Source organism: Toxotes jaculatrix, chromosome 12, assembly GCF_017976425.1.
Source record: "Toxotes jaculatrix isolate fToxJac2 chromosome 12, fToxJac2.pri, whole genome shotgun sequence".
In the NCBI taxonomy this organism is placed as follows: Eukaryota; Metazoa; Chordata; class Actinopteri; family Toxotidae; genus Toxotes; species Toxotes jaculatrix.
The window spans coordinates 9,300,596-9,444,774 of NC_054405.1; the positions used below are offsets into that span (position 1 = coordinate 9,300,596).

The 144,179-nt window shown below is 39.2% G+C and overlaps 1 protein-coding gene across 1 annotated transcript; it reads left to right on the forward strand.

Moving 5' to 3' along the window:
* Positions 1-18,167: 18,167 nt before the first annotated feature.
* On the forward strand, positions 18,168-98,375 carry pcdh1a (protocadherin 1a). Its single transcript, XM_041051679.1, has 5 exons — positions 18,168-18,208; positions 26,148-26,962; positions 27,920-30,106; positions 77,935-78,154; positions 97,919-98,375. Exons 2-5 carry the CDS (start codon positions 26,168-26,170, stop codon positions 98,287-98,289), a joined length of 3,573 nt encoding a protein of 1,190 aa, XP_040907613.1. The 5' UTR covers positions 18,168-18,208; positions 26,148-26,167; the 3' UTR covers positions 98,290-98,375.
* The last annotated feature ends 45,804 nt before the right edge of the window (positions 98,376-144,179 follow it).

A 144,179-nucleotide genomic window follows, 5' to 3' on the forward strand; every position in this document is an offset into this window, starting at 1 on the left:
GGACAGCAACATTTAATAAACATTTCTATTATTTATGTTGTTGGTTAGAGCTTACACAGATATAGACTTATAGTAATTAATTACAAATTCTGGCAAAACCTCCATCAGTGTGTTCTAGTGTGATTACAATACTGTGCGTGCTGCTATTGTAAAAATTTATACCAGATATGCACAATAAAAACCATCAACAAACTTTGGGCAAGAGCTTCATAAATACCTTTATTGCACATTAAAAACTGCATTAATTTCAACAATTTTATTATCCACCAACAACACTGAAAAGATGTATAAAAAGAATGTAATAAAGGGGTGAATTAAATAATGTCGTCCACAATTTACAATCAACTGTAACTACTTAAAAAAATTAAAAATGAAAAAAAAGATAAAGGTGAACTTAACAGCCACAAGATAAGTTTGCATAATAAAAAGAAGTAGCTGAATCTCCAGTGCAACATCATTTTTAATAAGTAAAATTAGGAATTATAGTAGAAATGGCAGACATGATAAACCACAATATAAGAAAAATACTTAATATATATCTTACGGTGCTTGGTGCAGCAGCCTGTACACTATATGAGTTAAGTCCAAAGCCTTGGTAAAGGAATAAAAGCTGGCTTTACAATTAAAGTGAGCACGGTGTGACAGTCTGTAGGTTGGCTGTAATGCATAGTTGAAAAAGCTATTGCAGCAATCCATAAGTAATGGAAATAAGGTGCAAAAAGTCCAGGAGCCATTATTCATCATGAGGCCTTGTGTGTGAGACAGTTTATATGTAGCAGGCTCACAGCGTGGGGGAAGAAACTGTTCTGAATTCTATTCATGTTAACAGTCTCTTGGTTTACTTAGGTCACTATGAAAGGGACACAAAGGCAACCTGACAGAGCATTTGAATATGAATTTGCCCCAGTAACACCCTCTCTTTAAACAACTGGTGTTTTTTGAGCAACACGCTGTTAACTATAATAATTAAGAACTATTTGAAATGTGAACTGGGGGCAGACGTTGTCAAAGACCATGGGGTGGGAAGGGAATAAGACGTATGCAGTTAGCTACTAAGATTACTTTAACACTTAGCTATAAAGTTAACCTTTAATTATGGCAGCTAACTAATTAGCAGCGACTTCACACAGTGTAGCTAGGAGCCTGGTGCAGTCAGATTGCTGGAATAGGTGGCCGTGCATAGTGTCCTCAGGTTCTTACCCTCTCATCCTCTCCACGCTCCTCCCCAGCTCCACCCTCGCATCCAAATGGTCACTTCTGGCTCCAAAAAACCATGATGGTGACGGCCAAAATGCCAGGTTCAAAGCTTCAAAATGGTAGTCCACAAACCAGTGGGTGGCATCATGGTGGGTTGCCACTTGCTCAGATGTGCTGCTGCAGGGAACTTGATCAGGGCATCTGCAAAAGCAGGTGAGTGAGATTGTTTTCTTGTTTTTTGGTTTGTCCCTCCACCACTGAAATGTCTAAAAAACATATATATATGTATATGTATATATAGATATACACCGATAAGAGTGTACAGGCAAACGAGCCTGTTTATTTGCAGAGCAAATTATGAATTTAGCTTGGTATTTACTAAGACTATAGATGAGCACAGGTGCAGTTCAGCTGATTTTCCAAAAATGCCGCTAAATATTATCTGATGGTGTGCTGTTCTGATGCGTCCTGTGCATTTCTGAAAGAGTAATCACTGTAAAAGAAAGTGTTTTCTGAAGGTGAACTAGTAATATTTATTGAAGAGAAGACACATGCTTCAAGATGAAAGTTGTATGTGAGGAACAGTCTTATGCTGTCAATTCAACAAATAGATCTGTAATTAAATAAAGCAAGAAGAATATTTGGTAAAACTTTGAAATGCATTAACATATTTAAAAAAAAATAACATCACAGCCTATTTAATAAGTCTTACCAGAATATAGCTGCTGTGAGGGATTAAAAGCCAGGAAAAATAAGCAGGAAGGACCTGCAGGAAAAAAAAAAAAACAAAGTTACAGCTGTGTAAAATATATCAGGTCTTGTTTTGTGTTCCTGTGCTGAGCGGAGAGTTCTGCCTGACGTCTCTCCCTGCATGTGTGCTTGAAACAACAGTGTCACAGATTTTACACCTGCTTTTCCCAGATGTAGAATGTCAGACACAGTTTCCTCTGTCGCACTGGTCGGTCTGCGTTAATAGAACAGATGCAGTGGCTATTTGTATGAATTTCTTCCCCTCCTCCCATATTTTGTGCCTCTTTACAGGAATGCCTTAAATATTGCATGAGACCAAACACGCAATTTTCTGTGGTGCTGCCTTTCCTCAATTTCACCAATGCAAAACCCCACTGGTCCTTTATTAAATATAATAAGACAAACACAATTTAACTGTTTACTGCCTAAAAATGGGTCTGAAATCCTCAGTAAATACCCTCATTAGTCTTGATTTTTAACAGCTTGTGGGGTTTCCATAAAACTTATGCTATGGTATGTATGGACAAAATTCTGCTGCACACCAGGGCCCAGATGTATAGATGGTATTTATAAAAGAAGAATGTGTGGTGAGAATGTGCACACCTCACACATGTTTCAGACTGAGCATACACACAGTTTTCAAGACATAGCTGCTGTTGAAATGGTGAGGTAGACATGGGATATAAAGTGAGAGGTGTAACCTTGTGGTTTAAGGTTGTCTGTCAGTTTGACTGACTGTAATTATTTTGCAGTCTACACGGCATTTTGTAAAATGTCTTTCAGGGGTGCATTTATAAACTTAATTTTAAATTATTTATAAATGTTGAATTTAATACTTCTTTTTATTTACTTTCAGGGCAATATTTCCCTGTTAATGATCTTTTGATTGGATCTTGAACTGCGAATCAGTTTGTAAAGTCTGTTTCAATATTAGCTGTATAGATTAATCATTGATCATCCTTTTGACGTTTAATAATGATGACTGAGATGATGGTTTACAGGTGCATGTGATGAATGAGTTACAGGGGAGTGGAGCTGAAGCTTGTGCATGTGCAGGGCTGTTTGAACTGCTTGTGGTTCCTACTCTGTGGAATACTTACTTGGATTGACTCCTGATTGGTCAGTCAGTGCATTCTCAGTTGGACTTATCCTGAGGAAAAGTTTGTTTGACCTTTAACTTGTCCAGTGGGGCAGTTGAATTTCACTTCCACTCGCCCTATAAAAGATCCACTTGTCGCAGGCAAGCAGACGAGCCTTGATGTTGAGCCGTGCGACTACATTTTAAAATGTGTTTATGATTGCGCATCAGAGCAACCGTAGAGGCTGTGGAAGAAATTTTTTCTGTTTCAGATGTCAGTGAACATTAGGTACTCTCATTTTAAAGATGTTTGTTTTCCAGTGACAATACATGGCCAATAATAGAACTTACAGCACGTTTTATAATATTTTATGAAATTATTCACATTTGTAGAATAAATGGTGACTTACTGGAGTGAAAGCAGAATTTTGTCTTCCTAAAAGCGAATGCTCAGCATTAAATGTGCAGGTGCGATTGGGTCATATTGTGAATTGTGTTGTGCTTAAGAGGGACACTCTTGGTTGTGTTGAATAGGCATATCGTGTGTGTGAGACTCTCTTAAAGAAAGGTTCTCATTTTATCAGTCCTTATGAGACTGGTCCTGTTAGGCAAACCTTGCTGCTCTTTCATGCCGTGCTCATATCACCATGGCAACACACCAGCCCCTGCAGGCGTCTGCCAAATTGACAGTGTAAAACAGAGCGCACACATCCACCCATTCATCCAACCCCCTCTCTTTCTTTAGCACAGAGACGCCAGTTATATAGTTAATTAGTTTATGTATACGCATCATACTCATCATTTATCAGCTGGTATGAATTGTCCTGTGTTAACAATAAAATCAGTGATCGCTTTGTTCTTTTTTTTAAGGGTTAATTTGTTGGAATTCAAGAGAGGTAAATTGCAATAGGTGCTACTGACCAAAAGCCTTACAGGTTGAGATAGAATCAGGCGTAGGAGCAGGATCACAGTGTAGGAGGATTTAATAGACCTGCAGGGTACACAGGCATTTTCAGCAATTGGGCTGTGATGTTAGTAAGCTGTTAGAAAGCTCGAGATGACACACACTGTGACAGTTCACCACTGTCTCTCTACATAAAGACCATCCATGTACTTTCGGCACACAGCATGCATCAATAGATATGCTCTTTAGCATTACAAATCTATTATTTTTGACATTTTGTATTTAGATGAAAGAGCAGAAAACTGAATGTGTATAATTGACATGACTAACATACAAAATTGCAGGCAAAAATACAAAATAGGCTTCTGAAAACGTACTTTGGGATGATTTTCAGTGAACAGCAAATGAACTGAGCAAGCTTGTTTGAAGAAATATTTTTTTCCAAATCTGTAAGCTGTGAACTGATAGCCTGCAGTCTGGAAGGTCTTTTTAATAGATACTCCCAAAGGATTGTAGAATGCCTTGATGCTCTGAGGCGATGTATGATGCACTTGTCATTCTCGACTTGTTTTCAGTGCGGAAAACGTAAATAATTACAATTAAAATATTGTAGATTACAAAAGATTTTACAACTGAGATACAAGAGGGATAAAATTAAAATATAATAATAATTATTATAAATGATAATAATAATTACAAAGTTAAATGCGATGTTCTAATTCATTGATCGAATATCTTCTCCACTGGGTGATTTAGATTTGAAATACAAAACAAGCTCCCAGTTCATTTCAAGTATTTACTAAAAATGATACTGGCAAAACACTGGTAAAATAAGAAGTAATCAGTGACTTATCTGTGATACGTAATATATTCCAGTGGATGATACCATTAGCCCAGAAACATATTGTACAAACTAATATTGCACAGAATGAACCAACCATACTGTATGCTATATACATACATGTGAAAAGAGATTTCCAAATATATGGTCATAAGTGGTCGATGCGGGTCCTGCTGTGCTAAAGATTGCAATGATCTATGCTCATTAACAGTCCCTAGTGCAGTCTAATTAGCATGTAATAGGACACCAAATCCAGCACAGGAGGCTTGTTATTTAAGGATAAAGCTCATCTCTCATTTGAATGCATTTTTCATAAGCTGCTCTAATTAAGTTTCATTAGCATTATTAATTAAACATGAAAAGCTTCTCATTTCCTCTGTATCATGGCGTTTACTTCAAAACAGCACAGAGTGACAGTTCTCGTGCTAATGGAAATCTCCATCATGATATCTTCTGCCTCAAAACATGACGTTTAATGTCCAATGTCTCATTCTTGAATACCTGAGAGGAAAATGCAGGAAAATTCAATGTTCATTGTGTTACTTATTATCAAATCTTGAGTTATTAAATCATCTTTGCTGTTTTACAACATACTTTATAATATTCAAAAATTACTACCTGTATGAACCTCTTGCCCATTGCGACTTTGTGGAACAGACTGGTGCTCTAAAACATCCTGGTACAAAGTAGCACAATGGGTGGTTGAAGACTCCAACAATGGATTATAAAAGCCTGCTGATCACAAAGCTGCTGATCTGTATCCCCTGGGTTCACCCAGGATAGCTCTGAAAGTCACAATTATTCATTCTCAGTCAAAAGCTGAAGTACCATCATCCTTTCAAAGGAAAGCCTCTTGAAACCATCTTAATTCTGTTTCTCTGTCGCCTGTAAATCATGTAGAGTTACAGTTGTAGAGCCCATCTGGCATACTGGCAAAGCTGTCCTTGGTTTCAGCAAGCACCCTTTTTTTTTTTTTTTTTTTTTTTTTTTTTTTTTGTGAAGTTCGCCACATTAAATATGGCTCCTTTCCACATGACTATACTTGCAATCTATATGCAAACCAGTATTTTCAACTTTGCTAACCTTTCCTCCAAATCACCTTTAAAAATGTCCTTTGATATTAATCTGCTATACACAAAAAGGAGACATGTCAAAAACCTGTAGTATAGCTTAGCTCTGTTACTTTGTGTTGCTTTTGTTAGGCTAATGTGTAAAATGCTAAAACTAATTTTCAGTACTGAACATTTCGGTGAAATGCTCACAGGCAACGCCAAACCAAAGTGCCTGTTCTGGTCTCCAGTACGATAGTTGTGCGCTTTGTATGCCACACACTGAAATTAACTCCATCACCAATAGCGGTGAGATTGCATGGGGGTTAAATACCTTGATATCACCTGTATAATTGTAATGCACTCCTCCTCTATCTTGGTTGAGTGTTGAATGCTGCTACTAGACTCTTAAAAGAAGACTACACACATGCCAGACCAAACTATCTCTATTTCAACTTCTCAGGGCTGGTTGTCAGTTACTGTTATGTTTCTATTGTCTGTTGGAGTTCATGATTTTATGTTGTACTGATTACTGATAACACTCTGGCATGTCTGAGTGAAGCTACCTCTGATCTTTTAACCTGAGCAAGTATGTAAGCTGACAACCTCAGGACCCCCCTGGCCATTCTGTAGTCTAGACTAAAGACCAAAGGCAGTTCAGTCTTTGCTTTTCAGGCCCTCAGGCTTCTACCTAGGGAGCTTAAATTGGTGGAGTCCGTGTACCACCTGGTTTTGTTGTTAGATGTCTATGAACAGAGAAAACATTTATTTAATTTAAAAATTATTATGTAATTCCCCTGTAATCATGCCATTGTTGTTTGACATTTTATTTTCAAATAAGTTGTATTTATTATTATTTAAGGCAAAGATTATTTAACAAATTTATAGCTGTGTTTGAAAAGTGCTTTACAAAACCATCAAAATACAAATTAAGCCTACTGCGCTCTTTAATTATGATTTATACTAAATTACATGGCCTACTTTTAAACAACCTCAAAGAGCAGAGCATACTATCATAACATAGCAGAAAATAAAATATTTAATAAACCATTTTTTAAAGAAATTCTTAATGTAAGTTAAAACTGTTTTAATTAGGGAAAACATCTAATAAATTTTAATGATGAATGTATTTCCTCTGTGTGTATGATTTGCATTTTATTCATATAACCTTTATTTAATCTGGCAAATCCAACTGAGGTTTACAGACTCTTTTGAAAGAGATACCTGCAAGGTTAATGGCAGAACATTTAGAAACACACATTTTCAACCAGATGGCATTGCATAAAATGTTAGGATTAGAAGAATTAGACTGAGGACAATTAGACTGTAAGAGGAATTCTTATAAATGGGGGAAACAACAAGCCAACAAAGCATTTGTTATGTACAGTTCAGTCTTTGGGAGCACCCATGCTGTTCAGTTTTTATTTCACTTGGAAAGTGTTTGCTCACTAAGCAAGGCTAACCAGATTCTGTTTGTAAAGTGGAAGCTAGTTAGCTTGGCTTGCTAAAGTTAGCACTGATTCTTACCACAGATTTCATTCATGTTACTTCAACACCTGCTGAGTCACTGGCAGCCCCAGCACACTGAATGCAGTGTTTGGCCCACATTATAGGAAGGAGGGGGTCCAGCGAGTGTTGGCTATCTTTCTTTTATGCATCCAGATGTGATGATGGAAAAATAACCAGACTTTCAAAACTCACAGCAGCATGTCATCCTGCGATATCAGCAGCTCTGTGGCCTTTGGAATTATAGTGATATTACAAACTGTTTTAGCGCCTGCCCTATAAAGTGCACCAGTCAAATTACCAGTAGCGCTACTGTCATTGTCAGAACCATAAATTTGCGCTCCCTGGAGAACACTGATATAAGCGGTGCTATCCTGCAGTCAAATTAATAAAACTTTCTTTTCTCTTCTTTCTTTTTTTTTGAGATCTTCGTAAAAGATCGAAACAAACGCCAAATATATATCGAGATTTCTTAACAAAATTAATTTTAATTTGACTTCAGCTTTAAAAGTTCAGCCCATTAAAGCATATTTGATGTATTCATGATTCACGGTCCTAATAAGTGCTCTAAACCCATTTATGTAACCAGTTACTAAAGTTTCAAGTGTTTTAGCAGGCTCTGGCACAGGGGACAGACTTCTTCTTTTTTTTCTTTTTTTTTTTTTTTTACTTTATGTCCAAGCTTAAGTCAGCAGAAAAAAACTCACAGGACTTTGCAATACTGAGCTGCACATTATAGCCTAAATAATAGTGAGGCTTATGAAGTACCCCCCTATAAAAAATAAAGGTAAGCCCTGCATGAGCTTATGCAAGGGCAGGGCTGTACCAGTCCTGAAATACAATGTAAATTGGTGACTGAGAGACTGCCCAAAGAATGCTTGAGGAAAGATTAATGCTTCAAACTCTGAACCCATTTAGAGCAGCGAAGCAGCAGTTTTCCTCCCTGTTGAGGTAAACTCACTCTAGGGTACTTTCTATAGATAAGAGTGCATTTTCCACTTCAGTGGCAGTGGCACATCAGTTGAACTAGTCAACTAATTTGAGCATATAAAATCTCAAATCAAACAAACAAACTGACAAAATAACTTTGCTTGTTTACAGTGTAACTTCAGACATCATGATCATGCCCTAAATCCAAGTCTTAGTCTGTAGTTCTGGTACAAAGTACTATACTCAGATCCTCGCAGCGTCATTTATTATAGCATGCTGAGATGTTTAGAACTGCTATTTTAGACTGCTGACAGTCAAATTATAATTATTTTATTTCACATCATGTTGTCAAGTAATCCTCAAGGAAAAGAAACACCCCACTATGTAAAATAAAAGAAATCCCAATGGTAAGTCTAATTAAAATTTGGAGGCCAGATGTTTTGCCTTCTCTCTTTTCCCTAAAGTATTCTATTGGCAGCCTCCAGCCTCTGTATTTTTCAAAAAGCTATTTGGATGCACAATAAAGCAAGAAAAAATTCTTTCATTTTCAGCCAGTGGATATTCTTATATAGATGTCATTTGCTGAATGTTTTTCATCCAAAATGGCCTGTAAGACCACAACGGTATATACACTGTTGCTCTCATATTATTTTATTTATTTTTTTTTTTGCTTTATGACCAACATGGTCAACACCAGTGAAAACATTTGATTTGTGTCTTTTCCTTTGGATATCTGCCATATTGGCGCTCACTGAGGAGAGGAAAACAATAATTTCTTTCAATGGTATGACTATTACTGACACAAGATAGCACGCCAAGGCTTTTGTTCTTTGAGCTGTGAGAATTAGGAATAGCTGGAGCTATTATGAATCACTTTTTCCCAGTCATAAAGATTTGATAATGCTCATCAAATTAACACTGATGGCTGGAAGGGATTCTCTTCCATTTTGGAAAGCACAGGAATGCTACCTACAGTGTACTTATCAGCCTATGATCAGTCCCCATAGTCCTCAGGGCTATTCATAAAATAGCTCCTCCTTTAGACTTTGAACATCAACTCAGATGATGTTACGAGAGTGAATATACTTTATTCATTTTTGGATGTTTTCCATGAAAATTATAAACTGGCCAGAGTTGAAATGTATAGCCATCTTTTCTGCCTTAGGTTTGTCTTACCTCCTAGAATAGATACATATAATTTTTTCTAAAAAAACAAAAAAAAAAACAACAAAAAAAAAAACAAAACAAAACACTATGTACAGACTGTGGACAGATGGTGTTGCAAGGTATTTGGATTGCATTTGATTGTTATGGTTATTACATCCGCCTCTTTGTAAATTATCTGTTTTGCATATGTTATATGCCATAAATCAGCACCTCACAGTTTGTACCAAACATTAGACCACAGTGGTCTTTTTCAGTAGGGATCACGATCAAAATTTGTTCTGAGATGAAAAAAAAAAAAAAAAAAAAAATCAACACATTGGGATATTACACAAGACTTAAAAGCTTGAATAACATTGACGGTTACTGTGAGTTTGACCCAGACGGTTTCAGAAGACTTTGTTTAATAGTCTCACCAGGCCTGACTGATGAAAAACTGTAGGGTGTACACCTCTTGAACTCTAGTCTGTATATTCAGAATAAAGTGCAGATAATGATTACTTGCTAAAAACCCTTGCACCCTGCTCTGTCTGGCCACCAGCTGAAGCAGCACTGGCACTGAATTGAAAAAGGAATAGCAAATAGAACTGAATTTGTATAATCAAGGCCATGTTTTTCAATTTACAGCAGATTGATATAAAGGGTCAGAAGGTGAAAGAATGTTATACTATCAGATTTCCACACATATGCTTATCATAGAGTATATACAGTGAAACTAAATATCGTTCCTCTTCTACCTTTGTGCTACATAGAACAGCGATACAAACATCACAAAGCCTTAAAGGTAAAGGTGAATAATCTTATACTAACAGCAACAATTTTGATGTAAACAGAGACCAATGTATTTTCACCTCTTGTATCAAACTTGACACTGTGAAATTTTCATCAAAACACTCAAACAATGTAGGACATGACTGCAGCATTTGGGCATGTTTCCTTTTAGATATAAACACAGAGAAAGACTGTCACACCACCATGGCAAGCAACCAATCCAAGAATGTCGGTAATAGAATTAGAAGAGAAAATGAAATACTTTGCATTTCTGTTTACTGTCTATGGGTGTGATGTACTTTAATTTTTACTGGACTTTGGACAGTACTTTAAGTAGTTACAGGTTCACAGAATGTGCCTACGATATGCAGTAGGTTTGACTAACGATATGTTTGAATAACTAATTGTTATCTTTACAACTGATCTTGTTTCATATTTGTTTTAAGTAAGGCTTAGAGAGATACAAATACAAACTAAACCAAATGACCTATCTGCAAACTTACTGTATGTTTTACTGCTGTGGTGCTTCATTAGTGCAAAAGCTACTGAAGATAATTAGTTTTGCTTTCAAGGACTACAGTGTTGTCAACAAAAAGACAGAACCAACAAAAAGACCTGTGGGTTTAATAATAGAAGAAACTGATAATAATAACAGCAATCATCAGATAATTTATTCTCACTTCAGCCAGTGTCTACAGCTAGCTATGGCAATTAGTGGATGTAGCATTTATAAAACCACTGAACCAAATGAAAGGGTCAACTTCAGTCATAGGCAGGTCAGTGGGTGAGGTCTACAGGCTGCTTACTGGAAGGAAAGACTTCATCTATTCCTCTTTTACTGCATTCAGCAGGATTTGTGTGACAGGATGACAGACAGTGACTCGTACACACATAGACACTGCCATGTTGTTGTTGTTGTTATGCATCCAAATGGAAAATATATATATATATATTCTTTTATTATCTCATATGTATTATAAGTATGGTGTTCATTAAGTTTGCTTTAATAATTTGAAAATGACAAACAAAAAGTGATTTCCTGTCTTAGCCCTTGCCCAAATTTCTTTACAGGCCTGAATCTGATTTTGAACATTATTAAAGTCATGGAAATGAGATCCCATTTTACCAACATCTAATAATGAAAATAACAATACAGTTAATACTGAGGCAGTTTCATCTGTCCACTGAAGTCTTTCTCCATGCAACCCATATATTTCCCAGACATTTTTAAGTTTCATGTGGAGTAATATATCGCACTACATGGAACTTTTACCCATCATCAAATTTTCAGTGTGATATTGGACTTCATGCCAGGACATGCCGACATCTTTAATATTAAAAGCATATCATTCACGATAATAAATCTAAAATGAAAAGCTTTTTGCATTTGAAAATGTGAGAGGGTGAAAATTTGAATCATGGGTCATGATATGTGGAAGGGGACTTATCTAATTGGCACAGTCGCTTCAAACATGGGAAGCTGTTTGGAACCTGAGCTAAAACTGAACTCTGCATATTAAACATGACAAAGCTAAGTAATGAGGGAACTTTCAGATGTCATATAAAATAGCAAGCAGTTACAAGCAGTCTTACAATTAATCCTAGTAAACACATATACTGATAAATCCTGTCTCACTTCATGCCACAACACAAATATTAATCTGGGCAGACATCACTTTTAATTAATTGAGAACAATTATGAATCCTAACCTGTTATCTACTATTATTTATATTGTTGTGCGATCTAGCTGTTGGTCTATAATTCTGATTCGGGTTATGAGCAAGATGTATAGCCTGTTAATCCCATAATAGCCTATACACTTTTCATTCAGTCGTCTTTTTAGGCTCTGCAGATGTTCCCCAGAATTTAGCCAAGTGGATGATACTGTACCCGTATTAAAGCTCATAGCCAAGAGCTTAGAGAACTCTGTTATTTCCCTGCAATTACATCAACTAGAGCATAAAAATCTTGAAACCTTCCCACTGCCATTAGAGTGAGTCTGTAATCAGCTGAATGGTTTGGCACAATACACAGTAAATAGGAAAAAAAAAACAAAAAAACAACTCAAGTTTGGAAAATGAGACAAAATAATTTGATCCACAATTCAATTAGTCGGGCCCCTGATTCGGACTGCAAAACTAGATGAATGCTACCATTTGCAAACCCATTCAAATGTATATTATTTATTTATGACTTGGTACATAATTTAATCTTTTTAAAAAGCCAGACCAAAATGCTAAGTAGCTTAATTTGTTCTCTCTCTCACACAAACACACACTCACTCTCTCATTCCCAGTTTCTTTAGACGGTGTAGGGTTAGCAGTTGAGCTGTGCAGCAAATGACTTCAGGAGTGTTTAAAGCCTACTGTTTGACTATCAGAAATGTTATTGTTGCTGCTATTGCATGCCTAACTGTCAGAATCATGTGGATATAATCCCAGCCCAGTGGCAAACATAAACAATGAGCAAGGGAAGCAAATGCAAACTACTGTAGCTCCTGGCATGGTTAAACACAGTGCAACCCCCACCCCTCCCCACCCCATAAGAGAAAAACTGACATCCAGTACTGCTACATAGAACTGGGAATAATAAATCCACTGAATAAGATAAGGAAAGTATATAAGACAGAGACATGTTTACATGACAGTAACAGGATTATTTACCCCTACAGTGCAGTATACTCATCTCACACACTGTGTTAGAATATTAATTTTAACAGTGTATTCGTAGGTTGCTTGTTTGAAGTCCAGACTTGTGAACATGAAGGAACTGTTTCCAAAGCACCTTGTTTTCCCAAAATTCAGATATTGCATTTTCTACAGGAGGGAGGAGTGATGCGGATCCTCCCACCTCTTAATACTTTCTTCTTGATAGAGAGCCCATTCTGTTAATTAACCAAACCACATGGGGCCAAACATAAGTCCAAATGCTCTCTCGTTTTGATTTAAGTTCACTGTATATTCTCCCAGTGAGTAAGAGCTAGAAGCCAAGGCTGTACATGAAATTTATATGAATACCTGTATGTGTGATGCTAGACGGAGAGTTGAGGGTCAGACCTCACACAGAAAGAAATATGCTGCTATAGGTATGCTGTCAACCTATGACCACAACCAGCCTTCTCTTTCTACTCATACTGGCTTCGTCATATTAATGATGGTTGTCTTATTTTCTTATTTTCCTTTTCTTTTTTCTTTTTTCTTTTTTTTTTTGAACATCAGTGCCTGTCTCCCTGCTAAGCTCCCCACCTGTTTCATGTATGATATCGTTTGGAAAAGATGAACAAGTGTGCATGAAATGAAGTGATAACCAAATTGACAGCTGCTGGTGGAATTATTAGTGGGTAAATTGTCCTGCCTTTGTAACTGCCAATCAGAAACACACACACACACATACACCCACCAACACACATACGCACACACACTCACACATACACAGAGCTAAATCATGACAGGAATGATGGCGAGTTGTTCATGTGGTGCTGACAGCTTTATAAACACACCTCTTTTAAATCTCTCCAAATGCCAGCGTGCCATTAGGAAATCAGTTGTCCATTAGCACATTTAAGTCACTAGACCAGCCTTCAGAAAATGATGGCTTCTATTTTCTTTCTTATTATTAATTTATTTCTTCTGTATTGACAGGAAAAAACATCTAAATTACCAGGTGGAATTTTAAGTAGATATGTTTCATATATCATATGCCAAATTAAACACCAACTACATGAGGACAAACAAAATAAAATGCAAGCACATGGGAGTAAAAATGAGTGTTCAAGTATTCGAGTCTAATGCTCGCCCCGTCTAAGACGATATTCAACAAGCATTGTCAGTTTATAGAGGCATGAAGTCTTCTACAGTGATATATCAGCGTGTTCATTAAGAGGGTTTGCAAAGCTAAACCTTCTTTACTCCAATTATAGTGTAAATAATCCTCATTTCCTGTTCACAAAGTGGGGTTTAAAGGTATTTAATGAATTGGTGATACCAAAATAAAATCTGTCTTATTGTGATATTATGAAACTATTTGCTCAGCTGAGGAGAAAAAAAAAAAGTTCAGATTGGACCATGCCCAATTACATTATTAGGAGGTTACATAAAATGGAGACTACAGCAGAAATTAGCCATGTAGGAAATTTTACTGAAACTGGGCATGGTACAAAAGAGAGACGCTTTTATGATCGAACTATTACAGCTGATAAAATCTCAAGAAGTACCAATTAAATCTAGGAATTAAAACGGGGGAAGATGAGTGGATGTGCATCCCTCATTACTGAATCAAAGCCTATGTTTACAAATATTGCATAATTAGATATTTTAAGTTTATAGAGATTCACACATAACTGAAAACCTCACTTCAATACTGATGGAAACATCAGATTTACATCAGTATATAGATTTTATTTTTTTTCCCTAAACTGATGACTCTGTATTGCTCGGCTTTCACTTGTCGCTGAACAGTTCAAGAATCATGAAGTTTCCTTTTCGCATCAGTGCTCCTTCTATCCCTCAGTTAACCCACCTGTAAGTTCTCCCGTGGATGTGCTACAGATCTGAATGCAACATTTTCTTTAACTCGGTCTCGGCTCCAAGAATAGAAAAAAAAATGTGAAGAAGGTCAAGGATGTTTTTGTCCATTGGTGTAGATGAAATATCCCAGACTGTATTTTTATTGTGGTGAGATTATTTTTTTTTGACCACCAAATCACATATGGCCGAGAACTGCTGCTGCATTGATGCCTGTGGGCTTAAATGGCTTAAATATTGTCGCAAGTCTGGCCACACCCCCTGATGTCGCAGCAGGTGTTTTCAGTCCCGCGTCAAAGCCAAAACATCTGATATCACTGACGGGGATGTGACCACAGGTACGGCATCCTTGAACATTTGTACCTGCAGCAGCAGCTTTTTTTTTTTTTTTTAGCCCATTCTCATTCATTGTGGGTTTACTTTTCAAAGTGCACACTTACAACTTTTGCTGCAGCTCTTCTTTAACTTTTACCTCCTTTTATCTCCCTAGATACATGCATATCCCCATTTGTGTTATATACATGTATATATGTGTGTGTATCTTTGCATCTGTCTGCTGTAGTGTCTCTGTCTTTTCTCTGACTGTACCTCCTGTGGAAGTGTGTGTGTGTTTGTGTGTATGTCTGTTTTTGGGGGGTGGGAGGGGTGCTCCAGGTGTGGTATGTGATAAGAGAATAAATGTAAATGTATACAGATCACATTCACAGGCTGTGTTGCTGTGTGCCGCAATAGCAAACAAGCCATGAGCTTAGAATTATAACATTCTGTCTGCCAACAGACTATTCAAGCAGGCTGAGCTTCAAAGTTTTCAGCATCATTGACGTAAGTGGAGATAGGTCTCCAAAAAAAAAAAAAAAAAAGAAAACATTTCTTGAGAAAAACTTGCTAAACGCTTAATTGATGAATTCTGAATGTGTTTGACTATGTCTAAGAGTGTGAGGCTGTAATATTCATGGAACTGGCCACAGACAATGTGCTGGCCAGGTGCTACATGGTGGGCAGACTGGGCAGACTCTTTTAGGGAATTTGGGATAGTTTGAGGCCATTCTCTGCCTTTGTTCGGATGCACCGTTTGCCCTTGCCTTGTCCTCGTTTTACCTCTGTAAAGGTGAAAGGGAATCAAACAGACCAGCACTCTTTAAACTGACAAATAAAAACATCAAATGAAGTAGTGTTTCAGCCCACACTCAGTTCTACGTGAAACAGACAATACCTCAGTCAGTCTCTGCTGTTCGGTTTAAGAAATGCATGAATTTGAATAAATGACTCATAATGTACCTCCAGAAACATTGAGAAGTTGACAATATATGTATTCATGTTCGTGTAATTATCTTCAAACACTGTCTTAAATTTCTGTTTTCTTTTATGTGATTAGTTACACCCCAAAAAAGAAAAACAGCTTGAGAGAAAATATAAAGTTAAACATTGAAAGATCATCAAACTTGATTTCTATTAACTGACAAGATTATGAATTTCACTTGTTTGCAATCACACAACGCCTCATTCTAAATGAGGCTTTAAAACATTTAAAATGAATTGTAATTATTTGACTCAGACAGCTGGCCGCTCACCATTGGAACACTGACTCCCTCTAATTATACAATTTTGTATTTTACTGGTATAAAAATATCACATATAAATCTTTGCTTCTGTCCCTGTAACATTTCTTTCCCTCTCTTTGTACCTGCTCTCTTCTTGGACGACTTATGGGCCACCTGTGAAAATACTTAACTGTTATTAGTATGGCTGGTGAAGAGCAGCATTGCATAGCAGTGCGTGGGCGGGAGCTCTAATATGATTGGCTCAGGGACACTGTAAGCCTGAGTGGCAGCCCTTAATGGGAGCCCTGGAGAGGTAACCCAACAGCTGTGTGTTTGCAGCTAATGAGAGATGGGGGAGGAGTAAAGGATCACAGACTGCAAACACTCTGATAAACTCTTTCTTCAGAATGGCTGGGGAAGATAGCAAATCAAGTTTTCTCCAGAGGACATTGCTTAAGGCTTTCCTTTGTGACAAAACCCGCGTTTGACTCATTGTTCCCGGTCCATTGCTTATGCTTAAGCAGTTATGATCACTGGTATCAGTGTTTGGGAAGAAAGGAAGAGGGTAACTGTGGTGTGGGATGGATTTCACTCCCCACTGAGCCATGTTGATTTACAGCCCTGAGCAAAAGCATTGTGTTTTGTTTTTTATTTTTTTATTTTAAAATTACACAGCTGCAGTTTTAATAGATAATGCCACACATAACTAGTTTATTCCAGTGTGCACCAACAGCATTGCCTTTTTTCTGTGCAGTTGAAAGTCACTCTGTTCACTGGGGGGGGGGGGGGGTCTGCTGCACGTTAAAATGTGCATTACTCCAACATCAAGCAATGTTAACGTTCAGTTCCCCCCTAATTTCCTCAGCTAATGTATTGGACTGTATTACTTCCCTTCTTTATTATAACCGCCTGAGGGTGGCGCCAAATGAATAAATAGTGGCCAGCCGAGCTTCCATTTTAGGCCACTCATTTTGCTACATGGAATGCATATCAACAAGTAAACTGTCAGTGCAGCCTACCTGTTACATCGAATTTAGACCAGTTGTACAATCAGTGCGTTTTATATCGCTGGAAGCACCGATTGTTGCACCAAGACTACAGAAAAAAAAAAGGAGCGAAAGACAGAGCATAGTGATTGCACGACACGCTTGTTTAATAAGGAGCACTCCCCTGTTTGAGGTGACCCAGTTTGATGAGATCTTTTTAAACTGTAGGAATCACACAATTTCCTGGTAGGCAGCCCAGGCATAATGTGATGTTGAGTGTGAAGTTGCTGTGTGCTGCGGTGGATGGGAGCCCCACCTCCTCCCACGCTCTGATGAGTACAGAGAGAAGGAGAGAGGGAGAGAGGGGAGCAACTAACCTACCCACAGTATCTCACCACTTGCTCTCTGGAAATGCTTCAGATGGGCTTCTTGTTTAGGACCGGTCAGCTTTTCAATTTTATGTTGCGAAAATGACATTTACGCCGCTGTCGCTTAGACATCCAGTGCGTTCTTGGAGTGCGCTCTAGGCTACTTACATCAGGGGAAGCGCTGGAGAAACTTGGACCAAAGGGATGCGCCAGCGAGTGCATATCTTGGCAGGGATCAGTTGTTGAGGATTGAAAATGGCACACGGTGGGCTATCCTTGCGGATTAAGACTCTGCACTTCCCAGCTCTATCGTAAAATAACAGAACACAAAACCCTCTCATAACTTATAATAACCCCACGGACAGAAAGCTACACCCGTTCCACCAGACTGCCGGGCGACGGACGCAGGATCCTGAATTTTGATGCGGAAAGTTGTAAATTCTCTGAATGGATTCTGCGGCTGCTGAAGTTATTTTGATGGTCAGCACTGTGACGGAGGTTTGAGGGTTGGACACCTGCCTCTGGGAGCACCGGTGGACATATCAGCTGCGGACGAATTGGCTACGCGACAAGCGCCCATAGAGAAGTCTCCGGCTCAGGTACTGAAATTACTGCAGGATTCACCTACAAAGTTGCTTTGGTTTGTCGGCGTTGTGTTGCGATATGGAGGAAGTTTCTTCTGGTGTTATTTCTGACTTAGTCCTAAGTGATGTCTGATAACGCAGGCCGTGGTCCACATAGACTGTTAATACAACAAGTTGTCCGCGGTGCACTTTATAATAGACAAGTCGATGCAGCGGCTGCTCGGTGTTACAGGTTGATGTAGGATACGGCGATGGAAAGGCAACAGTCTAGATATGTCACCCACAATAAGGACGCGCTGCATGATTGATAAGACGATCCAGTGCAATTAAAAAACACATCCGAGTAGACTTGAAGTCTAGCCTCCATGAGTAATGGCATTAAGTCATTAAGTCTGCATATCATTGCACTTCAGCTATAATATGAGTGCATGCACTTCATTCTGATCTGAACTGGCGATCGGCTAATTGCATTTTATTATACCATTATGGTTCTGTGAAGCAGAAAATGTGATCCGTTTGTATCATCCCTCTCTCGCCATTTCTTTTATACTCGCTGCAAACATCATACTAATTGCCTTTATCAGTGAATCTCTATTTGGAGCTGTTTACTCACGAGTAACGATTTCTGCGCAAATAATTTTGACGTATATCCTGCCATGTTAATAATTAATAGGCAGTTTTCCTATGGACTGATTCGTGCATATAATTGGATGTTAAAAAAAAAAAAAAATCTTTGATCAGCGCATCCGCAGGAGTAATCTCTCCTCTCCTCTCCTCTCCAGTCTGAGTCTGGGGTGTTGTTTCTCGCCACTCCACCGACCACCAGACACATTTTAATAGTCTGCTCTACATAGTGATGTCGGAAGTTCCCACACATACTGTAGGCTACAGGGCCGTCAAAACAGACCAAATCAAAAAGAGGCCCGTAACCCCCTTATCTGACAAACTGTCTATAAGACATAAACCTGATGAATGTGATGACCTGAGTCAGTCGATTGAGAAGCAGTTGCGTGATGAGAGTTTGACACATTTCCTCAGGTCTCTGCAGGATACTGTATAATAATGTGCAAATGTGTCATGCCATGGAGTTGCTGAATTAAGGCTAACTGATTTGCCATTTGGTAAACATCAAATTACAGCAAGGGCTCAGATGGGTTTTCTGACCTGACTGCTCCAACAGCTACTTGGGAGAGCGAACCTTTTACGAAATAATACAAAGGCAGTAAAATACCCCTGTTAGGAAATCTAACTAAACTCATCTTTTAGTCACATACACACGCCAACAAAGAATAGAAAATGTATGATTTGTCATTAGACTCATATCTCTCTTTAATCACCCTGACATTATTTGTATGCCGACTCTTTGATCTCTGTATTTAATGGGATTTTTTGTGGTGGTGGTGGTTGTGGAGTGACCCTCCATCAGTGTTTTGTGTGTGTGTGTGTGTATGTGGAGCAGCCTAAAATAATAGCTAAATCAAATGCCCATGCCCGTAACAAGTGTTTCCAAGCAAAGGCCATTGCTTTCTCATTATCAGTGGCCAAGGTTTACAGTCACTAGAAGTGTGTAGGGTAACATTTTGCAGTAATTTCTAATGGTAGATTGGCCGTAAGGAGGCCCATAGCTGTGATAGTACCCGTCATAAATCATGCTGGTGGGAGGGTAATGGATTTTACCTGTTATACTAGCTAAAGGCGCAGAGTCAGCCAATATATCAAATCACATCAGTTGAGAAAATCATTAAATCATCTGTTATCTTTCCAGACTGAAGCAAAGTAGGGAGGAGCACAACCCACAGTGGAAATTCATGAGCTTGATTTGTACCAGGTAACAGGTGAGAATTCTGGTCCTGCAGAGGAAGAAGAGGACTGCTAGTGCTGCTGAATCACAATTTTCCCTGCAGTTACTACAAAAAACAAGCAATTTACAGAAAATAAGATATTTTATCCCTATACTTGAATAGTTATTTTTTTCCCCAGACACAGCTCTAACCCTTTGACATATTAGTAATTTTACAATTACGCCTCAGTTAATTCTATGCTTGAGTCATTTCTGCTGGACCTCTGGAGCGGCCAACATAAAGAGCAAATGTCACTGAGTTGACTCAGTCTGTAGATAGTCTGTCTCTATGGTAACCAGGACAGGGGCACATGCTTAGCAACACAATTATATTGTTCATTTTTAAATACCTGTTTGTATGTGTTTTTGTTTTGGTTTTTTTTTAGATATTATGACAGCACATGTGTGCGCAGCCACACACGTCATGTTTTCCTGCTTCTTCTACTTCAAGCCAAAAAATCAGCTTCATCTCATATTTAAAAAAAAAAAAAGGCAACACTGTTTAAATTTCCTCGTTTACCTTTTAAGATAATACTTAATTGCAAATGATTTTCCTTTACAGATAAACGGCAAAATGTTCATGCCACACAGGAAATAGATGATGATAATGTTTTTCACTTACTGATACATTGCTAATGAAATAAATTAATGTGATTACATACTTTACACACTGTTTTCAACTTAAGTTTTGCTTTGATATTTTTCATATATTTTTCATATGTATTTCCAACACAGATTTAGATTTTTTTTTTTTTAATTCAACTTTTTTCATTTTTCAACTTTTTACCTGATAATCATTAACGTTAGTAACTGATATAATGTCAGGACAGGACCTATTGGTACAAACTACGAATATGTAAATATATTTCTTTGATAATCACACAGCTGCTGTATTAAGAATCAGTTAATGTGGATGCCTTGTGCCCAACACCACCATAACACTGAGCTTAGAATGCACCAGTTAACAATAATTTTTTTTTATTCCTCCAATCTATAAAATGTCAACATTCCTGGAAACACTTTGACAAATCCCCGTGGTGCAAAAGACACCCACCAAAACACTTGAGGAGCAGTTTTAGGAGGCTGAATGAACTGGATTTTACCGTAGGAGCCAGGGTGTTACAGATACAGATATTTTTGCCTTGTGTGACTGGGTTCGGCAACCCTGGCATCATTAAGTCAGGGAATCGTATCCCTCTTAGGAATGAGGCCAACTGTGCACAGTTTGACACAAGAACAGGACGTTGATTGTAGACGTGGAGAAGTTGAAATGTTCTCTTTTAACAGTGGGGTCAGCTTGGTGGTGCTCTGTGTGAGGGCTCTAGGCGAGACTCAATCAGACCTTGCAGTTTGACTGATGTTTAGCTGCCACTGAAGTCTTTCACCTTCAGCACAGGGACTGGGCATGGAGCCTTTAGGGAGAAGTGGAGGGCCGGAGGATTGTAGGCAGTTGCCAGGTGAAATTCAGGAGTTCGCTGTCATTTAAAGTGGCATTGGAGGAAACGGGTTGATCCATGAGATAAGGGAGAGGTCAGAATTAAACTGAAAGGGAACCACATTGTTAGGACAGATCTCCTTATCCATTACTGAAGTTCAAGTCTTCTTTCCTTTTTGTAGTTGTTGCAATTATTCCAATATTCTGATTATGAATGCAACATCTTTTGCATATATAAAATGCTATATTATCTAAATACACAATATATATCTGCACATTTGCACTTTCATTTAACTTTGTGCAGTTGTAGTAGAGAAAGATGTGCAACTGACATTTCACATAGTATCATATGATGCATCTATCTACCTTTCTTTCTTTCTTTCTTTCTTTCTTTCTTTCTTATGCTTAGAACAGGAGAGTATAGAACTCACAACACTTCAGCATTTCAGTGAAACTTCAACCGAAAGTGACAGCAGACTCCTAGCTGACACAGTGGGCAGGAGTGGGAACCACTTTCTTTTCGAGCCACTCTTATCTATAGAGGTCATTGGCAGGTGAAGGGGTATGCTTGGGTGAGCTTCTCCTGCAGCTTCTGAGTCTGTGGACCGATGGCCATGCTGAGCATGAGTCATGAAACACTGACTCTCTAGTCCAGTCTTGTTCTTAGACTTGAAGTGTGCTTGCTGCTTTTCAAGCCTGTTCTGTGATGTTCTTCAGAGCCTTTAACTCCATTGCTGAGCAATTTTGCCTTGACTTCTTTCTTTCTTGCAAAGTTAAACATTTTTTTTTTACAAGGGATGTAGCAAACAGTAGACCCATCAGGCAGTTTGAGACTGTCTTTGAAGGTCCACTTCCATACTGTGGTACAGGCTGCCTTCAGTTTTTCTCTGTGTTGGAACCATCTGGGCAATTGCATGATCACAGCATGAGGCTATGTGCTGAATGCTGCTTCGCTGGTAGAGTTAAAGTTCCGTCCTCATTCAGACAGTGGATGCTTTGATTCTATTTGGAAAGATATTTCTTCAGAATATTCATTGCTCCAGAGTATCTCCGTAACTGTCTGGCTCAGTGTACTTGTTGGTTTTTCTATTTGTACATCTTTTTTTTTTTTTTTTGGAGCATACAATGCTTAAGGCAATTACAGTATGAGTTCTTTGGAGCCTTAATAGCGCTGTGTAAAGGAAGTACAGTGTGAATTACACTCATACAGCTAGTGGTGCAGAAGGGGTCACTCAAGAATTAGCCAGGTCTAAGTTGTCCTGAGGTGTAGCTGCAACAAAACAGCTCACAATTTAGTATTTAGACTGGGTAGTGAGTGGACAATTGAAAAATAACTTTGCACTGATTCTCTCTGTTAAACACCATGGTGCTGCCATAGTTCTTGGGTGTTATCAGGGTGAGTTTTAATAACTGAAAGGATAACACTTTCTGTTCTTCACACTTCCTGAAGATGTGTGCTGCGATGCCTGAGCCATTTGTAATTTGTTGCCATTTCCTATTTGTTGCCATTCTTAATGTAGAGTTCAGTCCTTAAAGAAGCCAAAGCCTTAATCAGTTGCGACGACAAAAGAAAGCGTTTGATTTCTAACTTGTTGACCAGAATTCTAATGTGACACATTTGAACACACTGGAAAACTAACCTCTTGTTCCTCCCTTTGATTTTATGCTGAGTTATGTATCGCGATCTCCCTGAATCAGCATGTAGTCTTGTGGGTCTACCACACCATCTGGGATGGCAGATGATAACCAAGTTTTTCAGAGAAAAAGTGCTGAGATGCAGGAAATGTCACTCCTAGTTGTGTTCAGCAGTTCTAATTTATCCATTTTGCTGCTCAGGTAGTGAACTTTGGTGAGACATGTAGCAGTCCAAGAAGTCTCACATCCTCCAGTAGCGAAAAAATCTCAACACCAGTTCCCCCTGCGCCACCACCTCAGAGTGCTTTGAGATGAGGGGGGAAAAAAAGGAGTATGCTGTCAAGCTTTTGATAAAATATTTGTGAGATAGCTGAGAAATGTGAGATAAAAACCCAAAGGCATGGTGTCAATAATATTCAACCGATAAGAGATTCTCACTGAGTGATGGCAAAACCCATATTTCACGAACAACATGAATTTTAATGTAAATGTAAACAAAAGAAAAAAGAACACCAATTCGCTGTGGCTGCCAGGCACAGTGCCATCTGGAAGACAGGCATTAGGCCAACTGGAAGACATTAAGTCATGACTGTCATCAACTATAACAATCATGTCACTATCAAAGCTGGCCTATTCATTCTCCAAGTGGCTATAATGGCAGGGGGGACGTTAAAAGTAAAATAAAAATAAATGATTTTGCAAACTTAAAGTAAACAGTGAATATTGAAAAGAAAAAAGAGAGATGATAGAAAATAATGATACAGGTGTTAAAGTAGTCCATGTGACTGTAATGTTCTTGACTTGTTTTGTCCCGAGTTTTACTATCATAGCACACCTGTACTGTAAGAGGAGTGTGATCAAGTTCTTCACATCACAGTGAAATAAATCTACATATATTTATTTAACATATCTTTTTATAAGTGTTTAATATAAGCTGTGATAGCAGTATGAAACATTTACAGTGAGTGAGATGTAGAATTACCTTCACCTCCTACTTTATTTGCATCACAACTGATGACGTTTGGATGTTAAGTGTCAGTTGTAGGTACAGGAAATGTGACTTTGTGTGTATCCTCTGATCATGCTTTTACTCCTGCCTGTTTTTTTTTTTTTTCCCTGCGCACATGAACACAGAAAACACACTCACTGTTCACGCCACATTGACTAGAGGCTCCACTGCAAATGTAAAGAGGGACACATCAATAAGTGAGCAATTAGTACATCAATAAGCTGCACTTCCAATTTTAATGTATTCAGAAGGAATTGGATTTCTCATTGGATTTCTGTATATTTGTGTTTTGGTGTCCAGCTTAATACACATTTGCTTTGCTCCTCTCTGGAACATTTTTTTTTCCATGTGAGGAAATAGAGAGTGTTGTGATTTGAACTTAGAATAACATTATCTGCTCATAGTCATGTATGTATCTATTTTTCTCACACTCCCACAAACTAAAGATACACTGACTTGTTTTTTCTCTGTTCCCTAAACTCGGGGTATTGGCTGGATACTAGATCCAATGCCTCCACTTATTTTTTAAATTTAGATCTATGTGGAAGTGATTGGAACCATTTTTCTCTGTATAATGTAACATAATGCTCTAACTAAACATAATTTTTTTAAACTATAAGTGGAGACATTAGAGCACTAATGTTCTCTAAAGGCTTGTACAAATTTTAGTTATATAATTCAAGAAAGGTTTAGAAAATAAAATTTATCAAATTTTGTTAAGGCAGTGACTAAGAAACAGTATTTAAAATGTACTAGTCTAGTCAGGGTTGTGGTAACAGTCTCCACTGGAAACACACGTAAGAGTGAACACAACATGATTAGTGAGTAGACTCTCACAGAAGCAGCACACACACAAAACTGGTAAAATGTTGCCACCACTAAGTTTTCCAGAGCACTGGACCTTGATACTTAACCTCAGTGTGTGCTCCATTTCAATTACCAATAGAACACCACGCACAGAGAGAGAGAGAGAGAGAGAAAGAGAGAGAGAGAGAGAAAGAGAGAGAGAGAGAAAATAATTATAGCCTAAAATAATTGCAGCATGAAAAAAGCCAGAATTCTTTAGCTGGAGGGAATACAGATCAAAGAAGACACTAAAATAATGGGTCGTAATTACAGAGTTGAAAGGTTCAAAATCAAACAATGATTGCAGTGTTTGAGCTAGCCAGTAGCAATGGAGCATGCATGGAAATGTCTGCATCGTGCATTGTTGCAAGCTGCATGTGATGATAATGGCCAAGTTGCATAATGTGCGTGAGAGGAAATGGCCTCACTGCCTCTTCGACCCTTGGAATGTAAGTGCTTGTTGTTAGAGGCCTCTCTGGTAATGAAATAGATCAAACAGATTAGCTCTATCAACAGACAACATCTTGTCAGGTTTGGAAGGATTTATTTTTTAGGGTATTTTTGTACCGTAGGTTATTTTTGAGCTACATTGTTTCACCACTCAATGTCTAGTAGTGTAATACTGAAATAATGAGTCTCTTAGGCTGTGTTGAATCTCTGAGATTTTGTATTTCATTTTTATTTGATTACACAGCAAAACAATCCACACTGGCCCTCAAGTTTGTTTTGTATGTAAGCTCACAAGATATAATTTCTTGTTCCTCCATTAATTTCTACATGAAATTTGTAAAGTTGAGGCATTCATTGAAGCTATAGGCGGAAAAGAAACAATGCTGGGATATAGTCATTATTGGATTTTTTAAATCCAATAATAATTTTGTTGTTGTTGGCTAATTATAATATTGTGCTTGCAGGCCTTTTGTAGGTGTTAGGCACTACTTATTGACAAATAACAGAACAAAGAACAGAAAACAGTGCAATGATGACAGTGTTTTTTTAAAGGTTTTTTTTTCTGTGGACTACTTTGGTCTTTATGATTTACTGATGTGGGTTCTGTGGTTTTCCTTTCAAATTAAAGTTATTGCCTATAGAGCTTGTTACAACTATCAAGCATTGTACAAGTAAATCTTCAAATGTGATTCCCCAAAGGAGACAACATTGTGACACAGACTCTCTTTGTCATTTACAGGCAGATCTTCTGATGACCTAATGGAACTGAATTTACAAGTAGTGCTGTTTTGGGTCTTGGTGCTGCACTGTGGCTCTGCTAAGGGCAGTATCCTGTACCGGGTCCAGGAGGAGCAGCCTCCCAACACTCTTATTGGTAGCCTGGCAGCAGACCAGGGACTGCCAGATTCGGGTCACCTCTACAAGCTGGAGGTGGGTGCCCCTTACCTCCGTGTTGATGGAAAGACGGGAGACATTTTCACCACAGAGATTCCCATAGACAGAGAGACCCTGAGGGACTGTCGATCCCTGGCTAAGGGTAAGGCCTGCTATCTGGAATTTGAAGTATCAGTGACAGATCTGATACAAAATCAGAGCCCACGACTCATTGAAGGACGCATTGAGGTACAGGACATCAATGACAACACCCCACAATTTCCCTCTTCTGTGCTCACCATCTCTGTCCCTGAGAACACGATCATGGGGGCACTGTTCCCCATACCTTTAGCTACAGACAGGGACTCAGACAGGAATGGGGTGGCTGACTATGCGCTGACTGCAGGGCCAGACGCAGCAACCCTGTTTGGTTTACAAGTGGCTGATGACAGAGGAGGGAAACTCCCACAGCTGATTGTCCTGGGCAACCTAGATCGTGAGTTAAAGGATTCCTATGACCTAACCATCAAGGCAGTGGATGGAGGAAACCCTCAGCGCTACAGCAGTGCTTTGCTTAGAGTCGTAGTCACTGATGCCAATGATAACTCTCCCAAGTTTGAAAAGTCCACGTATGAGGCTGAAGTTTCGGAAAATAGTCCAGTGGGGCACTCAGTGTTGCAGGTAAGATTATGATACTTTTCTTCTGTTTTTTTTAAACCTGATTGTCCTCTGGAGTGCAAAGTTAAATTGCAGCCATAATTGTTTTGATGTACTGTTTGAAATTTTATCTTTGGCTGCTAAGAAACACAGCAATTCTGAGCCAGTTTATCAGGATGATTTAGAAAATATATATGTATAATAATATATGTATATTAGGTGCATCATTTTTGTGATGTGTTTATTCCCTAGATACAGTTTTAATCCATAAAACAAAATCAAAGATAGATATTTTTATTCTGCTTTTGTTCTTTTGTATATAAAATAGTTCTACAGCTCTGAATGTTCAAAATTTAACCAGTAGTGCAGAATTCTTGGGAAACCAAGGCCACAGTTAGTGCTTGTCGAATCACATATATTCTTACTTGCAAGTTTTATTCACTTCTGTTGCACTAATGTGCATTTTTAAGTAATACTGAAACTGTTAGAGCATTAGCACATTATGCCTGTACAGGTAATTAAGCTGCTTATTGCTTTTGTTGTGCTATTATACTTGCAGAAATAGAGTTAGAGATACACAATGCCAGAGTGTAGGAGTAAGACGCACTGTGTAGGATTTTTTCTGCACAGTGCTGTGAAATTCTACTGACTGTCGTGAAAGAAATAGCAGCCCTAATATTTTACCATATGTTTTCATGTGAATAAAAGAATAAAAGGGGGGTTGGGTGGGGGGGGGTGGAAAAAAGGCCAGTGACATAACCACTGAAAGCAGAAAGGAAGGGCTATAATGAAATACGCCTTGATAAAGCTGTTCACATGCTGTGCTTTTGAGTGATCAGATGTCCATTGATTAATTTATTCATTCATTCATCCACTGACCAATAATTAGCAGAGAAATTCCTCCACTGGCTTATTTTAATTATAACACCAAATTCTTGTACATAATTCACACCTTTAACCATAGAATTCCTTTTATTATAGGTCAAAGCAAATGACTCTGACATGGGCCCCAATGGAGAAATTGAGTACACCCTTCACCAAGCAATAGACCCAGTGCCAAAACTCTTACGAATTGATCGGTCCACTGGTATTATCTATGTCAAAGGGCCACTGGACAGGGAGGAAATCAGCAGCCTATCCTTCTATGTGATGGCGAAGGATAAGGGTCCTCAACCTAAAAGCTCTAAGACATTTGTAACCATTGAGGTGACTGACCAGAATGACAATGCTCCAGCCGTAGAGATTCGTGGGATTGGTCTTGTGACACACAGTGAAGGAGTGGCTAACATTTCAGAGGACATGCCAGTGGGAACAGCTGTAGCTTTGGTGCAAGTGTCTGACAAGGATGAGGGAGAGAATGCCGTGGTCACATGTGTGGTTGCAGGAGATGTGCCCTTCCAGCTCCGCCCTGCCAGTGACTCATCCAGTGACAACAAGAGGAAATATTTCCTTCAGACCACCACTCCTCTCGACTACGAAAGGGTTAGGGATTACCGAGTAGAGATTGTGGCTGTGGATTCTGGAAATCCAGCACTCTCTAGTACAAATTCATTGAAGGTGCAGGTGACCGATGTGAACGATAACTCTCCAATATTCTCCCCGACCTTGTTTGAGGTGGATTTTGCTGAAGAAAACCAACCAGGGGAGAAGGTTTTGGATGTTACAGCTTCCGATGCTGACAGTGGCACTAATGCGGAACTCCTTTATAATATTGTGGCAGACTCATCCATCAAAGGTCTGTTTGAGATTGACCCAAATACGGGTGAAGTAAGAGCCCGAAGCCCGCTTGATCGTGAGCATAAAGAACGATATGAGTTCCGAGTCACGGCAGCAGATAAAGGGTCACCTGTACATAAAGGAACAGCGACTGTTGTGGTAAAAGTCCTTGACCGCAATGACAATGACCCCAAGTTCATGCTCAGTGGCTACAGCTTTTCAGTTTTGGAAAACATGCCTCCCCTTAGTCCAGTTGGTATGGTGACAGTCCTGGATGTGGACAAAGGTGAGAATGCTCGTGTTCACCTCTCTGTAGAGCCTGATGGAGGCAAGTTTGTTGTTCAAAATGGAACAGGCACCATTCTCTCAAGCATCTCATTTGACAGGGAGAAAGAAAGCAGCTACACTTTCCGTCTAAAAGCAGTGGATGGAGGAGAGCCACCCAGGTCTTCATATGTGGGTGTTACTATCAATGTTCTGGATGAAAATGACAATGACCCTGTGGTCACCAAGCCCTCCAATTCCTCCTTCAGGCGCTTGTCACCTCTAGCTTCCCCAGATAGCCATGTGGAGGTAGTGGAAGCTGAAGATTTGGACAGTGGCCCTAATGCAGAGCTGGTCTTCAGTATTGCTGGTGGAAACCCTTACCAGTTATTTCGCATCTCCCCTTCCAGTGGGGAGATCACTCTAGCAAAGGAGATGACCCGAAAACATGGTGGACTACATCGCCTAGTGGTGCGAGTGAGTGACAGGGGTAAGCCTGCACGTCATGCCACTGCTCTGGTCCACATCTATGTCAATGAAACCATTTCAAATGTCAGCTTAGTGGAAGCCCTAGTCGGACACAGTCTTTACACTCCACTGGACAGGGACATTGCTGGTGATCCTGACAATGGCTTTGCTGCTCAGCGCAGTAACATTTTGTTTGGAAGCCTTGCCGGTGTGGCAGGTGTTGTCATGTTAATCTTGGTGGTGGTATTTATTCGACACCGCATCCAGAGAGAAACTAAGAGTGGGTATCAGGCAGGCAAAAAGGAAACAAAGGACTTATATGCACCCAAACAGGCACCAAAGAATGCCAAAGGCAAACGAGGAAGGAAAGGCAAACCCCAGAAGTCCCCAAAACCACTCGGGGAAGAGGAGGAGGTCAGTCTCCAAAAGAGTCTCAAGTTCAACCTTGATGGAGTCAATGATAGCCCCAGGATACACCTGCCCTTAACATATTCACCAGGAAGCCCTGATATAGGCAGGCACTACCGCTCCAACTCCCCCTTACCCTCCATCCAGCTGCAGGCTCAGTCCCCCTCAGCCTCACAGAAGCATCAGGCCGTCCAGGACCTGCCTGCTGCCAACACCTTCGTAGGAACCGGAGGAGATGACAACTCTACCGGCTCAGACCAGTACTCAGATTACAGCTACAAGACCAGCCAACTGAAGTACAACAACAAACAGGTAAAGTCAAGCCTTACAAAATGTAACTACTGTGTACGTGGTCTCGAGTAGTGAATTGTTGGTGTGTCACATTGTTTAAGGGTATTTAAGAGGGACAGGTCAATTTTAGAACTCATACTGTATTTTATTCTTGAGCTGTACAACAGTTTTAAAATCTTACAGAGTGAAGAAGTCTCATGTAGGACTATGTTGTCAGCTCCAGTAGTATGTCATCATCTACTTAAAAAGACAGTAACATGATACCAGATTTAAGTAATTTGAATGGTTTTTGTTACCATTGTGCCATAAGTCCAATTGTAAAAATGTAAAATGATACTTAAACATTTATTGCAGATATGTTACTGTCACTTCTCATTATTCATAATTTCATTTTCTGTAGAACTGCATATAATGTGTGAGATGACAGATTAAGAAGAGACAAAATGTCTGCTCCCATTTGAAAGCGTATAACTTATAATAAGCATAACTGTATTCCCCTCAATTCTAGTCTGACCACTAGAATGTTTCTGTGATCACGTGGGCAACATGGATATTATTTGGGAATAATGTAATTATGATATTTACAATGTTTTGGACTCTGATTATAGATAGAATATAGTAACAATTATTTATCATAATATTAACTGTAGTGACATGCTTTCTTAATATTTGTTTTGCCCCCATGTAACTTCTTTGGAGGGTGAAATTGGACAGTCAAAGAAAGTTACTGCAAAATTTTTCTCCAGGTAGAAAACTTGGATGGTGCCCTTCATATTTTGTTTTTTCATCAGGTTGGGCAGTGGAGTTGAACAGGGAAAGTCCATTTCTCAGTGACTTATTTCTGCTCTTCTGCCTGACCTCCAGTGCTCTGATCTCTGCAGGTCACTTGCTCTTATCTCCCTGCTCCTTATGCTCTTATCTCCTCTTATCTGTACAACATTTGGCAAGGTTTGAATCGCCATGGAAACAGAAATATTAATAGACTCAGAGGGGATTACGAACAGAAGAATTGTTAAGTCGAGGGACAGGAAGCTAGTGTGTCTCTAGGTTTCTGTGTCATCTGCAAGTGTGTGAATGTGCATCTTGGACTAAACAAGTGTAGGGGTGTGTGTGTGTGTGTGTGTGTGTGTGTGTGTGCGCAGGGGGATAAGGCAGACTACCATAATCCTTAAAAATAGTGTAACATTCTGTGTCGTACTGCAGAATGTCTGGATGTCTTGATCCCATCAGTTTAATAAGACAGAAATGCACAGGCTACTGTAACGCATCTCTCTTTTTTAATTAATTACTGTGCTCGACTCTCATTCAACATAAGAAAAAAACACCCAGTATCAGTAGGAGGTAAAAACAGTTACATAACTTCAAAGTACCCCCAGAGCCAAAGACTGTCTACTACAGGGGCATTCCCTCTCAAACAAATCCAGCGCCTCCATGATCAGCAACCCTGCAAGACTGATACTGCTGAACTTTACTGGGTGAGTTATTTGTGAATCACGCAAATAATAACTAGTTCTATGAATGCGATATTCATGTTGCAACAGTGGCATTCAAAAGATAGTCATCATTTTGTACTGAAAATATTTGACACTGATGTATACAATTTATTTTCATTCCATACAAAGTTGACATGGGCTTTCAAGATGCCTCTGTATATTACATTGCACTGTCATACATACAAAAGAGAGCAGATAAAGTTTGCCACAAAAAAATTAGCAAAAATAGAAGTGGAAAATATGCAGCTGAGTTCTGAACATGTGTAGGTGACACATTTTCTGTGGAGATATCTTCAGAGCCAGTCTCACAGTTGGCTGGTTGGTAGTTTTAGCAGATGTTAGCTGACAGCTTAGGTGATCACAAGCCTTTGTGGATGGAGTCAGTTTAGAGAACAGTCACCACTGTCTCCTTGATGGACAACATAAGGGACCAAAATGACTGCAAGCCACAGGGTGTGTCTGGGTATTTGTGTGTAGTGCCAATCTCAGCGTATGTGTGTAGATTTGCTGCTTATTATAAGAGTGTTAATTGTAACTGTGGCACAGATGTAGGCTCTCAGCACTTGACAGTGTTTGCGTTTTCTCAATATGATAACATAAACGCGTATGAGACATGACTCAAGTGATTGACAGGCCGTGTAAAAACATGGACAGATGTTGGAGCTCATGTGACTTACCTCGGCAGATGTTGTCTCATGTATGGCATCCCCTCTCACATCAGGAAGAACAGATTGACCAAAATATATAATGAAAGTAACTGCCAAGTGATGTGACAGATGTAGAGTGGTGCCCTTGCTTTAATTAACTGTGCTACGCTCGACAATGGCTTTTCGGTGGGAATGTGCTCAGGTGTCTAGGTTTGTACTAAACTTCTTGATACTATATCTGAAAGTTACAGCTTAGATATAGGCAGATTCTGAGCGCATTCAGTGTAATAAGCATTTTTTTGAGTAAACTGTTATTACCACTGTGTATTAGGATTTGTAGCACACTGAGTATTTTGCTCTGGTACTGTCTGCAGCATTATCATTCTTTTTCTCCAACTCCCCAGAGCTTTAATTAAAGTAGTTCACTTATGAACACCAATTTATTGTTGGGTGAAATCTGAGTTGCTGCTCAACAAACTAAAGCGGTATGATCTGGTAGCTGTGTGCTGTTGTACTTTGTGGGCAGCAGTTTGAGTTGTAGACACTGACAGTGAGGACATGTTTAAAATGTGATATTTTGGGCAGCCCCCATTTCTTTAAGTGACATCTCTCTCAGGGTTAAGGTTAGAATTAGGTTTAAGTTAGGGTTGGGGTTAGACATGTTGTAATGAGTACTCAATTTAAAATTAGGGACTTGGGAGTCCATCATGCCAGTTAGGGTCCACTTTAGTCCATATAGACCCTCACTGACAAATGTATGCATGTGCAAAAGCTGTAGATTTGATAGGTTTTGTTATTATTTCAAAACAAATGTACAGATAGACACAAATATCAGACATAGTTCATTGTGTGGGTGTCTCACTGCTCTAATATTTATTTAGATGGTACTATATAGCTTTTGTTGCACCTACTTAACTCTAGATTTGTATTGCAGACATCAATTGATTTGTCCATTAGAACAGTGTTTTTTTTTCCATCAGAGGATGTTTTCATTTTAAATATATGTCTACACCTATAAATGCTACCCTTGAGAATAGCCTGAGGCTGGATGGAAGAATATTTAAATTCTATATCCTCTAGAATTGCTTGTTGAGGGTGCCAGAACCCCAACAGATGTTTAAGATGTCCTAATTAGATCACAGTATTATCTAAGCATGTGCCAGCTATATGTGCAAAGCCACATTTGGTTTGTTTTCTGCATAAGAAGATAGTGTTGTTATCAATTCAGAAACATTTTCATCTTCTCCCAAGGCCCAGTAGAGAATTTTGCAGCCCTCTAATTGCTTTAGATTAACCCACTTTGGCACAGAATTCCTGAAACGCAGTTTCTGGGATATAGTATATTACAGCAGATGTAGTGAGTTGGAGGCAGTTGAGGTAAAAAATATCCATTGCCTCACAACAAATTCAAAATAAATCCTTTTTCTACAATACTCGTTCCAAAAAAAGAATTGAACCAGTAAATGCCAGAAATAGACTTAGACACCCGAAACCTTTAACCGCAGTTGGAACCAATGGTTGTCATGTACTATATGTGTCTTGAACCAATGAAATTCAGAAGCATGGACAGTGCTTTTTGCTGCCAACTGTTCCACTGCCTCTGTGCAGATGGAGAATGGTCGCACTACGCGTGGAGAGAAAGATTATGGGCCCATTTGAGGCTGATATAGATGGACTCCTGTTGTCTGTGGTCCTTTGTCAACACTCCTTCGAATAATGCCACACACTAATTTGAATGTGTACAATGCTGAATTAAATAAGAGCCATATTTTACTGGTAGATGGTGAAAGACCTACCAACAGCTAGAAGACCAAAAGAACTGACTCATTTTCTCCACTATGTCAGATAAGACAACATATTTTCTGGCAAGAAAAAGCCTTAACAAGTGCAAATGTACCATCAAACAAACCCATTATGTTTTTATACTAGAGTTAAACAAACCAGATGAGCTCTTTGCATGATATGGTGCTGTAGATTCCCTGTGCTGAACAGGGCTCCTTCCACTTCCTTTCATAAAGCCTGCACCTGTTTGGGTAATATTGTAATTAAACTGGGGATATTGGGAATTTTCCTCAGGGTCTCGGTAAGTTAAACTATTCTCAGGTGTATGTCGCAAATTTGTTATTGAGCCTGGTTATGCATTTACATACAGTAAAACATGCATATTTCAAAGGAATAATTATTGATGTGGCAATATCCCGTACCGTTAAGATGCATGTCGTGTGCAGTGTAGAGTTTCAGAGAAGACATTGCAGATGTTCCTAAATTATGACTGACAAGTTTATATTATACTAGCATTACAATATATTAATATAAACCAAAAACATACATACACATTTAGTCATTCAAATTTAGTAGTATGGAAGTGTTCTAGAAATGTATGTTTATTTACAGTTCAGGTCATCATAGAAGATTAATGTCTCACCCGGTATAGTCACACTACTGCTGCACAGTATCTAGAAATTACACTGTAAGCTTTACATTTCCCAGTCAACAAAGGTGGAGGTTGATTCACTTTTACATCAACTATCTTTGTAGTTTTTAATTCCCCCCTCGTCACCTCTGAATGTGTGATATTGCGTGATGGTTGCTGGAGAAACCAGTGACTCACATTAGCCATTAGAGCTGATAATTAGCCCTGTTGGGTCCAAGAGCTGGCACCTTTTTTTCACACCTCATTTCTTGAGAATCCCACAATATGAACAAAGCACAGGGTGAGTGGTATGGAACACTGAGCATCCTGTGTTACTCAGCAATCATGACTTCTTGAAAAGCTGTAAATTCATCCTTTATGTACGTTCACACTAGTAAAAGGCTTTATTTATCCAAGTGTTGTCTCTCTGTGGGCTACTCGTTTATCTCCTTTCCTGTACGCAGTTACCTAAAACCAATCCAGTGAATTCTTAGAGCAGGAAAGTGGGTAGAGTGAGTCAGTGTGAGTCTTAATTAACCTGCTTCTTTGTTAAGCAGGGCCCACACTTTGTGAACTTTAGGCATCCCTTTGAGCTGGGATTAGCCCAATTTAGCCCAATTCCGCTGTTTGAACCCAGCAGAGGTGTATTACAGACGAGGCCGGAGGCAAAATTTGCACTTGTTCTACAAGACTGTGACACATTATTCTCTCTTACTTGTACTCAAGACCAGTGGAACCTAGAAATCACTGAAAATATGTCATCTGCATTTCAGTGAATAGTTGAGAAAGCGAGGAGTGCAGCTGACTTATTCTCCCTATCTTTTCCTATCTCGGTTTCCAATCTGCCTTCCAGTATTTTTCAAACAGGCACGACACACACAGACATACACGCACACACACAGACACCCACACACACATGGCTCTTTGTGCACCACATATTTGCCCTGGCTGATTACCCAGAAAAAGAGAGCTGGAAGGAAAGTGAGGTGAAACGCATTGTAGATGCTGGAATAATTTACTTTGCCTTTACCTCATGTTTTGCTTACTGTTTTATGGCATAAAAGCATGATTCAATGTTGCATTACACACTGCATTGTACAGAAAATACTCTGTGTTGTTTGGTCACCAATACTGCTGCCATTTCACATCTTAACAGCACTACTGGGTTGCCAAACCTACTTAAATAAACGATAGTGACCTTTGTTCATAATACAGTATACCTAATACTAAATGTTTTTTTATAATTACAACACATTACCAGTGACAAATGCTGCGAGTACATATAACTGTAGGTGCACCTCTGCTCGAAAACACCTACTAATTCGCAGTGTATTGTTTGTATTGTGTGTGTGTGTGTGTGTATCTCCTGACTTGCAGGCTAGCAGGCTCCCAATTCCTGCATTAGCTGAGACGGCAAACACTAAGGCAAGGCGCTGGGTGGAGCAGGCAGTGGGAGGGGGAGAGAAGGTCTCATGCTAGTGCTAGTTTGATTTCCAGAGCATTTAAAAATCTGCATTTAATTAACTTTATAATAAAGTAATGATACAGTTGGTTGCATGAGTACAGTTGCACTAGCCTAATTAACTTTAAAACAACAACCTGAAAGCACGTTGTAATAAAACGATCATTTTTGGCTTGGATTAGGCGACAACCAAACACTGAAAGACTGTTTTAAGAGCAGAAGCCAGTAATGAATGTATAGTACTTTGAGTCAGTCTTGATGGTGCCATGGCATGGCTGGATCAAACAAAGTCATGAAGATGACAAGATCAGATCCTCAGGATAAAGCTTTCATAGGTTTGAATAAATTTTAATTGGAGATCTTACTCCATTGGAGAGAGCCCGTGACATGAGGGCACAAAATAATATGCACACAGTGGACTCGTATCACTTCATACTTCACCTCCCTTTGTTTCTCCACTACCATGGCAAATACTATGTCTGTTAGGACTGTAGTTTGGCCAGATAATACTGTCACATTCATGTCGAAAGTTGGATGCAAATGCAGACGACAGGGGAATTGGCAAACAGGCAGGCTATCAACAAGTGGTAGTCAGGCAAGTTGCAGGCATACAGGTAACAGGCAAATCACATAGATCTTAGGCAGGTACTGTAACAGGCAAACATGTAACAAGAGGAATGGCTGGAATGCTAAAACAGAAAGGCAGTGTAACCTGGCAGTGAACAAACCTCTGCAAATACTGGAACTAATTGCTGATGAGTAGTAGCTCGGGAGACAGGTGATAGGACTAGGTGATCTACAGTGGAAGCAAACAGTGGGAAAGAAGCAGGAAAATGCCTGACAACACTGAGACAAGAGAAAACAGAGGCTGTCAGAGGCTCCCTCTGAACAGAAGATGACTATGCAGAAGGCGATATGGCTCTTGCCTTTAAATACTGTGTTCTTCTAATTTAATTTTGTTTAGGATGGCTAAACAGGAAGACTGAACTGGCAACTTCCCTTCCCTTCCTTGGGACAATAATTAAATTAAAACATAATGAAGTATTTTTCCCACATCCTGAAGTTATTGAGGTTATTGCACACACACGGAAATATTAACAGAAAGTTTCACACGAGATAGTGATATAAAAATTCTGAAATAGTTGTACATTATATCAAAAGATCAGAACTGGAAAAGCAACTGCTTTGAACTGACAAGCTACTCTCTCTTGCTGTTGTTCATTATGACAGCTAACTGATACTAAATATGGGCATTATTGACAGACTACAGACATTTTTAATCACCAGTAATCAGACACGTAGTGAATATTTGCCAAAAAAAAAATGGCCACACGCAGGCAGGTGATGACACCTGTGTTATTTGCAAGGCTTTCAAAATGATGGATCCATCCTTTATTCAGATATCTCAAGTCTTGCTGGATACTGAGGAAAAAGAAAAGCTGTTGACAGGCAGCTGTGCTGGATTCCTGTTTTGATTGGGTGTCAATCTGTCAATATCAACTAATCCACCACAGTGTTAGCTACAAGAAGAAGTATAATGGGAAAGACAAAGAAACTGTGAAAGTGAACAAAGTAATAGAATAATGTCATGTCTAATTTTTTTCATTGTCAGCCTTAATATAGCACCTGGGCAGATATCTGAGTGTTTATGTTTTTGTTTTTTTTTTAAATCACAAAATCAAGATCAGGTAGCAAACTCTTAATAAGACTTTTTAATTTGAATAAGAGTATTTCTCCAAGATTAGTCTTTGGGTGTTAGTATCACTCATGTCCCTCATTTTGCTCATTAGCCCAGTTGGTGAGCCACACTCCGCTGTTTTTCATTTTTTCATTCAGTTACTTCACTCTAAAACCAAATGGTCTGTCCCTGACCTGCCTGTTGAAACAGCTGCCATAGCTCCAGCAGACAAACATGTGCAGCGGCATTACAGATGCCAACATTACAGGGCAGGCATGTCAAATAGACATTTAGTTCATTGACAGAAACAGCTAGCCAACGTAACAACACCGGAACAAATGTATGAACAAATTTCATCCAAACCTCAGATGTAGTGGAGGATGTTTTTGGAATGCTGAGAAATACTGTGTGCGTGTGTGTCGATATCAAATACATTTCTCTGAGTTCTGTATAAAACCCACACACAAGACTATAACAGACAAGAAGGGACCAATATCTAAGGCAATGACCAAATTTATACTAGTAAAATTAATGAAACCACTACGAACTTATCCGCCTTGAATGTTACTCTATTTTTACTGGTCCAGTAATAATTTCACTGTCGCAGTCTAGTGGGCTAGTGCTTAAAATCCCTAAACTCCACCCCTTCATATCTTCTTTGGTGTGTCTGCTCATTGCTATTAAAAACTGCACGAGGCAGGTGGAGATGAAGAGGCCAAAAATATTCACATAACATCCCTAGACATCCTTTGAAGTATCTTGCCAGGGTAGAGAGGATGTGTGTTACCTTGAGTTACAGTAGACGGAGACGGATGTCAGCTGTACAATCTGGCTCTGCACAGTATAAAAGATGGCACAGCTCAATAATCAAGGCTTATGCGGAAACGCTGGATGCACAGACCGCCTGCTATACTCAGCATATTTACCGTGTCCTGGCACCCTGTCTGTAGCCCTCTGATGCTGCCTTGTTTCATGTCCCCTGGACTGGAGACTGAAGTGCCTAAATATCAGGATACATCCTAATTATTCTGTGGCCAATCAACTGTTGAATCTTGGAGGGACACGGCTTCTTTAAATTCTTGTGACTTAACAAGTCAAATCCTATTTGATCTATGTGATGCTCATTAGTAGGAAGATTTCTGGCTTTACAACAGTAGACCAGTGGAAGTGCCAGACTTATTGGCAGGATCCAGGTGGCTGAGGAGAGAAGATTAAAAATTGACTTGACTAGAATCCATGGATCACGATGTGAGGTTGGACATGCCTGGGTCTACATATTCAGCACCTCACCAGAGGTGCACATCTGGCAGGTGGAGGCTGCTTATCATGGAGCTTTAGTGAAAAGTTTAAATTGGGCTTATACTGATAAATGAATTACAAATAACAAATCACTGAGATTAAGACAGTAGAAATAAAATTTTACTGTGTACAGTTACTTGCTTTTCAGTAACTATTTAATGGAGTCATATATAAATATACAGAACCTCACACCATGTTACCCAGCGTCTCTGCAGTTAACTTACAATCTGTTAACTCTCTTGAAGGCACAGGGGTGTTTTAGGAGTGATTGTGTATGTTGGGATTCCTAGACAAAATCGGTAGCAGTGGCAGGTATACTTTACTGTACTTTACTGGAAACTTTGGGAAAGAAAATAGTTGGAGATGAGAAATGATTTACCAGCACCTTTGTGAGCAGATAATATTTAGATGTTTCCCTCTACTCTAGCTAACAGAGGAGGTATTGATTCAAAATGCCCCAATAAAAAAGCCTTTAACTTGAGGGATGATCAACTCGGTGAGGGCAACGGAGACAGCAGAGAGGCAAATGACTTCAATTAGCAGGCTTGTCCTAATGAGAGAACCATTCTTTGAACTAGGACATAGGGATTGATTTCATTTGCACCTCACTCTTGAACGATCAGAGTTGGGCCCCTGAGATTGGTTGGCCCATAGTCTTGTTGTGGCAGGACTGAGAGGTGTAGATAATGGGTAAGACCATGTGCAGGAAAGAGTAGGAAACTTTTCAGTATTTAAAGTATTATTAACATACTTGTCTGCTGTTATCCTAAGGTCCCATTTTGCCCAGTTACCTGTAAAAAGCTGAACTCCCACACACTTTGTCCTCTGCGGAGGCAAGTGGTGATTTTCTTTCTTTTTTTAGCAAGACATTACAAAACTTGGAAAATCTACCAACGAAGTGTAATACCACTGGGCTTATGCTGTTGATTTGGGTGCATGAAAATACTAACATAGTGTGAAACTTGTTACTTCCAGTTTGTCTGTTGTTTTAAACAGATTTTGTTGCACACCAGATCTGGTGCAACATGGCAAGGTGAATAACATTTCAGCAGCAGGCTACAGAGAGTGTCTCCAACCAAGACTTTTTAACAGTTAAATTTTTCATGAACACTGCTTCATGCCTCATGTCAGCCTTAATGCAATAATTATGCATTAAACATTTTTTTTTTATAATGTGAAAATGTATTGATTTAAAGGCAGAAGGACCCGTGACAAAAGTCCTCCTGATGAATGGCGAGAACTTTCTGAGCAGCTAGGTCTGACTGCCAGCCACGAGCCCTCTTGATGTCATCAAAATGCCCAGCAATGCTGACTTGCTCTTTGATGTAGAGGGAAAATAATTAAAGTCTTGCTAGTGATCTATATACGTATTAAAAAGTGATGGTCTCTGCGTATCGATCAAGTCTGATGAAATGTGTGGTGAAAAGTCAGTGGTTCACAATGATCTGCTCTCATTTTTTTCCTCAGGCTTATATGTATATGCTTTTGGCGGGTGGCACATGCATGGTCAGATTCTGTCTTTTATGTAAAAAATAAAATAAAATGAGTAACTCCTTAAGGTAAAGCTGTGTGGAGGCTCAGCTCCCTGATGGCATTGCCTTTAGCTCAGATATTATATCACCACACATCCCAGCCTTCTTACCTTCTGCCAGGCAGATTAGTGCTTTTATCAATAAGCAGCTTAGCACCAAAGTGTCCCTCAATAATATGCCATGGTATTTTTTTTTTTTTCCTCCCGCTGCTTTAACTCCTGGGCTCCTCTTTTTGTGTCTTTTGCTCTTACACATTCTCATAACCTCACATTTCCCTCTTTTCACCCCCTAAAATTCTCCATTTTCTTTAACGATCATAACCTCTGACTTAGAGAAACTGCAATACATTATGTATTCCTCGCTTCAGGTCACATTAGGAACCAAGACAGGGCCCAGGAGGGCCCGAGAGCAGCATCCCCATCAGACATGCTACCCCATTAGAAGCCTACAGTGCACCGTAAAACCCATAAAGGGCCATTAGGGAAGTGCTCTGGCCCACAGACACCTTTAAGACCAGCCAGCCCCAAAGGTGCATGGTCGCAGATGGTGTAAAACTTACCTGATTTGTCATTAAATTGCTTGTTTTTCTCTGGATATTTTATTCAGAGCTGTGTGTCACATATTTTTGCAGTTCGTGCGTTAAGGGTTTTTGCGACATGGTTGCGACATAGTTTTAGAAATGTAATCGCAGGAGTCATCTGTCAGTAAGTCTTTATCATCCCCGAATTCACTGATGTTTGGTGACAGCTCTTTTAACTGTACAGTTATCCCACTATTTTTCTAGTTAGCAAACCACCACATAATGCACATTATCACAACAAATATAAATTAGCATAAGCATCATGAAGCTAAAACCGGTCCCAGCTGAGATTTCACTCAGTCTTTTGTAACTGCCTGAATATGCTCCTCAACCGGTGACAGCTCTTTCACCCTCCTTCAGTCAGAACAATTGCATACAGCTGTGAGGTTTCAGCATACTGCCTCTCGTGTGATTAGAGCGCCGCTTATTACGTTTCATGAGCCTGACCCAAATCTTCCACAGGCAGACACACTTTTCACAGTGAGTTTGAAATTCTAAATCCTAGATCATGTCAAAGGTGAATCCCTGACTTGGCCATAAATTGCAGTTTCTGGTGCACTTCTGTGGGAAAAATCTACCATTTGGTCTTTTGGGAGATTTTCACGACATTTAATAAACACTGTGAAAACAGCTTAAAAATGTTTATACCAAGTTTAAAAGCAGTATGATGTGTCACAGCTGCATACTCCCATTAAACCAAAAGTTTGCCACATTTAGTTTTGGAGCACTTATGAATAGTGTTTAATTAGCTTTGAGAAAACATTTCTCTTTGTGACAAACTGTTGTGGGGTTATGATTAATTTCATGCATTCCGTTTTTTTTTTTTAAACAGCAGCAAGTTAGCAAATCATAAATTCTTTTTTTTTCTCCACAGCCTGACACAGAAGTTCATTTTTTTTTTTTTTTGTTTAGTTTTTGTCAAATTGTTTAAAAAGAGCAGATGAGGAATGAACTCATGAGAATGAAATACATTTTTTGAATTGTGTGTATGCACTTTACACTCATTAAGGCTGTATAAGTGGTTCTTGTCCATGGTAAATGTAATGCGCCTCTTTTGCTTTACTTTTCCGTTGCATGACTGCTGCTCTGAATGGGGTTATATGAATTCCTCCTGTAGGATTATGCTCTATGTACAGGGAGGGGATCAAGATATTTTACATTTAGTAAAGTTTTCCTTTAAGTGGCATAAAGATCGATTCATAGTCCTGAAACAGAATGAAAATGAAAAAAAGTATCATAAATAGAATGTGTTCAGCATCCAAGTACATTCTGGTATTTATGTAAACATTATTTCCAAAACAACGTCAGAAGAATTGAGATGAACTCAGGAAGAGGGGAAACCACTTGAAGCACATTGCCTTAAGTGTTCCACAGTGCAAAATCCTCTTTTATATTACAAGTGGTCATGCTCTCTTCATTCCTCTGGTATTTTTCTTTCTTTTTTCACTGTCTCGTCTTTACATCCATTATGCCTCTTACAATGTCGTTCTCAGACATTGTAACGTGCAAACCACTTTATTTATATGAATATTTCAGTTTTAAAAAATGCTGTAAATTCAGATTGTTGCTAATCTGCAACACTGCATTTGTGACATTCACAAAGGCCTTTTCATGTATCTTGTAACCACCAGTACACAGTCAGTTCAAAGGGGAAAAAAACATCAACAATAATATTGTTGATGAGTGTGAGTGGCTTTGGCAATCAAAGTAAAAAGTTAGAATGGAATAAAGATGAGGATTTGTTCTATTAGGACAGGTTTTGACTTTATACAACCCCTGATCCAAAAAGTTGAGTATTTTCATGTTATCAATAAGATGCTGAAATGCTTTGTAAGTGAGTGAAAGCCAAATGAATGAGGCTAATACTGTAGTAATGTGACCGTGCCATTTACATTTCTGATTTGAGACCTCACTGGTCAAATGCTCTTTAACTAAAAGGAGAATAGACGGCAGAAGAAAAAGAAAATTGTCAAAAGGAAATAATCTCATTAATTTTGATGTGCTCAACATTTTAACTGTTACATCAGAGTAGTTGCATTAGAATTTCTCACAAAGGTTTTACTTTATTAGTGGGACTGCCAAGATTTTCATTAACATTTGTGACATTATAAGACTATTACAGCTATGTCACATTTTCTTTTAACTGGAGAATGTTGTGACACATCCAACTATTATGGCAGCTATTAAGCAATTAGACTCAGTTCATTTTACATTTACGTACAATTGTAATCTACTTGAGTAAATTGTTATTAACTTTTTCATCATGGAAGAAGTGCCAGAGCAGCTCCTGTTAACATGGTAACAGGCTACAACTTTTCACCTGTTAAAACCTCAAAGGAATATGTAGATATTTTAGGATATATATATATATATATTTTTTAAAGCTGTTTTCCATTGAGTTAGTGTCTGTGCGTTCATGACAGAAGAAGTCTAAATGACAGTTTGATGTAATGGTGACTTGCTTGCTAGCTAACGAGATACAACATGTAAATAAGATTTCCTACTCCTTTTTTTTATGCTTTTGACAGGGGCTATCTGTTTCTCCCTGCTCCAGGCTTTGTGCTAAGCTAGGCTGAGCATGCCCCAAAGATACTTTTTACTCAGCAAAACATTAGGCTGTTAAGGGAAATCTCAACACACAGTCCACCTTCTGCCTAACTTGCCTGCAACCTCAGAGCCTGTTCCCGTGTGTTGCAATTACAGATGTGAGGATATTCGTATTTGTCCCCTTTGAGTGTGTTGTGTTTCCGTTGCCTGGGGGCAATAAGGTTAGCTCCACTGTAGCCTCAGGACTCTGTCACCCGTGCGACACAACATCCTCTTGTGAGGATGGGGATATTGAACTGTAGGCCACTTCTGCCTGGGCTGCCGGTTCTTCTCTTGATGTCGGCAGTTGAGGCTTTGTCGACACCATATCCTATTTCCTTCTTACTGTCCAGCGTAACACCTTTACCCTTTGCCATTTTATTTGAGTGGATGAGCTGAGTGTGAAATTTACACACAATATAGTGCCTTCAAAATTCTAACAATTGAACAAAAAAAAAAAAAACTGTTCACTCCAGAGCCATTCTACAGTAATGACGCAAAATGACAAAACCTCAATTTATTGCTCACTGTAAACTACTGAGTATCTGTTGTATAATATAAGGAGTAGTGAATGAGTGACTGATTTCAAATACTTATCAACAAGTGTCATAACACCATGTCAGTATCACAATCGCACAGAGAATAAAATCACGTTGAGCAGGAAATAAAAGAAATGAGCAATCCAGCTGTCGTAAGACAGAGACAGCCGGCAGCAAAACAGTTCCAGCAAAAGAAAAGACAGACTCTAAAGTAAGAAATGCAATCCGTATGGAAACAGTCATGACCATTCTTATCATTTGGAATCTGAATTGCTTGTCAGAAAGCTGCATGAGCAGCAGAAACATCTCGCAGCCCGGTGCAGTAATTGCAGACTTACCTACACACCGCAGACAATTCAGGTTAATTACACCTGGCGATGGATGCGTAGACACATTACCCACCGGGGACTGAACATGCAATATGATTGCCAACTACACCACGCTTCCTGAGCCAAAGAAAGTGTTTTTTTAACCTCTAACTGATAGATTTTTAGTGAGGAAGCACCACCACAGTTCTCATTACTGGGCCCAGGTTGGGGTAGACACTCAGCCAATAAAACTTTGTCGAATTCTGCCTGTGATGCATCCAGGAGTGCTATATCAGCATGCTGCCTCTGCTTCTTTGCAGGAGGTACATATAGAGAAGAAAGAGGGGCCATGGCCAAACTGAGCTATAAGCGGCTGTTCTGCATTTGTATGATATTCAGTCTAAATCAAACATTCATCTTCTATTTAGAATGTGAGCTTTGTAAAAGACTACAATTGCATGGATATGCCTCATTACTTATTAATTTAGCTGTTGAAAGAAATGCTAATATCATTCAGACATGCCTTTGGATAGACGATTTACTCCAGGCTATAGGCAGCTACTGTTACTGGGACATACATTCGATTAAGCTCAGTGAACATGTCCACGCAGGCAGACAAAATTGTGTGTGTACAGAGTGCACCCTAGCATGGGCTGCATCCTCATCTCCAGCGATAGGAGAGAGGGCAGGTGCTGGCAGAGGTTGGAGGATAGATGGTGATGGGTGGTTGGCTTAAGAACAGGGAGGATCGGGGGGCTGGGTTGTGGGCCAGATCTCGTCCTTGCAGTTATGAAGGAGAAACAAACTGATCTGACAGTGACAAATGAACCATCTCCTCTTCCCCAACTGCCAGTTTTATGCCTCTCATACTCCTTTCTCACCCTCTGTCTTTTCCCTATACCCCCACCGTTTTCTTGTTGAGCGCCCTCAACCCCCATCTTCTTCATTCTCACCTACCGAGCTCTTTTTCAGCCTCGGTTTCCCCTGTCCTACATTTTTTACTTTTCTTTTGTTCTCCCCGTGAAGCCCTTTCACTTCCCTGCCTCCCACTATTACCTTCCCCCATTCACTTTTTTGCTCCGCTGCTTTGGAAGTATTGGTGATTTTTGCATCTGAAGAGGTCCTGCTGCATTTTATTATGTAGTAATTTTGGTGGATTATTTAGTCCATTTAATAGATAGACTGATTCTTGCGCACAATAATTACTTCTCTGCTTCTGTTTCATGTCACTGATGTGACTAACATGGCATTTAAATACTATAAATTGCCTTGCATGTATCAAAATTTTATCGCTTTTGAGTGGAATTGTCATAGCCGGGTGCCATTAAGCAGGAGACACTGAAGTAGCACAGAGGATGAAGGCATAGCTCAGCAGTGATTATTGTTGAGGTTTAATGACTGTCTTGCTCCTGTAATAGACCTTCTGGGGTGCTGAAATGAGATGCCAAGCAGAGAAGACAATTAATTGCTTGGCTTCCTTTTGTCCCCGCCTCCATCCCCCTGTGTGTTGGACTGAAACCTGATAAGATAAAGGCTTAGGGGCCACCCTAATACCTTAAGAGACTCATCTCACTATGTTGCATTTATTGTGGGTGCATTGTTTGCGGTAAGTTACCTTGTGTTGGTATTTGATGCATACAGGAAGAAACTTCTCATGCTTCGCAGTTGTACTTTTTTTTTTATTGATAACCACCTGAAATATGCAAAAGTGAACAAAAATGAAATTGGACAGTGAATGTATGCTTTCACGTGGAGATATAGTTTACACAGTCCTGATTTCTAGAAATACCTTTATTGAGCTGCAGTACCACTCGCTGTTTTTTTTAGATAGACAGAATGACTGAGAGAATGACTGATATTGAATGTAAATAGCAGGGTATTGTGTGTTTGCACAGTGTGCTACTGTATTGTATTGCATTGTATAAGAGTACAATAATACTATAACTGTTTGGTTTGTGTGTTTTTGCTGCTTCTCTTTTCAGTGGCCAGCAAAATTTGATTTTATGTATATTGGCATAGGAAGCGGCACACAAAATGATAGCAGGATAAATGTACCATGCATGCTCTGTCCTTGCGCAGCCTTTTAGAAATATGCTTAAGTGACAGGTTATTAATATGTGCGCAATCAAATGGCAAACACAGCACCCCCTTTGGGCCAATCTGTTTACATCTAAAAATGTTCAACTGCAGAATTGACATGCATCATTTCCCTAAGTTCAGTAAAAATTCAGTCAGTGTCATCTGAGATATTGTGTGTGATGCTCGGAGGAAGGAATGAAAACTGTAGTGCCCCCCCCCTTGAGCTAATCAGTGTAATTTTTAAAATGCTAAAAGCCACCAGTGACATGAATAATTCCCTAAAGCTATTTCCCAAAAAGCTGATCAGTATCAAAACATCAGGTCTCCTACACTATGATAAGAGACACACTATTAATTAAAAGAATTCTCTCAAGATTACAGTATATCCGTATCAAAGTTGCTCCATAGCTCTGGCCAAAGTCAGTCTAATTTTACTGCTGCAGCTGACCACTGAGGCTCAAATCCTAGTTAAATATATCTGCCTCTGTGTATCTGCTAGGACATATTTTCACCGTGATTAGTCTCATGCAAAAGCCAAGAGCAATTTCATACCAAGGAGTTGCTACAAATGTCACGACCATATACACGGTTAAATGGTGGAGTAAACATAATTCTGTGGAAAAAGCCACAGTGCACACTCTTGTTTATGAGCATTAAAAATGCATTGGTGTTCTAAATCATTCTAATGCAAATTCTGAGTCTCTTAAGCAGCAGTACACTGCACACATTAGATGAGTGCAAATCCATCAGGCAGAGCAAAAAAAAAAAATACTGTGTACCGTATGTAATTGGAATAACAAATAGCAGGCTATATTGTTCAATATATGGTCAATACCATACAGAAAAAAAAGCAAATTGTGCATGTTTGCCACACCATTTCCTTTGGGCAGGCACAATATGTAGCGCCATTAAGAGAACAGCTTGCCAGGGGTAATGGAAAGTGTGATGAATAATACAAGCTCAAATAAATACTGTCAATCAGTTAGAGGTAAAGATTAATAGAAAACAAGGCAGTCCTTAATGCCCCCATACAATTCCAATATTTTGTTTACATATTCATATACTATTTGAATATTTAACTCCCGCAAATAACATTGATTTAAAAATCTGATATCTGTCTCTTCTTGCTTTCTGGTAAGTGTCAGTACAAACAGAGCACTTAGAGTGAAGACTAAAGCATTGCAGTGTCGAGTTTCAGCTCTCAACATAATGACTCTCAGAGGCTGCAGCAGCTCATATGGGGAAGGATTGTTTCTGGTTTGCAGTCATATGAAATGTCATCTGGAATTTGACAAGATATGAAGAAGCAATCCCCTTTGAGAGCTCCACTGAACTGCACATTTTCTTATATTGTTCTCTTGTTATAATCAAGCCCTTTCGGGTGACCCATGTCATTGTGCGATAAAACTAATTATTTGCCACAAGAATTATTGTGGGCTCTGCTGTCTCAAGGTCAGAATAACTGGCAGCCTTCTTATACTATTAAACTGATTATACTGTGTCACTGGCCAAGAATTTGAACACTGTCGAAACAGAGTTAATATCACTTAGCTGAGCAGATGCCATGCTTGTTTTTGTATTAGCTCTACATTGTCAAGATAAGATATTAACAAACATTTGTGTAATGTGTATTTGTGTTATTCACCTCTGGTCTGATTATGTAATGAACACTGCCGACAAAAAATGAACAAAATTATAATAAGATGATTCCAAAAAAGCAATTGAATAAGCTTATTTTAAAATGTTATTTGAATATACGAAAAAAACACAAACACAGCCACAAACCACAATTAAAAAACTCTCTACAGTTTCCTAGTTACGTTATCTTAAGCTACAGTATTCCTATGTCGTTTTGTCAACCTTTTTTTAAGAGGACAAAAAGATCAGTAGCTTTCACTTGTCCGTTTGTATATCTGAGTTTATTATCCCCTTTGTTACTGCCAGTTAACCATAGCAGTTCAATCTAATTAGGGTCCACTAGCAACTAGGATGGTGAAACACTGCTTTTTTCCCTTTGAAGTCTTGCTCACAGTTGCACTTTACATTTAAGTGTGAAAACAGTGCCCTGATCACAGCGTGCTCATCAGGTAATGACATTACTCACAGTTTCTCTGGTAAATGCTGTATCTGTGGTATTCTCTTAGTTCACAGACTGAAGATCAATAGTTGTCAGTGTTCAAAACCTTGTTTTTCTTTTTTTTATTTTGTCTGCACGCACACACATGAGCATACACACACATATATAATTTATAATGTATGACTTCACAAACCACAAACTGTCCTGGCTCTGCTTAAGAAAACCCTGTACTAAGCATTAGACTGGTCATGAAACAGGCCTACCAAGGCTTGAGTTTTGGGTTCCAGCTGCTGAGAGGTTCAGTGGCACAGCTGGAGTGGGTTTGCATCTAAGGCTTCTTTTGCTCAGCACATTGATATTTCCATGGCTGCACAGTTTGAGCTCGAGGGCATCCTATAGTAGGACGACTGTCCAGCTTCCACTTCAGTTCAAACAATATGCATCCACTGCAGCTGCATTCACTGTTGCATACTGAAAGATACGCTCGTGAATAGTTCCAGTATAATGAGAGAACTAAGCATCTCATATTGTCAAATTGAGATTCACATTTCAAGCCTATGTGTTTATTGTGTGTGTGTGTGTGTGTGTGTGTGTGTGTGTGTGTGTGTGTGTGTGTGTGTGTGTGTGTGTGTGTGTCTGTCAGATGTTTAACACTGTAAGAGTACTATTACTGTTCTTAACTTCAGAACTCAAGCAAAATGTATTCTGGATCACAAAGCGTCTTCCTTTTACAAAATTCGAGTTAAATGGAGACTCACCAGGAAAAGTAAATCCTACCACAACACAGGTTCCTACAGCAGCAGTTATCTTCATCCTTATTAATGTGCTACATAAAAAGTCACTATGACTGTGACTTAAGATAAATTTGCTAATTACTTAAACATTGTAAAAGAACCTTTAACACTTTATGTTCAGTCTTGTCCAGAGTTAAATCACATTTGACAGACTTATACTTTAAGCACAGGATGATTTACTGTCAAGTGACATGTTTAATACAGTATCTGCCCACACACACACATATATATTTGAACATGGTTACAAATGAATTAACTGACCCATTAACCTTAAAATTGCCTTTTTGCACTTTCGTGTCTTTCATAGATCACAATTAAAATGCAAATCTTGACTATTATTATGATTTCACCTATTTTAACTTCTTAGTTACTTAGTTACAGACTTTATAGACAGTCAAAAGGATGCAATAATTTTGTGAGTCAAGACACAGGAAACAGTGTAGTCAAGTTTGTGCAGAGGGAGTGGTGACAGTTTTTTTTTTTGGCTTGGAGCATGTAGCACTTGTGTGTGCCAATAGAAGTCGGGTTGGATTAGGGCGAATCAATTTTCATACATAATAGGTATGTGAGTAAGGGATGTTTGGGGGCTGTGGCCACAACTGTGGCCAATCATATTTGCTCCTTTATGCCCTTTAAAGGCAGTGACAGTTTAGTAATGGAGTGGAGAGCTGGAAGCACCTTCGCCTATTGTTCTCATACAGGATGTGCAGAGTTCCAAGTGCACATATAAAGCAGTCAGAATATGCTGGCAGGGACAGATGATGTGTCTCTTTAAGCTGAATTCACATTTGTGGACCTACTGCGTGCTTGTAGTCACCGTGGTTTTCATGCATAATGATTCACTTATATGTAGGCTGACAGTAACTCAGTTGGTAGGGCAGGTCAACGCCTTGCATGGCAGCCTGTGTGTGTGTGTTTGTGTGTTTGAGTTTAATGTAGAGAAAGGTGCTGTGACTCACCATATGGCAGACCATATACTTCTATACGGTATATTGGGTTTTTATTGCATTTGTACCTTATTTGGGGTTGCAAAGATCCACATAACAGAAGCATATGCTGATTTATTCTAACAATTTTGAAACAGTCTAGTGTCTCTCAAGTCCCTTTTTTGTTTAAATGCAACCTTAAGAAATTCTTAAATAATCATACTTTGTCTAAAAAGGTCAAACAAGCCTTTGCATGTTTGCATATTTCCATATTTAGATGTAGCCAACAGTTAAATGAACTAGTATGATTCGTGTTGTTTATGCGTGCTACAGGTCAACTTCCTCTGCAGTTACAACTGCGATGCTTCAGGCGCTTTATCCACTGAAACTTGACACTAGAACTGAGAGAGATAAAAGCCTTGCTGCACCTTAGATAAACACAACGATGTAGCCCGATACCCCTAAAAATTAGTAGGGATTGAACAATGAGGCACGACATGTACAATTTAGAAGGCATTAAAAAAAAACAGGAACGTGTTAGACAGAAACCCAGATCCTCGTTTTACCCTTTACAACTTTGTGATCATTCATGTTGGCGGTGCTCATGCTGAATGCTTCAAGGTATCTCCAGGTGTTAAGTTACAGTGCCCCACCAGGGGCAGTTTCAGCGTTTTGATGATTACAAAAAGTTATTGAAATGTTCCACCAACTCTAGGAGAAAACACAAGCAGCTATTGCCCTTCTCCCCAAGTGGCTTGTTGAAGCCAGAAATGCTTACCTAGGATATGAAGTAGGTAATCTGCTTTTAAGCAAGTGGGGAAAAAAAAAAAAAAAGTAGATCCATGATTACTTGATTTGCACAAGAGATATGCCCTTTGTTGAGAATACACGCCCACCACAGTATATTGGTTATCTGACAGAAGCTCCTTATATCCTCTCTCAGTTGTGTGCTTCCTTTGACTATTTCTACCTTGTTAACTGAGTAGCACACAGTCTGCAGAGATGGATAAGCTCAAATACAATATATCACAAACCTGAACATTTCAGAACCTGTTTGCGCAAGAATATGTTTCGAAAGAGTCTATGCATTTAATTGTGTTCCTGTATATATTTGATAAGCATATATCCTCTTTAAACAGAAATCCCACCATATTGCTGTTACGAAACCCCTCATTGTGCCGAGTTTACTTGTTTACACTGAAACCAAACAAAGCTGGCATATTTCTGGTTGTGATTTTAGAAAGAATTTGTAGAAATTTTTCCTTTTACACAAATGTCGATCTGGCTCAGTGACTACCTTTGCTTGTTGCTTATATGCGGGACAACAGTACCCCCCCCATTCCGTGTTTGTAGCTTTATGAACTGAACTGAACGGTGACGCAGAATAAAGGCGTGATATTCCCGCCTTGAACAGGCCGTATAAAACGGGCTTATGTCTTAAATAAAAATGCTGCAAGTGTGTGATAAGCCTCACATTTGACTATAGTCCTCCATAAACGCCTGTGCCTTTCATCTTGTGGTTTCTGTGCATTTAATTATTGCTATTATTTTATCCTAACTGTATTTTTTTTTTTAAAAGCTTATGGATTGTTTGTAGCAGAGAACTGAGTGGCTCATTTCATGACTCTTATTTGTGCTGAGCAGAGACTTGGTTGCATTCGGACAGTACAGTTGTGCTTTTATCTCTGTATCCGAGAGATCCTGTCTTCCCCGTGCCATAACATTGAATCTGACCAAGGACTGTAAATGTGAATTTAGATTTTTAAAGCAGGGAAACACTGCACCACTATGCATAATGTGTCAGTCCTGCAATGCCTCAGTGACGAGCCATCTTTAATTGAAAAAAGATTCTCACTTGAGCCATTCCCATCTCTCAGCACTGTACACTGTATATTTTATTCCCTCAAGGGAAAATGCAGGGTTACAATATTAACTGTTCCTTTTTCATTCATAAGGTGTTTATATCTGGTTAAGCCAAAATGTCAACCTGATTCACAGGTGTGCATGATGTCTGGTGGTGATAATGTTGTCTGCATTATTTCATTTGGTTAATGGTTTTGATAAAAATCTATCAGATAAAAGCACAGAGATAGCTGGAGCTCAGCATGTTTTTAATGCTGCCAGGGGACTGTATGTATTTGATTATAGCCATTTGCAATTTGCTTGATTCTGTGAATTTGTGCATGTATCTCTCCAGCTGGAAGCTTGTTTGTGTCTTTCAGCTTGTCTGCCTCACTGTCGGAAACAGTCATTGACTCAGAAACAATTACCCTTATGACTTGAATATAATTCAATTAATTTCCTTCACTTCACAAGTAATAACGCATAACAGAGTTTGTTTTCTTCATTCCTATGAAAGACGTACAGTTTTCACGAGAGAATACCATTGCCGTTGGCTTCTGTTTTTCTGCTTTCTTGGAGACAGTGTTCCATAAAAGTCCTTAATCTTCTCCACTCATTTGGGGTGATTTATGAGTTTGTAGTGAGACCTTACTTTGTTTATCAAATTGTCCAGTGGACAGCAGGATGAGAAAATAACCACACTCCGAATATTTGGATGTGTTCATCGTTTTCCTGCCTCTCCCCCTTTAAAAGTGTTTTTCTCCTGCCAGTCACAATAGTGATGGCTGAATAGGTTGGGAAAGAAAAAGTGTCTCGCACGTTTAGTTTAAATTTGACACGTGTTTAATAAATGCCACAACCCCACTGCAGACAACTTGACACCTCTAATCTACATCTTGATGACATTTGCTGTTATGTCAAGAATCCGATACCAACAGAACACTGTCAAAGAGCTGGGCTTTGATGAAATGCAGAAATTTCATTGGCACAGTGTCTTGCCTCCCTGAAATCCGTCTCTTCTTCTTATCAAATGGTCCTTTGGTATGTTATTTTTCTCCAGGATAAGATAAGAGGTTAGATGATGTCATTGTGATGCCCCCCAGTTTTTTCTTTTCCTTATTGTATAGAATCTTGCAAAGTCTTAATTGTTCTCCCGCCTTGAGCGGGTCAGGACCGAGTCCTTCCTTGGGCTTTTTTTCTCTGACAATTAAGGGTTTCTGTGATGTTTTCATATGTAAGGTCAAAGCTCAAAGCCCGAGCTTTAGGAGATAGAGGGATCTCACAGAAATATATGGATTACGAAAGAAATACCTGCAAAGTGATCTCCCTTTTTCTTCTGGCTGTAGAACAGTATGTGGCAGAAACACATTAAACGTGTGTGACATTTAGAAGTACGCATGTACTAAATCCTCTTAGAAACACTGTTGCAATGGATAAATAATAAACATTCATGTATAATGAATAATACAGTATATTTATATGTAAGATACAATATGCAGAGCCAGTGTGCTGGTGTTGAAAGTGTTATCTGCCAGCTTGTTAGCGTCTGAGTGATTTCACCAGTAAGGTCGGCAGTTATCTGGCTTTCTTTGCGCCTGTTGGTTGACCCTCGCATTTAAGTTGTGACCAGACACATCAAACTACACAGACCTATGGTTAGTAATCAAACATCATCATCTGAACGCGATGACACAGTGTGTTTTTGTGTCATTAGTACTAATGAGTAAATGACACAGCTCATCTGTTTTATGTCTGTCCTGACACTGACTCAGTTTGGAAGTCTGGAGGTAGCTTCTCTGTCCTGGGTTTGATTTCACTGCTTCCCATTGCTGGGTACTGTGGGTCTGCTGTATTAGAAATCAGAAAGGGGTATGGTTTAATTAAATCTTTTCGTAATATATTTTTATTCCTGAGTATTGTCAAGCTACATTCGGTGTGTAGCAGGACAAAAATTTAAGTTTTAATGTGACAACAAATGTCTGATTATATGTTGTAGTTGTAAAAACAGCTTTTTGGAAGGAAGGTTGCGACATGCCTGATTATAGGTACAGTTGGTAAAAACAGGATTAATAATGTGTATCCAACATTTTAACATTCAGACATGTTGGTGGCAGAGTGGTTGCGAATGACCCTGTAAGTAATAAGCTGCTTGTTTAAAAAGTTAAATGACATGATTAAATGAATAATGAAGGGCAAAAATGTTATCTGTTAGGTTAGGGAAGACAATAAATCCATTAAGAATTAAGAGCTGTGACACATTAAAAGTATTAGTTATGACTTGTAATTCATTATTTAGGACCCATAAACCTATTCCACGCACCTATTTGTACTGCGTGGCATAATCCACTGACCATAGCACCGGAGTGACTCATACCTCTGAAACTTCTCAAAGAAATTACAGTATTTAATCACCTGAATGCCTTTATCACTTTACCCTATACCTTCACCCTTTTGTACATTATTATTTTCAGTTTGTCTTTCATTTCGACACCACACAAAGTATATTCTCTCTTGAACTCTTGTCCAACCAACAAGATTCTCTTGTAAGCCAGTATTTTTTGCGTCTCTTTCATCATCTGACTTAAGGAGAGGATGGACATCGCCTCTGAAGTACGAAAGAGAAAAATGCATTTCTTAAAGCAAGGATGTCACAAAGCAAAAGTTCTCTTAAGTGAAACCACTGTGTGGTAGCTCAAGAGCAGCCTACCGCCTACGTACTGCACTGTATCTGTCTAACTGGACACAACATATAAATCCACAACTATATATTTTACGTACACAACACAGAGAATAGAGAGGAAAGCGGAGGAGCACTGAGGTTTGTATATATTTTTTATATATGTATATGTTTGTACAGAAAAAAGGCGCAACAATGAGTGGGTTGGGGTGAAGGTGAAGAAAAAAGTCTAGTAGGAGATAGGAGGTAGTTGCTCACCTGGGGATTGGGTCAGGTGCAGAGAGCAGAAACAGGGGGCAAGGAGAAGTATGTGGGCTTGCCGAGTGGGAGGATGTGTGAATGCTACTGTATCGTTTGAAATGGAGGGGGGTTGCTAGGATACGAGGGAAGAGATCAGATGCTCTTAGAGAGCACACACAATTTGTCGACTGGATTTGGCATCAAGAAAATTAGAACCAATGATTATTACTTGTTTAAGAAAACTACCAAGCGTTAGCAATTTTGTGATCACAAGGCCCACTGCAAACTCAGCACTTCAGCACCCGAAAACATGCACTGTATATATATTGCAAAGCCTTGCAAATTTGGCCATTCTCACACTTTTCACATTGAAAAACCCTTTTCAGGTGCTGCCTACAACTTTCAGGCTGCAGCAGTCGTGGATAGAGTCAAGTCGAGTCAAATATAACTGTGAAATCCAAGGCCTGAGTGGATGTGTAAATGAAACAAATATGTAGCCTTCTCTCTCTCTCTCTCTCTCTCCAAAGAAGCAAGACTGACACAGCAGAACACTCTGCAACGTGTCAAAAGGAGAAATCACTACACACAACCTTATCAGCTCTGTGTATGCATAATTTAAAGGGGAGATGTTCAGTAATTGGCAAGGTTTAAATATCTTGAGCTATGGTAATTGAATAGTCTCCCCACTAATGGAAATGTGTCAGACATGCTCTTACACCCAGCAGACCGCAGACAGTGAGTGACGGAGCACCAGGGCAAGAGAGTGAGACATGGAAAGAAGAAGAAAGGAAATTTTGTCTTATTATTTGCTTGGCTGTAGAGAAGAAGATGTCATGATGAGAAAGAGTGGCTGGGTCATGTTGTTCTGCTGCCATCGAGCTGCTTGGAATTATTCCATCTCTTTCTTCTAATATTTATCTTATGATAAACCCACTGTTACCTCCAGGGCTATTGGTTTTGTTCTCATCATAACCCTCCTGGCTATTAAGTTAGGTCTGACTGCAGACTGAGGAAAGCCGTTCTATGCTTTCCTGTGGGAGTCATCTTTCAAAAATAGAGAAGACTTTTTTTTTTTTTTTTTTTTTAAAGATTCTTGGCTTATCTGATGTTCATTTTAGCAGAGCTACAGTAGTTGCGTGTCAGTTTAAAGCTGTGTTTTGAAGCTGTGTTTTGGAATCCACAACAGTGTAAAATGCACTGTTATAACAGGCAAAACTTTGACTTGACCCCAGTTAGACGGACGTTTACACTTACGACTTTACAAATGTGGTCAGGGCTAGACACTTCCATACAGTAAAAACAGCAAAAATAAATGTCACTATGGTATCAAGTAATAACATATATGGTATTTCTGTGGCAGTCTGACGTAGCCATTATCTGCTGCTACCAACCACCAGTCATAATAATCACAGCTAAAGAAAGAAGTAAAAGTTTGGCCGTGATATTTCAGAGTTCTTTCTTATAGTCCCTTTGTCTGTGAGAAATATTGCAAGTCTATTTTTATTTTTATTTATTTTTTTTTTTTTTAATCGAATGTAGTCCAGACACAGCCTATTTTTCCTATGCTTTCACTGTGAAAATTAAACCTGTCCCATCAAATCTTTCTGTGTGATGAAGAAATAATCACAAGGTCGAGTGGTCAAGCCACAGTGCTGTTGTTGCTGAAAAATGTATTTACGTCATGTGAGCGACTAGCACCCCAGCAAAATGGTGTGAAATGGTGACAGGCAATAGGCCTTTTTATATTCCATTTTCACCCTGATAACATAAGAAAGGAGGCGCATCCTAAAGTGTTGTTTTGAAGGGTTGTTAGCTCCAGCTTCCTCTAAGCCAGAAGCTTATCTTGTTATATTAACGGCGCCAGAGAGGTGTATCAAAAAGCTTGAATACTCCATTTCATAACTGAGTTTCAAAACCTAGCATTGTAAATTTTATTTCAAGAAACTTTTTTTTATTTTTTAAATAATAATGTGAAGCTGTGAGATGAACCACCTTGATCTGCTGGTATCTTAGATAGACCGATGTCATGCTCTTGAGTCAAAATAACAAGATTTGACAATGACTGCTGAACTACGAGGGAACTATGAGAGAACAGATTACACTACAAAATAGGATTAGAATGTAAAGGCTGTGCACAGATCTGCATCTGCTTTCCCGCAGATCAAAGCTACACTGTGGCACAAAATAGCTTTTTGTGGGTGCACATAGAGCTTCTCTGCAGTTATCCTGTACAGCCCTTAGTAATTGCTAAGTTCAATACATCTTGTTCTTTATAAATTAAATTTACACATTGATCAGCCGGGAAGCTATCTAATAACAACACTGAGTGGGCCAGTAGAAAATAGTGCCATCAGTCTTTTGATGTCTGCAGCACCTGCTTCTTTTATACAGTAGTTAAAGCAAATACATTTTTGGCCTTTTAGAAGTCTTTTACACTGGTAGATGTCATCGGTAGAGTCCAGCCTAACATACTGTTCAGTAGATATCTGTATACCTAAAGCAAAATGCAGGACAGTTTAACCACAATGTTGTACTACTGCTTAAACCCACTGTACTTTCAAAATAGGTTGAAATGTCTTTTATTTGCAACAGAGATATGCGAACAGAACTCTTGTCGTTTTTGTTTCTGAATATCATGAGTTGCCACAGAATGAGCCAGTGATAAAAAAGATTCTAGCTAGAGGTCTTTGTAGAACAATTTGTCTTTGGTGAGGTGAAATGCAAAATGTCAGCAATCTCTCCTGTCAGACAGCAGGAGTTGCTTCAGAATCAATGTCGTGAGGACGGTTCAAACTATTTCTGTTGTGATTGACTGGCATGTCAGCAGCTAAACAACCATCAACAGCTGCAGAAATAACCCCACATGGGGCTATAGCTGTTTGTTTTATGGTTTTGATTTTTGTGGGTCAGGATGCAGAAGGAACATTACTTAGAAAAGAATATTTAACAATCTGCCAAAAACTGCATATCTAGGGACACATACTGTTGAAACCAGGACATATTCGTCTATTTCAAAGATTCCTCTGGACACCTACTGTGTCACTGAGACTGGAGACACGGGCTACATTTCAAGTTAACTGTCTAACAGTTCCAACTGTGACAGGATATGGCATGATTTTCGTCATTTAAGCCGATCAAACCAGTGGGCTTTCCCCATTTGATCACCGGGACAAAACAGTTCAATCAGTGTGCAAGAAAATGCCCAGATCCTGCCATAGCCAGGACATGATCGAGCTTTGCTGCATTAGCACAACCAGATATACTGTTTCATTCACTCCTTGAACCTTCGATTGCATCACTGTGCAGGATAATAGGCCCACTGTTCTTTCAGCCCGGCTCCTCTATGCAAGTAATGAAATCCTGTATATGCTTAAAAAAACAAGCCAGATTTTGACTGGCGGTGTCTAAATCATTACCACCACCAACAACATAATATATACCACAGTATATCAGAGGGTTGCTCTGTCGTAATATTCAGACCATTTGTCAGGCGGTGGACAAATAATTGTGCTTCACACTATTAAACTAAGAAATGGGAAAGTCATTGTAGATAGAGAGCAAGAGAGAGATGGATTTGATGGGGGTTGGGAATAACAGTCTGACACGAAAGAAATTAATCCTCAATATCCACTGCTCCCAATGCACCTCCACAATTGCAGGCTCCGTCTGTCTAGTCCATTCATGAATCACTGGGCCTAGGAGACACGCAGCAGAAAACCACCAGCTCTCATAAATAAAGCAGGAACCTACTACTGTAGTGCCAATGAGTCATCCAGGTCTCTTCTCATTCAGTTTGGGAAAGGGGAAAAGCATGACATACCACTTCCAACACTGGTGAAAACCTGCCATGACTGCATTTACTCTAAAACTTAACCTCCCTGCCACTGCCTCCATCAGCCCAGGAGCAGCCACCATCACAATGTGAAAACACACTTTAGTTATGAGGGAAACGTTATGAAGATTTGATAAAGAACACACATTTAATTTCCTCATATCGATTCAGGTTGGTCATCTGGATCGATCGATCCGAGATAGATGATACAAGGTGGTTATCAGGCACAGGAGATTTTTTTATTTGAACATATACACTAGATTTCTGCCCAGCTCACCAGAGATGCTTCACATCAAAATGTCACTAAAATGCCACCAGGGAAATAGAGCTATTTTTTTCCCATATGCCTCTAATGTCTGACGGAAGAAAACACAGCTGAATTCCTAGAGTGGTTGTTCATTATCTCCATCAAATAACACGGTTATCAACCCAGGCCTTTCTGATGATCCACAGTCTTTGAATTCCAATGGCAGTAAATCAGTTCAGATTTAAAATAAGAAAGACTTTAGCTTTTCAGACCGTAGCTGAAGATTTCTATAATTAGCAGAAGTATCATGTTGCACGCCATTGTTGCAGCTTTCACAGTCTATAGCAGTGCTTCTCAATTATTTTCTGTTACGCCCCCCCTAGGAAGAAGAAAACATTTCGCGCCAAGCGCTACATACGCTTTGCCGTATTTCCTCATCTTAGCTTTCAGGTGTTTGTCTCATTATCTCCGTCTCCGGTGCGATGCTGGGGTCATACACGCCCCCCCCCCCCCCCCCCCCCCCCCCCAGCATCCCCCCACTATTTGAGAAGGACTGGTCTATAGCAACATGATACAAAAAAAGATTTTTCAATCTGCAGAACAGGTTTCTAAAGTAAAATATCTTGGTCTACTCTGTGAATTCAGAGAAGTTCATTAAAGGTAAGCAAGACTGCAAAAGCAAATACAAACATACATTAACACTCAGGTTAATGCACAGTAATTTTATGAATTGAGTGGTTTTTTTAATGTGTGTTTTTTAGCATTTAAGTTGGTGTGAAAGCTCTTTGTTTTAAACACCTTTTACAATAATCAAGGCTCCTCAGTAGCTATAAAAATTTTGGATGTCAAGTCAATAAGACCTCATTATTCATACACTGTTCAGACATTAAGCCCGACAGCTTTCATTGACTCTGCGATGCTAAACTTACTGTACCTATAAATGTTTTTATAACTGCTGCTTGTGCTTAGTGACATGGTGAAACCTCTCAGGGTTTTCTGGCTCAGTTACTCGGGGAATTTTCTCTATTCAGGGGATCAATATGTGGAACTCACTACAGAGCTCAAAAAGACTCATACCAGGGGCCATTTAGAACCATTTCTAAAGCGTAATTATGCCACTCTCCTTAGAATTAGATGGATGTTTCAGATACTTTGATTGTAATTTGTACTGTTTATAGTGTGTTTTATACAGTTAGATATGTATTTTTCATCATGCACCATGTATGATATATATAAATATATAAATATATATATATATATATATTTTTTTTCCTTTTCCCCTATAAAAGTCCACCCAGTTGCAAACTGTAGCCTATAAATACTACAGTATGTGACATTACCCTGTTCAGTGAATTTTTGAGCTGTGTAAAGAAAGAAAATAAACATGAGATGTCAACTCATGTATGATGTTTTTTCCATCCAGTTTAATTATTTAAGTCCCATCTGACAAGCTAATGTCAGCCTCTATGATATGAACACTAGGGAGCCGTGTCCTTACACCACAGCATGTTATGTAGAAAGACCTTGAAAGTATGTCTGTATTCAGGCCAGTTAACTTTATTTTGAAAAGGCTTAAAGTTATAGAATGAATTATTTCTTGCTGTTTTGTGAAAATCAGATCAGTTCATGTGCGTGATGATCATGTAGACAGACAGTGAGGAGCTTATCCACAGTCTTTCTCTGCATTAGATTGTGGGGACAATGTGGGTTCACTTCAGTGCTGATAAAAACACAAATTCACCTTTAAAAATCTCTTCCATATCCATTAAATACATTTCATTACAAACTTGAGAATCTCTCCAAGAAAGCAGAATGAATTAATAAACAGAAAACCCTCTGCAGGGGTAAATATCAATAAATACAAACTATTATCTTCAGACAGGTATCATTAAACAGCAGGGTTTTTCCTCTGTAAAGACACAGCTAATCTACACAGTTGTTCTCTTGTTTGTATTATTAACTACAAAGGCCATTGTGACACATTGGCTGAATAAAGGTCACAGGTTTCATATTACCTTAGGAATGTCTCAGAAACATTCGGTGGGTTATTGGTTTTAGCAACCGCATTATGCCCATGGCTAGAGGAGCAAGATCCATGCTCCTGCTGCCATTGGATTCCTGTAATCTTGTGAAGTTAATTCCTTTCAGGTACTACTAAAAATGTCTAGCAGATGGTGATCAGTATTGGCATTTAAGGTTGTTGTTGAATGTTATGAGGGAACAAATATGGCATGCTGGCTTTTATAAAGCCCATCGATCTGTGTGACATACAACATATTTCACAACAGGCTCTGCATTCTGGCTGTTTTTTTTTTTTCCAAACACAAGACTGAGAGTTTAAATCAAGAACAGGTTTTCATTTAATAGATCAAATAAAAGGTCAAATAACTGAGCAGAATTCTAGAAAATTCAAAAGTCATAGTTGACTTGCCCCTGGTTGCTCCCTAGGTCTCACAAATGGGTGCTATTATTTAAAGTTATTGAAGTGTAGCCCTCTATCTGTTAGTGACAAAGGTTGGCTTGTGACTCTATAGTGAAAAAACCATGAGACTTTCCATGTGCTGATGGACAGGGTCAAATACCATGATCTGTATTTATCAGTGGGATACTGCTCTTGTGCTGTAAATGTGATTTTAAAGCCTCTTTATCCTCTTTTTGAGGATTTGCAGTATAGCAGATCACATGTGAGTATCCCTGCACTTAAGCTACACTATCAGCAGCCCAGTAGGCTATCCATAATATCCACAACCTCTTTTCAGTTTGTTTTTTGTATTTACTGAGGGGATATATTCGTTGGATACCGTTCAAACTCATGAAACAATCTGCTAAGTGACTTAATGTTACTACTTTAAGCCAATGAAAGTATGAAGGGAGCCGCATCTGTCTTTGCTGCCTAAGAAGCTCATTCGTAAATCACTTGTTCACTCAAAAATAAGATTAGATAACCAGAGATACCACATCAGGTTGCATATAACAGCATGGCGTAGTTTGTATTGGAATAAGGTACATACTGGGCTTTAAATTGCATATCTTCTTTTTTTTTTTTAAATACATTTTTTAGAACTGCTGTAGTGCTTGTGATAATACACAATGAAAACAGATGGAGACTGGAGGCAACAGCATGTTTATTCACTTGAAGTTGAAAGCATCACAAAAACTGACAGCTTGTCGATAGTATTAGTGGAGATATACGACGACTAATACTTCCTTTGTGGTTGAGTTTCATTACAGGAAAGTCTGAGACTCTTGTTTACTAATTAATGGAAAGACTGCAGCTCGGATCTCTAAAAATCAAGTTCAAATCAATATCCTGCTGAAAGCAGCTTAAAATCAAATGCAGATCATATGCAGGATTGCATTGTAAGGTTACAAGCCTCTCATGGTAATTACAAAGCACTTTATGCTAAAGATAAACTAATGAATGTCCATTTTATTAGATCATGATCCTAGATCCAATAAGCCACCTGCTCTCTTCATTCTCATTGATGAAACCACCCCCCACAAAAACAGAAAAAAAACCAAAACATATTTGAATTGTAAAGGTTAGATTTGACATTTTAATTCATTTCATAGCCTGTATATTTGATGCTGACTGGGGACTTCATTTTATTTCCATGAAAGCGACTCCTGGATATTCGTGGTTATAAATATCTGCTGATGTCAGAAGAATATGGAAATCTTATAAAATAAAGAGTTTGTTGATCAGGGCTTGCGGTTATTATTGTTGCGTCTCCAGCTCCAGCAGTGTCATCTCATTGTAGAGATGGCTTTCTAACATGACATTATACAAGCTTACAAAAAGCAAAGGTAATACGTAAGTGAATCTATTTTGGCAGCATGTTCTGTAACCACCCAAACAGACTTCATAGGGAATAAAGAAAGTGGGGAAGCTGGAGGGGGAGGCAGCCAGTGAGGAATCATGGGCTGTCAGAACCATGTCTGTCTAAGCTTCAGGAATCCAGGAAGCTAATGCTGTTTGATGTATTAACCATGATGGAGGGGGCAGCGTCTGTGTGTTCATGAGCAGTCCTGTAAGGATTTGGGTACATTGTGTCTGTGTATGTGGGTGTATACACTTGTGTGTGTGAATGGATGCATGAGTTTGCCTGTATACTGTGTGTGTGTGGGTGTATTTGCGTGTGTGTTCTCATTGACAAGTGGAAGAGGAAGGAGAATTGATGTTGTTTGATGTATTAATCATGCATATGTGGGATTGAGAGGAGCTGTGATGGGTTGCTTGGGCACTGATTCTATCTTCAATCAGAGGCTCATTTGGGTCCCTTTGTGTAAATGCTTAACATTGTTTAGCAGAAAATAAGCAGCCTGCTTATAAAAGAGTTTATTTGTGTGAGTGTGTGTGTGTGTGTGGTGTTTGAGACAGAGAGGAGAGGAATCAAGGGGAGTAGCAAGAATTCTTCTTAGATTCCTTGTCTTGTTCATACATAAAGCACATTAGAAGCAGCGTTTTCCATGAACCCATTTCTGATATGATTTTTTTTTTTGTGTGTCTGTGTGTGTGTGTAGCTGTTAGAGTCCAGAAACAGGAAATGTGTTTTCAAACAGCAGCTCTGCGTACGAGTTAATCAATAATTCAGAGGAAAAAGGTATGACACTGATCTATATGCTATCATGATTTATCAGCTTCTCGTCCACCCTCGTGATATTTCATAGATTCCAGCTGGAGGCAGATGAATAACTGCCTCCGTTTAGACAGCCCATTTTAAAACTACACAGTTAATTAGTCGTGCTTATTTTGTGCTCATTCGAGCATTCATATTCAGGTACAAGTCCGTGTTCTGAAAGTTATTAAGGCACAGAAAATTATTTGCCTTTTTTCCAATTCTCTTCGCCCACCTTAGCTATTGAAATCTTGTCCAAGAGGCACTCCTACTGTCTAAAATTTAATCCATGTTGCCTTTGGATTACAAATGTATTTCGTTTGACACTTTAATTCACTGCAGAGCTCTAGTTCTGTTGCCAGGCAACTCTGTTAAGGTGCACACAAAGGATCATTATAGATTTCTTGGGTGCAACTTTTAACTTCTTTAAAAAGACATTGTACTATTCTGTAGCCAGATAAGGCTCCTGTTTGTTGTATTTTCCTATGCTTCCAGTATCTCCGTCCCTCATGCATTCCATTCAATATAAAGCAGTCAATTTTTTATTCAAATAAATAGGGCCTCCTCGCAAAATCATTCCTGCCAGTAAATTCACCAACTCTGGGCTCAAGCTTCTCTGCAGCACTATGAAAGTATCAAGTTGAGTGCCTCTTCTTATGCATCTATCAGACATATGTTACTAACAGGAGATGACAGCATGGCCCACAGTATTTAAATGGTTCATGGTGCTTGTACTCTGATGGCTACGATATGACATGATGAGCCATAAATATGTCAGATATGACTCAAATGAGCTCTGAAAGGATATGGCAATAGAGTATTCATACTAGATATTCTGCTTTGGGGCTCTGTCTAAAACCCATTGTGGAGCACTCCACCAAAATTTCATCAGTGGACTAATCAAATCTGTCATCAATATCATACCATATCTGTATCAACTGTGTCTAGTGTATTCCCTCACAGTATTAGCAAAGCTGCAGAGAGACTGTGACAAACACACATTTGCTTGTATTCTTCAAGATTTCAAAATGAGAATTTCCTCTGTTTTTATAGTCAGGTCAGTTTGGTTGGCTGTCTTAATAGCTCTCTTTTTAGTGATATATATGGTATTTATAATGTGATACTGAAAGTATATGTATTTACCTTGACAAAATGTGAACAGCCTCACATTCCCCTTTGCCTGGAAGTGGCAGATCAGTATGTTCTGGCTTTATCAGCAGGGAATCTTTTTTTTTTTTTTTCTGGATGGGAGTTATAAGTCATCTTTTGTTTGAAGCCTGCAGGAAGATCATTGCTCAGTTGCAGACTGCTGTTGCAGAAGGGAGAGAGCAGGGTAGCAGGATGCAAAGGGAGACGCAACTGGAGGTAGGATCTAGGAAAGAGAAATGCAGTAGGATTACATGTGCATGTTTGGCAAATGGGCGATGAGACAGAGGGCAAGTCTTGATACTTGTGTGTGAGTTTGTTTGCACTATGATTGAGATGCAGTAGGTGGATTACAGAGCTCTTCTCACAAAAACACGCTAACTCCTAAAGGCCTCAACACACAGAGCAGCTCACTCAAACAGAGTAATCTCTTCATCTGATGATTTTTGATATGTTGTTTTTCTGCCTCGTTTCGCTGCGCCGGGCTCTTCTCAATCCCCGGGTCTGCAGAAAGATCAATGTTGAGAACACATCCTGCCTCGGCAGTGACTGGGCGCTTGTAGCCAGAGATGAAAAAGGTCACTATGAATCTAATTAAGCATGATTTTTCAGTTCCTTGATAAGATGGAGGAGCACAAGAGCTCCCCTTCCAGTTGCATCAAAAGTATTACTTTGGGTGCAAGAATGAGATGCAGACACACTTCCAAAATCGTCCAGCTCTCGGAATGTATTGCCAATCGGGACATCTCAGATGGAGGGTAACAAATCAAGACAAGCGAGACCATGAGAGAAGCTATTAATAGCAACACGTACATGTTCATGTACACTCACAATGAAACACAGAGTCGCACAATCTCATGCACATGTTAGAGGATGGCCAGGGGAAAAAAAAAAAGTTTTAAGTAGGGTTGAAGGCTTTTTCATCCCTCTTCCCAATCCAATTATGTTCCAGTTCAAACAAATGAAAGTATATGCATGCTTCTCGGCCAGATGCTGCAGCAATAGAGATATTAACTCTGGAGATGGGAAGTTTGAGAGGCAATAAGGTACCCAGCAGGGAGTGGATATTGAGGATTAATTTCTCTCGTGTCTGATTCCTTACTTCCCACATCAGCCCATCTTCTTCTCTGTCTGCCTTTCCCTTCTGGTGTTATTAACTCGTGATATGTCTTTCACAGAGACAGTTTGGGAGATGCGTATTTTACTATATATTATAGGAAATAGAGAAAAGGAGATACATGAAAGAAGCCAACCGACAGTCTGCAGTGAGCATACAGTTCAAGAAGTATCGGAACGCCTAAGTGGGTACTCGACGTAAATCTTGTTCAGTTGAGTTTACCTTTCTTTGCTGACATGAGTACACTGACAAAGTGTATACTGGCCCACAGACAGCTATTAAGGTGTGGTGACTGTGCAACTTCTGCTCTGGGCTTAAAAACAGTAAATATTGATTGGTTTCACAAAACCTGAAGCAGCTGGCTGCAAGCTAAAACAAGTAGAAAATGTATTGTAAACTGCAAATATCAGCCATAAGCCATGTCAGACTAGGCTGTAAACTGATAACAAAAAAAAAAATCCTTCCTTTGGGGGGGAAAAAAAAAGATATTTATTTCAGTTGCATACTTTGCAACACTCTAAACGAGTGTGTTTCTGTGACCTCTTTCTCTTTCCCATCTGCATTGTGGGAAGCCGGTCCATTGACTTTACTCCTTTTCAAGTACTTCCTTTAAATTTGTATTGCCTTTAAATTGTGCTTGCCTTTAATTCAGTTTTGTTTAGCACCACATCTCTTGGAGACTGAATTGGAAACTTTCCCTTGGGACATTATTTAGATAAAAAATATATGTATAGCTGCAGTTGACCATTTGAGAGCTTTGAACCTGTACCCCAAACATACGCAGATATCGCAATTTGCAAAGCTGCCAAAGCGTCTGCTCAGCAACATTACAGAGCATGACCAGATGTGATCTGACAAACTTTGGGGCCAATTCCAGATATTTATGTAAAATTTGATTTCTCTTGCTTTTGGCACAGAGAGGTAGAGGCTCTACTTTAAGTTTCAAGAACAGATTCTGGCTCAAGTTAACAGTGTTAGATCATTAGGGTTTGAGCAAAAAAGATTTTTTTTTTTTTTTTTTACCTGCTGTACAATAACAGAGGCCTGATTAAGATAAATTACATATCATAGTTGTCGTAAGGGCTGCCTCCCATCATGGCTAATAACATCAGCTCCTCCTGTTAAAAGCAGTGTACTCTTCACCAGTGCTGCACTGACTGTCTCTCACAAGAGGAACTTCACTAAAGAGGGAGTGATGTTCTTGTTTCAGAGGTGCGGAGTCACACGGTGCAAATATATGCCACCTAAAATATCCTGCTGGGGTCAGACGTGTCAGTTTTTAAGTTGAAGCCACATTTCTGGGAGAATTACAGTCACTGTCACCATTTTTTCATGTGTGGTGATGTGAATCCATAGTTATAGTGGGTGACAATGACTCTCAAAAACACGTAGTATAAGGATAACTACAGTAATTTCTGTAGTGTTTCAATTTTGCAGGCAATTTGCAGATTGTTTTACATAATAAGTGATTATGAAGGCTATATTTTATACAGTATGCTGTTTATGCAGTGTATATATAAGTGAAACAAACAAACATTTAGGAGACCGTTGGCTGTAATCTTCTATACTGGACCACAGTTAAGCCCTCACTGTAGCGTGAACAAAGATGAACCTTTCTACAGTAAAAAGTACAGGGTTATAATCATTTATCTACTTCCTAGAGTCTTCCCTGCTTCTCACTTACCCTGCACCCTCCTGGCCTGCCTCCAAGGTACAATGTAGTCACTCTGATTCACAACAGTTCTTTTCTAAATGCAGCTGTTGTTGCAGTTGCTAGAAATTATTTAGGCTGCAAATGTACTTCGGCCTCCAAGGGAGCATTAATGTTGGGTTTGGAGGATCAACTAAAAGAAACTGAGTTTCATAGAGTTTAATCACTCAGAGAGAAACAGATGAAGCTTGAAATCTGAATGGTTCAGCTTTAACTTGGACCTTTTACACTGGGAAAAGAAAACATGAAAAATGATTAAAAACATTATTAAAATGCAGCACTATATGTGCTGCATTTGTGTCAATGAGATATTTAAAGGGGGAAATGGGTGGACATGGTAAAATTAAACAGCCATTCAGTGATTAAAACCCAGTGTAACTCCCCTGTTGTTTTCAGTTATTTATATGGCCATCTTCACAAAATCTTCTATGGTAAAATCTTCTCTAACTTCAGATCAACATCTTTTCTGTCAAACAGCAGTTTGCTCTTTTTCTCTATATTGTATCCTCCATTTTTTTTTTTTAATTTCTACTGTTCAGGGCACTGATTCCTATCCAGAGGGTCTGTTAGCACTTTGCTTCCAAACCACCAACTCTAAAAATTGTGTTCGTTCTTTAAGATCTCTCTTGGCCCTATGAGCTCCTTTATATTAGCATATTTAGTCCCCACAGCTTAAGACAATGAGAGTGTCGGTAGAAAGACATCACTATCTAAACCCTAAACCAATCAAAATTTTAATCCTGTGCCCTTCCCAATTAAGTTTTACCACTGATCCTCTCTCTGGCTTCTCCAAAGCTCATCCCTTCCCTCCAAATCTCTCTTGACACCAAAGAATATTACATTTGTGTTTCCCAATTTCATCATCTTATTTCATTATGTCAGAAAAATACCAATTAACTAGGGGTGTAACGGTACGTGTATTCGTTCCCGAACCATCACGGTGCGGACATTACGGTTCAGTGGATACAGTCATACAGAGAATACAAGGTAACCCATGTGCAAAGATGAAGATGAAAGTAACGTGTAACAAGTTTCACAAGTTTTACCCAGAAACCTTAAACTGTAAGCTTTTAGCAAGTTAGCAATATGCCATGCTAAGCTTAGCTCAAGCTGATTGGCGTATAACTGACTGAGTCACACTAGAGCACAGCAGTTGAAGACCTACCTGCTTCTTCTAAATTAGCTCTGTGGGAAAATTTCAGTTCCCAGTGAACTACGACAACAATGAAGAGCGAGTGGTGGATCGGACGAGGACGGTGTGTCACAACTGTAACTTGCACTTACGTCCATTTAAAATAAATGGAAAGAAATGGAAAAACATTTGGGGGTCTTCAGTCTCCAGTGTTGTCACTACACTTAGAATGGGAGCGACTTTGTTAGTCAATTATATCAGCTAACTGTGGCTTAGAAACAGCAGTCACAGTTCCATTTTTTGGACCATGTTTATGTGGTTTTGGATTCTGTGGTTTTTGTCTATTTTCCTGTCCATGTGTGTATTCACTAACTGATTCCATTAAAATAGCGGCAGAACATCTGCACGTGGTCTGCGTAGGCAGAAGCGTAATTTCTGAAAGGAGTTCAACAATTTTGTGCTGCGTAGACACAACTCTCTGTGCCTGTGTCAGAACAAATGAAGTCATGGCATGCCCCAGTATCACCAAACAGGTGCAGGCATGGGGAACACTTTTGTTCACACAAGTACCTATTTTTCACAAGAAGAGATGTGCAGGGTGAAGATTACTTTTCGGACTTTGATTTATTTTTGACGTTGTGTGTTAGAGGCATTTTACGCTGTCGTCAGACACTAAATCAGCCTAATTTAGTTCAAACCCGTTCAGAGAAGGTGGGAGGTTTATGTGTGGTAGCTGTGGCAGTGGGACAGGATCACTGCTGGATGTTGCTCCGCAGCTGACAGCAGGGAACCGACCAGAATCAGTTTCATACACTCACTTCTTGTAATGGAAAAAAAGAGACATCCATAGCTCATTGTGGGACAGAGGGGCTGACGGAGAGCTTTTTGTCGAAGGGTGATGCATTCACACCAGCACTCCCACATCCTGTCACATGGAATGGCGTGAACAGTCAGATTTGTCATTAGATGTGGCAGCTATATTCACACATGGCGGGTCCTGCTGCAGTAATACTTGGTTTTACTGTGACAACATTATGGTGTTTCAAGGCCAGTGGTCCCCATTGAAATAAAATTCTCTGAGCAGAAAACTCCACAATAGGCGGCAGCACAGACAGTGAAGAATGCGAATTCAGTCTTGCCTATCAAGACCATTAAGGTCTATGTGATTGTTTTTTAATGCATTCACTCCAGCCTTTTTTTTTTTCTCTCCATTTACAGTACGTGAACAAAGGGACTCCTGGTCTTTATCCACCCCACACCCCCACCCCTCCCCTGTCTGATCACTTCATCCTCCACCCAAACCCATGCTGACTCCTCTGCACTCTTTCCCCCTCCCCGCCTCTCGCTTATGTTCTTCCCTCCCCCTCTCCAGCGTGTCCCCTAGTTTTCTGGTAGCTGTGTCTCTTTGATAATCCAAGACTCTTTGAAGACTCCAATTCCACGCTGCTTGCCTTGGAGCTATTGCACCTACAAAAACAACTGTGTGTGGGTGTGTGTGTGTGTGTGTGTGTGTGCGCGTGTAGAGAAAGAGAGAGGGGGAGAAGAGGGAGAGCAGTAGATGGGATGAGAATGGAGGACATAATGGTGAAATGGAAAATAAAAACAGTTCCATATGCATTTCCTTTGCAACTGCTTTAGTCTTTATGGTTTTATGCTTGCTGCATACACTGAGAGGTGCACTTCTTCATTGTCATATTTGTTGGTGCAGCTCATTTTTTCTGTGCCTTCAGAGGCAGCAGCTCATTGATTCCTGCATACACGCCCAAAATGCCAGAGCCAGGATGTACTCGCAAACACTGTAACTAAATGGAAATTCTACGTCCCACACTGGCGGGAACTCTCACAGCCTGTCAGAGATGCACGTTTTGTAACTAATGGTGCACTTTGAATAGCAGAAGATGCATACTTTTGATTTACTATACCACACAACAGTGTACCAGGTTTAACAGTACTTCACTAAAATTAGTAGTTTGTCCTGTTAGATGTCCTCAAAAAAAAAAGATTTTCTCTGCTTCTGTCAAATGCTGCAGCGAGGTAATTAGAGAAAATTAGTTGGCTATACTTAAAATGCCACAGTGATCAAAATTAATCATTACTAAAACGTTTTTCTTCCTTCCACTTTGTATCACTGTCTCCTCCTCTTACCTTTCAGCAAGTCTGGCTGCTCTCTGTGACTCTGTCTCTATTTCTCCATTGTTTCAGTCTCAATCTTTAGTCCCTCTTCTTCCATCTTAGTCTCTAGCCCTCCCTTTTTGTCTCCGTCATCCTGCCGCTCTTTGGCAGAGGAGCTTGCCATTGGGATTTAGAAGAAATTGAATTGAATTATGAAGGAATTTCTCTGCAGTACGATTGGCATCATTTCCTCCACACAATAGAACATCATTCTCATATCTCTCAGTGTGGGGGAATGAAAATAGGCAGTGCACCATTCTTTCTCTCATCCTTTTAAATTGAATTTTTCATATCACAGGGGCACTGAGACATCAGCCGTTTCCTTTAACATGGGCAGAAAACCCATTTCATAATATCTGAGAGACATAACTGTGATTCAATAGGAAAAGTCTGGCTTCCAGCTCCAGTACACAAACGATATACCTCAGCTCAGGATTGATAAACAGGGCCACATAGGTTTCCTGCTGCTTTAAAAGTTGAGGGTATTCTAGAGTATGCTAGAGCTGTCTGACTTCCAAACTGCTTAAAAACACTCCATTGTGAACTAAATGAAATGCAGCTCGTGTTCATATCCTTATAGATCTCCTTCTCTCCCCGGTCTGTGTCAGACATATAGACTACATTCATTAACTTCTGAAGCCTCCCATTTCACCAGTTTTCTTTTATTTGAAGAAACGATGCAGCACCCTAACTGCACCCTCATTTTCCAATTGCGTCCAAGTTGCTGTACAACATAGCAATGACTGTGTTTAGCTGGTTCATGTGTCTTCTTCAAAGTTATGGCACTCAGCCTTTTATTGTACTTTGCTCCTCCAACAGAAATTCTGAATATTCAGCATGTTTCACTGGCCACAGTGACTCAGCTTTAACAATCCCTCTGTGTAATAAAAGATTTAAATATAAACATTTGCCAACAAACTAACTGTGACAAATATATTGTTACTCAATGGACATGGAAAACAACAAGAAACTTTGCTTAGACAGTGTTGGGGTACTTGCTGCATTGCTGATTGTTTCAGCTTTTGGAAAAATAACATTTTCATATAACAGTGAGCTATAGTGTGGCAAAATTAGGTTCATTTTACAAGTAGCATATCAACTATTTTTACTAATCTACACCAATCTAGCACATGTCGTTATTTGTCGCTGGAAGAAAATGGATAACTGGATTGATTTAAAAAGGATTACTTTATGATTAATTCATAAAAATGATGCAATGTTTGACTTTGATGCAGATATGTTTTAGCAAGCAGTTAGAGTGGTATAAATGGAGATGCAGTCAGAGTGGCACAAATGAGGTACAAACCACTTTGGCTTATAATTTAGACGTAGATATTAAATGATCTGCTGTTTTTAAAATTCGTATCAGATGGAAGTACGTTTGCAGAACAGCCATCATCATTATCATTATTGTTATTGTTATTATCATTATTATTATTGGCAGTAGTAGTATTAGTATTGTTATAGCAATCATAGCAATAAGAAATCTTATTATGTTATATTTATTAAATGTACTTTTGTATTGTTAGATATATAGAATATTATTCTGTCAAACCCTGCTACACTATGTGGATTGTAGTTCCACCATATGTACACTCCACCACTAAGCTGCTGCTTGCTTTGAAACAAAGAGCACAAAGGAATTATTTCTACAAGGTAGTTAAAGTACAGACAATGCAGTCACCAGCTTGATCACCAAATGTTCACTCAAAGATCAGTCAAAACAGAAATACAAATTTGGAAGCATGAGGCAGAGACTGAAACACAGAATCTAACTCACCTGCAACTCTGCAGGAAGTCTGCTCAAAAAGTGGCAGAGGAGATGGAAAAGCTTTCCCATCTACATAAGTACCAGCAGCCCTGTGCACTGGCAATCAGTGAGGCTTGGCTGGATGACAGGGCACCTGACGGCAGAGTGGTGTCAGGTAGCTCGGGGGCATTCACAATGGACAGGGAGCTCTGCGCTATGGGAGGAGCACAACAGCAGCGGGGTCTGCTGTCCCATCAGGAATCAGTGGTGCAAATCAGCAGTGGCAACAGAGATGCTCCACAGTCACCAAAATACTATCCTTGTTGCTTATGCACAGCTATTTGCCCCAGGATTCCCTTTTTATTCCTTCATTCAAGCTGCAGGCAAATACGTTGTTGGTTTTTTTTTTTATTATTATTTCACATCCAATCTTTAGGACAGACTGCCCACGCTGTTATTTGGAAGTGATTAGCTGTAACTGTTAACGATAACCCATCTGTGTCAGTAACTGTGGAAACGACACATTCGCATTTTTCCGATACAGACACACAACGGCAAGCCGCGGGCTGGGTGAATAATGGAGATGTATCCTCTTACTCTTCACACCATAGCAATATCTAGTCTCAGTGCCGAGTCCTCCATCACACCAGACAGCATTAGTGACAGAGGTGGTTAATACATGTTTTCTTTTTTTTTTTTCTTTTCTTTTTTTTTTTTTTTTTACCGCAGCCAGCTAACAGGGCTAACAGGAATGACGTTACTTTTCTGTGTCACATTTCAAGTAATGCAAAGGCCAGTTTTTAAATCAGATATCAAACCACCCATGAATGCTGTTTAAATCTGATTTGATGAATGAAATATTCATTCTGATGTGTCAGAGAACCAAAAATCTAATATGGGCTGTCAGTCTCTACATAACCTAAAATTCACTCTTAAGTTCAAACCAGCAGGCTTCACTTTTTCCTTAAGCCTCAAACTCACAATTTAATTCATATAGATCGTTGCTAATGATTATCTTATCTTATCTTAACCATAACCAGTTGTAGTAGCTACGTGAGTACGGCCCTTATAGTCCAGCCTACTGGAATACTGTATGTATGTGTCTATATTTTATGTTGGCTTGTAGAAATCAATTGAAAGATGAGAGGGAGAGGAGATGTAAATCTTATGAAATCAAATGACCTTTAATAGATGTTTTTATTTTATATTAATAGTTCTGTTAATTAACAAAGACTGCTTTCATCTTACGTAACAACCTCAAATACGAGCACATCACAAAGCTTTTAAAGTACCTTTCTGTCCTTGCTGTGCCTAGAGAATGTTTGTTTTCTGTGACAAGGCTTTTTTTAATTTGATATTTTGTTACCTAAAAATCCAGAAAAGGCTACTCCCCCTGGTTGGAGGGCAGTGTTTAGGCAATTACATGTTGCAATATCCACACAAAAATAGAAATATCAATCATAATCAAAACATGAAAAGAAGAAAATAGTTTGCTGTCTTTCTATTGTAAACTGCAAATTAAGGCAATAAGCCCAACTTGTATCTATCTTGATTGTGTGCAGACCGCTCACATAATTGCGATTCATAACAAGCGGCTGATTTGTTCATTCAAAGTTGACTAGTTAAGGTACTGACCCAGGTTTTTGAGGTATCGCTATTATGTACCTGTGAGTCTTCTGACAGGAAATAAAGGCACAGATTGCCATTCAGTGTAGGTGTACAGTGTGCTATTTTTTGAAGTGCTCAGTGTTCAAGGTAGCAAAGCAACACAATCTCATAACTAAGGGGACTGGGTAGTTGGGGTACAGATAAGTGGACGTAGCTGCTATTATCATTTTTTTCCTTTTTTTTATTAACTTCATGCATTGGAGGACAGCTAGTTTGCTATGGTATAAAGGAGACCTAATTGACCCAATTTATATAACAGTGTACTTGATTACTTTTTATTTACACTTGACCATGAGATACCTTGTCATAATGTGCATACAGTAATGATTCAAAGAAAAAAAAAACTGCATTATTATCTTTCTAGTTCTGTGGCACAATTAGTGGAAATATTCACCTCTAACAATATGAGGCTTGAAATTATTCTGAGGCAGTAGGTTGTATGTAATATTTCTGGGAGTCCAACAGAAAAACTGGGCTCCATAGGCAGTGGATGATTGCTGTTTATTATTACGTTAAAATGTGTCTTGGTCCCCTTGTAAAGACAGAATCCTGCTGTATCTTTCCATCTGCTTTGGGATTGTAATATTAGGTTTATAAATGAGGCAATTTTAGCCCAATCTAAATGGGGTTATGAATTCAGATGTCATCGTAATTGTCCCCTCTTTTATTCTCAGCCCCACAGCTTCTTACTCCTACCACAATGCCCAAACAATCCCGCTCTCCCGCCTCCAGTCTCCCAGAATCTAATCCTTCTGCTTGTCCCCTCCAGCCAAAGCGTCGTCCGTGTCTGCCTGACCAACTCCCCGCTCCTGCTCAGCCTCCCCTTCCATCCTTCCGTCTTGCCGCATCCCTGCAGCCCCCAAGGCCTGGCAGAGGATTTGTGCTCTGACTAAAAGGAGAATCTATTTCCCATCTCTGCAGCCCTAGCTAGTTATCATACCCAGGAAACATGCTGACTCTCTGGAGTGATGCCTTGAGGAGAAGTTTAAGCAAGAATCCATATTTAAACAACTAAATGCCCCCTCACATTTAAATAGTCGCGGAGTCTCAGAGGCCTCCAATCATTTTTAAGAATGCAACCATTGAAACCTCCAGCTGCATGAGTCAACAAAAAGTTTATTGTAATAACGCAGAATTGATAGTAGAAGAACTCATTATTGTTTGGTGTGATGGAGGAGTTTTGTGTTAAGACTTCCTGTTAGAAGAATATGGTCTAATTTTTCACACTTTATACTGTAGTGTTTTCAGAACTTAAGGGACCAGTGTGTAGGATTTAAGGGCATCTAACAGCAGAAATGGAATAATGATAACAAGATTCGTGATTATGTTTTCATTAGTGTATAATTTAACTTGGATATCTTAGGTACAAGAGGTACAAGATAGCTGTCACTGTGTACTGTCTATGATTTATTGATGAAGTGATGTAGAAGCACTGCTGGCAGAAAAAAAAAACAAAAAAACAACAACGTATGATCCACCCCAGAACGCATGTAATCATTATTTAGATGAAAGACCAAAAAATGCATTTGTGCAGGAGCAAAATATGGCTGAAATGATGGGGTGGATGAACAGGTTTCTGGAAACATTTTGAAGCCCCACTAATGGTATTAAGAACACAGTGCTGATAGCTCTTACCTAAGCTCTAAAAGCATTTCTCAATATCTGGTGTGTATGTACTAAAAGGCTGATGGTTCGAATGATTTCTAGCATGGATTTGTTTGCCAGAAAAGTGGTTGAATGGTAGAAAGCACAGACCCGTGGTATTGATCTGGACTGACTCGTGCAGCAGATGCAGGCCTGTTCTGCTGTATCAGTGCTTTCCTGACTTTTACGAGAGGTGTGTGGGGGTTGGGGGAAGAATGCAATTGCATGTGCACTGTAAGGAGTCATCTTTCTATTGTGGATCGGTGGTAAGTAGCCATTAGTAAACTGATCTTTGGAAGAGGAAATTTAATGGTCTCCTAACTGTATTTACAAGCCATTCAATTTGATAAAGGGTGTGATCTTGTGTGATTTATTATAATGCCGCTCTGCTCCTCCTCAACCTATCAAATTCAAGATTTCATCAGTATTTCTATTCATTCATTTACTCTTTCATTCTTTCATCAACAGCAAAAGCAGATCTAATAATATATTCTAATGGGGGCAAAACAGTGACTGTCACAAACTATATTTCCAGTGTTCCGTTTTTTTTTTCTTTTCTTTTTGTTAGTCTTATTTAGATCTCCTTGGGATTCGTTTTTAGTTAAATTGCATAAATATTGTCTAGCTTTCTGCTCGGTTAAACTTCAAAAGCTGTGGAAAAGGGAAATATTAAAATATGGAGATAGGAAGTGGCTCACTGGGGCTACTGATTAGTGTACCAATCATTGTCATCAGAATTCATTTGGCAGTGGCAGATTTAGAAAATGAAACTTTTGTCTCACTAATAACGATAATAACAGCAATAATAGTGCTTTTCACATCCTCAGTCTCTGTGACACCCTGTGACACTTGCTTATAATGTTTGTTTTCACGTCCAGACAAATGCCTGTACATTGTCTCCATATAGAGGAATCTCTTTATACATTTATATACAGAGTCAGGCTCTTTCCAAGTAAATGTTCTGAGTGTACGCTGTTATTTTTCAATATACGCTCTACGTCACTTCCATCTGGAGCTCTTGATAAGATGGAAAATAAATTTTCTTTTATTCATTTTTGTAGATGCACGTATCTAAACACAAGTTCTTGAACATATAGTACATCCTCTTATTTATTACACACTGCTTACAAATAGAGTTGAATCATTCCTAACATATACAGGACAGTATCAAACAGAATATTTAAACACATGGCCCTTATTAAGATATTTAAATTTTGTTTTGTGAAAAAGAGATATTTTTAATACTGCCTGTATTTTTGGTCTTTATTCAATTTCTGCTGCTGCTAATTTGCACATCTTATTATTGGAGCTCATAACCTCACTCTGTTCATATATTTCTACCTTATATAGTCTTCAGAATAATAATGGTGCAAAAGGCTATTTAATATTTAAGAGTGTTTAATATTTAATATTATTTTCTGACTTTTGAAGAGTGAACTTTAGGAGGCCAGCAAAATTCAGAAAGTAGTCTTTTGAGCTGTAACTGTTACCATACAAGCCTAGTGGAACCATCAAACAAAAAAATAAATAAAGAGAGGAAGAAAGTGCAGTTGAAAAATACTTAACTCATTTTGAAGAAATGAGGAAAGTATTTTTCCTAATTTTGAAGAAATTCATTTGTTGTCTCTCTGTTTTTTAGCATCCCCATCGGCGAGTGACCTTCTCCACCACCAACCCTGTGCAGGACCTGCAGGACGCCTCGCAGCACAGCTACTATGACAGCGGATTGGAGGAATCGGAGACTCCCAGCAGTAAGTCATCGTCTGGTCCCCGCATCGGACCCCTGACCCTGCCTGAGGACCACTATGAGAGAACCACTCCAGATGGCAGCATTGGAGAGACCGAACACCCGGAAAATGGTACGGTGACAATCTCCTCTTTTCTGTCCTGTTCTCTATGAATATGTATTTAAATGTAAATGGATTTAATAGGCTGTCGTTGTGTGTGCGGTGTTGTTGGCGATGGAGACATTTCTGGGAGATTTGTTTGTGCTCTGTGGCCATTTTAGAGTGGAAATGTTGTGGCAGCCGTGACGTTGACTTGCTGTGTTTGTCGATGACTGTGTGAAATGTTATTGGTTTTTAAGCAGATCTGTGCTTGTGTAGGCATGTGTGTAGGCGTGTGCGTGCGTGCATGTACGTCTGTGTGTGTGTGTGTGTGTGTGCGTGTGTGTATGTGTATGTGTGTGTGGTGTCGGGGCTGGAGTTAGCAGTGTCTCCATCCTCCTCATCAGCAGGTCCTCTGTCAGACATCCTTAATGACCCTCTCTCACAAGTGTGCTAATTAAAAAGCCCAACTAATGGAGCATTTGCCCTCTAAATAAATCTGAACCATGACATCTGTGCAGACAACACTGTGTTTACTCTAAGCTTTTCCTTGCCTCCAGTTGGACCCAAGTTGCACCGCAGCTTAGGTGTGCAGGAGCCATATTTTCTAAGAAGAGCAATCAATCCACAGGGTGACCACTGATGGTCTCAGCACAGGTCTATATTAGAAAAAAAAAAAGTCATAGCCAGTGCTGTAACTGCCATTCTGTGATCTGTGTATCACCATTTTGCTGCCTTAAGCTGCCAAACATAATTCATTAGCTGTCTCGTAACACACTATGATAAGTGATTCACATGGTGCATTTCCAGTTATTATAGTATTTTTGCATTGTACCACTTTCTGGATTAGACACTTTTACACGGTGATAATTCGCCGCTCACCTTGAACGTCCCACCTTTCCTCATATATTTGTATTAGTTCGTTATATTAATGGTTGGTTTCATCTCTGCTCTTTGTGCATAGGGTATGGATTTGAGAGGTTAGTATTAAGGCTTTTACTGCCTGGTACAAAATGGGGCATGTATCAGCAAGGACTTGATAGAGCTGTGGATCAACACTGACAGTTACTTCGTCACAGTCTGGGTGAAAAAGACACAGATGTATCTTTTGTCAATGGGACTGTACTTTCCATGTGCCGAGAGATTTCTGGCTTTTTTCAAGTGAAGGGAAAGAAAAAGCCTATTTCAGTCTCAAGCACTCCCAGCAGCAAAACGTTGCAGTATCAAAGGCTAAAATGTGTCACCGTCACGCCAAAACAGCAGATGAGAAAGTTCTATTATTAGTATAGGGTCTTGTATTGTGATTTATTGCCTCTTTACTAGACAATTGTGTTGGATCTCATTAGCTAGCTTTTTCATCTCCACTGCAAATGTTTACTGTTTGTTTGTTAGTTTCGAGGGGGTGGGGGAGAGGGTATTAGTCCTTTCAGTATTGCAGTTCCCTTTGGCCCTATAGAAGTCAGAGATTGCTTAACATCCCATTTAATAAATAGTTTTAGTCTCGCCATATACAGCCAAGCTGTTTATTGCCCGGGAGCCAAGAGTTGACTATTTCCATTTGCTCACTATACTCTGTGTAAAATATGCATTTTCTTTTTTCTATAGTTGTAACTGTTTATTGTATTTTATTTTCCCTTTTGCAGAACACAGATTGTTGTCAGACCGGGTGCTCTCTGTTGTCGGCAGCAGGAGAGCAAGATTGTGAGTGGAGATGGAGCAGTTAAAAAATGAAAACGATGGCACAAGATGGGGGAGATGTTAGATTGTGACAGCGAGCGGGGACTGAGAGTCTCTACATGGAAGCAAAGCCCATAGGATGAGAACATAGGACAGGGGGATGCAAAGATGAACTTCTAACTGAGGATAGACCTAATTAAAATGTGATTCCCACATCAGGGAGATAACAGAGAGCCCACATAAAATGAAGGATTAGACAGAAAAATCAAACCAGACAGAGGAATTCCTCCCCAGCTCCACCTGAATAGCGATGTGAAGTCTTTTTTTTTTTAAGCATTTGAGTGACAGAGTGACAGGTTGTACTGGTTCGGAGCTTTATTCATTGCGGTAGAGATGAGTGACAGGCAAAAAATGGGGAGGTGAGCATGATGTGTCATTCCATTTAAGTTGGATGAGACGCAATATATGAACTCCAGACTGTCTGCCTTTGCATCACTGGACCCCGGAAATATCGACACAGATGTATGTTTTGTTGCACAAGTTGAACTTTAACAGTGTCAAATCTACATTTTGAGAAAGTGTCAATGGCCTCAAGCAGTGATGTATGGTTTGTGATCCATTTTAGTTTAGCTGTTTGTTGAAATTATGGTATCAGTGAGACTTTAACTGCATAAGAATGAAATTAGGTCAACTGCTGGAGTCCGGGCTTGATGGACCTCCCCGTGTGGTTACATCCCAGTCTCTGCCATTTCTTTATTCAAGACATGCTAATATTAGATATATTAAGGCCAGGTATTATTTATCTATGTAATATTTATGTAATTATTTAATTATATGTAATTATTATTAGTTAATTTATATTAGCTTGTGATTTTTGTTGCTATTCTGTACTTGCTGTCTTTTGAAGACAGAAGTAATATGACGTTGGTTTATTAGATTGGGTGGTAGAAAGAGGAACAAGTGTGTGTGGTCTCTTAACAGTCTCTCTGGTTCACTGAAGTAGACATCAACATATTCCCTTGTGGTGCTCGGCTTTGGAATTAAGAGTAGTTTCAAAATACAGTAATAAAATTTCTGATATATGACATGTATACTGCCTGATCTGCAGCAATTATTTTCTGGAGTTCCTTTTTTTGTATGCCTGAGCAGCTGCTCCCTCCTCCCACTTTTTTTTTTTTTTTTCCTAATTCTTATCTTCAGGCTGTGTTAGAGTGCACTCCATTTCAGTTTCCCCATGTGTATTTTCCACTCTTGTGTTCACGCGTGTAGCGTGCACATTGCTCAACTGTTGGTTAATCTCATCACAAATGTTTATCCGTTGGATGCATACATGCATATATACATGCGTGCGTGTGCACCTGCACGTGTTTGTTCGCATTGGTGGGTGTTGCATCACACCCTGAATCTCTAAATCATTTTGATTACAGTGCTATTTTACTTTAATAGACTCTCATCATAATCACTGAGCTCTGTAATTCTCTTTAAATTGATTGCTGTAGACAGCATGAAAACTGCTTATCTTGTATGTCTGGTTGCTGTCAAGATGCATGATTTGTCCTCCGCAGTGAAATCAGATGAAGGCTGGTTTGTCCCATCTGTCCATCCTCTGTATGTCAGACACTGTGGATCAGATTTGGAACAGTGGTCATTTCAAAGTCATTTACATTGTTCGTTACTGGTTCACATGGAGGAGGCATCATTCCAGTGGTTTGCTATTTATATTCATAGATGAAGGTTTGGTTTCAGTAGTGCGAGGGGGGGCACATAAAGCCAGATGTTTTTAACCAAAAGAAAAGAAAGTAAACAAAAAATATATGTGAATGATTATGAAATTGGAACTATTATGGAACTGGTTACTTTTGGTCATTTTGCTATCCAAACTAATTTTAGTCTAAATGCATGTGAAAAGAGCACTTACATTTTCTGTCTTATCTTTGGCTGATGTATATGATGTATAAGAGAATACTGACTGGATATAATAACAGACATTATTTTTTTTATCCGCCCCCCCCCCCCCCCCAAAAAAAAAAAAAAAAAAAAAAAAAAAAAAAATATATATATATATATATATATATATATATACACTCAGAGGAGTTTGCAGTGTTTTTACAGCTCTGCGGTGCTGTCTGCAGGTATTCCTCTCAGACTGGAGGTGTAATTCTGTAGGGGGCAGGGTAGAGGTGATGCTGCCTGGGAGGTGAAACTTAAGTGAAGGCTTAAGTATGAAAAAACTGTTACTTGTATAAGAGATCAGTCACCCAAGATAATCAGCCAACTTTAATTATCTATAATCCCTGAGTTGACTTGGTTTGATTTTGCTCCACAAAGTTTCTTAATGAATTCCATCAGTTATATTTCATAACAAAGAAAACTGATGAAAACTTTTTTTTTTTTTAATATATTTTTTACCCTACATCACTGCAAGCTGGTGAGAGTATTTGGAGCCCAGGCACACACAAATTGTTTAACCTCCCACTGCCCCAGAGGTCGAGGTGTGAGTCACCCGGGATCCATGATGAGGCCTCTTCTCTCTTCTTGGGACATAAGTTTGACCGGCAATCCCGTCATGTCCAGTCCAACCCAGACAATAATCACTCTTCTGGGGATCAGTGGTTAGTCATCTTGGCTGTGATATGAGGGTTAGCATCAACAGGACACAGGTGGATTGAAGACAGGTACCAGCGTGCACACATACACACACACACACACAAACTCAGCTGACCACAGATGGAGGAATTTTGATGGCCGGTTGCCCAGTGTGAGGTCTCCCTGAGTCTTCCTCTGTTCGGACTCACTGCCATATGGGCTATTGAGAAGGGTGAGATAAAATGGAATAAATGCTGTTTGCATGATAATGAAGTTCTTTAGTAATGCTGTCTGATTTTCCTGCCTTAGATCTCTCAGATGACGCATGTAGCATCGTATATTTGTTCTTTTTGAACTCCTGTCAGGGATTTTCCTCTGCTTTCAGTGCTTGCCATATCAGTATCAAACAGGCTACCATCATTTTAACCATCACTGCTTTAATGTCATGAGTTTCCCTGTGAATATCTAGTTTGTGGCTACAAAGCATGAGAAACATTTTAAACAAAGAAGGACGGGGAGAAAGCCAGTTGTGCAGACTGAGAGTCAGAACGTGAGACTGATGGGGCTTGTTTGTCCTATGAGTGCCAGCTTGGGCCCCTGCCCGGGCGCCAATATAGTGTGCTGATGCAGGGGTGTGGGTTTCCTCAAGCAGATGTCAATGTGCCTTGTCAGAGTCCCTGCTTCTTAGTACTTTTGAATGGAGTAGACCATGCCAGCCTGTACCAGCGCAGTGGCCTATGCCAGCCACTGCTGGAACTGCCGCCACCCGAGAAGGGACAGGTCATGGGACTGGCAGTTTTGTGGAGGATTCTGTGGAAAAAAGTCCTTACAAGTGGTCCCCTGAGGCAAGTTGTCATGAGTAATACGCCTATAATTCTGAGCTCATTCTAGCACACACATTATGCTGTGCTCACATCAGCTGCTGCTGTTTGTTGCCGCCCCCCCCCCCCCCCCCCAACACACGATTGTTTGTAATTTTATTTCGGAGCAAATAGGTCACTGGAAGAGCCTAACTGGAGCAGAATTAAACTCTCTAACCTGGATTAGGCTTTGACACTATGGTTTACTGCAACAAAGACTTCAAGGGACAATGTAGCTGAAAGCAAAATGGGACTGATGATGTTTCAGCTGGCCACAGTTTTGAATGTGTCTAGATTTCCCCTCGCCCAATTTGAATTTGAGAATGTGCTTTCGCTTGAGTGCTCACCAACAATATGACCTACACGCTCATCCCAAACTATGGTCGCGCACATTACAGTGTTTGTCAAATGACTTCAGACAGGCCAGACTTTTGTTCAGAGAAAAGACATGGTATCACAGCTCAGACCATTAACTGCAGCATGGTATGGAACTGACTTATTGTCTTTTAGGGTGAACTGACTTCTTATTGTGTAGCAGAGATTGCAGCTACATGTGAAATCTAGATGAAAGCAGAATAGAAGTCCCATTATCTCAATAAATCTACCCCTTGCATTCAATTTCATACAGCCTTCTTTTACGCATAAAAATGATTTCTCTGTAGTTTCATCATTATGTCCGGCTGACTGGAAGACTACACCGATAATAGCATGTTTTGGCAGAACCTGGAATTTGTTTGGGCTTGAGTAGTTACAGTCTGGTGTTTTTTTTTTTTTTTGGTTTTTTTTTTGGTATTAATATGTTAATCCAACATACTGTGTATGTCATGTAAAAAAAGGAAAAATACACACAAAAAACCCAAGAGAAAATTATGTTTAAATAATAATAATAACATACATTTCAGAGTTGTCTAAAAAGAGGAATGCAAAAATGTGAAGCCAGAAGTTCTTCAGTAGGAGATTGCTGGAACATTTTTCTAGGGACAGATTCCCAGTCCTCTTCATTTTAATTGAGATCTACACATTCTCCTCAGCTCTGTGTGCATGAATATAACGTGGATGAAAATCCAGATGAGTGTTCTGAATTATGTCCAGAAAGAAAAGTACACACATATAAGCACACATTAGGTTCCATAAATAGTGCTTTTAACACCATTGCTGCCTCAATGTCCGGTTTTAGCACTAAGCTTGTAAAATGAATGAGTGAGCCAGTATGCCTAAGCCAGTATCCCTAAGCTTTAGATGTGCTCATGTATTACTCTAACAAAAGTGGAGGGCCCTCTGTACTTAGGCAAAAATTGGATAGTGTGCTGCCTACTCTTGCCACTCCAGTGAGTCTGGGCAACAGCATGCTGAAGCAGCAGGTTTGGAGGTGGTAATGTGTGAAACGCAGGCTTGAAAGTACAAGTTTATAAAGACACATGGAGAAAAATTTCTTAATTAGCCTGGTGTCACTCGTGGCTATAAAAGACGCTCCTTTTAGCCGAGTGTCCATTGGAAGGTCCTTGGGATCCTGAGCTGAAACTTTAAGGATAATTATGGAGGCAGAAATAGAAAGTGGTGGTAGAACTCTGTTGCTCTCAGTGGGTCTTACCCAGTCTCACCCCAGATGTGATTCGTAGAGCAGGTAGAGCAGTGTGCATCGGGGAGGGCATGCTGGCTAGGGGCCAGATCCACTTCAACCTCAGTTGGTCGGGCAGCTCAAGCCAGCATCAGAGAAAGGCCCCGGGGGTCATCTCTCCATCATAGTGTGATGGGGACCAAGAGCCGCTGAACCTCCCTCTAACTAGTGTTCTGCCCTTCAATGATGGATGGCACTTGAGGGACTGGAATTGTACTGTATGGGTCTGACATGTATTTCCTTATTTCCAGTGAGTCACAGAGGAATGGAGCCACTCTAGCTTTAAGGCTTTCAGTCAGTTGAGGATATCTTAGAATTCACTGCAGTCAAAGGACCATACAAACTCAGTGAGGACTATATTCTGTGAAACTAAAAATGTCCTTTTTCCTCTAAAAGGAGAGCAGAAGCCTTTTTTTTGGTTTTGTTTTGTTTTGTTTGCTTGTTTACAAATGAAAATATCCTGGTGTTGAAAGGATCAATTCTTAATTTGCAGGTTTGTGTTAACATGATATATCATACAGTCAATATCCTACCTGCCTTAAGCTAAATAAAAAAATGGTTTGAATTTGTCTTGCTTAACGTCATGGCCGAGCATGTTACAGTGTTATTCATTTAAGGTGACACAACTAACATTTAACTTCCCTATTACACAAAATCATCCAAATATTTTTACAGGGGCTTGGTGTGGTTTTTTGATCAATACCACATCTAAGTGATTACTTCACCAGCGCTGGATATTTTTGGCTTTCAAAACTCACTTTAAAACTTACTTTCTGGTTCGAGCTTTCCTGCAAAGAGCCCTTGTTCTCAAGCCAAAAGGAGAGTAATTCTGACAGAATATTGCATGATGATGTAGCTTGTTTCCACCATGCATTTCTGTTCTAATTAGAGAGCTTACTTCACTTCATTGTGAAACTGTGACCAATTTTTGTTAGTTCCAAACTACAGAGCTCTAACATAGACACGTCAATCACCTTGCAGTTGCTTGGTCACCATCAGATGTCCATTTTACTTAAAGCAGTTATATGGATTTTTTCGCCTTACCTTTGGGTAACTCCGTCTCAGATGGTCATGTTGCAAGGCCCCAACACTTGTCACTCATCTTGATGAAGTGTCTACTTTGAAACAGTATCTAGCCTGGAGATGAGGTACCCATCAAACATGCATCCACCACAGGCACTGAAAAAAACAGATGGCGAGAGCAGCCACTTTAATATAAAAAAAAAAGTGACAGCGATGTTTACTCTTGTTGTGCATTTGCTGTACCCCCCCCCCCCCCCCCCCCCGCCATCTTTTACTGCTTTCCCGCTTTGTTGTTGTTATTGCTACAGCTCCCTTGCACTTGATTGCCCCTTGATTGCCCTAGCTCACCACTAGCCACATTTACAAGGCACAAAAGCACAGTGAATATGCCCAATATATTAAAATAAATCACACTTAAAAGTCTCTACATTTCTGCCAAACACTGAGCTTGAGCCATGCACGTCCATGGTCACCAACAGTCCCAGACTACTGCACTGTGTGCATGACCTCATTTACCCATCAGTTCATTAAATTTTAATTTTATTATCCCATAATGCAGGGTATGTCCTGTCCATTGATGTTATTTTAGAGTGATAAAACATTTATATGCCCCTTTAATACAGAAGAAAGCACTGAAGTGTAGGTGTGGTCTTCATTCAATTAACCAAAATACGCGGCCTCAGACGTGAATACCACCCCCTCCTTCTGTCAGAGGTTTTCAACAACTTCAAAGAACATGGATGCTGACCCTTCTTCACCATGCCAAAGCTTATAAAAGTCAATCAAGCACAAGCAGCTGAAAGCAATAAATCAGTAAGGAACAACTGGGGAGGTTGGAATCATGCTGGCCTCAGAACATGATGACCCCCTGCTGCCTTCTGTGTTATGCGTTTCTCTTTATGTAGGTATTTAAAGACTGAAATTTGCGGTTTCCCTTAATAGTCATATATTCAATCATGTGATATTTTCTCCCCTTCCCTTAATCAAAGCCTTGTCAGAAAAGGTATCGTCTGGCAGAGGGTATGGATGGGGAGAGCAGCACTAGGAGATTGCTGCGGTTCTTTTCCTGTTGCCTCTCTGCTTCACAAAAGGCAATTTTCATAATTCATCATGTTGTAAATTTGAATTGTCCTGCTCCAAACACATAGCTGCACTGTTTGGAGCATTGTGGGAAGAGAGCTTTCCATCTGACTGCGTTAGTGTACTGACTTTCCCAGTGAATTGTCAGTCATGCAGCAACTCTCTATCTACAGACAACAGTCAAATAAAGCTTTGGCTCTCCAGGGTCATTATTTAGCTGCTGTATGGACCGCTTACATGATTCTAAATATCGGATTTTGTGAGATTATGTTGATGCTTGTCCATACTTGGCATCAAAATGCTGCACCTTCTGTGAATGTATTATTTAAATCTCTGTGTATTAACTTTTACTACAGTTATCTCTTTATATCACTTGTGCTGATATAAGCTTTTTGCCTGGAATGCATCCAGACTACATAGTACTCTGATAGCAATCTGAGCCTTACCACTTTTTTTTTTTCCTCTGTGGTGGTTTGAGAATATGATGTACGATCAAATGATAAAAGTTGTCCTGGAGCAACCATGTCCATAGGCAAGGCTATGTAGCCCACTAGACTTGGAAAAATGCAGAGGATATGTCACTACAGAGTAGAGAAACTCTCTGAAACTGTTTATCATTTCTATTTTTTATTCAGATGTCTATGCAGGTGTAGGATAATTAGCAGCTACCGTTAGCTCTCCCAAGTTAACCATGTCTCACACTGCAGACCGTGGAGATCAAAGGCAGAATTAGCAGAGAGATAACATCTTGATCGAAAGGGGAGGAAGAACAACAAATAGATCATGGAAGACATCCGTTCTACATGTCAATAAGATCAATGAATGAAAGATAGTGAGCATGAAAGTGGTGCATTGGAATTAACTCCACGGGGGAAATTCCTAAGAGGAAAATACTTCCTTCTTTGATAATTAGAGCTGTAGATCACATTAAAGGAGGCTTTCATTTTGTGTTGATGAAGATTATTTGATGTCATTTGATCATACACTGACTAGCCACAACATTAAAACCATGTTCATATATATATGTATATGTATGTGTGTGTGTGTGTGTGTGTGTGTGTGTGTGTGTGTGTATATATATATATATATATATATATATATATATATATATATATATATATATATATATATATATATATATATATATATATATATATATATATATATAGACACACACATACATAAAACGCACACACACTTTCCACACATTCCATTGGTGTAAAAGCAAAAGCACTTTATATTTAAATCAAGAAAGTGGATTCTGTAATGAGTGAAATGGACACAGGTTAGTATGTGGCCAACAAACAATGATAAAAGCAGCAACATATTGCTGCCTGAGTAGAAAAGCCCTTTACAGTAAGTGTTCCTAGGAAAATTTGGTTGGAGGAAGTAAACAGCTTAATTACAATGAACATTAACAGTAGGACGGACTGTTTCCTCCCCTGCTGTTACAAAAGGAAACATCCACTACCTGCTAGTGTGAGGCCATGGAGCGCTGCCACAGTGGTAGAAAGGACCATAGAGTGCAAATTTGATAGCCTAGAGCAGGGGGGGGAAAAAAGCTTCAAAGGCAGAGACCAAGAAAGAGACATTCACACAAGAAGAAGAAAGAAGGTTTGGGTGTGAGACAGGAATAGACAAGTGACTCCTCAAGAAAATGTCATGCAGTAATCAGAGAAAGGTTGGGTGATTATAAAAAAAGAGAAAAAAAAAGTCTGTTTAATTATCATGACAATATTTCCTACCAAATCACTCATAAACTTGACAAAACATATTTTTGGTATTCATTTTTCTCAGCTCCATATTCACTTCCAACCTCAGAGCTGTCATCAGTTGTTTTTTTATTAGCTAATCTGAGCCAGAAACAGTCCTCTGCTGCTTGTTGACATACACGTCCGCTCACAGCAGAACTAAGCAAAGCAAAGTCAGTCAAGTTGTTCGGCTAGATATGTATTCTTAACATTTTCTAACCCAGTTTATTTCAAACTGATGAATGCCCTGTCGTCCTCCTCCTCTACCTGTGTGGAATTTTTGATGGAGTTACACTTTGTTGCTAAAAGTAAAAAAAAAAAAAAGAACATCATCAGGCTGTTGAGCATCTAGTCACAACCTTGCACCACAAGGTTTTAGTCTACACTTTCTCTGAGCTTTTCTAATTAAATTACACACAAAAGTGAATGGGAAGTTAGAATCAGAATCAAATGTCAGTTTAAGACTAATACAAATATAATTTGTAGGTAAGTGGGTATATTAGTATTACAGGGTTATTGCACAGGGATTGTTTCTGATATTACTGTTTCTGTTTCTGATAAGACTGATTAACTGTTCATCAGAGTGATGGCATGTGGGAAGAAACTGTTCTTGTGTCTGGCTGCTTAGGCGGGCCCGTGTTCTGTGGTGCCTTCCTGAGGGCAGGAGCTAGAATGGGTTTTGTCCCAGGCTGTTTGGAGTCTGCAGTGAGGTTTCCTGCCCACTTCCTGACTCTGACTTGGCACCAACAATCTTTTTCTGCAGTCCTGACCGTTCATTGTAGCACGTACTTGTTTTGTTTAGTGGTCAAGCCAAACCAGACCATAATGTATGTGCACAGAACCGACTCAGTCAGCAGCTCCTGAGGCAGATTGGACTGGTGCAGGAAGTACATCCTTTGCGGCCCCTTTTTGATGAGTAGGTTGATGTCCACAGTTTTGAGCGCGTTCAGATCCACATTATTGCGACCGCACCAGAGGGCCAGCTGTTCCACAACCCATCTGTATGCAGACTCGTCACTGTCTCCATTGAGACCGATGACTGTTGTGTCGTCTGCGAATTTCAGGAGTTTAACAGATGGGTCTCCTGGGGTGCTGTCGTTAGTGTAGAGTGAGAAGAGCACACATCCCTGGGGGACAACAGTGCTGACTGCCTGGGTGCTGATGCGATTTTCCCCAGCCTCACCTGCTGCTTCCTGTCTGTCAGGAAGCAGGTCATCCACTGGCAGGTGGAGACGGGTGCAGAGAGCTGGATGAGTTTGGAGAGGAGGAATTCTGGGATGATGGTGTTGAACACAGCTATGTGGATTTCAGCTAGGGCCACTCTGATCTTCTTAGACAGGACCCTTGCATATGTCACTGGGGAATCAAAGTGCTGCACAATGTAGTCCATTCCCATGTTGACTGCTGACCCATTTGCCCAGTAGACAAACTGCAGAGGTCTGTGATGTCCTTTAGGTGGGTCAGCACCAGAATGATTGTGAAGGATTTGAATCAGGAAGGAGGGCAAGCTGGTCCGTGCAGACTTTCAGACAGAGAGGTGACACGGTGCTGGGATCTGGTTCCTTCCTGATCTGATGTCTCTAGAAGAGCTGATACACCTCCTCTTGGCCTCTGCCTTGGCCTGACTTACCTGCTGTTTTTGTTGGAAGCAGAGAAGGTCTTAGTGGACACACATGTTTCTGCTGCACAATATCACAATGTCAGTGAGTTCATCCAGGTCTGTAGCTGTAACCTCAGAAACACTCCAATTAGTGCAGTCAAAGCAGGCCTGTTGTTCCGGCTTTGCCTTGTTGGTCAATCTCTTGACCACAGGCTTTGCCGATTTTAGTTTCTGCTTCTAAGTCGGGAGAAGATGAACCAGACAGTGATCAGAGAGTCCCAGAGCTACACAAAGAACAGAGAAGAACAGAGTCCTTTAATATTTTATGGCAGCGGTCCAGTGTGTTTTTATCCCTGGTGGGACATTTAATATGTTGTCTGTGTTTTGGCTGTTTGTGGCTGAAGTTTGTGTTGAAGTCACCTAAAATAATCAGATTGGAGTCTGGATGTTAATGTTCCACACTGATAATCTGGTCAGCCAGGTTTTGTAATGCCTCACTAACACAAGCTTGTGGTGGGATGTAAATGGTGACCAAAATAAAAGAGGAAAACTCCCATGGAGAATGTACAAAAGATTTACAGTTTGGACTAAGTTTGGACTGCACGTTTTTCTTACAATCGCGACATCTGTACACCTGCCTTCATTAATGTGAACGCAGATTTCACCTCCCCTCATTTTCCCCGATTGCTCCGTTACGCGTGCCGCTCAGTGGAGATGAAAACCAGGCAGCTGTAATGAGCTGTCTGGGATGGACTCACCGAGGCAGCTTTCAGTGAAGAACAAGGCAGCCGAGCGTAAAAAGTCCGAGTTTGTCCTGTTGATGTGCACCAGTTCATTCATTTTGTTGTCTAGAGAACAGAGATCCGCCAGGTGAATGGACGGTAGCCGTGTTTGAAGTCCCCACTGTATTAACTTCACGGACGCACTTTCCTCTCCTGTGTCTTATCCAAGCCCCATAGAGATCTGATGCTCCTCTTACCCACATCTCCACGAAACTTGAGATGATGAGAGTGGACTGTCAAATGTTCAGTGCTACAGAAGTAGGAAATGCAAGGTTTCCTATTTCAGGCATGAGAGAAATAAAGAAGGAGCAGAGTGGGCCTAAATGTAATTATACAGCCAGGTTATCATATGGCTATCATAAATATAAGATTACAACAACAGTTTCCCAATAAACCTATGAACCTTTAATGTTCATGCAGTAATTTCCCCCATTATTCAATTAATTATAACAATTGCTTGTTGTTATAGTACAAATTATAATTAAATTCTCATGGCCCATGACAAATCACTATACTGTAACATTATACTGTATTCTATGTATTTCATATGTATTTCCATCATTCTGGAAGCATATACATATTTACTAACTACTAATTATATAATAACTGTACTAATACTATATTTTAATCCAAATCATCATCCCTGGGTTAAGTATTCCATTCTACATCAACTATGACGTGGCCCACAGTAAAGATTTAAATGAACAGCATTAATAAAATACCTGTATTGGCCCAAGGAACAAATGCAAATTTCTAAATTTAGGCAGTGATGTCTAACTAATGCACTTCAAACTCAACATTCACATTCTACTCTGAGTCCCTGAAGCCCTCCCTGCATTAAATATGAGATTGAACACAGCATATAGAGTAATGCTGTTTATTATCCAAGCTGACTGCTCGAATTAAAGATTTAGACAAAACGATGTGGGCATCTTTTCTTCTCAAGGCCAAGTTAACGGTAGATTTATGGTCAAGCCATACTGTACTGGAGGGTGGGTGATTAAGTAGTTTAGCCATCACCATTATTTTTAGTGATTTGTTATATAATTATTATTATTAACAAACTTATTGTTTTTGGTGTTACCCTGCAGTCCTGTGTATTAACTGCAAAAACAAAACATGATAATCAGAAACCTGAATCTCTTATGTTCATGATGTATCATTTCTTTTGTTTTATTTTGCATTGGCAGCTGCTGCAGATCAATATTCTCTTGTTGAAGTTCAGAATGCAATTTCCAGTCGGTAATTGGCCAGCAAGTCTGACATATTGTTGTGGGCAGAAGCATGAAGCTGTTCTCCACGCAAGCATTTCACAAACACCTCTGTGCACCAACAGACAAACGATTATATTACTTACAAAAGCAACTATATTATCATTTAGCCCTGTTTCCTCCCATTCCTCCTCCAGTGTTTTGGATCTATTTTATCCGACAATGCCTTGTGTGTGTCACAGTTTGACAAAGCCTTAGTATTGGTTGACATATCACACCGCATATCAACTTCTCAATTGGAGGAGCTGGTGCATAGCGTGATCTGTCAGCAGGTGCTAAGGCTTTGTCAAATGCAGTGATACAAAAGGCAGTCTTCAAATAAAGGAACTCTAAGACAAAATGGTGGATGGTGAGAGAACTGACAGGAGGTGTACCATCACCCACTGAACCATCTACAGCTGCTTTTCCTGACGGGTCTCTGGCCGACATGTCCACTCATCAGCCTTTGTCAGCAAGAGGACGGCTGCTCAAGAAGCCGAGAATTCAGACCTTACTGAATCTGTGAGGGAGGCGAGACTTTGACACGTGTGCCTTAAACTTCAGTGCCAATCCTTACCCTGGCATCGTCTTCTGCAGACAGTTTGACTCAGTGATTAACCTGTTTCCACCACAACATTTAACCATTTATATTTAGAGTCCAGACAGATGTAGAATTATCTCCATGGCAATATAAAGAGATGTATTCATGTAATTTTGAAATGTCATTTATGACGGACTTTAAAAATAGCCTTTATTAAACACGGCTGTCTAAGGAGGTAGGTGATGCTGTGTTTATGAACCTGCGGAATAACACCACAGTATTGTAACTAAATGGTTAACCTCAGCTTTATCACGCATCTCACTTTCTGTAAAGGCGAGGCGACAAAGCCTTCAAGCCTACACATTGTAATTTTGCTCGTGAGATGTGAAAGTGCCCGTCTAAGGTTTGTATTCCAATACAATGAGCAAGGAAAACATGCATGTCAACACTACGTTTCTGTGCTTGTAGCAAGTTTTCCTCTCTTAAAAATGTATCTCTGGAGAAAAAAAAAAAAAAAAAGCTTGTTTTTGGTGGCTTCTGCTTACTGTGAGAAAGTGTTCCAAGTGCTTGAATAACAAGACTTGACATGTCATAGCTAAAGAAATACAAAACCCCGGTTTCTTGTTTTTCTTCACGGAGGGTGACAACCACAGAATACATTCACACAGTTATTATACTGATAGCCAGCACCAGACAGTAATGTCTGCTCAGATAGTTCTTCTTTTTCCATCTGTTTCTTGTAACTTTTTAGTCGTTTACCACATGAACTGTTTGCAGGGACCACAAATATACCATTAATATCACTCACACACTCCCAAACGATAGTAGTCTGTTTTTCCCCCGTTATCCCTCCATGAGCTGTGGGTCTCTCATATTTGTTCGCCATCGATCATAGCAGTGTGGCGCACACGCTGGAAAGCAGCCGGTGGGGAGAGGCTGCAATCAAACAGAGAGGAGCAGTGTGAAATCTCAGGAAGAGGCAGCTTCCCCCATGCCTGTGGGCAGGGGATCAGACGATGAGGAAGCCTGCCTCAGACACTCAACACCTCCCACTGGCACCCTGATGCAAGCTGCATGCAAACCCACCCCTCACATGTATCTGTCAGCCGGGGGGTTAAGCTTTGTGTGTGCCCCCACTCTGCAACTCCACTGTGGAGTGCTGCTGCATTGGAGGTGCATGTAAAAGCTTCGCTAAGCGTCAGTATGATTCGGTGATGTAGTACTGAGGGTGGTAGAAGGTGGAAATTTCTGCTTGTGTTTTTTTTTTTTGTTTTTTTTGTTTTTTTTTCATGATATTGCTTTAAGCAAGCAGATGGGACTGACCTAATATAAAAGGAGAAGGCTGCAGGTGCAATCTATCCCCAAGACTAGAGGAAAAGAATTCTGCTGTGCAGAGGGGAAGAATTGTCATTGAGTCACTGCTCTTCAAAACCAAATCACAAGCTCTCTAAATCCAGTCAACCTGTTCCAGCCACTGGCATAATAGTGCTGTGGTTTGCCCATCTGTTTTCCATTGTCCACCTTGGCTCTCCATCCATGACATACAAGACTATAAACTCGAAAGGGTTTGTTCCAGACTGTGAGCAGATTTATGTCAGGTATAGGTACAGCATAAAACAGGTTTGAGTGGGTGAGAAAATACCAATTTTCCCACTGTGCCTTCGGCTGCTCCTTCGCCCCATGGTTGACTCATTTGCTGAATCATGTCCACCAAATATTCAAACAATGATCATTTCAGCTAAGTGTGGGAGTGTGTTTTGATGTGCGGAGCAGACAGTACAGTATTCTGCCACACTGTAAGTGGGTACTACAGCAACAGATGGCTAATGGCCGCGGCAAAAAAGCAGACACAAAAGTATAATTATCAGTATTGATTTTTGTGTAGAGATGGATTTGAGTGTGACAGAAAGGTCAGCGCAAGCAAATGTACAAACTTGTGCTTTCAGAAACGATATGCCCTATCATAACATGCTGTCGTAACAACAATCAACAATTTATTATTATTACATGTTGAAAAAAAAAATGCTGTGAGCTTGACGTGTGTGACTGGAAATTAAATGCGCTATAAAGCCCTAATGACAGCATGTAGCAACAATTACTCCAACATGACAGGTTGCGGTTGAATATAGACCTCCCATTTGTTAAATTGTCTGGTGAGAACAGACAATATGTCAAAGCTACTTTAGAAAGAAAAGCATATAAAATTTAGATGAAACACTAACAGACAAGGTAATGGCCTACTAAAATAACTGGCATTAGAGCATCTATGTTCCCACTTGATGATGTGCAATATGTGCTTTGGCACGGTTGGAAGAAAATGGCAGACCATGGCAAGCTAGATGGTGTATTTAGCTGTCATTGCTGATTTTCTGGCCCTTGATGATGATGAGCACGGTTCAGAATGTGCTTTAATTCCTTTCACCAGGACATGGTATCATTTTACGTTTTACATTGCATGTTTTCTTTTGGTTGGCATTCCATTAAATAAGTCCAATTTTCTCAAAACACGGTTCGACCTAAAGTCAATTACCAGCCTCACTGTCAGTGAAGATGTGGCAGTGTTTATGTCTTTAAGCTTCTAATTTTGTGAGACTTATTTTGTGAGGCTGAATGGGTTAAAAGACAAATTATACATTAAACATGCAAAAATGAGCATTTGTGCTTTTCTTTTGCTAACTGGGAGTTTGCTATGCACCTATTCACACCGAACCCCATCACATGCACACATATAATGGCAATTTCTAATTCATAAAGAAACAAACATGCCCTGTTGTGACACGTGAAGTGTTTTAGAAAACCTGTGTAAATGTACCTTTCTTTTCCTTTTTTTTTGCCCCCCATACACTGATTTTTAGTGGTGGAGCCATGCCAAATTTTACACGAGGCTGCTTGGTGTGGCATAAACCTCCTGGAAGCTGTGGAGAGGTTTTAATCAAGTGTGAAATCCTTTTGGAGTAGATGCCTACACGACTGTGCTTGTGCTTAGAAGCGTACTCCTCAACCCTCTCCCCCAACTCTCTTCCCATGAACATCTTTTGTAGCAAGAGTCCATTTCACTGCAGTGATGCATACAGACAACGCTCTTAGCGGAGCTGAGAAAATGAAACTCCAATCATCATGCATCAGGCAGTGTGCACACACACTCTTGCCTTGGTTGCCTTGGTCTTTTTGTAAAGCTCCAATTTCAGTTTCTTCTTTCCTAATCAGGCATAAAAATGCAGTTCATTCATTTGAAAAAAATCTTAGTTCACTGACACTGGCCTCGTAAACACAGAGAAGAATTTGCCACTTAAGCATAATGATATAATTAAGCATGAATAAGGCAGAACATTGCTCAGTTGTGAAGTAAATGTATTAAATAGCCTAAACATCTAGCTATTTAGGATTACAGGAACAATGAGATTAACTACAACAATAGATCGAGCTATGCATTCCTCTTGTCCAATTATTATTATTTTAATAAACAATGGGACAATAGTGTATGGATTATCCATGAGAAATGAATATTTTAGACATGAATAAGAAAAATGAAATGAGAACAAACAACTTCCATTCATTTTTATTTAGCAGTTTAAAATCTTCAGTCGTGCCCGGCCAACACGCAAGCTGTCTCACTTTGGCTTTTGATTGATTGAGGCCTTGGTGGGCCAGATGCAGTTTTTCCAGCCTCAGAGGTCTGACATTTTGCGGGATAATTATCTTGCCAGTGGTCATGAGTACAATGCTGATGGTTCGTTTCATAGGCTTACTGTCAAGCTGGCATTTTCTCTATTAGCTGTGAACTCTCACCACCTCCTCTAATACGTCATCTCTTGTGGTTGCATCATTCACATGCATCAACCTCTTTCCTCTCGTTGTGTGTGCAGCGCTGAGCTCTCTGCTTTCCCTATGAATACATTTACTCTCTCTCACACGCTGTCCAGTAGCCACAAAACAAGGCAAAGCAACCATGATGGACGTTTTTTTGTTTTGTTTTTTTTATTTCTCCTTGGTGTGAACAGCCTTGTGGCACTACAGTAATGCATTTATCACAGCAATCAAAACTTTACATGTAGGGGACACCACAGACTCCCAGATCTTAGTTGTGTGTTCCTCTCTTCACAGACATTGATTTGGCTGTCTAGTATGAGACTGAAGGGATAACAAAGATAAATTGAGTGGTATTTCCATTTAATCTTGGCTGTATGTTTAGCTTGTCAACAGGTGGGCTGCTTAACAAGCCTATTGTTTGCCAGCTGCACATTTCTGGTAAACATGTACATGGGTTCCTCGGTGCAGTTTTCGCTCTCGGAAGCCGTGTGATACTTGAGTGATAGTTGAAGCAAACTTATTTTGGAGCTTTCACAGATTGTACATTAAAATGAGGTCACTGGGTCATGGACCCATTTATTTAATTAGGAACAGTTGAATAAAAAATGGATGATAATCAAGGGCAGGGAACTCATTTCAGCACTGTCAATCAATAACTCATTCAGCAATGCTTTTGCCCAAAGGGACATTCGCTTTGTAACCAAATCCTGTAAGTCTTCACTTTGTGTGTGTGTAGTATTTTTGTCCATTCCTATAGTCTTTATTTCATGTTGACACATATTTGGAGCACCATTCACAGCTTACAAATCACATGTACTAGAAATCAATATGTTGCTGCTGAACGTGTTAACAATACAGTGATATACTGTCTTACAAATATACCAGACAAACTGCTGTTGGATACTTCTAAATGACATAGACACAGCATGCTATCTCCTGAATGTATCACATCAGCTTGTGGACTACACACACAGTGGCGCTCATTACACAGTGCATAGCAACAGCAACATAGCAACTGCTGCTGACTGCTTAGCAACAGCTGCAAAGACCTCAAGGAGGGGGGTGTGTTTCACGGGGTGTTTCAGATGACACCATTTCTGTTCACAAATGCCTTTTTATGACTTCTTTCTTTCTTTTTTTTTCTTTTATGAATGTTGCTCCGATCTTTATCACTACGGAGCTCTCTCTGATAGTGCTGTTTTCTCTCTCCTGCCCACAGATATCCGCTCCCTCCCGGATGTGGCAATGACCGGAAACTGTACAACAGAGTGCAGCGAATTGGGCCACTCAGACGCCTGCTGGATGCCCGGGCATCCCTCCCCTGTACGTAAGACCAGGAACCCCCCGAAACTCTCCACCTTCGTGCCTTACCAGGAGAGAGGGAGCCTGGGACGCCTGGCAAACGGGAGCGCCAGGCTGGGTGGCGAGGAACACCGGTCGCGCCTTCCGCCCTCCCGCAGTGCCTATTCCAGCAGTGGTCATGACACCAGTCAGGACTGCCCCTTAGAGGAGATGCCCCTGAGTGTAGCCTCTGAGTTCCCACCCACCTCACCTTCTGCCCACACTCCAAAAAGAGAAATTTACCTGTGAGAATTATCATCATCTGATTGGTGCACAAATGAGGAAAGATACACCCACTTCGGAAGGAGCAACAGGCTGTCCACACACTAAAGCCAATGCCCGTTTTGTAGGTAACAATAGGCTGTGACTCATTCAATCACTGGCATGAACACTTCTTTTTGTCATTTCCTCCTTAGATTATTAATTTATTAGCATATTTATTAAGAATTCCACAAAGTTAATTGATGCACTCACTCATTTATTTATACACAATCTTGAAGGATACAATTCAAACAGATGATAAGGAAACGCAGATGGTAATTGCTACTTTAGTAGTAATAAATAATTATTGTTGTAGTTAGCCAAGTCCCATTCTGTGAAGTGATCTCTTGAATTTGAAAGTCGTGATCAGTGCTCTTGTGCCATTATTAGATATAATTTAATAGACAGCCAGTCAGGCCCTATCAAAAGGCAAGACTTTTGACTAACAATCAAGTAAAATAGTCTATCTTAATGTACAGTGCTGTAAATACATTTGAATGGTGTGTTCTACATATATTTTTGTCTGGCATAAGCTGAAAAAAAAATTTTTGCCTCAGAATTTTAGCATATTTAAGCTTTTCTTTGCTGCTGCTGTTTAAACTTGATTGAAACCATCTCCAGAAGTGGAGCTCGATATTGTGGAAGGCATTTATCCACTCCTCGCAATCACACACACACACACACGCACACACACACACACACACCTTCGACCCCTAATCATAGTAGAATGGCCTTTACCTCTGCTCCCTGTAGAGCGCTGCCACTGGTGGAGAAAGCTGTGTGGCAACATTTAAACTGACATTATGTTCCACTGACTCTCAGCACTGTGACCTATCGTTCATCATGAAAACGGTTGACTTGGCCACAGTACCCCCGGAGTCACAATGACCAAACGCAGAGCGCTCGCTACACACGTTCTGATTGGCTTTTCTCATAAAACCCGTGTGACTCACCGTGTTGATGAAATCATACCAGTGTATCAGTTTAAAAACGCTTTTCTCTATCGTGACAATCAGACGGGCTCTACATGTAACTCACGGTCCCTTCCTCTAAAGTTCAAAGTTCTTTCGCCCCCGTGATCTATAAGAACTTCAGTAGGTCTGGTGAATGCATGAGTTAATTTACATGAAAGGGCACTTGAGTGTTGAGAGCCACTGGAGAGACGGAGTACTTTTGGAAGTTAATATCACGCTGATGTAAACTAGATGAGTGCTCTACATTCAGAATACTTCCTTTGTTTTTCAAACTATCAGTTCTCGCTGGGTATATACTTATTCAGAGCACAAATGACTGAATTAACAATGTGGGCCTCTATTTATTACCTAATAAATAGAATAAATCTTATTGTCAATAACAGGAGGGATTTCAAAATAAATATTTATTTCAATATCAGTAATTAATATCTGCACATGCAGGAAATTGTTGAATCTAAATATAGATTTGGATATAGCAGGAGTCAGGCACGATGTACTGCAACACCAGTTAATGATGATTTTCCTTGTATTGAGGACAACATGCTTAATAAGTTATTAGGCATTTTTCCTCCTCTGGCTATTGAACAGAGAGAAAAAAAAAATAAATAGGGCATGCCCGTGGGCTTCCTTCATCTTTACAAAGATTTTCCGAGCCAATCTGAAGGATATGTCTGAAGGACACTATATATTAGTCAGTAATTGGATGTTAATGATGACTTTACTAGCCTGCCTTACAACTTCGTAGAGCTGGCCGGTGTCTTTGATTTAAACATTGATTTTATTAGATTTGTAGATACCTTTCACCTCCGCAGAGTATTTCCATAGTGAGATTGTGTCTCTGAGTAAGGGTGGAAGAGCCTAAAATGGACATTTCCTAATTAGGGTGAGTAATGAGTCCTGAGCTAGGGCATGTGTGAGCACACCCCCAGGACAAGGCACCCACCAGATAATGCAAATCCACCCGTCGAGCTACAATCAGTTAAAAGGGGTATTTTTATCAGCACTTACCTCATCATGCCGCCATTGAAAACTGCATTTAGAATAATTAAACTGAAAACATATGGAAATTACTGGACATGGCCATGATTAAATAAGGTGGGCGATTATCCTGCCTTGAGGGGGAGAAAGCACATTATGCCGTTTTCAAAGCCATTTAGCGACTGAAATAAAATTCAAACAACAGCCATGATACACTGTGATTAAACCCCCACGGCTCCCCCGAGCAGCCCTCTCAGAGCTGTGGATAGCCGCTTCAGGAACTGAAAGCAGCGGGTAAGATCACTGACCTGGAATTAATGACAAGTGAGAAAGATAGCACTGAGTGATAAAACCAATGTCACATAGCCTCAATCATAACTTTATCTATTTAAATGCTTTGTCTCAGTTCCGATTCACAACCGCTTTGCATCCAGATTTATCTCTGGGGTTAAATCTTAACCTGATTCCAGCCTGAGTACTCTTATCGCATCAGTGAATCTGGAATGTATCTTCAGATTTGTCTCTTTGATCACCAGTACATTAATTAAATGGGGTAACTCTTAGCAGATAAGTCGTCATCGTCGGTTGTTGCACCAAATGGAATGACAGGAGTTTGATTGAAGTCCTCTGCAAAATAAAAACAAGCCTGAGCCTGTTTTTCTGCCCCTCCTATCGCCCCCCCCCCCCCCTCCCCGTTGTGATGAGTAGGACTCTTTCACTCTGGCCCATAATGACCTCCTGCTACTCACCCCTGGAACAATATATCACCAGGTTTGACCTTTCTTTTGAACTCATGCTGAATGAACTGTGTTTACTTCTCTCTCCAACACAGAACGGTTCTTCTTGATCAAGGTAAGAGGACATCATGAAGCACTTAAACACACTCAAAAGTATGTTGGATAATGTTTAATTTGTACTTAACATTGATTTAATGTTGAATTCACTTGAGTATCTTTTGCCTCTCTGTAGTGTGTATTGTATGGTGATCATTTCTGTGGACAGATGGACAAATTACTGTACTGAAATTGGCAAAAGATTCTTTTTTTTTTTTTCTTACAGATCAAAGACTCTTAGCAAACTGGTTGTGTGAAAAAATAAAGAAATCTGTTGGTGGTGTAGTGTACATAGATCTCCACAACCGTGTGTCTGCTATCAGGCAGGCTATGATTTTAGCATGAATTCCAAAGATAATTGGTAGAAACTATTTACTCTTTTTTTTTTCTTTCATTTTACTTTATGAAATGTCAGTGCTGGTTCATATTCAAACGGCCCTTTTCCCAAACGAACTGAAATTAACTGAACATTTCATCTTTTTCGCAGTTCATCTAGAACAAAGACAATTGCCTTGAAAATATGTCTTTGCAAGAGAGAATCTAGTTGTTATCCTAACTGTTGGTATATTTATATAGGATAAAATGCTTGTGATGCCATGTTTTTGTACAGTTTTATGTACATACAAGTGAAGCTTTCTAAAAGTTCTGAGAAAAGCCGATGGCATATAAAAATTGTAACATGTTTTCTTGAGATGTGCACATCTTGCCTTGGTTGGATTGACCTTTGCTGAGTCAGTGTGAATGTGGCCGTTCTATGCCTGCACTGTAGTCATTCACCGGCTCCCACCTCCTGAGGACTTAATCAGTTTTTATGTTTATTGTGAACAGTGGATTGTCTTATCTTACCAGTTTGTTAAACTCCTGTGTTCTGCTTTGTTCTGTTTTCGCATGTTGACAAATTCTCTTGTAATACTGTAAGTCCTCATGAACTTTGTAATAAAATCACTTCAGGGAAAAAATGAATGCTGTGAGTGTTTTCTTTGTTTTCTATTATTATTCATCGCTTTTGAGTGTTAAACAAGGGTTTGGTTGTTACGTTTTTATAAGAGGCTTTGCAGCCTCGGAGCTACATTGTGTAAAATGTGTCTCACTCTAGGACCCAGGCTCATTAAGAAGAACTAGTATTCTTGTCATGTGGGGAACAGCTCTTCATTTCTGAGTCAGGAAGCTCCAGAATGTTGAGAGGGAAGCATTCCAGGGCTTGGAGTGGGAGAGTCCCAGGACCTGTTTTCACCACTTCAGCTACAGAAACAATGTGCCACAAGTACACTGTCCCCATCATGCACTTAAGTTTAATACAGAGCATTTCTTTAAAGCATTGATGAGATGCCCGTTGCTGCACATTTGGTGCGCAGCTTACAAGAATGCTGTCTTGTGATGTTAATTTTGAGATGTCTTTGAGTGCCTTTGCTTAAAGTCAAAGACAATAGATTTTTTTTTTTTTTTTTTTTTTTTTAATTCACAGCGAGCTGTGGTTGAAAGCGCTCAGTGAAAGGGGGACTCTTTCTATGTCTGGATGTTCATGGTCTGTGCATTTCTACTGTGTTTGATCATTAGCACATAAACTGTGAACTTAATTGACTTAATCACTGTTGCACACATACCATATTATTTAAGCATCTCTGGGCTACAGTTATATAACAAGTGCTGAATTTTCAGCCCATTTCACTTATTAGTGCCGTGGTTCTGCTGCATATTCTCCCTGACATGATGAGAGAGAATATAAGACTACATGCCACTACACCTTTTACTCTAAAGGGGAAATTTTAAGACAGTATTAATAATGTAATACTCATTGTAAAGAAAGCTGAACTATCAGATATAAAAGTTAAATGTCTTTAGCAACGCATATCAGAAGGGGGCATCATGTTGTGTGTATGTGAGTGTGAGGAAAAGTGCATGGCAGTATGGGTTTATTTGGCTGAAGATGGTGTAAGCCAAAAGGTCATCATGTTAAGTCACTTGTGAGATCTTTTCTGGTTTCATATCTGGTGTAAGCAAATATGCAAAACAGGAGCTAGAGAGATGCAGTACAGTATTTTTTTCTCCTGAATATTTAGGCATGCATTATTTATTATATATGTGGTATTCACTGTCATTTCTGTAAAGTTCAAACTAATGAAAATCAGTGTTTTCATCAGTGTTTATCACTGTTACCATCTTAGTTTTACATGATAAGACTCTTATATTTGCTAATTAGCACAAAGCACAAAGTAGAACTGAGACTCATGGGAATGTCATTGACTTCAGTGAAGATATTTAGTCATAAAGCAAAGGTATTAATAGACAAATAGAAATTTTAATCTTCTGACTGGGCTCACCAAAGTTCACATTCTGAGTGTCTTTATGAAAATCTGTTCAGTACTCGCTCATCAAGACATATCACTCTTAACCACAAAGGCCAACTTGCTGGTGACACACGAGGAGAAGTCAGAGGATCACCAAAGCGCACAAAGCCAGCACTTTGACTTTTGAAACTGCCTTTCACTGCTTCCAGTTGACCAACCTACTGTACCTATATTATATTTGCCTCAAAGATCAAACATATGCTATAGGCAGCCTCTGAGACTGCTGAGCAACTGCACTGGCCAAAGGTACTGGAGGTATTAACTCTCCTGGAAGTAGATAAAGGCAACAATCTCCCCCTGTATAAGCCTGTTAATCTACACTCATTAGGCACATCGTCCTCAGTCATAGCTGGCAGTAAGCATTATGGCTTAGACTTCAGTCAGTGTATGACATTGTTATATAAAGATTTGTGTGTAGTCAACAATTGTATGCTTGCTTTTCACACATTATCTCAGTGAATACTGGCAGGAAGTGACACTGAGCATAAAATGGTTTCCCAAAAATGGCTCATCACATTTAATTGCATCTTGCAGATGTTAAGGATCTCTTATTTTCCTCATAATACGAATATATACCAACTGCATTATCACATTTGAGCTTGACATCAGCTTCAGTCATGTATAAGCTGAGGCAGACGACTGTACATATCACTTGTTTGCTCCCTTCTCACCCTTGTTGTCATTAACTACAAGAATAGCTGCCTACTGTATTTGGCATTTGCCTGGCAGGATGTACAGTGGGTACGGAAAATATTCAGACTCCCTTACATTTTTCACTCTTTGTTATATTGCAGCCATTTGCTAAAATCATTTAAGTTCATTATTTTCCTCATTAATGTACACATATTGACAGAGAAACACAAAATTGTTGAATTTTTTTCAGATTAATCAAAAAGGAACAACTGAAATATCACACGGCCATAAGTATTCAGACTATTTGCTGTGACCTTCATATGTTTAACTCGAGTGCTGTCCATTTCTTCTGATCATCCTTGAGCTGGTTCTACACCTTCATTGGAGTCCAGCTGTGTTTGATTATACTGATTGGACTTGATTAGGAAGGCCACACACCTGTCTATATAAGACCTTACAGCTCACAGTGCATGTCAGAGCAAATGAGAATCATGAGGTCAAAGGAACTGCCTGAAGAGCTCAGAGACAGAATTGTGACAAGGCACAGATCTAGCCAAGGTTACAAAAATTTTTTTGCTGCACTTAAGGTTCCTAAGAGCACAGAGGCCTCCATAATCCTTAAATGGAAGACGTTTGGGACGACCAGAACCCTTCCTAGAGCTGGCTGTCCGGCCAAACTGAGCAATCGGGGGAGAAGAGCCTTGGAGAGGTAAGTAAAATTTAAGGGGGTCTGAATACTTTCCGTACCCACTGTATATATGGCTACTGTCTAACTGAGCACTGTAAGTTGTCAGAATATTTACCATCACCGTACACACACATTCTACCAGAGCTTTAAAGGCTTGAAAACGTATCTACACATATATCATCACAGGCCGTCACACACCCAGGTCTCTTGAGGCTGCAATGTATGCTCTTGGATATGGGTATTGGCCTCTTGCTCCTGTCGGCCTTACTAGTGGCTCTTATGTGCATTGATGAGAACAATGCACACTGGAAAATGGGGGCAATGGACAGGCTAATGGAGAACAGCTCACCACTCATAGTTCACTTTCAAGTTCAAAATAGACCTTAAAAGAGACCTTGATAAACCCCACGTATAAAAGCAGAGAGCCGACCACAATCTCCTCCACACAGAGGAGACTCCTATGTGTGGAGGAGATCTACTATGCTGTCCTCTGACAGCATAGTAGATAAAGAGCTGCTGTGCATCATTGTGCACCTGTTGCACATAACATGCTATGGCATGAGTGTGGGACATAATTGCAATGTGCATTTTTCTCCCTGTGAGATGGAGGATGAAAAGCTTCTAGGTGGACCATGCTGTACCTGAGATACTTTCTCTCCATGCTTTTAGGTTTGAAGGGCAGCATGGCACAGCTCTGGTCCCGTCTCATGAGTTCTTGACTCGGATGGACCAAGTTATGAGAGGTCTCTCACCCTCTTAACTGATGTTAAGGCAAGCAGTAGCTGTGTCGTAATAGACAATAGCTTGAGAGGGATTCACCTAATGGGTTCTGAACACTCTCTGTTGTGAGTGCCTTGAGGACCATTGTGCAAGGAGGCAACAACAGTACTCATTACAATTATGGAGTCACTTAACAGTAGTCTTGTATAATGCCACTAACTACAGCCTAAAGTATTAGAACAATACCTCTCTGACAAAATATCAGGCCTAATATTCTTGATTGCTTTAGACTGCATAGGTGTGCCTAGTAAGCTGGTTCCTCATAAGACTGTTGTATTACACAAATGAGCTTTTAATTTGAAAAGCCAACACAGCTATGAAACAACCAAATTAGTTTATTTCTCTCTCGCTCCAAGCAGCAGGATGGAGGTGCGAGTGCTACAAGAGCTTGAAGAGACACAGTTTTATCTGCCTCAAGGTTCCCTTCCAACGCTCCCCCTGCGAAAGAAACTTGCATGAGTAACTTTACTGACTTTATCAGCTCTGACGCCATGCTTAACTTGCTGCTAATTTTAGCCTTCCCTGCTTCCTAGGGAGTGAGAGAAAGCCAATATTATCAATAACATGTAACCTTAAAGGTGGACATGGGGCAGCTAGACTGCTGTGCTCAGAGCATCATCTAGTCCAATGATAGAAATAGAGAGAGAAAAAAAAGTTTAAGCATGCTATGATTTACAGTACAGTGATGATAGACTGACTGGGGATGCTGCTTTATATCTACTACAGATCCAGTGTACCCAGCTTTGAAACAACAAGGGGAAGTATTACAGCATGCTGGTAAGTGGAGCACTATTTGCCCAAATGGTTACCTGTTACAGTAACTGAGGTTTCAAGGCTTTTGGCTGAGGAGAGGCTTTTCTTTTTTTTTTTTTTCTTTTTTTCTTTTTTGCCATTCAAAGATATTTTGTGATCTTAGTAACACTGCTTAAATTGTTACTGAGGTATTACGGCATTTCTGGTCTCCACTGAATTTTAACTCAGGGTAAGGGGCTCCATTTTGTAATTTATTAGTCTATTAGATTTGCTCGGCATTTCATTTCACTGTTGTAGTGAAAGATGACATAACTGGCACCTTCAAGACCTATTTGCTGCTGGAAATTTCTCCTGTGGCAGGCACTGGCCTTCTAAGAATTGCCGTGTAGTGCTGGCTTTCTATCTATCAATTATTAATGTGTCTATGTTCTGCTGGATACCCTCTTACTTGAGGGATGTGCTGTCTCAGTATTATGGTTATTATCTGCTTTTTGACTCATGGAAGTGTTTTGCTATTCAGGAGAGTCACCTAGAATTGGGCGAGAGAGATCCAAGTCCATGTGGTAATTGACAACGCAATAAAGATGAGGCCAGGAAGATGATAGATTGAAGATGTTAAATTGAGTAAATAACTCCATACATATCTCATGAGCAGCCTGACTTAAAGCCCAGTTTTAGAGATCATTTTCTTTTTACACTGTAGCAGGCTGGTATCAGCTGTGGTACCGTGTGAGCTTTTTTTTAAAGTATAAAAATGTAACTATGAAGCTGAAGCATTTCAATGAATCTGAAAAGAACACTAGGATAAAACTGAAGCCCAAAACTGGCCCATATACACATGTACCCAAGTCCAGTCTCACACTGACTCACAGTACCCAAATTAACACTGGAGACTGACCTGACATTAGAGATCAAACTATACTTTACACTAAGACAAAGCAAGCAGCTTTTATTGGCCAATTACCAATTACAGTATGTTCCATGTATGATGAAAATAACCCAAATGACAGCTAACTGTGACACATGACAGCACATAATAATAAACTATAATAATAACCATGTTCCTTATCTGTTTTCATATAATAAAAAATAACTTTTTCCAGATGGGACTCTGGTTGCAAACCCTGGTGTCTGGTGCGACACTCATGTTCTTTCTATACCTAACATCCGTGCCAACCACCTCCTGGTGACTCTGCTATTGATTGATTCATTTTAAAAAAAATAACATAGCATCTGAACATAATCAAGCCAGCAACCGCGTCTCCGACAAAACATATTTTCTGTTGCAATTTAGCTGTATGTAAACAGTGTCTATAAACCGTCTAGGAGACAGGGTTGAAAAGTGAAGGTGTGGGTGTCAGGGTAGTGGAGGAGCATACAAAGGGTTTCTGTATTCATTCCTTAAACTTAAATGTTATAGTTTCTAACCTTAAGAACAATTTCCCGTGCACAAGCTCTTTGCCTTTGTCTTATCCAAGTCGACCTTTTCTTCAAGCAGAAAAAAAAGAAATAAAAAGAAATCACTGAAAATGAGAAGGATGGTGAAATGTTTCATTTTTTTTTCATCAATTACCAAAAATCAAACAAACTAAAATAAAACTGGTTTCTGTTTTGATACAAGGTTTCAATCAAAGACCTGCATGCATGAAAATCTGAATCACGCACTGTTGCCTGATTATTAAAACAGTATTCTCCACCGCCTAAAAATATCTCTTATTCATAAGTTGAAAGGCACTTGAAACGGCAGGAAAAACTAAGAAAAATCGTTCTCAAATTAATGTGCATTTCCATTAAATCAATAAGAGTAAAAATAAATAACACTCTGGTGCCAAAATTAATTGTACCTTAAACATGCTGTGGCAGAATTTTCTCACAGTTTATTTTTAAATGCCCTTACTCATCACCAGTTAACTCGTTAGGCCATATCAAGCTCTCACTCTTGCCTTTTCAGAATGCTCTCCAGATCCTGTCTTGTTTAAACTCTGAACGTCTTTCCCAGCTGAACTTGACAGTTGTATTTTCACGCATAATCTTGGATCATGCCAGATCAAAATGTTCCTTCTGTGAAGAATCCTTCCCTGAATCATTGGGGATTTTGAGACACTCCCTTTAGCAAGTTTTTGCTTTATTGCATCCATTACTGACTGTTGGGCTAATGCAACACATTGGCTATGCTCTGCCTTCCTTTCTCTTTTCCTGCTGGGCATAGTGTGCCCTACTTGAAACACACGACACACATGGATGCTGACCATTGGGAAAAAGAAAGCAATTTCTTCATTAAGGATATTTGAAAATAACCAAACCTGAACCCGACCCGAGGCTGATATGCACCAAAAACCCACAGACCTGATATCTGATACTTTTCCGGGGCCCATCAGGCTCGGGTCAGTGTGCAGAACTGTACAGCAGGGGTAATGATGACCCATTGTGGGCGTCTGCGGTTGAAATGGTGCAAATGGACACCTCCTGGATTCCAATGAAACTGCACTGATATGTATTTGTAACATAAGAAGGGCAAAAAATGATGAGCCCATTTCTTTGTTCAAACCTGAAGACAGAAAGCTTTCAACGCTCTCTCCCTGGTGGACTGTTGTACTGTTGTACTTCAGAAGTGTCTTGTACACGTCTAATCCTGAGGTTTGGAGGAAAATTGTTACTCTGGTGAATTGTAGAAACCTCAATCTACAGGTTTGCGTGCATTTAGCACATCTGCAGCATTGTTACGAATATATCTTTTGCTGTATAGATATTCATTTCAGAGCTGCAGGAACCACTGCAGGGAAACACTGCTCTCTTGTAGCCTTTTCCTCAAGATGAAAACACTACTCGGCTACCGCTGCTGTTGCCTTGGAAACCTGGTCACTCTCACTCTTTTACCCACACTCTTCACCACTCGCTTCATTAAGTGCGTTGCTGCTGGCAATTAGAATAAAACCAGCGGCAGGGCTGGCTGTCTTGAAATGCAGGCTCCAATTAAATACTTTCAAATAGCAATACTTCTTCAAGCTACATCTGCTCTCTATATAATAAACCATGCACCTGGGAGCTATGCTTCTAAAAGCCTGCACTATGGTTGCTATACTGATGAATGACTTCAAAAAAATCCATGTCTTTTAGTAATTTGAATGTAACATGGATCAGAAACTGCCGTGTTACTTGTGAAGCTTTTTCAAGGCTCTGCGCTCAAATAAGCAAAACAATGTTCCAGACATTGTCACGGTTTGTTCACAGGAGGAAAAAAAAAAAAAAAAAAGCCTGTGTGATCAATTCAAATCTGCATCCTTGTGTGTGCACCGCCATTTCATGTACTTGAGAGAGACGCGCTGAGACATGTTTTGTGCTCATCCATTCAAGGCCATTTCTATATAAATGACTGATAATATAAATATAGGTGGAACAAATGACAGTCACAAGTCTTTAAGTCTGAACTCACTCAGCAATTTATATTACTACCCAGCACTTTCACTTTGATTAACTGAGGATGTTATTGCTACATTAAAATTGATGAAGTAAATTTAAGTGAATCATCATCACAGGACATTTGCTTTGTGTGAATAGGTAGGTATGTTTCATGTACACTATCATCATTAATTTAATCTTGCATTAATTTAATCTAATGCTAAGAACAGAGGAAAAAAAATAAAACACATACTGTATGTGTATCAGCCACCACTTAAAGCAGTCAGTCCAACCTCTCTCTACTCAGCTGAATCTGTGGAGCTTTGCGTCACTCATTTAACACTCTATTACCTCCCACCTGAGCACACTCTCAGTCATTACTGAATTACCTACAAGCTATCCATTTGCATTGACAGACCTTTTGTAATCGAGCGACAAGCCCCCAAATAGACTCGACATCTGTCTTGAAGACAATTTCTTCAACTCATCTTTTGGTTATTTCCATCAGCTGAAGACTTTGAGCAACTGTAGCTACAGATAAACTAAATCTATCTATCACAAAACGGGAAACAGATTTACTTCCTGCCAAATTTACTTCACAAACGTGATCCCATTATCAGTCCACAGAATTGTCAAATTTGGCTGTCACTCTCAGCTTCTCTGCGAAAATACCAGAAAATAAATTTCCCAGTTAATATCTTCACTTCAGTAAATCTTTGTTTAAACAGAGCCACTGGCTGTGAGTGTTTCAAAATTAATTCAAACCATGAGGCACACTGCCACGAAGATCGAGGACTTGATGATGCCACAACGCTGAGACTGAATTTTAGCATGGATTTGTTTTACGGGACAAGACAAAATGACTGTGAGCTTAAACACATCTCTTTTGTACATAGTGGCTATATTTAATTATGTTAAAAATAACTATTCAGATAACAGGTCTGAAATCATCTTGTGCAATTACTTGGCTGTGAAACCGAACACCTCATTTTTTTTCCCGGGCTTGTTGCCTCTCAAAGAATTCCATTGGGAATTGATCCTTGACTCTTGCTTCACGTTAGTCGAAGGGGGGGATGTAACAGAGGGGAACAAGGCGCTCATCTTTAGGATTTTCTCCAAACAAACCAATCCTATAAGCATCAAAAACTATAAGGCAAACTAACGCGATAACTTTCCACAATGCTAATGCTCTCTGAACATATAAAACCTCCTTTACTTCAAAACCAAATCTTCAAATGTATGAAAGCTGGGCAATTAGTTTGTTTTAAATCTTTTTTAATTGATAATTTGAATTATTATTATAACTCTTTATTATTATCATGACGACTACGCTTGAATGTGAAAAATAAAATAGTAGCTGTTTAAACAGTGTTTTCTGCACAGGTTATTTTTGTATCGTTCAATCATGGGACAGTAAGCAGCTCCTTTGTTCAATCCAAAGCTCCAATTTCCACATGAAGACAGCAAAAATCGACACTACAGTGGATTATTAAAACAACTGTTCTTTCCTTTGACATGAGCCAAGCCTTGTCCACAGGTACCAGTGAGCTCCTGCACCTCTCCCTCATGCACCTGCTGGCTTTCAGGGTCGGGGCTGATGAGTTAATGCGGCTCAGGTGTTGTAATTGAAGATTGCCACCAGCTGGTTGTGGTGTAGCTTGGCAGGGCAGAGCAGAGCAGAGTTGGCTGTCGGGCTGAACAGGTGAGCGGTGCTTCAGCGCTGCTGGCCTCTGTTCACAACAAGCCCCTTGTTCATGGAGAGGCACTTGTGTCTCCAGGCACCGCGTTCACATAATGGCTCTAACAGTAAAATAAAAAGAAAAGAACATGCGCTTCATTGAATATTAATTTGAATCTGAAGATACTCTAAAATTAAAACCAACTAACCTCATTAGCATCATCTCATTGAGCAGCTGAAGTAGACAGAGAATGGTGCCAAAATATCAAACAGTATTTCATTGTCCAAATACTTTCTGGGCTGACTGTAGCACCAAATATTCATTTAGTTTAATGTAAACCACCCACATTCTCAGAGGCTTGTGGGCCAGTAACGATCTGTATTAGATTAAATCAGCCACAAATTCTGTTCCAAACTCTATACAAACTCTCTGCTAGCCATGGACAGCTCGCTTTCTACCTCTTTTGTATCCTTAAAGGATATAGTTAATGATTTCCATTTACATCTCTAAACCTTATAAACATGACATTTAAGCAGTAATCTAATAAGCGGCCACGGCAGTTCCAAATGGATTACAGTTTGCATTCGCCCAAGATGTATTCAGCATATACATAGATATCTTCAGATGTCTCAACTACATTAACAGTTTCTCCCTTCTCTCATTTCCATTAAAAGCCTAAGCTGTACATTTAAAATAACTACTACTCGCTGCAATAACTAATAACTTGATTTCAGAGGTCGTGGTGGCATTTTCCTTTTTTTTTTCCCATTAGATATACTGGAGTTAAAACTCCAGCCAAATCTATTACAAACATGCACATACGGTCATAAAATTCATGGTGTTTTATTAAGACTTGAATTTGTCCTCTAATGTGAGGAAGTGAAAACTATCCAAAAACAATAATAAGCATATAATCACATGCCTTATGCAGATGGACTAATCTGGAGTAGGCAGGCACACAAGAGCACATATTGTACATGCTTGCAAACACAAAAATCCATTTTCTTTATCTTTTTATTAGGCCTTTTTTAGCTGCTGCTACCAGAGGGACATTGAATTCATGAACAAAGACAGAGCAAATAGTGTCTTGCCCAGTGCAATGCTGCAGGGAGAGGATTTTAGAGTCTGTAGCTATGGGACAGTTTGTGGAACCACCGGCATTCCTTGCAGCTCTCAAGAAATTTAAAATCGATTGTTGCATTTACACACTGTGGCACCTGGGTGGGGATGGGTGCAAGCCAGCACCTTGCGCCTTTCAAACAACTACAGTGGCACTGCATCATGAGGAGCAGCACCACTCTGTAGAAAGACAAGTCAATAAACAGTTACTTGGGCCACTGGGTTGTTTGTCAAGTGCAATTACAGGAAAAAACATTTTTTGAGACTGATGTTACCCAGTTCAATCCAGGTAGCAATTGGAATGGAAAGTAAACTCAAATGATCGGAGAATGGATTGGAAGAGGTATGTGTGGCACTTAATACTCTGAGTAATATGAGCTGCTGTGGAGAACCACAGAAAGGACCAGAAAAAGGCTTTTCACAAAAGGAGAGGGTAAATGAAGACAGGAGCAGACAGGGGTCAAAAATGAATGTTTGTCCTGAAGCAGAGGAGGTATAAACAAGACACCAGCAAAGCTAAATAAATAAAAATTATCCATGTAATTTGCTATGTAAGTCAGAAACATGATTCTCATTGCCTTAAAAAAGGAGAGAAAAAAAACACACAATAGGTCATAGTATCAAAGTGTTTTCATTCATTCTGATTCAAGATTTACCAGCAAGTGAAATGGCACGATGCATCTGAAACCATCTGTAAGAACAGAGGAAATCTCACAGCAAATGAAATGTTAAACAAGAGGTATGTGTGGAACACTGTAGTGCCTGAGGACATTACAGTGTTGAAGTACAAGACTTGGAAGATTGTCATGGCTTATTATATTTTACAGGCTGTGATTTGTAATTAAATATTAAGTCTAATTAGCAGAGTCTTTCTTGGTGAGCAGTCCACAGCATCACAAGTAACCCCTGGTAATTTCAAGTGCGAGTTTTAATGTTGATCCAGTATAAAAAAATTTACTGTTGAAATAAAAGTTAAGTTGCACTTCTCACTTCGTAGTTATTCCGGCAGTCAATGCCTGTTGCATCGACTACAGTGTTAAAGGGTTTCTCGTATTTGACAGAGAAAGCTGTTTCAACATTTGAAGTATTTCATTATGTTTAACTAAAAAGGTAAGAGAAAGCTTGTTAGGGAGTTTTTCTTTTTCTTTTTTTTTTTTGAGGAATATTAGCTTTTCTTCCATTAGTCCTTGTAACAGTTCCTTAAGTGCAGAGTTCACAGCCCAATCATCTGACTCTTAAAACTAATCACCTGCCTCATACAATTCGTCAACCTTTTATAGAGGCCTCGAGGTGACGGAATAATTGGTTGTGGTTCACTTTCTTCTGGGAGGGAGATGTTTTAGTTCCTTTTTGTTTTATGTGTCTTCTTTCCTCTGAGGGTATTTAGGTTTAAGTGACGGTGGAATCTCATGCAAAATAGAAGCACCTCGTGACATTTTGCAGGCAGTGAGTTAAGTTTGCTGAGCAGTGAGAGCCAACTGTCACTTCGGCAGATACAACTAATTGATTGGCTCATTATCCTAACGGCATATTTTCTCTGTGTAAGACTTTACGTTGTTTGGTTGCAGCAACCTATTATTTCACCAGGGGTTTTATTGCCGAATTAATTTGTGAGTGCTTACCAATCTCATAAATAACATACTGCGCTGTTTAAACACTGCTGATTTTCTTCATAATCCAGTGAGTTTCAAAGTGCCTGTTAAAACACAAGTCCAAAACTGAACATTAAACTGTGATAGTTTTGGGGCTGCATAAACTGTCGAGGAGGCTCTGGATTTCACAGTTTCTGAACATTTTACCAACCACAATCCAACATTTATCGACTGGCACTGTCTGCACTGAGCTGCTCTTTCAGTGAGGATCAATAAAAGACACTAGCAAAGAGTATATTATCAGATTATTCTGAACCTTTCAGATGCATTTTGCATATTTATTGCGGTACAGTTTTACCCTAAAGAAAAATATTGATGTTATTTGCATATTGTGTAAAAAAAAAAAAAAATCATTATGCATATTGCACTATTACATGTATTTTAAATATCCCCACCTTGCACAGTTCCCTGTAAAAACTTTTTATTGGTCCATTACTCTCCAATACTACTACTACTACTATTACTGTAATACTGTACAGTAATCGCTAGCTGATTGTGATCCTCATGAACAGCTGACCCTCTTCCCTGAAGTGACAGAATGTAACCTTTAGGAGGAACTAGCCCATCTCCTCAGGGACACTCAACGTAGACAGCAAATTCACAGCAACCAAGTCTTTTAAGAGGCAGCTGAAAGGGCACTGGCTTGTTGTGGGGTGGGGGGTACGCACATAGCTCACGGATGTCAAACCCTTGGAGTTTTGCCTGTTCACCGCTTGATAATTGGTCATCCATCTACTCTCCTGTGATCACCAGTTTAGTTCCAGCTCCGTGGGTCGGTCATTTATTTCTGGTCTCATTGCTGCCTGTTTGTTTCCAGTTGTGTAGTCAGCTGTTTACTTCTGGTCCTATGATCAGAAATTTATTTCTGGTGCTGCAGTCTGTGGTTTACGACTGGTTTCAAGGACATTGCAGTGGATTTGCGGTGCGGCAGTCCATTTTCTGCCTGATTTTATTAATTGGCTTCGGACTTATTTAATGCAATTGGAACATGCTTTAGTCATAAATACTAAACGGAGCATGAAACCGTTTTTGTGCTGTATATTTTGGTGATGTTCTAGTGTGTGAATTAACATCTGTGCCATTTCATGCCAGGAAATGTGGATGTCTGTGTTGTCCCTTAGAGGTGCTACATGTAAGTATTTGCTATAGCTACATAGGCAATGTTAGCATTAACAGCTGTTCACGTACCAGTCCAGAAGAAATGTTGTGAGTTCAACATTGTCTTTTCTTCTACTGACTAATTCTGCTTTACAATAATGAGAAAGTAGCCAATATCACCACCCCCGCTGGTCCTGCAAGAAACCATGTTCGGCAGCAGAGAAAACTTACTCGCCTTTAAAAGTGTGCGGCCCTTCATGTACCTGAGCAGTAGAAACTCTGAAATGTAAATAAGAGGAGTAGAGTATATAAGTTTTGTTGCAGTGAGTGTGCTGTGGTTGTAAAATGAGGTTGAGTGGGACACCCTCGTGCAGTTATTGAATGGAGTCATGGGAGTAGAGGGGGATCATGCAGGATGAGTCAGCTCTGTAAATGCAGAGAGAGAAGTAAATAGCTTACATATTGACTGGCTATGGGGTTGATGTCTCTGGTGGAAAAGATATGAGATCTATATGGCAGCGATACCTTGATGCCTTTGGAGAAACTGTCAAGAATACAAACTGCTGGTTAATCAGTGATGGTGGTATCTACAAATTTCCAAATCTGAAATACATTTGGGGTTAAAGTTGCTGCTGTACAAGACAAAATTATTGATTAGCTGGTAACTATATACTACTGTATTTTAGTGAGCAAGTTTATTAAAAAAAACTGCCTTAAAATCACTACGGGCAAAGATTTCAGTGTCTCAATTACAGATAATGATTGGTTCAACATATAAGAATTGCAAATTGGTTTCAAGGGAGATAAGTGCTACTTTTACTCACTTTACAACCATTAACCAGTTCTGCTAGACTCCTTCAAACCTATTTAGACTCAGTTTGAGAGAGAATCCAAAGTGAGAAGGGCACTTTGGTGTATTCTCTATGATAGTGCGCTGGTAATGGTCACAGTGAGGAAATGATGTCTTGTTATGTTTTGTCCTGTGCTTATGTTGTCTTGTGATTTCCGCTTTTATTTTGTAATCTGTTCTCCCTTTGTGTTTCAGGTAGCTTCCCCTTTCTCTTGTGTTTCTGCCAGTCTGATTGTCTTCCCCGCCCTGATTGTTTCCACCTGTTCCCCATTACCAAGTGTCTATATATTGTCTGCGTCTCCCTTTGTTCTGTGCCAGTTTGTCCTGTCTCTTGATAGTAGAACCAGTGTTTCCCTCATCCTGTTAGGTCTTGTTCACAGTTTGCTCATTCTATCTATTGTCTTGTTTTGTTGCTACTTTGTTTGGTTCATTTTATTATCTAGTATTTGTCCTTGCGAGTGATTCTGTGTTTTTGAAGTCTTTTATTTTTTGTTGACTTTTTGCCTCACCACGAGTGATTTTCATTTTTGGTAACCTAACCTGTCAATACATGAGACAGCACAGGTCAGCCTGTACTTATAATCAGCTGGATAATTAATTCAATGTGGCTATAATCAATATTTCTATAATAACAATTGATCGAATTACTGAGAGTAATGTCACGGTGATGAACTCGCAGGGAGCTATTACCTGACTGCAGTTTCCCTTAGCCCATAGCATAGTTTTTTAGCATCCACTGCACACAATGTGCACAGCACCAAACAGCAGACAGACAAAGCAACCAATGAACATAATGGAGCATTCCCCTCAGGAGTTGGTGGAAACCAAAAACAGTGCTGAAAGAGGGGTGAACATTGGTCTTATATTTATCAAATGCCCAGAAATATGACTACAAATAAGTGACAAACATTGCTCCATATTTAGCTGCTGTACATAAGCAACAAAACCATGACATCAGCTTGAGAGGTATATGTCGGTTTTTAGTTCTCAAATTGTTTCCGCTGCCCCAAAGTGCCCTAAAATATAATTTACTTCAAGTTTTATCAACCTTTATCAACCCAAGTGCAACTTTAAAGTACAGGGATCTTAGATGAGACTTTCCCCTTGTTTCTATAGTATATGTTGCAAACTTAAATCATGGTATTGATTATTAAGTCAAGCTATGAATGACACACTTTGTATAAAATGTAAAAATAAGTGTAATATGTACATTTACCAATGGCATTTCTCTACTGGTTGATTAACTGTAAGTCATTTGACAAGGAAAAAAAAGATACAAGGCATGATGCAGCACTAGACTACTTTCATCTGAGTGATTACTTTCTCTGAAATAACCCTGTATTTGATAGTATTTTATATCAAATAGAGACAACATTTTTGATAACTGAGTGAATATCAGCTACTTACAAACATACTGAAAGAGGTGAGGAGTTCATGTTGATGTTCAGATGTCTATATCATAGCTTCCCTAAAGCTACAGCTAAAGAAACAGCACAAAATGGCTGCCTCTGGGCTGAGATGTCTGAGAGCAGTGGACAGGATAATACTCAATGCTGAATTGCCCGATTTGTATTGACATTTCTCTTAAGTGCGCTTGCCCTCATATTTTTGTACCACTAATGCCATGGAGAGCCATGAAATTACCAAAAGGGCGCAGGCAGGAAAATACCTGCTTGTACCCGATGAGACTGTCACTTTACAAGGTCACTGAGCTTGATCTGCTCTGATACAAAATTAGGGCCCTCGGTATCATGAAAATTAAATTGACAGGAAATTCTTTCGCTAATGAAACACACAAAAGAACTAATCAGTTGTTATCTAAGACGTCGCCCACAGTGATACAAAACACACCGTCCATCTCTCACTTTCTCTGCTTCTTTTCAGCTATAATGAAGTCTCTCATTCAGTTGAGTGATCTCACTTTCAAAACCGTTTTTTTTTTTCAAACATGCCTAATTAGACTTCACAACCTCTCACTGTCGATCTTTTCTAATTAAAGGTCTCTCATTCTTCCCCTCACCTCGTGTGTCTAGTACTCGTCAAATAAAGGTCTCACTCTCTCCCTTTTCTTTCTGCTCCCAACTAAATAAACTCACTTCCTCTTTCTTTCCCTCTGCATTCACGTCTTTAGCAAATTAGAAAATAATTGAATATCACTGTCTCCCTCCCTGGGCTTTCAGCATTCTATCTGCTCCTTCAGCACAACTCTCACCTCAGCTCCCAGCCAATGGGGCTTTCTCACTTGTTTACTTCCTTCCTGCAGCTCTGAAGCTCTTTTTGGAATTGAGCCTATTCCTTCAGATGTTTAAGATCTCAACATCTCGTTTATTTCCTGCATCCCGGCTCTGGTTGCCTCTCAGGAGGCCTCTCTTTTGTTGGCCTAGACATATGGGACGCAAATCTGTTCAGTGAGGGAAGCTCAAGCATCACACCTTATCTTCTCCATAGTTTTTCCCCATTTTACAACCTGCACTAGAATAGATACATGTAATTTTCTTTCAGTATTGCATAACCTAAAATTACCTGAAATTCTGTAATTGTAAATAGCTCTCATGGCTCTAATAATTTCTCATAAAAATATTAATGTTTATAATTATAATACCTTATAATTTATAATTATAAAATCACACCAAATGCTATCACACGTTAATATGCACAAACTGCTGTTACATGTGTATTACATACTCAGAATTGCTAATTACTATAAGAACTACAATTGCACTTAAATCTTTTATGTGCATGTTGTGTAATTGTTGCACAAATCTTTGAAAAGCATACTTGTGATTTAAAGTACTGGGTCACAAGATCTTTAATATTAGCTTCATATATGTGAGATTTTTTTCTTATTTTTGAAAAAAAAAAGATGATTTGCATGAAAGTAAACATGTTTTAAATGGTACCGTAAATGTATGAACGCCTCTGATCAAGCCTTAAGTCCAGTATAAATCTATCAGCCATGCTTTTACATCCAGTTGTTTATTTGGGAGCTGACACTAATCCCTTGAGGTTTGTACTTAATGTTGTGCAGGTGTGGAGGGCATGGTAGGGGGTGGATGTGGATAGGGGAGTCAGGATGTAATGTTAGGCTGCAGCACCTGCTCACCTGCTCTCCTCTAGCCTGACTGTTTATCTCCTACTGAGCAGCAAGCATCTCCGGAAAGTGATGTAGTCTATCTGAGTGCCAAGTGCAAAATTTAAATTTACTTTTCTTACCAAGGGATTTATTAAAGATTGAAGACGGATTTTTTTTTGTGCTGCCTAATGAACCTGACTTAAGTTCCTGCTTATCGTGTATTTGTGCTGCCTATTTCACCAAGGATAACTTGGTGTAATGGAACTTTCTTAAAAACAGTTGGAGTCTTTATGGTATTACTGAAGACACATTCACAAAAAAAAAAAAAAAAATGTGATTTGAGCTTCAGCTCTGAAAGTTGAACAGTTGGGGACCCTGCTTGCCAAATACTGAATGGCAGCAGCTAATCAGTTTTGCGAAAATCAGGACTCGGTTGATTACAAATATTTTTGGAAATGCAGACCAGAATTTTGAAGTGTGCTTGGCAACAGTGCAGCCAGTGATGATAACTCATTACACAGTATTTAAGGAAATCTTAAAACAGCGATGAAATGTGAGTTTAGTTAAAGCGATTTCATCACAATACCTGGTGCTGTTTACTGGGATTACAGTTTGTTGTTTGGATTCACTTGTCTCCTTATCCAGCCTGAAAGTTTGCGAAATGAGCAAAATGTCTTTAAATGCAAACACATGCTCCGTGCGCAGAACATGAAAGAAGTGCGTTTTCCCACAACTAGAAATTGGTTTGTGAATCAGCCAGTTGAGGTGTGGTGATTGTCAGGCTTGATCTGTAAACACAGGGAATTGTTTATATTTATTATGGTATGGAGTGATTTCTGCTGAAGGTTCATTTTTATTTTATTATTTTCTTTTCTTTTTTTTTTTTTAAATATGTGTTTCTCACATGACTCTTTGTTGGCAGCAACCTCAGTATTTCTGGATGTATTCCACAACAACACATCAGACCTCTTGTTAGAAAGAATCCTGGTGTTTCTCACACGAGCACTTCTGTATGTATAGTATGCTACAGTTTGTGTGCTTGTCTATCTTTTTATTTAATTATTGAAAAAAATAAATAAAAAAATAAAGAAACATTTGATAGGGTAGTGCTGCTGTGTTTTTGCACTGCGCCTCTGAGGGATCACTTAAAAATCAAACATTTAACATTCGTCTCCTCAAAACCACCTAATGTTGCTTTCCACCTAAGGGAATGCATATTTTTATATTTTTGTGGGGTATTTTTCCTATTTCTTCTTACTATTTACCAATTTAAATCGTTTCGTGAGTGGGAAAAAAAAATGAATGCAGCCTACTGCAGGTAATTTATCTACAGAGATCTTACTCATTTATGATCTTGTCTCAAACCAGCGCTTACACTGATTCTGCAGTTGTCAGAGCATAAATCAGATCTTGTTACATGCATGCCACATGACACACAGCCGGAGGAAACATTTTTTCTCAAATGCAAATTTTGTCACAGGGTGAATTCATGATAATTCATGTACCCTTACCATAAAGTGTTACCAAAACATCACCTCTTACGTGACAGGAGATTATGATCAAGAGCACTGCAAATGTTAAATCTCTCATTACCTGAAAGATTGTTGTATTATATTCAGTGCGATGGAGAGTTTAAAAATGAGTGTAACGATGCACATTCGTCTTAGATACCATAATTAGCGATTTAGAAAATTCACAATTGATTAACAAAGTGGTGAAATGAAAAACTGAATTTAAAAAAATGTCAGTAGCTGCCAATATAACACATTTCACTTTGGTAATGAGACGTTCTTTCACACTTGACTAAACCTGTACACCCCCCCACCCACCTCCCACACCCTTACTTGTATGAGAGGAGGCCATTTTTGCCCTCTTAGGCCATCACAGTAACAGTCAAGAAGATTTGACAAGCATGGCAGGTTTCTCCTTCTCAGCCCAGAAATGGAGGACATGAAAGCTGCAACTTTTGAAGCCAATTACTTAAGTTTTTGCCTGTTTTCCTTCAGTCTCCTCTCATGAGGAAGGATTGAATGAAAGCTTCCTACAGTCCTCTTATCATATGGTAATAATGTACCATGCCCTGCATGTTTTCATGTGCCAAGCCATCTTCACATCATTTATTCTCTTTATTTTGCAGTGCATTCTAATCTCCCCTCTTAAAAAAGGTACTTAGAGGGTCCTTTTGCAGAATAGCTAGTTTCTGTGCTGCTGAAGTGTGCCAACAGGGAACATTTACTCAGAGATTCTTTGCAGTGTTTAGATAAGACTTTGGATGCTGGTGACAAATCAAATGCATGTCTGTGGGAGTGTGAGAGGACAGCAATACAGCCAATCATGCAAAGCTGTGCTACCTCTCTGCCAAAATGAGATTCACATCGAGAGTGAATAGCTGTTTTTCTGAAAAAGCAGCACTAAACGGTACAAAAAAAAAAAAAAAAAAAAAAAAAAAAAAATCCACTGAAATGTTAAAGAACACATATTCATGCCAAATAACTGTGATCAATATAAAACTGAGAAAAGAAATAAGAAAAAAATAATGTCACATTTATCTGGGAAAAGTGACACCTACTCCTGCAGCACACACTGCTTTATTTAACACAGTGTTAAAACAAATAAATAAAATCAAATTGAACAGATTTTACATTTTAGGTGTAATAAGTAACTTGCTCCCATATGTAATGCATTTTACTCATATATTTTCGTGGTGCTAAAGCTGATTTAATGCATTGCACAGCAGAACAACATGATTGTAGTTTGGTGTGCAGAATACTCTCATTTGTCAATTTAATTTTTTGTTAGAAGAAATGTGATGTTAGCAGCTTCATTATGAAGTCTTCTACCTAAAGGTCTGTGATTCTGTCAGAGGGCTGAAGTTAAAATGGCCTCTTTCCCATTCTTGCACGTTGGCATGTTGTTTGAGTAGCCAGGAGGGATGCAGTGAAAGAACGGAGGAGGCAGAGCAGGTTGCATGTCATCTGTCTTTGTCTTCCAGCATTGTAACAAACCGTCTCTCATGGTTCTGTGAGAGTTGTTGAGAAAACCATAGCTGTGCCTCAAACAAATTACTGACGTCAAAATGCTCCCAAGATAAAAGCGTGTTTGGAGAGCGCATATATTCAGGACATTCAGTCTATTTGAGACATGTTCAGTGTCTTGTTTAAGGAGATCTTGGATCCTGTCATTATAGATTGTACTGCTGCTGAACGCTTCACTTGGAAACATAATGCTTTTGCCTTAGGTGTGTATGTACAGTAGATATAACTGTACACATAGATATAGATGTGGACATATTCACAAAAGGAGGTGGTAACATGTCTCAATGGGACTCACCTTCCTGAAGAAAAGAGAAAAAAAAACCAAAACAATACAGATGCTTTAACAGAAAAAAAAACAAACCTAAAAAATCAATAGTATATACAAAAAAAAGAAACAGAATGAAATCACAGCCAAATCCACATGTCAAATGAGTTGCAATATTTGCAACAGTTATTAAATCACTTATATTTGCATTCCTTTAGTAACCATCACTTCCTTTAGGATTTCTTTCCTTTTGTCTTCTGTCTTTTCATTTTCAGCACTAAATGAGTGTCTTCACATCATAAACTCTAATTATAACTAATGGGTGGGCTCTTTATGTCTTGAGACTAGTGAGTTGACATGCGCCAGCCATAATAGCCTACAGAACATACTCTTTGTTCATGTTTTGGTCCATAACACCCACACTTGGCAAGTCCTTGACAGCCAACTACACATTCTCGCTTGGACCAACAATATCCAGCAATATCTACCATTATATTTATACATGTCATATTTTATATTTAAGGGATTTTGTGGTTCTCTTTTTCAGATTCTGTTTTATGCTCACCAGCATTTGGTACACACTGGATAACCAAAATACATGAGCATAACATTAGCCAGAACCATTTCATAAACTACTGGGATTTTGCCAACAAATGAATGAGCAAAAAAACATCAAATCACATAAAACCCACAGGATGTGAAGCAGAACAGAAATAATAGTGTAGTAGAAACATATGGTGGCCACACATTTGTAGGATGGATGCAATGTGATAATGAAACAAATAAATAAATAAATGTGACGGTCTTCAGGTTTTCAGACCATGTGCAAAACCCAGCCGTTACACAACGGGGCACAGGTGTGGTGTTTCATGAGATGCATGCGACAAATTTAACTCTCATAAAAATACAGACTTGTACTGTACTTTTGCCTGCCGTTAATATTCACCACCACTGGCCAGAAACACGTCAATAACATATTTGTACCAAGCAAAGAAATTATTACTTTTTCAATGTAATTGTTCAGCCATGATATACTGTTTGATACCTACCATCAATACTAAAGTCTTTTAGTTCTTTTAGTTTAGTTTACATACAAAATACTGTGATGAGACAGATTCAGTTTTAATGTACATGAGAAAATCCAGCTGCACACAGTACAATGAGTGTGATGACTCATCAAACTAAGACCATGATGCCTGTTGTCTCATAAAAATGTATGTAAAACTTTGTTCAGATTGATTGATGGGTGGCACCAATAAAGTTAAATTCAATTCTTTTTTCGATCAGACTGTCACACCACCTGTCACTTTCATTTTTGATTCTCCCCACTGGCCTGTCATGATGCTGAGGCAAAAACCTCCTATAAGGATGAAAATGGTGATGACTGGAGTCTTCATATTCATAAGTAAATCTTAACGTTTCTTTGGTTCAGTGAGTAAGATCTCTGCCTCTTAAGATCAAAATTGTGGATTTTATCATTTTTGCCAAGAAGCACGAGCAGGAACAGGCCAGGGAATCAAAGCCCAGTGGCGCTGTCCTCCAAACTTAATGCACATGGTAAGTGCATTAAGTTTGTCCACCAGTAACCCCTTTGAATGTTGAATGAGTGAAAAAGGTTGAAATGTTGAATGAATATTTGAATATGCATTCAGATGCTACGCTACATTTAGTTTGTTTTTACATTCAGATCATATTTAGTGCCAAATTACCTGAATGGTAACTATATTCTGTGCTGTCTCTGCTGCTTTGTTTTCACTTTTAAACTCCAAAGGTCTGTGTATCTGAAAGTGCTAATTTGTCAAGTCAACTGACATTTTTTTCCCCAGACTTGTTTTATGACTCATACATAGGCTTTGTTCACCTGCTGTTTGTATAAAAAAAAACACATTCTGTTCATTTTTTTCTTTGTTTGACATGTGCTCGGTCCTTTTAATTATCTTCTTGTGGCTGTGCTTGTGTCTGTTTTGAAAACTCTGTTTTGAGTTTTCAGACACACTGTTATTCTGAATATTCAGAGTATTTTTGTCAGACTCGACTCAGACTGGCAACGAAGACCACAAAATACTTTCAAACTGATACACACCGAGCATGTACCATCAACCTGATGTAAAAGAAAATCTATAATAGAAATGAGAAAAACAAAACAAAACAAAACTGTGGTACAATACAAAATACTGTAATGTACACTTTAATATCGCAGCGTGCATTTTCAATTTCTGTGGATAACAAAGCCTCTTTGTGATGTTTCCAAACAGACCAGTTATTTTGTTATAGATTGACAACCAGTAGCTACTCTGACACCTAAGACTCAAAATGGTGGTTTTGACCTTTCCATCATTTCACATATTCTGACAGTCGGAGCCTCGCGATGTCAATATTCAGTTTAATTTGGATGATTTCACGTCTTTCTTTGTGAATTAACCCACACAAAGCTTCTCTCCCCGCACTGTATTATCCTATCTGTATTAATTCAACAAAACCTGACTGTGATCAATCATTTGAAAACAAAAGCAGTGAAAATGTGAACGCTGTTACTGAAATAATGCATTGTAGTCAGACAGCAGACGAGTTTGGAAAAAAAAAAAGCTACCTCTTCTTGTCTGTCAGGCAAACCTGCGAGATGATTGTTCAACCTCATCGTGGAGAACATTTGTTTACACAGCCAAATGCTTCCAAACATACTCGGCGCGCAGGCACTCCCGAGGCGGAGTTGTGGCATTGTGTATGAGATGAAAGGGGCAAACTCTTTTTTTTGCCTCAAGAGATTCAAACTTGGCCCTCAGTGGGCTGTTCCACTGTAATTAATTCAGCTCTATGTGTCAGTATTCTGGAAAACTCTCCGCATCAGCTGCAAATGGATTTGTAAAACTTTCAAAACTTTATTTATGTGCATCAAGGTTCGTAAACCTCCTTCCTAAATTTGTACTTTCCCTGCTCTCCCGGTGAATGCAGTTTTGTTTGAACTGCCTTTTACTGCACATGCATATTCATGAATGCCTGCTTTGTGTCCCTCCAGTTTCACATTCAGGCGTTCGGGGCACTGAAATACTCTGCTACATCACACAGAAAAGACAAGTCGCCTCGCTTTTCCTCTTCAAGCTTCATAACAACATTTCTCTTGCCGCCCATGAAACTAGTAATTTCCTCACACATCTCACAGAATCTGGGCTCTGCTTCTCGTAGCAAATAGGACTTCTCCATGCTCTCCTTTACACACGTCTCATGCATCTTTCCATTTAGAAATCCTGAGCAACAACTCTTTTCTTTTTTTTTTCACTTTGTTTACGTGAGATATACAGCTATATGTCTTACTTAATGCTCTCCTACCATTGCACATTATGGCTTTGAAAGCGTGTTGAGTAAACAAGTAGCACAGAGGCACAACACTTGCCATTGCTGCACAAACCCAGGCTCAGTCACTACACTTGGTACCTGTGGCTTGGTTGTGCAAACCAACCAGTTGGGGATTGTGGATTTGTTGTTTTGAAAGCCGCGCCCCCTCATCAGTCAATGGGTGCGATCTTGGGGGATCACATTAACTGAAATTGAAGCATGTTACAGCTCTTACTGTGACACAGTGTAAATCAGAATACAAGCGGCTGTCTTTACCCTCTGGAGGTCAGCATTGGAGTAGAGCACAGACAAGCACTGCTGGGAAGTGGCCGCAACAAACTGGGAAGCAAAAGCAGGAGGCGGGGGTGCAGGGAAAACTAATAAAGTGTGTTGGATGATGTGACAGCTCTGTCTGTTATGTTTGCACTGTGCAGTTATGTACTATGTGCGACTGGGACAAGTGTTCCAACTTGATGGACGAGAATGAACTGACAACACAGATTCGTGCCCTGTGCATGCCAAATCAAAACATGAGACGGGCTGGATTCCACCTGTGCCTCGAGTAGAGTAATGGTCAGTTAAGGTTAACAGTGACGATAATTATGCAACCAAACTAAATGGAAAAAGCACACTACTTAAAACACTGCCTCAATTTGAATATCAAGGTAATTAGAATACATTTAAAACTAGTTTAAAAATCGTGCGTTCAGATTTTGAGTATTAAATTTTACGAACTGAATCGCTAATTTAAAATGGACTCCCCTCCAAAAATAAAGCTGTCACTATGTTAGTGCTCTGGTCTAATGCAAGAGAGATGCCGGGGTAATCTAATGCAAATGTGTATGTCTTGTTGGCAGGCAAACAGCCTCCTCTAATAGTCCTGCAGTGTTGATTTTGGCACAGCGGCAGTGCAAACATGTTGCTGTGGAAGAGGCTACTTCCACTGTAATGTATTTACTGTCTAATTTGTGTCTCAGTGAGAGACCATATATCCTGTTTAGGGAGTGACACCTCTCCTCCTCCACTTTATGGAGCGGTGCAGGCATTTGATGGGGACTTGAACATGCTGCGCTGATGGATGGGCTTGTCAAGGCAGCCCCATGATGCTCTGCTCCCCACTGAATGCACAGGGCTGGAGAAACTCAATCATACAGAAAGGCATCACTTGAAACATAGTTAATAACTCATTCATAACACCTGAAAATAATCTTCTTAACGGTATTTGCTTCACTTGTGAGGATTGGTTTACAGTTTATGGTGGGTTAGATTGTCAGCTTTTATACTCCATTTAAAAACATGACATTTGGTTAAAAAAAAAAAAAATGCTAATTTACTGTGTCGTGACAACTCACTTTTTTTGGGGGGGTGGAGGTGGGGGGGGGGGGGGGGGGGTAAACAAGCCTAGGGTTGAGGCTGTACATACGTCAACAAGCTGTTTTTCAAATCCCGCTGTTTGTTGCTCACACTGTTCCTTACCTTCACTCGTCTGCCTCAGCTGCCAGTGTACAATGTTGAACACTGTGCCTCTAATGTCAGGAATTCAGCTCAAGACTGAGAGTTTGACTCCCTGAGGCAGAAGTTCTGAATCGCTGACAGGTGTCTCAAAGTATTCAATTTGGGGATGTTCTAAAACAAATTCTTGAAACATTGTGCTTTAATACGTCCCTTTGAGTGACTTTTGGCTCTGTTTTGTGCCTCTGTCTTCACTCTATTTTTTTTTATCCCATGCAAACAATTCCAATCAGCAGCATTCCTGAGTGATGCCCAAAGCTATTGTATGAGGCTGAATGACTAACAAGTAGCTTTTCAAATTATGATAATTATAGCTTCAACCTATTACGGCGCTCATGTATAACTTATATTGGTATTGAATATATCTGAATACATGTTACTGTAGGGGGTGTAAGGCACCATGCTACACTCTGTGTGCTGATGTAAATGTTACCTGCATGAGCAATCAACCTGAGGCAAGCTGGCAACAGAGGCAGCACACATTGGCCTGTAGTTCCTCCCAGTTGACTGCAGGAGCTGAAGCAATAAGCTTTTTTTTTTTTTTTTTAACTTACTTACAGTGTTATTGAAAATAAAGAATGCAGATGGATGAACATACCAAACCTTGACCTGAGGTAAATAAATTGTTTGTCAGTTGCTTCCTGCTGTTGGTGGACAGTAGATATCATTTCAGTACTCGTTAAATAAAAGCTAAATAATGTTTTTTTAGTTAGTTCCAATCAAATTCAGGTAGAATTTAAAATGTGAAGTGATTTATCAAAACTGAATTATGGCTGAAAAAAACTCCCTGATCATTCACACAGTATCAGATAATTACAAATTGATCTGCATTGTTTTCATATTGGAACATGGACCATAATATCTAATGTTGTACAAAAGACAAAATTGTCTCCGCACACTTACTGCTGGTGAATGTTGGTTCAGTTGCTGCGACTACAGTTTCAACGTCCTCTAAATACTTGTAGTTCACATGACATTTCTGTGATATGTAATACAGCTTCTGTATCAGACTGAATAGACTTCAGGAGAAAGATGTATATAATACTGTCGAAAAAGCACAATATGCAGTTGCTGCATTACACTGTAGCAGGTTATACATGTCAGTCTCTGTAAAATGATGCAAACATGCAAAAGCCCATTGCATATTCACTGAGTTTGCCAGTGAAATCAGCACATAGTGTCAGAATAAAGATCCCGGCCTGGACCTTGGTCTGACACTGGATATGTCCTGTAACTATGCCACAGAACGCCTTTTTGTGTTTTTAGTACAACCACTACAAACTGTAATTTGAACCATAACACCATATTGATCAGAGACACACACTCTAAAATTTCAAATGCAGTATTCCCACATTAATTGCACATGAGCTGTGCAGTTTAAGTGGTACTTTGTAAACCTATACATGTTTCAGGATAACAGCAACAACAAAACAGAACAAAAACCCTCTTGTGGAAAGAGACCTCAGTGCATGCATGTTTATGCTTTATTACTCAACAGGTTATAGTGCTAAAAAGATTAAGCCTGCAAATAAAATGTCAGCCGGTGTCTGTGTGAAAAGTGGCACATGCATGTATACAGGCAGCCCCTGATGTCTACTAAAGCTCTGACAGCTGACAGGTAAATTGTGAAATATTACATGGTTTTGTCAGACAGCTTATACCTACCTCCTCTCTCCACTCCTAGTGAACTCAAGTGTGGTTTCCTCGGTAAACATAAAAGGTCTTTAAGACAGGCAGCAGAGGGCGGGATGACACACAACATATTTGCTTTTCATATTAAGGAACATTAAGGATTTGTAAGGAATTACACACAACGCTGAGTGTCAAAGTTGCCTTAGAGAGGCTCGTTCCTGCACGCCAATGCCAATCACCAACTGTGTTTAACCATTTGATCAGGAATCATTTCCAAATGAAATCGCACTAAAAAATACACATAGATTTTTGAGCCTTGTACTGTGTGATGTGAATGCAACCCCACTCTCCTGCCAGACAACAGTGTCGTCACCGAAGAACACCTTGTTTCCTCTCAGCGATGCTTTTACCGACGCATCACTCAGCGCGATTTGAAAGGGTAGGATTACTTTCGGGACAAGTGTGGTTTATGGAAGTGATATGTGTTTGAAAAAAAAACATTTAGATTGCATGACAAATACAAGTTTCACGTCCATCAAATCCATAGTGGCACTGATTCCCCCCTCTTGCATGAGTTGGCCCAAAAATACATACTCAATATCGTCGTGGCTGCGTGGCCCTGAAAGTATGTCTGGGAGACTTTATGACACCCACAGAAAGAAAGCACAGTTTTGCTGACTGCATGTCTTACGCTGTCAGCAGTGCATAACGAATTTCCCCATTCAAAACTGCTAATATAAACTGTCTCTACACACACTCTTCTGGTATATTGGAAAGTAAAAGAAATTCAAGAAAGGTGTTTTTTTGCAGCAGGAACGACACACCAGGTAAAACATGCTGGTGTTAAATCAGAACAGAACAGAACAGAAGAGACAGCGTCCCACATAAGAAATACTTTCTGATTGATTTATGTATCCAGACGTAGCTCGGAGCGTGTCCTTTTTCACTGTAGTGTTATGATATTACTATTCAGATGACTAAATAATTCAATATAAGGTTGTTGAACAAATGAAAGAAGAAGACATGCTCTTTGCTGAAAGTGGAGAACATATTTTGTGAGACGAGTCAATGCAGTGATTTCATGGTTGCTTTTAACATCAGATTGATAATTGTTCATCACTTTACTTGGATCTTTTACCCATACTATTAATGACTAACAACAACAGCAACAACAGTTTGAAGTGGTGTGTGAATTACTCTTTGTTTTGTTGTATGGCTGCATATTAATGCCCCACTGTTACACAAGTATTACAAAATGGCAGTGATTTTACCAAGTGTTCTTAAGCTCATAAAGATGTAACTTTGTAAGTGAGGTTTCGGTTTCTCCCTCATGGTTTAGGCAACACCAGGATGTCCCCATTATTTTGTCATATGGCGTCTTTAAATCAAACCATTAACGTTTATTAAACTGAGCATATGTTTAACATCTCAGGTGTATCTCCGTAAGCTCTGGTTTCATCGTTTACTTTTATGCTCTCAGCACTTGTATGATTCAGACTATGCAGGGCTACTGCATCCAGAGTCAAATTTGCTTGTCAGTGGCTGATGTTTTTAAAGTGGTGAGGGCAGTTGTAAAGTGAGGTGACTCCCCCGTCAAAGGAGTCTCTCATCTCCTTAAAAAGCGAACTGTGTGTGAACTTTACAGGACTGAAGCACTCCAAAGAGGAGTATATTCAGCTGCAGTGTGTCCATAACCACTGAGGACTGTATGTGTTACAGACTCTTATTCTGTGGCCAAAAAAAGGATTTACTTAAATTATGAGGATAAGAGACCGAGACAAGGACTAATCCTGAACATATACCAGTCCCCAGTGATTACTTTACAAAATGTTCAAAGGCCAAAAAATGGATAATAGATTTTATATATATATTAGAGATGTAAAAGCTAATTAGTTTGAAAGAACTTTTTTTTAATTATTTGATTTAGTTTTTCGGTGTCTCCACCTACAGGGCAGCCAAGCTACACTGGAAAAGGCCTCGCAAAATGTGATTGAGCCTGAGTGACAGCACACACGAAATCTAGTGGAATAAGCTGAAGACATCTGTTTCACATTCAGCTAAACTGCACACAAGGATCACTGCCTTGTTTTCAAACAACACAGAACGCCAACCAATGGTTGAGCTCAAACTTTTCTTTTTTTTCCCTCTGAGAATTCTAGTTTTCACTCTGAGGCAAAGTTTCCTCCTCGTGGCATTTGTATGCTTGGATGGAGATGTCAAGATGACAAAATGTTGTGCGTCAATTTTAAAATCTGACCACATGATTCATGAAAGTACATCTCTCAGTCAAATGACAGACTCTACAAGCTACATTTAAGGAAAGCATAACCTGCAGGCAGTGAATCTAACACAAAAACAGAATTGCCATGATACAAGGATGTTCTTTTAGTTGAAGATAAGGATAGTGGAAAAAGATTTCTATTCAGCTCAGATAAGAAATATGTGACCTTTCCAAAAAAAAGGGCTGGAGATAAAAATCTATACGACTTCTTTATGTACATGTTGAGAAAACTTAGAAAAGTCAGTGAGCTTGTTTTTTGACTATCAGAGTGAACAAGAACAGCATCAGTAAGAGGTAAAGGGCTGCTGGCAATAGCAGGTGGGGATGATCAATAAAAGGTAGCTTTTACAACATAAAGACTAAACATCAACTCAAGGTTTATCTTTCTCAAAAAACACAAATTTAACCACTCAGTTAGAACTGTATTGCCTTTCTCCAGAGGAAAAAAATTAAATAGACGGTTTATACAGGTCTTTAAGTGTTTCACTACATGCAGTGAGTTTTTTTTTCCCCCTTTCATTTTTACTATTATGATTGTTGGGCTGGAGCCCAACTGCAAACCACAAACAGCAGTGAAACCATCCTGATATACATTATCAATGACACTAACTTCCATCATATCAGGAAAATACACACAATTTACACCACTATAAAGAAGTCTTACTGTATACTTTAAAAAAAAAAGACTTAATCTTTCAGATTTGTTTTTGAAAACTGAAAAATGCGTAGCTGTTTTGTCTGCAGCATCAGATGTGCATTCAACTTCACAAAATGTTCAAACTACTTAAAAAAAAACAACACCTGTATTGATATTTTTTAGTCCAAAGGTCCAACGGAGGATCGAACATATCAACACTTCAGTATTGATTTGCACATTTTAGCACTCTGGAGGGTTGCACGTAAACGTGTTCACACCTCCATTCACACCTGTGCACAGTTTGCAGTTTTCAGTTCATCTGAGCTGCACGTCTTTGGACGGTGGGGGATTTACTGAGCTGCCGAAGAGGAAAAAAATACAATAAAATAAAGCTGAATCAAGCAACTGAACTCAAACCTTTAGGCTCTTTTTGCTGTGAGGCCACAGAGATAACCACTTTAAAATACACATAACCCATGCCAACAGATACAGTGATTAGGCAAACAGCAAATTCTTAAAGAATATTTTTCATGCATTCGGTTGTAATTGACATACAGAATTACAAACCGGTCACACATCACTGTTGACCCTTTCACAATACTGATATGCCCTCCAGTCTCTTTCCATGTCATTAGCAACAAAATTTTTCCGTTATCATTGTTCTTTGTCCTGCAATTATATCCTCAATCAAGGCATAATTTCGTGTGCTTCGCTTCCCATTGCGTAACACATTGGTGAAAAGTAAAAATCATTTCAGCCCATTCCTTACACCACTGAGCACAGAATAACAGGATCAGGAAACAACCAAGCCCAACTTGTCAGTAATTCAATGTCTCCATTAAAGGATCATGATCTGTTTTATGATTCATGATGGCAGTGCAGGAGAGTCATGTAATTGGAGTATATGAAAATTGATGGCTCTCTCAACAGGATTTCAGCTCTGTTATCGGAGTAGTTACCGTTCCAGTGTCGCTTCTTCTTTCCCTTTCTACTTGCACATCATATACACATCAAAGTCAAATTCCAGCAGTGCACTGCAGTAATGAATGCCCTACATTTCTGCTGCTTAAATCTGAAGATGTCCCATTGAAGTCTTTTTCTCTTTCCACAAGTTTTTTTTCTTCATGTTCCAATTTCATCAGGTTCCTGATAACATAAGTTTATTATATTACAGTAATTCTAGCGATAAAGTTGTGTTGCAATTAATTGTGTTACTAGAAATTTTGCTGATGTGGAGTGCTTCTTTCATAAGACATTATTTTTTTTAATCAAGTAAGGATTTCAATAGAGCAATAATTATTTACTTAAAAAGTAGAAATAAGAGTAAAGGAGGCAGCCCAAATCTCAGGGAACATGGTCCTCAGTTTTGTCTAAAACCTGTCAATGATATGTCAGTAACCCACAGTGTTTGCCTGGGTGACATGTTCCTGCATTATGATGAACATGGCCACTGTAGTTTCTGTTGAGTTACTGCCATGCTGCCACAAGCACTCACAAGAGCACCAAGTGAGAATTAATCCATGGCAACAAAATAGTTGATCAACAAATGTACAATTTACTTCTGTTTCAGTAACATTTTCTTAATATTACAGGCTCAGCTGTTTTATGTATATTTTTATGACCAGTTCCTTCATTTACAGTAACCAGTGGGCTCGGGGTTTAGAGCTTCATACAGGGTGAAAGACAGACAAACTCGTTGCTCTTTTCATTGGTCTTTTCATGAGATGGTTGACAGTAAATATATAGAAAAATGCCAACATTTTGATTTAAAGTCTAAAAATGTGTGCTTTTGTTTACACTTGGATGTGTGACCTTCACTGTGCAGAATGATGTATGTGCAAGAGTTTGACACCAGAAGGCTGTTTTGACATTCATCTGCTGAAGAGGGAAAGTTTCTCTGCACTTGCTGTAAATCTGAATATAACACGTTAAACGTACAAGATGATTTTGTAACAGCACAACTAGTCTGGAAACCAGTGATGGTCTGATATGATGCGATACTGGCAAACTTGAAACCTCCTGAGAATAAACTTTTCAGTGAAGTTTTGCCACGAGGGAGACTGAGTAAATGTGATTTATTTATTTATTTATTTATGTTTTTGGGTTTTTTTTTTTTTTTGGAGATTAAACTTTCTTGTATGAAGAGAAAAAAAACAGAAAACAAAACAATCAGAAATGAATTATTATTCCAAGCAGAGTGTTTTCATATGTCTTCTAACATTTCTGGATGGGATTTTGAAGTATAAAGAGTATATTTATGATAAAGAGCATATTGTGAAAGTGTCAGTCTTTGCTCTTTGATCATATTTATAACAATTAAATAGTAACGTAAAAATGTAAGCTCTTCACATTTTACAGAGGTGATTTTAACAAAGCTTAAGCTTGCTTAATAATAGCTGTTCTTGGGGCTGGAACCTTGTCACCATAGACAAAATCACTTATTTTACTTACCTTATTTGAATGATGGCTCAGATAGAACTACTTTAGAACTGTGTTCAAAAACACAAATGGCTTCAGAGTCAGCTGCACTCATTTAAAAAATGATTGTTAAATCTGTGTCATCTGTAGTACTTATTATGTTCAATCTAAAAACAATTTCCTGGAACACTGACACAGAAAGAGAGACTGCAGTGACATGGCTGGTTATGTGTGAAGACATATGGGCATTGGACAGTATAAAAAGTTGCCAGTATCAAAAAGAAGAAAAATTATAATAAAAATGTCATATCACAGGTCTCTGCCAAATACTGGAAACAAGTAAAATAAATGCAAAGTACATGTTCTTCAGCACAGATGTGGTCTCAAGATAATTCAACAGGGTCATAATCCTGGGTAATCATGATATTATTTTGAGACTTATTGCATAGAAAAAAGAGATCTGTGTGATTTAAATGAAAAAGAGGGCATGAATCAAGTCTCAAAAATCTGACAAGGAACAAAAGCCCAAATTATCCTACATAGTCTGAAGTATAAAACACGTAATGATAACTGTAGATAGAAGCACAGATTCCTTGACCACAATGACCTCTTTAGCTCGAGAGTTACTTGAAAAAGACGAAATGAAAAACAAGTAATTATAAATCTGACTGACTGCAAAAGTTAGTTGGAAGCTTGAATAGACCTAAAGAGCACTCTGCAGCTCCACATGTAAGAGTTACAGTACCGCTGCCACCATGGCTTGACTCCCCTGTGCTTTCAAAACCTTTTTTTTCTTTGTTTCTGTTTTTCTTTTTCTTGAGCAAAGCAAAGTCTTTTGTTCACTTTTCTAGTTCAAGTCTGTTAAACTAACCAATCCCATTCACACGTTGTCTTTAGTTAAAACATGAACAACTGTTTCCATAGCTGTTCCTCCAGCAATAAACAGATTATAGCCTCATTTCATGTCCCCATCATTTCAGTTCAGCTGCAGTCTGCGTCCCTGGCAGCAGATATATAATAGGTCTAAGAGTCATTTGGTAAGATCAAGGGTGAAATCAGCCAGCAATTGGTGGTTTGCTTTAACGCTTACGCTTCACCCCAGCAGTCTGATTGCCACATAAATGTAGAGGGCCTGTGGGCTCCCTCTTGGTTCTGGTGCTGGTGCGAAAAAAAAAAAAAAAAAGCTTTACTGACTGACTTTTTCATCTCATATAAAGCAACCATATTTAGATATGCATGATGAGCTGCTGATGCACTTGAATTCATTCCATATTTGCTGGGTGAATTGGCATGTGGGTCCCTCAGTGGATAGCATTAGTGGAGTCTATGTGCCAGTGCCATATTGTGCTATACAATGCAAGCCGTTATTATATTTAGCAAAATTTCTTGCCTGATGCTGTGTCCAGACGCTGTCTTCTTGCTTTCAACCGTTGCTGCAGTTTGAGATGGAGCATGTCAATGGATTTTTTTTTTTTTTTTTTGTACTGAAGTTTTTGGCGAATAGGGTGATCAAGCCAAGGCGGTGAGTAACCCATGTCCCCCAAGGATAGAATTAATGTGATGAAAAGCTGAGAACACACAGGTTTGGAGTTAGTAAATGTCAAATCTCAAGCTTACCAAGAAGACATCTATCCTTGAGCCTTATTCCCCAGGAGGCTGCATAAAGCTCATAGAAGGTATGTTTACATACCACTAATATGTAACAGCAAATGAATATTTCTAGCCAAGTTGCAAAATATTCATATTGAACGTATTTGCAAAATATGCAATGCAATGTCCGCTTGTAGCAAATGAAACATGGTTATGGTTGTTTGGAGGAAGCCACAGCACTCGATTAAGGTAAATGAAAGATTGTCATCTTGGCTAATACTGAAAAAGTCAAAAGTGACTTGAAGCACAATATAGGGTGTGTTTACTTAATTAACATCTAGCTTCTAATCCTACAGTTTCTTTAACCTTAACCAAGGTGTTTTTGTTTCTCGATTCTAAACACATGCCAGATGCAAACTCCTGCCTCTGGTACCAAAGTCATGTGTTGTACACCTACCATCTCCGACCTCCTTCCTACGCTGTGTGTGTGCTGTACACAAACCCAGCACATCACACCTGAAAAAGGATTGCTGCTTAATATGATGCAGGGAGTTGTGGTAACATGAGTTTCAGCATAGATGCGTGTTTGAAGACAAGCAGTAATAAAATAAATGTTGTGGTTGAGGTCTCCACACAAACATCCTTAATTAAAAATGACTGTAAATAGAGATCAACACATGCAGTTAGAAACCCGAATCCAAGTTCCCCTTCAAAGCCAAACAAAGCTGATAAAGATGTAACAACAGTAGCTATATTATTCTGTCATTTCTACAATGTTTCAATGTTTTCTTAATTTGTCTGTGAAGCCTTTTTAATAATACTTCATAGAATCGATGCAATAATAAATACAATATGTCATTTGCTGTAGGCTGCTATTATGTTGAAAAGCTCAGTTGTATTTATTGCTCCACTTCTTCTCATCATTTCCCCTGCACCAGAAATGCACCAAGAAGGGTTTAATAAGATCTAATACCATCATCACTGATGTCATCATTTATATGTACGTGATCGCACTTTTTCCGTTTAGATATTGAAACCTCTGACAATGTAAGGCTTCCACTGTGCAGAGAGCAAGTTTCTTTCTTCAACTTCAAACTTTTAAATATCTCAACCATATTAAAATGTAAAGATCTGATAAAAAATGCTCACTGTGTATTTTAGTCACTTAGACCTCATGAAATATTTCCCAGAGTGCAATGAAGCGACCAAATGAGGCAAGTGGATGACTTTTTCCAGGCCTGGCCACAGCTCTCACATTAGACAGCCCATCAACAGGCACATTTGCACGGGGGGGAAAACACTAATGGTGTGATTAGACTGGAGGTGAATCTCAAGGCCTCAGACAGCGGTTTACATCTTGGCATCCAATGACCACAGAAAATGTCTTATAGTGTTCAGCTTACTATTGCACTATATTAGGTAAACATACCAAGTTATTGTTAAATGACGAACCAGCGTCTGAAATTGCACTATCCTCATCATCATCATTAGAAATTCATGAATATTTCCAACACAAGACATAAACCTTAAAAGTTGAAAGAAGGCCACATGGCAAATCTTTTAATCCTTTGCAATCTGGGCTGCAATGTAAACAAGGGACAAGAGGATGGATGAAGCTGTTTCCATCCATCTGGGTCCAAAGATCCAGTGCAGCTGTACACAGTAAATCCACAACTTGTGCTTGATATAATGAAAGCAGGATGAGAGAATGAGGATGAATAATAACAGTTATTTAAGGAAAAATGTCTTCAGGAAAATGTAATGTTGCTCAGGAAGGTGATCATGTCTTGTCATTCAGTATTACAACAGGCTGCTCAGTACCACTCAGCTATGGCATATTATCATGTCCACACTGATATGTTTCCAAAATACATTTCAGAAATTATTTATAGAATCTGATGAAAATTATATAGGATTACAACAACAACCTGTATGATGTTTATTAAACCTACTACGGCTGAAAAAAATTCTCATATAATTTGTTCCTATATACGACATTTACCAAGCCAAATGCCAATCATTCATTTGTTCCTGCTTCTCAGTCCTGAGCTTTGGCTGCTTTTTTAAATTGTTATCTTTTTCAAATCATTGTGATATATTTGAATTTTGGACTGTTACAAGCTATATAAAGATGTCACAAAATTGTGATGGGCAATTGTCACCATTTTTTTTTTTTTTTTTTTTTTTTCTTGATTTGATGGACTGGGTGGTTGTTTAAAAATAAGCAACCAAATAAATCAGCAGAACAATGTGATGACACTAATCATTAGCTGCAGGCCTAAAACTATCCATCATGCATGAAACATTACTAGATTACAAACACTGCAATGCATTAGTTTCATTTTAATATGTTGGTAAATTAAGCTATAGGACACAATATCTTTCCTCTGTAGTCATGAGGAAATAACAAACAGACTGACCTGGTAATGCTAATTCAGCGGTTCAGCACCACTGTCTAATTCCAAGGTCAAAATGTACCTCATCACACAAAAAAGAAGAAAAAAACTTAAGTGCCTGAGGACATATTTACTGTAGGTTATAATACAGCATTATGCACAAAGTTGTTGAAAGATAAAAGTCAGTTTCATACCTGATGGTATCTTTCATTCTTTCTACTTGCTGATATGGATCATTTATTTTGCAGGCAGCACTATTTCAGTGTGCAAAAGGCAGGTATGTTTCCTATTGTTTGAGAATGCACAGTGCGGTGCAAAAGCTGTCGACAGCACTTTCATACAATAATAGTTGTGAGGAAGAGAAGAAATGGATATGAGGTGCCACACATGCCTTTGTCCATTGTACTCACTTTTCACTCCCCCACAGGCCCTCAACAGTTTCTGCCATATGGCACACAAAACGCTGGCTGGAGACAGAGCCTAACTGGAGGAGAGCACTTTGATGAGAGTCCAAATGTTCCTAGAGAGGAATCACTTCTTGAATATTGTTTTCCAAACATCTCTTTCCACATTGAAATGTAATGGGAGATGCTGCGTATAGAGAACAAACTGTTGTAACAACATGCAATGTCAAAGTGTCTATCGGTCGTAGGAAGGAGCTGTGTTTCGGCTGTGCGTGGCACAGCAGTAGTTAAAAGAACAAGCTTGTGTGAAGAAATGGTGCTTCTTCAGCAGCAGCAAATCTGGTCAAGAGGCAGAGAGAGGAGTGGCCTCACCTCTGTCATCCACCACAGCTGAAATGCCCCTGAGCGGGGCATTAAACAAGGAATGGAGAAAATGCAGTAGTAGATCTGCTCTGAGGCCAACGAGACAAGGTTGTAGTGTTTGTACTTGGTAGTTTCAAGCTGTGAGTGTGGGTACACATAGCCTATGACTTCCCCCCACAGCTATTGCTGTAAATAAGCATGTATTTTTAGCAAACAAGCCTTGTTAAATCAGGAATAAGAATTCCAGGTTATTGAACACTGCCTCTGCAGTGACAGTAGAGTTAGTAAAGTCTTATAGTATCTCAAAGGTGGATGTCTCTCTCCACTCCAGGCAGTATATTTTTCTGTGTATGTAAGGCATAAGCACAAGTTTAGTCAGCAGTCTTGTAAATTTGGCGTAATAGAGAGTGTCACCATCCCAACATCTTGTGCTCAGCAGGAAGTAACTTGGCTCCCTGGTGTTGGTCTTGTTTAGTTTCTATGTTGGTGTTCAATATAATGAATGATATGCTTGTAGTTCTTCCTTATGAGCTGGTGTAAATGGCAAGCACATATTTGTGCAGTGAAATACTTCTACAGAGACTGTGTGGGAGGAAGAGACAGAGAGAGGAAGGGGAGAAGAGGTAATTGTTTGAGAGCTTGTTATATCATCACGGAGTAATAATTGCTGTAATTAGTGAGAATGTACATCCATCTCCTTCAGATCGGCTCATGGAAAAAGGGATAAATTTGACAATAGGGCAAACAGATTGTTTTGTTGCAAAGCTTACTCAGAGTTTAAAATCATATCAGATGCAGGGCAAATCTCCTCTGTATTCAAGCAGCCAGCGATAAGAGTCTCTGGCGATCCATAATGTTTGTCTGCAGTAATTAACTCGAGGTGAAGATTATCGTAGATTTCTTCTCTAGTGTGTACACATCATGCAGAATTCATATTCTGACCTAAGCCCAAAACAATGAGCCTCATTTATAGTTTCTGCTCTCGCTGATGGAGAATGGGCTTGACAGCGATCAAAACCGCACAGTAATCTACCCAGCTGGCATTTGTCATTGATATGTATTTATGGCAACCACACCATGCATTTTAATGCACTTTTACATTATAAGCAAGAGAACAAAAGGAGAGATTTGCAATGTTACTGAAAGAACCAGGTTGACAGAAGAAGTTCATAATATTGACTGCCAGTATTCAGATAATCATAGCATGTCAAGGTATCATAGCCGTCATTTCTTCACACAGAAATATGTCTGTGTGCTGTAGAAATCGCTTTGCTTTGGCTTTTCCTGGTGAATGAATGAATGCAAAATGAAGAGGAAGAAACACTTGTGACATTGCATTTAAACAACAAACCAAACACAAGAATCTTCATGTAAAATGGCCTTTTGTATGAATTTTTGTTTGTTTTTTGAATTTGTTATTTATATGTAAACTTTAGAACATTTCACTGTTTTTGTGCATTTGCTCAATTGAATTTGATAAAAAATGAATTATTGCCTGCACTAGTGTAGATGTAATGTAGATTCACAATGGAGGAGGGACTTTGTCTCTGTTTGGGAGTAGGGGCAAACAAACAAAAAAAGAAAAAAAAACGAAGCAAGGGCCAAATAAAGGTCATGACCTTTAACTGATCATATAATGAAACAATTCACGCAGACAATGAAGGTTAAACCTGCTATTGTTTTCAGTTCTGTTTTGCATTGATCCAAAACCCCATTAAAAAATCTGAAGACATCATTAGTCACACTGCAAAATGCCGTAGCATGACTTTGTTTACGTATTTTATTTAATTTCACTTAATTTCCAAATAGGGAATAAATGAACGTGGATCAGACAGCATCACATGCACTGGATTACATATATTGCAGTAGAATTATTTCCTTTCCTCCTTTTCTCATTTCCGTTGCATGTTAAGGTGTTTGGGCTGGGTGGCTGACTGCAGTTGATGTGAAAACATTGAATGTGAAATTGCACAATACAAATAATCTTAAATTGTCAAAAAGCTTCTGATGTTAATGGTGCTAGTCTGCACTCAATGCAGGAATGCCATAGAGCTGCTGGCCTTGCATGAATAGCACTTAGATTTAAATATGGAGAGCCAAGTCCTTTTATGATTACACATTAGTAGATTCAAGAACAATTGTAAGCTGTATGTGCCACTTTCCAGTTAATCCATTATACATCCATCACCCAACTTACAGAGGCCACCTCTTGTGCTCTCTGAGCACGGCCCAAGCAATGGAAAGGGTTTGACTGTGGAAGCTCCTGCTATTAACAGAATTAACTCCAGCCAGGAGCACAGCTCAGGGAGAACACACCAATTCCATTATCTCAGCTGGACGGAGGCCATTCTCTCTCTGCCACTCTGCAGCCAAAGTGCTCCAAGCATGGAGCCTACCAAACCCATTGTACAGAGGCACAACATGCACCAACTCTCAAATGCACTCTATCAAAGCCTTTCTGCTTGAAATATTCATCTAGCTGGAAAACCACATTTGAATCTTTTGGAAAAAAAAAAAAAAAAGGTACAAATATTTAATTCGTTTTTCATTTTACTGAGTGAGTTAAGTGAACTACAGTGAACCCAGAAATATTTGGTACACTTTAGTTTACATAAATAACCTTTCCCATGACATTATAATTTTTTTTTTTTTGTCCATACTTTTGAATAAATTTGAAGAGCAGCAGAGGCAGACAGTAGTTTGAAAAACATATTATCTATGTTGGAAATACAGAGGCAAATACTTGGTAAGTTTAACATGGTTCAGTAATCAAGCAATTATGGGGGTCATAATGGTTATTACTTGTAATAACCAGATAATGATAAGGATAACATTGAAAATGTATTGGTATCTGAAGGATTCATTTTAATAATAGAGTAATGATGGGGCAAAAACATGAGGGTAACATCAGCAGGTTAATGGTGAAAAGAGAGTAACAAGGGGTAATAATAGAGCAATGAAGTGATGGTGCTGCCATATATTAAATTGCATATTAAATTCTGCCCCATGCATGTGCAGAATTAGGGTAATACTGTACATAAAGAATGATACTAGACGACCTATACACAGTGATAAAAAAAAAAACTTTCTCTGTTCAGAAACGTGAATTTGTAGAAAATAACAGAATAGAAAACATTATAAAATATATGTTAATGTATATTCAGTATACTCAAGATACATATCATTCCATTGTTTAGGTACAATGACATCAGTGCCAAAAAGGAGAGCTCCAAAATATGTTGTTTTCCATATTATTGAGTTATATTATACACATGTGAATATACACGAGAGTAAACCATATATGAATATTACTGTAGAAAAGCTGCACTCAAAGCAAAGCAGCTTGACTTTTCCCTTGAACTCAGAGGAGGGAGCAGGGTTTGTTTGTGCTTCACAGTCAATTTGTCACTTACAAAGTGGCAATACAGTAGGAAAACAGAGATACTAGAAAGTGTAATTATTCTGATTACTGTTTTAGGATTCTATCTGTAACTGAGGATGTGTTTTAATTCAGAGAAAAAGAAACCAATGTATTTTTCTGACCGGGGTGAAGAAGAAGCTGCTAACTCATTCATTCAGGAGAAGAGCAAAATATCTGAAATTCCTTTGTTTAAAAAAAATAGAATGAATGGAATTAATGCATTTTACCTTCACATTGCATGTGTTGTCAAAGGGGTGTGACCCTCACAAAAACATAACTGAAAGGCTGTAAAATGGAACATAAAGTCACAAAAAAAAAACACTGGTTGTGTGCAGTAGAATGAGTGCATACCACTGTGGTCAATCTATTCCATGTTACTTTTTATGACAGTTGACAAAGCATCAAACAGTTTGTTGTTGTCGTTGTCACGATCAGCCCCTCCAGTTACTCTCTTTTGGACTCCTGTTTGGGTTATTAGGGTTTCCTGTTTTATTTTGAAGTTACATTCCTTGTGTATCATTTCTGGTGTTACTTCCTGTCTTTGTGTTTGGCTGCCTTTGTGATTGTCTGCCCTGCCCTGGTGTGTTTCACCTGTTCCCAATTACCTCTGCCTCTCTTGCGTATTTAAGTCTCTTTGTTCCCTTCTCTCTTGGTTTGTGTTTGTTTCTCAATGTTTCTATGAATTCGCCACCTTCATTGTTTTCTTCATGGAACAGTTCCTTAGGTTCCGTCGAGTTTATGTTCCTGTTACCCCAGTTCCTGGATTCCGTTCCTGCAATCTTGTCCTCCTGCATGACTGTAAGTTCATTAAAGACTTGTTATATTTATTTAGGCTGCCTCCGCATGTGTATGCGTTCTCGGTCCAGAAATCATTGAACTGTAACAGCTGCAGGTGCTAGTAGGTTTCAAGCAGCTCTTACAGAGCAGCACAGTTTAATGGTTGACATTTTCTTTTCATATGATTGCCAAGTTATGCTTGTTCACCCTCGTATATTTATGTTGTTACAGGACAGTTTATGATGGACAAGCAAAAATTGCTGTTTTATATGTTGCAAAAGTTTGATGAATGACAACATTTTCAAATTGTGCCACTGTTAAATTATTTCTTTTACCTTTTATAGTTGGATTCAGGTGTGCACTCTAAGACACGTACAGCTGTGTGCCAAAAAATCCTATTTATAGTGGTTACCTGAAGGCTGTATATGCACATATTATTTGAAGGGAATTTTTATTATCTGATTGCAAAAAGTTCATGTCATGGAGCAACATTTCTAGTGCTGTCTAAACATGAAAATATCTCTTACATGTCTCTGGGTGAATTTATGGTGTATGTTTTATTTCTTTACCATTTTATGTTCTGCATTTAATGAACATCCTTGACTAGAAATGTCACACTTAAAAGTAAAGTAGACTCATTATGTTGAGAGCAGATAATAAGAACTTTATGGACTTGCTGCTGTCTTTCAGCCATGTTTGTGGCTGCTAATGGAACCCACCACCCGCCCACCTTTAAAGGTAAGGTATTTGTCAGTCAAATAGATTACTTTTGCACTATATATAAAGCCATTATGTCCTTGTAGGCATGCAGCAAGCCATTAGCATACTTTAATAAGTAATATTTCTGTTCAATCCTAATGTTGAATTCATAACAAACAAAAACCTGTTTGTTTTTACTCCTGGCTGTTGTTAAAACCGGATTAGATAGAGTTAGAAAGAATGATAGAGCCTGCAGGC

Bases quoted from the DNA above. Each gene is read 5' to 3' on its own strand.
- pcdh1a (XM_041051679.1), top strand. From the start codon at position 26,168: ATGGAACTGAATTTACAAGTAGTGCTGTTTTGGGTCTTGGTGCTGCAC. The intron at 26,963-27,919 runs GTAAGATTATGA...CTTTTATTATAG, and splicing joins TGGGGCACTCAGTGTTGCAG to GTCAAAGCAAATGACTCTGA. The intron at 78,155-97,918 runs GTACGGTGACAA...TCCTGCCCACAG, and splicing joins GACCGAACACCCGGAAAATG to ATATCCGCTCCCTCCCGGAT.